Source organism: Urocitellus parryii, chromosome 12, assembly GCF_045843805.1.
Source record: "Urocitellus parryii isolate mUroPar1 chromosome 12, mUroPar1.hap1, whole genome shotgun sequence".
NCBI classification, from domain to species: domain Eukaryota; kingdom Metazoa; phylum Chordata; class Mammalia; order Rodentia; family Sciuridae; genus Urocitellus; species Urocitellus parryii.
In genome coordinates, this window is record NC_135542.1 from 21,138,087 (window position 1) to 21,275,437 (window position 137,351).

The 137,351-nt window shown below is 45.9% G+C and overlaps 4 protein-coding genes and 1 long non-coding RNA gene across 10 annotated transcripts; 4 read left to right on the plus strand and 1 right to left on the minus strand.

Moving 5' to 3' along the window:
* Window positions 1–57,694: 57,694 nt before the first annotated feature.
* On the minus strand, window positions 57,695–67,908 carry LOC144249812 (uncharacterized). The gene is made up of 3 exons (XR_013342327.1): window positions 67,695–67,908; window positions 66,224–66,270; window positions 57,695–57,777 (listed from the first exon to the last, which is right to left on the minus strand). It is a non-coding gene; the product is annotated as an uncharacterized LOC144249812 (long non-coding RNA).
* A 56-nt stretch (window positions 67,909–67,964) lies between these two features.
* On the plus strand, window positions 67,965–68,267 carry LOC144249875 (mitoregulin-like). The gene has a single exon (XM_077792073.1). It carries the CDS (start codon window positions 67,965–67,967, stop codon window positions 68,265–68,267), a length of 303 nt encoding a protein of 100 aa, XP_077648199.1.
* A 90-nt stretch (window positions 68,268–68,357) lies between these two features.
* On the plus strand, window positions 68,358–107,334 carry LOC144249671 (nephrocystin-1-like). Of its 6 annotated transcripts, XR_013342261.1 has the most exons (9): window positions 71,742–71,817; window positions 76,629–76,753; window positions 78,711–78,924; window positions 80,367–80,468; window positions 88,811–88,939; window positions 98,495–98,571; window positions 99,779–99,878; window positions 103,569–104,372; window positions 107,148–107,334. XR_013342261.1 is itself a non-coding variant. In XM_077791806.1 (8 exons), the coding sequence occupies exons 3-7, from the start codon at window positions 78,787–78,789 to the stop codon at window positions 98,531–98,533; spliced, it is 483 nt and encodes a 160-aa protein (XP_077647932.1). In that variant the 5' UTR covers window positions 71,742–71,817; window positions 76,629–76,753; window positions 78,711–78,786; the 3' UTR covers window positions 98,534–98,571; window positions 99,779–100,105. The 6 variants fall into 6 exon arrangements, 2 of the variants coding, with proteins under 2 accessions (XP_077647932.1, XP_077647933.1); XM_077791806.1 differs by lacking the exons at window positions 103,569–104,372; window positions 107,148–107,334 and adding an exon at window positions 94,350–94,424 and having other exon boundaries at window positions 99,779–100,105; XM_077791807.1 differs by lacking the exons at window positions 98,495–98,571; window positions 99,779–99,878; window positions 103,569–104,372.
* A 9,865-nt stretch (window positions 107,335–117,199) lies between these two features.
* Window positions 117,200–120,693, plus strand: LOC144249568 (ral guanine nucleotide dissociation stimulator-like). Its single transcript, XM_077791681.1, has 3 exons — window positions 117,200–117,312; window positions 118,287–118,401; window positions 120,322–120,693. The coding sequence occupies exons 1-3, from the start codon at window positions 117,295–117,297 to the stop codon at window positions 120,525–120,527; spliced, it is 339 nt and encodes a 112-aa protein (XP_077647807.1). The 5' UTR covers window positions 117,200–117,294; the 3' UTR covers window positions 120,528–120,693.
* A 6,991-nt stretch (window positions 120,694–127,684) lies between these two features.
* LOC144249570 (ral guanine nucleotide dissociation stimulator-like) lies at window positions 127,685–131,178 on the plus strand. Its single transcript, XM_077791682.1, has 3 exons — window positions 127,685–127,797; window positions 128,772–128,886; window positions 130,807–131,178. The coding sequence occupies exons 1-3, from the start codon at window positions 127,780–127,782 to the stop codon at window positions 131,010–131,012; spliced, it is 339 nt and encodes a 112-aa protein (XP_077647808.1). The 5' UTR covers window positions 127,685–127,779; the 3' UTR covers window positions 131,013–131,178.
* The last annotated feature ends 6,173 nt before the right edge of the window (window positions 131,179–137,351 follow it).

Below are 137,351 nucleotides of genomic sequence, written 5' to 3' on the forward strand. Positions count from 1 at the left end.
CAGCCTTGAACTCTGCAAACTCCAGAGTTCTGTGTCCTCCTGTGACAGAAGGTGGGAAGCAGAGGGCGAAGCTCTACCTGTCAGGCCCTTGGGTAAGGACACTTCATTCCGCTCATGAAGGCAGAGTCCTCATGGCCAGTTGTCCACCTCTTCACACCATGAGTAACACGATCAACCAAAGCAGCTGCTCCTGAAACTACAAACTGTGGCTAACGCCATCAAGAAAGGGGGTCTGGGAGGATGTACAGCATGTGTTCCTTTCCTCAGGGCCAAGGCATACATTACTTAGAATGGAAGAAAAGAAAAACGAAAAATTGCATCAGGAGCCAAGGGCTTCAATGATGTCATAATGCATAAAAACAACATTTGTGTGGATAAGCACCTCGAGGATGGAAGAGGTCACCAGTCTTGGCTCTTGGTTAGAAATGAAAAAACACCAAGGACCCGAACTTCAACTGTGGGCTGAGCTTCTCTACCCAGTGCTCATCACACTGCACGAGTGTTATCCTGCTCAGGGGTTTACTCATTAGCAAAAAACCATTATGATTAACTGTGCTCCATGTACTGGGGAGGTGTTTAGGGCGGATGAAGGGAGGAAATAGAAACTTTAGTAACACAGTCTCTGTCCTAAGCAGCTCACAGGATGGAGGGATCTGACAAGGCAGAGTTCACAGAGGGATGGACCATGGAAGGCATTCACTAAAGGCCAGCTCTCTCCCATCCCTCTCTGGTCCCCCGAGTGTCCCCCTGTGCGGTACCACCTATACTGCTTTCCTACCTTGCTTCTCTTGATTCTCAGCTTAGGGGCTATTTCTCTGGGCAGTCTTCAGCTTTCAAGTTCACTGAAATGTATTTCTGGGTTACTGTGTCCTCATCACACTGGGTTTCCAAATGCCTGGTCCACACGTTTGTCCCTTCAGCAGATCCTCAGCTCTGCTCATTGATGAAACTCAGGGCTTCACGAAAGATGTAGACCATAAACAGCCACTGAAGGAATTGTGGCTACTCAGCTTGGAGAAGAGAGCCAACAGGACAGAGACGATCAGACTTGTGAAGGTCTGTCCTGGGCTCTGTGTCAAAGGCAGAACTGACTGATTGATAGAAGAGAAAGACTGTGGCTTCCAACCAGTAACGTTGTCAAAACCAGAGCCAACCCAAAGTAGGATGCCCTGCTTTTGGGTCCTTGGTTACTAATTTTTCCTTTATGTAAGTGTGATGCTTTAGATGTGGTGTCCCCAGAAGGCTCACGTGTGACACAATGCAAGAAAGCTCAGAGGAGAAAAGATTGGGTTGTGAGAGTCTTAACCCCATCAGTGAATTCATCCCTTGATAGGGATCAACTGAGTGGTAACTGAAGTGGTGGGTGTGGCTGGAGGAGGGGGAATTAGGGCTTGGTGTGTGGTGTGTGTGTGTGTGTGTGTGTGTGTGTGTGTGTGTATCTGTCTGGCAAGTGGAAATCTTTCTCTGCTTCTTGATCACCATGATGTGAGCTGCTTCCCTCTGCCACACACTCTGCCATGATGTTCAGCCTCACCTTGAGCCCCAAGAAATGGAGCCAATCTTCTATGGCCTAGGACCTCTGAAACTGTGAGCACTCAAACTTTTCCTCCTCTAAAGTAGTTCTGGTTGGATCCTTTAGTCACAGCTGCAAAAAAAAAAAAAAAAAAAAAAAAAAGCTGACTGAAACAGTAAGTAATGCTGAGATGAACAGAATCTGTCAGCTTCTAATCATTTTTGAATAAATATCATATAAGTAACCCTATCAGAAAATGTTGCAGTCATAATTAGCTAATGCAAGGTTTCAAGAGATTAGTTCTACTTACAGCATTCGTTCTTAAGTACTTTCTATAGGAGGTAGGCAGTCAGCATTCTCTACTCCTTAGTTTTTGATTAATTGACTTTCTCTGACTTTGACAGGAGAAAGGGGAAATCTAGGGTTCCTTTGCACCGCATGGTCAGATGCAAGTGCAGGGTAGGAGTGCCCTCTAGCTGCCACATTTAAAACAAGAGAAATAAATTACAATCGCAGCCATGTAACGATCGCAGTCCCCCTCTAGTGGCTGAAGTGGATACATGTAGCGTTTCCAGTCCCAATGACTAGTGCTGCTCACTAAGCGCTTGAGGTCTCAGGAAATGAAGAAATAGGTGGAGCCTCAGAGATGGCGTGGTTCAGTTTCTTCATTTGCAAAAGAAAGGGAAAAAAACCCCTACGTTCAGAATAGGGAAGTGACTTGCCCAAAGCCAGGCGTGGCAAACAGCTTAGAATAGATCCTTGGCTTCCTGAAGCTGGATGAATGTTTCCTGCCGGCCCAGGTCTAGCCTGGATGCTGCAACTCTTGGTTTCCCCTCCCCTCCTCCCCTGACCGCGGGCATGTGTGTGCAGGAAGGTGGGCGCCAGGAGTCCTTCCTCTTGGATAGTCTGAGCTCCATACGAACAAGCTGCTACCCTCAGATGGCACCACAGGTTTCCCTTCCTCGACCTGCCCCAGCATGAGCCTGGCTCAGTGTCCCTCCCGCTGTACTGGCGCGGTCACACCTAGCCTGCAAGCGAGTGTTGCACAGCCTGGGAGTCTGTCCCTGGAGGCTGACCTGGAGCGCCCTGGGCTAGCAGATGGGGGCTCTCCGAGGGCTCTGCACTATTGCCTCTCTTTACCCGGGCTGGGAAGGGCTCCCCCCGGGCGGGTCTCTCAGGGCTAGGCCAGTGGTCCACCACTGCTCCTTCCCGGCCAGCCTCAAACCTCAAGGGAGGTGTGGCTCAGCCCAGTCGTTCTCAACAGAGATGGATACTGCCCCACACACAATGCTCTCGAATGACGGGTTTTAAACTTTGTGGTGGTGTGAGCGGATATGAATTTAATGCATCTGCTTCCAATTTTGACTTTTGATCTTTCCCCAGCTTCGGCTGGATACTCTCCAGGGCCAGCATCAGCGGGTCCCCTCTAGGGAGTCACCTGGGGAGACTCCCTAACTGCCTGGCCAGTATTTTTTGGCGATTGCGTTTTCGCATCTCATAATACAACTCCCCTCCGCGTGTAGACGAGCCTGGTGCTTCTGTATGGACTGTCCCCTGTCGTGGTTGTGCCCTACTGCGGAGACCAGGAAGGCTCTCAGCGTGCCGGAGCAGGTGGGGCTCAGCCGCGGTGGCTGCAGGTCAGGAGTATTCTGTGCACCTCCTCTCCCGGTATGGTCAGCCCAGGAGGGGTTATGATCATGATGACATTATGATAATAATGATCCTCTGAGGAGGGAGCTTCTATTAAATGACAATAAATAGTATCGGGGGCCTTTGCCCAGGTCGGTTTTTTCGGAGAATGGCAGAGCTGAGGTTAATTCCGGGATCCCTGGTGGGTTCCTGCACAGGTAGACCCAGCTCAGGACCACCCCTGGCGGTCATAGTGACATAAGTCACACATGTCAGCTATAGGGACAAAGAAAACTGAGAGGGACTGAAGAGGGATTCAGGATCTCTAATATTTAAGGGGCAGTAAGAACACAATGCACACAGTAAAAGAGAGGAAGAGAAACGAGGTAGTCGTAGGAGAATTGAGAGAGGAGACACGCAGGAGGGGCAGCGTTCTCAGAAGGAAGTGGGCAGCAGTGTCCACCCCCGGAAGAGACCCGAGATAGAGTCGGGACACCGCTGACAATGGCTGGCCATGCTGATTTGCTGATGCTGGTTTTGCAGCTTCGGTGACGTGGTGAGGACCGAAGTCAGGTCTTAACTGACTGAGGAGGAAGAGGGTACCAAGAAGGGGAGTCCTGGGCGTGGGCAGCTCTTCCAAAGCCAAATACAAAGGGAGGGAGAGAGAGAAGTGTGGTGGCCAAAGGGAACTAGAAGCTGGAGGCCAGGCGATGATGATGATGATGACGACGACGACTGCAGGAAGCTCAGAGATGGTGGGTTGTGGTCGTTGGAGACCACAAAGTAAAGCAGCATTCAGGAGCGCACATGGGGCAGTCTGGCCCACAGTTAACAGAGTCTCTGCAGCCACTTGAACCTGGAAGCTGAGAAGAGACACCCGTGTCACTTCATCAGAGGGGTGACTGCCAGCACCAGTGGAGTGGCTTGTCCTGTGATCGCGCAGCCACTCAAACTCATGCTTCTCTGTCTGAAGGGAAGCACGGGAATCGCCCCAGGCTGAGCTCTGGGCATGTCACTCGCAGACCTGTGGTTTCCCCAGACCCTTCTCTGGTCAATCAGCATCATCAGCAATATCCCTGTCCCTGCTCCAGTCCCATCAGTGTCCATAGGATCTGTAGTGATGTCCTCTCCTTCATCTGATGTTAGCAATTAGTGTCTGGTCTCTCTCTCTCTCTCTTTAGTGATCCTGGCTATAGGCTAATCGATTTTATTGATATTTTAAATATTTATTGATATTTTAATCAGTTTTTTGTCTTGTTGATATTCTCTATTGATTACCTGTTTTAAATTTCACTGATGTCTAATTTTTTAAATTATTTTCATTATATCTGGCTTACTTTAGATATAAGTTGTTTTTTCCCCCCAGTTTTTCTACTGTGGAATATTAATGACTTTAGATGTTTCCTTATTTGTCATATATGCAATCAGTTATTCAGATGTGCTTTATGACCCAGGATATGGTATATGTTGGTGGATGTCCCATGTGCATTTAAGAAGAACATATAATCTCTGATTGTTGCATGAAACAGTATACAGATGCCAATCATATGCAATTGGTGGATTGTGATATTGAGTTCAATTATGTCCACTCATTTTCCTACTTACCTGCTAAATCTCTCCATCTCTCATAGAGGACTGTTGGAGTCTCCAGCTCTAATAGTAGATTCATTTATTTGACCTTGCATTTCCTATGTTTTTTGCCTTATTCTGACTCTCTGCTGTTAGGTGCATACACATACATGCATACACATACACCGAGAATTATTTTTTCTTTGAGAGTTGACTCCTGTGTAATTATGTAATGATTCATTATCCCTGGCCATTTTTCTTTCTCTGAAGTGTGCTCTGTTTGGAATTAATGTAATCCTTACAACTTTGTTTTTTAGCTAGCAAGGTCTGTCTTTCTCTATCCATTTACTTTTAGTCTATATCTTCTTATATTTAGGTTGGGTTTCTAATAGACAACACACGGTTGGGCCTTGTTCCTTGAATCATTTTGACAGTCTGTTTTTTAATTGATATATTTAGATATTTGACACCTAAAGTGATTATTGATGTAGTGGAATGCATTTTTATGATATTTGTCATTGTTTTCAATTTGTGCTCTTAGTTTTCACTCATTTATTTTCTGTCATATTTCTTCCTTTTGTAATAGTAATTAAACTTTTTATATGATTGTCTTTTCTTTCCCTTATTAGCATATAACATATTTTTATTTACTTCTTTTAGTGGTTTCCCTAAATTTGCATCTACTTCTAAGTCCATTTTCAATAAAATTATACTGCTTCAGGGATAACAAGAAATGTGTAATAAAATTAGTTCTAAATTCTTCTTCCTGCCCTTCATATTATTGCTGTCATCCATTTCACTTAAGTAAAAGAATACACAAACCATGTTCCCCTATGTGACAGTTTCCCTGTTACATCACTTGCAGGCTAATCCGAGTTTTCTAAAATTCTTGGTCTTATAATTCCAAAGGTCTTTCCCTATCTGACTCCAGTTCTTATACATGTTTTGTGTCTTCAAACTATGTGTGTGTGTGGGGGGGGGTGGTGGTGTAAGATTGTTTAATGTTTCTCTTGAAAATGGACATGATGTCCTAGTTAAAAGGAAACCCCATAAACCGGCCTTGGATAATGCAGTGGAGGGATGTGGAGATGGTGCATTCTTTGTCCACATGATTAGTTCTCAGTCCACCCTGAGTCTGCGCCTGTGGACCGTGATGCTTACTGGCTGCCTCTCAGGAGCCCCTTCCCTGTCGGTACAGAAGATGGAGAGACGGAGCTTGAGGAGAGCACCTCCCTTTCTTATTGAAAGACCTGGGATGCTGGAGTCGAGTGTTTTCTTCCCTCAGACAGGTGAGTGAAGAAATCCTGGAGGGTAAGGTCATGGTGAAATCGCCTGTCTCCTGAGGACAGGCCTTGTTAACAGGAACAGAATGCTCTGAACAAGTTAGAATTGTTAACTTTCCCATTTCCTGCTAGAAGCACCAATGGGACATTTCCTGTCAGGGTCTGCTGGGACTCCTAGAGTGAAACCCACAGACTGGGCCCCTGGACTCGGTTCTCCTGGGTTTGACTCTCACACTGGGTCACGCTGAACCACCAGCAAGTTGCCAGGTACGGTTTGTTTTTCTCACCTTGTACTGATCCTCACAGACGTGTCTGCTCAGGGATTCTGCCCTGTGACTTGTGTGTTGTGTACAATCCCATCTGTCTGTCCAAGTTTGGAGGTGGCAGTTGCTCTGTGACCTTGCTTCTCTGACAGGTTGAAGAGTTGCTGAAGCCCCAGGCTGCTCATCTCTCCATGTGCTGAGGTACAGTGTGACCTCGAAGCTCCTTGTATTCTGCACCACCAAGGTCCTGAGCTCTAATTTTAACATTGATATCATGTTTTTGGTGACAAAGTTTTGACTAAGTCTCCTTCTCCCCTTTCTGCTTCTCTCCTTGGGAGACCATTACCACCATCAGCAGAATGTAAAGAAAAACAAAAAGAGAGAGAGACAGAAAAGCAAGCATCATGTAGGGGCAAAGTAAAAGGGGCTTCTCATCTAAGCTGCCAGCTTTATTTATATCCATAAGTTACATTAGGTCATTGACATCATTGGTACATATTGCTCATTGTATAAAGTTATTGTTACGTCGGCAGGTTTAGGCACAGTGACACATTGGTGTTGTCTAAGAGAATTCCTTTATTTCTAGAACTGAGTGTCTGAGATTAAGGCCGAGGCTGGTAAGACTCTAGCATAGAGCCTCCTCTTGAAGGACATTACCATAGCAGCTAGGCATTAAGCATGTATTAGTCATCTTACTAGTTCCAGAGATTAACTGTAGAATATTCCAAATGTGGACAACAGGGTGGCTGTTACCCTCCAGGAACTTGCTCACCAGAGGAACACTGCCTTATACATATCAACAGTCAGAATCCTTACAGCAGAACCTGTGGGACAGAGACTGGTGACAGAGTCCGCAATCCCCTGACATGCTGCCAAGAGAAACCAGGCTACTCATCCATGCCCTAGTGTGTGGGTCAACTCTGCATCTCAATGGTGCCAACTTGGTGTTGGCAGTTAAATGCCTAGACCACAGATTGTACTTTCCAGCCAAGAGTGTGCAGGTAATGACATGGTTAATTATTAACACCAACAGGTTAGTAAAGCCACCATTCCAGGACCCTCTTTAGAGACTAGACACTCCCAACTGTACCCTTAAGTAAGGGGTCTTGGTTCAGTTCCTTGCTCCTAAAGACCCTATGCAGCCCTGTAGGGACAGACAGGAAGAAGAAGGGGCAGGTGAAAGAAGTTATCTCTCATTCAGACAAAATTTTGATAATTATGTTATGATAATTATGATAATTATCATAGCAAGCTATTAAGAACAAGTTGACTCTGAAAGTTACATGAAAATTTCATGAACAAATAAATTAGAAATATCTAACAAGGGGCTGGGGTGGTGGCTCAGTTGTAGAGCGCCTGCCTACCATGTGCGAGGCACTGTGTTCAATTCTTAGCACAGCATATAAATAAATAAAATAAAGGTCCATTGACGACTAAAAATTCTAAAATATATATATTTAACAAAAAATGTATAGAACTGCAATAGCACAAAGGGAGTGAAAACATATTTCATATTCCTTGATGCAGTTTTTTTACTATAACAGTATATTAGAGAAGAATAAGAATATTTTGTATTGAATAAGTTGGTTTTAGAAACATGAACTGAATCATCATGTGGATTTTTTGTTTTAGACCAGATCATGCAGTGAGAATTGTGTTTCCTTTTTTTTACATTTATTTTTTATTCTAATTTGTTATATGTGACTGCAGAATACATTACATTCATATTACACATATAGAGAACAATTGTTCATATCTCTGGTTGTACATAAAGTGTATTCACACCATTCATGTCTTCATACATGTACTTAAGGTAATGATGTCCATCTCATTCCACCATCTTTTTGACCCCCATTCTCCCTCATGTCCCCTTTCACCCCTTCCCCTATCTAATCCTCCCATGCTTCCTCTATCAAACCCACTATGAATCAGCCTCCTTATATCAGAGAAGTCATTCAGCATTTTGTTTTTTGGGGATTGGCTAACTTCACTTATCTTCTCTAACTCCATCCATTTACCTGCAAATGCCTTGATTTTATTCTCTTTATAGCTCAGTAATATCCCATTGTGTATATATACACCACATTTTCTTTTTGTCCATTCATCTACTGAAGGTCATCTAGGTTGGTTCCACAGTTTAGCTATTGTGAATTGTACTTCTATAAACATTGATATGACTGTGTCCCTGTTGTATGGTGTTTTTAAGTCCTTTGTGTGTAGACTAAGGAGAGGATAGCTGGGTTAAATGGTGGATCCATTCCTAGCTTTCCAAGGAATCTCCATACTACTTTCCATATTGTTTGCTCCATTTTGCATCCCCACCAGCAATATATGAGTGTACCTTTTCCTCTACATCCTTGCCAACATTTGTTGTTGTTTGTGTTCTCAATACAAACAACAAACTCTGACTGGAATGAGATGAAATCAGAGTAGTTTTTATTTGCATTTCTCTAATTGCTAGAGATGTTGAACAGTTTTTCATTATTTGTTTGAATGTATATCCTCTTCTGAGAAGTGTCTTTCACGTCTTGGCCCATTTATTGATTGGGCTATTTGTTTTTTTGGTGTTTAGCTTTTTGATTCTTTATATACCCTAGAGATTAGTGCTCTATCTGATGTGTGAGGGGTAAAAATTTCCTCCCAGGATGTAGGCTCTCTGTTCACCTCACAGATTGTTTCTTTTGCTGAGAAGAAACATTTTAGTTTGAATCCATCCAATTTATTGATTCTTGGTTTTAATTCTTGTGCTATAGGAGTCTTATTAAGGAAGTTGGGGCTAATCCACATGATGAAGATTAGGGCCTACTTTTTCTTCTATTAAACACAGTGTCTCTGATTTAATTCCTAGGTCCTTGATTCACTTTGAGTTGAGTTTCGTGCATGGTTGTATATGGATTTCCAGTTTTCCCAGCACCATTTGTTGAAGAGGCTATCTTTTCTCCAATGCATGTTTTTGGCACCTTTGTCTAATATAACTGTAATTATGTGGGTTAGTCTCTGTGTCCTCTATTCTGTACCATTGGTCTCCCAGTCTGTTTTTGGTTGCCAATACCATGCTGTTTTTGTTACTATTGCTCTGTAGTATAGCTTAGTCTGGTATAGTGATGCCACCTGCTTCACTTTTCTTGCTAAGGATTGCTTTAGCTATTCTGGAGGTCTCTTATTCTTCCAGATGAATTTTATGACTATTTTTTGTTTTACTATGAGGAATGCCATAATTTAATTTTATTGGAATTACATTAAATCTGTATAGTGCTTTTGGTAGTATGGTCATTTTAACAATATTAATTTTGCCTATCCAAGAACAAGGGAGATCATTCTATCTTCTAAGTTCTTCTTTAAATGATCTCTTTAGCATTTTGAACTTTTCCTTTTTTAAATTGATTTTTTAAAAAAAATAAATGACTGCTGAATGCATTACAGTTTTTATTACACATATACAGCTCATTTTTTTCATATCTCTTTTGTATATAAAGTATGTTGACACCAATTTGTGTCTTCATACATGTAGTTTGGATAATGATATCTATCACATTCCATCATCCTTGCTAATCCCCTGCCCCTCCCTTTCCTTCCCACCCCTCTACCCTATCTAGAATTCATCTATTCCTCCCATGATCTATACAATGAAATCCATAAAGAAAGAAATCAAAGAAGACCTTAGAAGATGGAAAGATCTATCTTGCTTTTGGAGAGGCAAAATTAATATTATCAAAATGACCATACTAGCAAATGCACTATACAAATTTAATGCAATTCTAATCAAAATCCCAATGGCATTCCTCATAGAAATAGAAAAAGCAATCATGGAATTCATCTGGAAAAATAAGAGACCCAGATTATCGAAAGCAATCCTTAGCAGGAAGAGTGAAGCAAGTGGCATCACTAAGCCAGACCTTAAACTGTACCAGTAGAACAGAATAGAGGACACAGAATTACAATTATCTCATATTACAAAATTACAATTATCTCATATTAGAAAAAGGTGCCAAAAACATGCATTGGAGAAAAGATAGCCTCTTCAACAAATGGTGCTGGGAAAACTGGAAATCCATATGCAACAAAATGAAATTAAACCCCTCTCTCTCACCATGAGCAAAACTCAACTTGAAGTGGATCAAGGGCCTAGGAATTAAACCAGATACTTTGCGTCTAATAAAAGAAAAAGTAGGCCCTAATCTTCATCCTGTGGGATTAGGCCCCAGCTTCCTTAATAAGACTCCTATAGTGCAATAATTAAAACCAAGAATCAATAAATGAGATGGAATCAAACTAAAAAGTTTCTTCTCAGCAAATGAAAAAAATCTGTGAAGTGAACAGAGAGCCTACATCCTGGGAGGAAATTTTTACCCCTCACACATCAGATAGAGCACTAATCTCTAGGGTATATAAAGAACTCAAAAAGTTAAGCAAGCGTGTGCGCACACACACACACACACACACACACACACAATAAAAACAATCAACAAATGGGCCAAGGATCTGAATAGTCACTTCTCAGAAGAGGATATATAATCAATCAACAAATATATGAAAAAATGTTTATCGTCTTTAGCAATTAGAGAAATGCAAATCAAAACTACTGTAAAATATCATCTCACTCCAGTCAGAATGGCAGCTATTATGAAGACAAACAACAATAAGTGTTAGCGAGGATGTGGGGGAAAAGATACACTCATACATTGCTTGCTAGTGGGACTGCAAATTGGTGTAGCCAATATGGAAAGCAGTATGGAGATTCCTTGGAAAGCTGGGAATGGAGCGGCCATTTGACCCAGCTATCACTCTCCTCGTTCTATACCCCAAAGACTTAAAAACAGCATACTGAAGGGACATAGCCTCATCAATTTTTATAGCAGCACAATTCACAATAGCTAAACTGTGGAGCCAAACTAGGTGCCCTTCAGTGGATGAATGGATAAAAAAAAAATGTGGCATATATACACAATGGAATTTTATTCAGCAATAAAATAGAACAAAATCATGGCATTTGCAGGTGAATGGATGACATTGGAGAAGATAATGCTAAGTTAACCAATTCCCTCCCAAAAAAACAAATGCCAAATGTTTTTTCTGATATAAGGAGGCTGACTTTATAGAATTCTGTACTTTTAATCGTAGAAGTCTTTTACATCTCTTGTTAGGTTGATTCTCAAATATTTTATTTTTTTTTTTGAGGTTATTGTAGATAGGGGAAGTTTTCCTCATTTCCCTTTTAGAGGATTTGTCACTAATATACAGAAATGCCTTTGATTTATGGATATTGATTTTGTATCCTGCTACTTTGCTGAATTCATTTACTAGTTCTAGAAGTTTTCGGGTGAAATTTTTTGGGTCTTCTAGGTGTAGAATCAAATCATTGGCAAATAGTGCTAATTTGAGTTATTCTTTTCCTATCCATATCCCTTTAATTTCTTTAGTTTGTCTAATTGCTCTGGCCACTATTTCAAGAACTATGTTGAATAGAAGTGATGGAAGAGGGCATCCCAGGCTTGTTCCAGTTTTTAGAGGGAATGCTTTCAATTTTTCTCCATTTAGAATGATGTTGGCCCGGGGCTTAGCATAGATAGCTTTTATGATGTTGAGATATGTTCCTGTTAACCCTAGTTTTTCTAGTGTTTTGAACATGTGTGGGTGCTCTATTTTGTTGAATGCTTTTTCTGCATATATTGAGATGATCATATGATTCTTATCTTTAAGTCTATCGATGTGGGCTGGGGTTGTGGCTCAGGGGTAGAGGGCTTGCCTTGCACACATGAGGCACTGGGTTTAATCCCCACACCACATAAAAATTAATAAATAAAATAAGATATTGTGTCCATCTGCAACTAAAAAAATAAAATAAATAAAATAAAAAAGAATCTATTGATGTGATGAATTGTGGGGAGCCACTCTGAATGACCCACGCCTTCCAGTCCTGAAGCAAGAAGCTGTGACCAATTACTACATTTTGTGGTGACGTGGGCATTGTCTCAGCTCTGGAAATATAAGGCGTGTCTTCAGATGTAGGTGTCAGCCTGAGGTTGAATTACACTCATCCATCCCTTGTAACCCTGCCCCTTTTGGCCTTTTTTGGATAGAACTTTCTAAAGAACAAGAGTTTCCCCAATAAAAGCCCACTTCTGAATGTGCTTGCTTCCTCTCTCCAGACTCCTGTGACTTTCTCTTGCTCTCCCTTTTGGGGAGCCTGAGGCCAAGAGTGGAGGAGCCCTCCTGAAGCTTGCTCAAAGGTAAAGTGTGTCTGTGTTTTATTTGATGTCCCTGGAAATTCACACAAGCGACCTTAAGTTCAGCTGCCCACGCAGGTTGGGGGTGGCAATGAATTACATTTATTGATTTCCGTATGTCGAACTAACCTTGCCTTCCTGGCATGAACCCCACTTGATTGTGGTGCACTATATTTTTGATGTTTTTTTTAATTTGATTTGCCAGAATTTTATTGAGAACTTTTGCATCTATGTTCATTAGTGATATTGGTCTGAAGCTGTATTTCTCTGATGTGTCTTTGCCTGGTTTTGGAATCAGAGTGATATTGGCTTCATAGAATGAGTTTGGAAGTGCTCCATTTTTTTTCTATTTAATGAAATAATTTGAAGAGTATGGGCATTAGTTCTTCTTTATAGGTCTTGTAGAACTCAGCGGTGTATCCATCTGGTCTTGAGCTTTTCCTGGTTGGTAGGCTTCTGATGCCTTCTTTTATTTCCTTGCTTGAAATTAATCTATATAAATTGTGTATATAATTCTGATTCAATTTGTATGAATCATATAAATCTAGAAATTTGTCAATATCTTCAGTATTCTCTATTTTATTGTAGTACAAGTTATCAAAATAATTTCTGGTTATCTTCTGTATTTCTGTAGTATCTGTTTTGATATTTCCTTTTTCATCATGTATGCTAGTAATTTGAGTTTTATCTTTCCTTGTTAGCATGGCTAAGGGTTTGAAAATTTTATTTTATTTTTGAAGAGCCAACTTTCTGTTTTGTCAATTTTCCCAATTGTTTTAATTTCATTGATTTCAGCTCTGATTTTTAATTATTTCCTCTCTTGTACTGCTTTTAATTGTTGATTTGTTCTTTTTCTAGGGCTGTGAGGTGTAATGTTAGGACATTTTTTGTTGACTTTTTATTCTTTTAATGAATAAACTACATGCAATGAACTTTCCTCTTAGTACTGCTTCATAGTGTCCCAGAGCTTTTGTTCTCATTTACCTCTAAGAATTTTTAATCACCTATTTGATGTCTTTTGCAACCCCATTGTTCATTCAGTAGAATATTACTTATTCTCCAGGTATTGTAGTAGTTTTTATTTTTAATTTAACTTTGATCTCTAATTTCATTCCACTGTGATCTGGTAGAATGCAGGGTAATATATCTACTTTTTTGTATTTGTTAAGAGTTGCTTTGTGGCATAATACATGGTCTACTTTAGAGAAGGTTTCATGTGCTGCTGAGAAGAAAGTGTATTCACTTGTTGAAGAATAAAATATTCTATTTATGTCAGTTAAGTCTAAGTTGTTGATTGTATTGGGTTCTATAGTTTCTTGGTTCAGTTTTGTTTGGAAGATCTGTCCAGTGGTGAAAGAGCCATGTTAAAGTCACCCAGCATTATTGTGTTGTGGTCAGTTTGACTCTTGAACTTGAGAAGAGTTTGTTTGATGAATATAGATGCTCCATTGTTTGGGGCTTATATATTTATAATTGTTCTGTCTTTTGATGAATGGTTCCCTTAAGCAGTATGAAATGTCCTTCTTTATCCCTTTTGATTAACTTTATCTTAAATTTTACTTTATCTGATACAAGAATGGAAACCCCTTCTTGCTTCTGCAGTCCATGTGAATGGTATGATTTTCCCTAACCTTTCACCTTCAGTCTGTGGATGTCTTTTCCTATGAGATGAGTCTCTTGGAGGCAGCATATTGTTTTTTTTATCCAATCAGCAAGTCTATGTCTTTTAATTGGTGAGTTTAGGCCATTAACATTCAGAGTTATTATTGAGACATGATTTGTATTCCCATCCATTTTTGTTATTTAACTTGGCTTGGTTTCTCCTTTGATTTAGTTTTTTTTCTTTAGTTTAATACCTCCCTCTGTTGATTTTCATTGTTATTTTTCATTTCCTCTTCATGGAATATTATGCTGAAGATGTTCTATAGTGTAGGTTTTTTTTTTTTAGCTGTAAATTATTTTAACTTTTGTTTATCATGGAAGGCTTTTATTTCATCATCAAATCTAAAGCTTAATTTTGCTGGATACAAGATTCTTGGTTGGCATCCATTTTCTTTCAGAGCTTGATATATATTGTTCCAGGATCTTCTAGATTTCAGGGTCTGGGTTGAAAATCTGCACAAAATCTAATTTGTTTGCCCCTATATGTAATGTTCTCTCGTGGCTTTTAAAATTCTCTCCTTATGCTGTAGGCTAGGCATTTTCATTATAATGTGCTTTGATGTGGATCTGTTGTGATTTTGTACATTTGGTGAACTGTAAGCCTCTTGAATTTGGTTTTCCATTTGTTCTTCATGTTTGGAAAATTTTCTGATATTATTTCATTGAAGAGATTGTTCACTCCTTTGGTTTGGAACTCTATGCTTTCTTCTATCCCAATAACTCTTAAATTTGGTCTTTTTATGCTATCCCACATTTCTTGAATATTCTGCTTGCTTATGGTTTCTTACCATTTTCACTGTGTGGTCTATATTCTTTTCAAGATTATATATTTTGTCTTCTTTGTCCGAGGTCCTGTCTTCCAAGTGGTCTAACCTATTGGTGATGCTTTCAATTCGGTTTATTGTTTCTTTCATTTCAAGGATTTCTGTTTGGTTTTTCTTTAGAACCTCTAGCTCCCGATTGAAGTAATCTTTTGCTTCCTGTATTAGCTTATGTAGCTCTTTGTCAAAATGATCTTTTGCTGCCTGTATTTGCTCTCTTATGTCATCCTTTAATCATTTTATCTGCTGTGCTGGCCATGGATTCTAATAATGTGATATCTTGATTTGTTTGGGGCACTTTCTTCCTTTGTTTTTTCATGTTGCTTGTGTGTCTTCCTTTCTAGCTCTGTGGATCCAAGGCATTATCATTTTACCCTATAGACTTATAGAGCCCCTGTAGGATTCCAATACCTCTCCTTTGAGGGTTAGGACAATGTTAATAGATCCCAATATAAACAATATACTATCTAAAAACAAATAGTTGCTATTAAGATGTTTACAGTTTGGTCACAATGTACAGAAATGGTGAATTCAATTATTATCTACAATACAATCAGTAGGTTTGTAAAAGGGTCTACAGTTTCTGATGGTAGACAAAGAACCGGGAATGAGGTGTAAGAAGGTATGCTGAGGAGGTATGAGATGAGGACATAGCGTTATTATATCTTAGGAAGTGTGAAAGAGAAACCTAAAGAAGAAAGTTAGTAGCAGGAGAATAGAGAGGTAGTAATTTTGGGTAGATAAGTAAGAAGGAAGACAGTAGAGTACATAAAACAAACACACATATATATTAAGAAAAATAAAAATGTTAAAATAGTAAAAATTGGAGATAAAAAAGAAAACAGAGAAAAAAGAATATACAATGCAGCTATAATATACTATTCAGTCATCTCAGTCCTCAATATCCTAATTTATGCAAAGCACTTGGTTTTACATATATTGGTGATGGGAGGGTGGGGGAATAAAGAGGGAGAAGAAAGAAAAGAAAAATCTTGAAGAAAGAAACACTGATTGTTTTGGTTGGAGATCAGTGTCTTTCCGCTTCTCTTCTTCTCCTATAGGTGGGGTTGTCTGTTATTAGTTGGTATCTCCGCCCTCAGGATGCTGGGGCTTACCAGGGTGTGAGGGTTGGTCTTGGGTGCAGGACACTTGGAAGTGTGGTATGGCACCCCTGGTCCTGATGGGAGACTGCACCTCAAGGATCTCCTTTGGGGTCTGCTCCTGTGATGTGGGCACCTGATCTTATCTCCTCATCTTGCCTGTAGACCTCACAATTCCTGGCCTCTACATTAGTCTGTAAAGTGTGTCTCCCTCACTCTCTCCTTTCTAATCAGGAACCTTGCTCTCCGGGGGTCTTGTGTGCTGCACTCTGGTGGTTGCACACCTGACCCAGAGGGCTGTTTTGATTTGAGCAGTCATTCTGGCGAGTTAGCAGCTGCTGGGGATTAGGGGGAATTAGAAAACTATGGGTACCTGGCTATCTGGTGCTCCAAACTGGTCTTTGTTCCAACTAAAGATGATGATAGATGTGACCCAAGATGGAGGCAGCCGCTTTCAGCAGTGGGGTGTCAGGTCAGGTGGGGGGAGCTGGGTGATGGCCTTGTGCCATGCGTTCAGAGATGAGCTCTGTAGATTGCAGTGTTGCTGCTCTCAGCTGTGTTCAGAGCCTGAGATGACCCAGGTGCAGGCAAGCTACTGTGTGTAGGGGATTCTGGCAGTGGCTGCCAAGTCCCAAGATGGAGATGATGGTAGATGGAGGTTCACATGAGAGTGGTGGCCGGGGTTTCTGAGTATGGGTAGCTGCTGAGAACCCTGCGTGGGAGCAGCATCTGGAAATTCTGCACCAGTGCTGATGCCAGTGGTCCCTTAAGGTACCTTCGAGACCTGCGTGGATGAGTAATTGGGAGTCCTTTCCTAAAGCTGAGGCCTGGGGCCCTGTGTGGGCATGGCAGCCCATGACTTCTGTGAGGGAGCAGCTGCTTAGGGGTCCTCTATCATTCTCAGAAAAACAGTATTCCCACTAGTTGAGACCCAGGTCACAGAGTAACACAGAATTCTGCCTCCCTCTTGGATCCACTCCCCTCCATCTTGGATCCACTCCCCTCCCGCCCCAGAATCATCTTTCTATATCTTTATAAAAGTTCATTAACTTTAATATTAAGATATGAAAAAATAGCATAAAAGGAAAATGCAAACCATTTCATTCAGAACTATAAATGCATAAACAGAAAGTGTATGTTAAGATTTCTTCCATATATTAAAGTATGGTGTGACAATATATTTTAATATAGTAAATTGCAGCAATATTAAGAACTTGCAAGAATGCAAAATCACATCAGTACTAAGAAATTTATATATAGTAAATAAAAGTGCTTTCTGTTTGATACAATATGACATGAAATTGGAGATAGAGCATTGGGAACTGTGCAGGGGGTGCTTTGGGAAGGCTGAGATCCATACATAGTCCTCATCACTTATGCAAAATGTAGTTACAGGAACTTCTCATAGGCTGGTCCTATGAGAAGTTCCTGTAATCTGTCTTAAAATACTATTGCAGTGTAGTGTGATTAAAATTCCTCTGAAGACTGTGGCTGGACCTCAGGAAGACTGACAGCCACCTGCTTGGAAATTGCAGGGAACAAAGGAGCATCCCAGAAGATTTCCAAAAGGAGGGGAGACACATGAAGGTCTAGATGTTAAGAAAAAACAGGAAAGGGAGTGAAGTAGTAGCTCAGTGATAGAGCACTTGCCTAGTGTGTGTGAAGCATTGGGTTTGATTATCAGAACCACATAAAAGTAAATTAAATAAAGGTCCATCAACAACTCAAAAAAATTTTAAAAAGGCAAAGACAAAACAGGAAAAATGCACTCCCCACAAACATACCCACAAACCAGGTTTTACAAAGCAAGACTCAAATTAATTATTACTGTGTCTTGTACTAGCAGTGGAGGGTGGTTTGAAATTCAGCTGCTTCCTGGGCGAGATACTCTTTTAAGGAGCTACTGGAAATTGCATTTTAACCCATAGTAATGATGATGCCCAGGAACTCTAGTAAGTCCAGGATGTTTATTAATGTCACCAAATATAATGATAGGTAACAGAAGAAGATGAAAATCAGTCATATTAATAGATGATATAAAATATTTGTTAATTTTACATGTAAGACTTTCAGTTAAGAAATATCTCAGTGTACTTGGAAGAAAAAGAATCAGAATATATAGTGGTCACAAAATTTTATGTGAGGATAGAAAGGCAGAGCTGTTAATAATTACACTGAAACCCTCTCAGGCAAAGAAGACAGTCTTACCCCAAGATATGACAGTGTAGTAAGAGAAAGTGAGAGAAATAGGAGAAATAATATAGAAAATGAGAAAAAGTTAAGAAGCAAAATGCATGATATCCAAAGTAAAGGATCACACTGGCTATGGGAAGATGTTCCATAATCTGAGTCTCTTCTGGTGCACAGCGCCCCCAAGTGGTATGCCATGGACTTGCTCCAGGACATCCTCTCTCCAGGGCACCTAGCATCTCTAAACTACAGAGCCATTTTTTTTTTCATAGCCACCTATATAAGAGGATATTCCATGGAATTCTAGAAGGACAATTACATGTTCATATTAAGAATTAAGTTATGGGATCAGATAGCTTCCCCCACCCTCTGTCTTAGAAGGAAGATGCCCTATTCTAACTACAAACTCTCATACCCTGAGGACAAAGAAGGACCACAAAAATTAGAGGTGTTTTCATTTAACTGGCCAAGAAGAAACTCCTCTGGGACTGTATGTGGAAGTCAGCCAGAACTGAGCCCCAGGCTGTCGGCCCTGCAGCTGCCAGACCAGGTCTGCCCCACCCTTGCTGATTTGCATGTTTCCCCAGAGCCAATTTCTGCTTCTCAGAGTCCTCATGAAGGCTGCTTGGTGAGCCTGGGCAGCAGGAGCCTCAGGCAGGGCCAGACTGAGCATGGGTGACCTGGCTGCACTCATCTGCCTTCTGCTGCTCTGGAGTCCAGGTGGGGAGGGAGCACAGGGGACAGCCTGAGGAATAGCCTCTTCTAATATGAGGGCTCTGTGCGTCTCTGGCCCACAGTGCTCTCAGGTTACAGGACCAGGACAGCCAGGTCTGCTGGAGGAAATGGAGTTAAAACAGGAATGCTGTCTCTTTCTTCCCAGGTGCCAGTGGGAGCCCAGGGCTGACACAGTCACCAGACTCCCTGACTGTGTCTGAAGGAGAGAGCGCCTCCATCACCTGCATTGCCAATGAGAGCATCAGCGACTATCTGACCTGGTACCAGCAGAAACCAGGCCACGCTCCCAAGATTCTCATCTATGATGCTGATAATCTATGGTCTGGTGTCTCAAACCGTTTTTCTGGGAAACAGTCCGGGACAGAATTCATTCTCAAAATCAGCAGGGTAGAGGCTGAGGATGCTGCCAGCTATTACTGCCAGCAGGACTATGCAGTTCCTCCCACACAGTCACAGCCCCGTACACAAACCCTCCTCCCAGGGATGGTACAGGGAGTCACATGGTGTCACCAGCTGCTCTCTGCCATGGGGCATACTCAGAGGCACTGGGTCTGGTGGGAAGCACTGGCCGGGCTCAAGGTAAAGGCCTGAAAAGGACTTCAGACTTCTGAAGCAGGCTGTCCCATTACCACCACCACGAGGGACACTGACCAGCAGTGCACACTCCACAGCCAGTGGCCAGGGACTGAGATTTGGAGATTGCTGGGTGTGGAAACCACACTAAGGGCTCACGTGTCTAGTGTGACTGGCCTCTAGTAATCCTGTACAGATGTGGCTTTGGAGGTTCTCAGAGCTCAGCTTGCTTCCTGTGTCTGCAGGAGGAGATGGAAACCGACTCTGAGGCTCTGGCTCTATAACTCCCACTCATCCCTTCATTTAAAGCCAGATGCAATTAAATCCAGAAAAGCACACGTGTTCCAGTAAGTGAATGTAAAGTGACCAGCTGGGTGAACATGAACTTCCTACACCCCTTAGCCACTGCCCCGTGGGGGATACAGATGTTCCAGCCCCTCACAGGCCCTCCTGCTCCTCACATTCACCCACCACCTCCGCTTCCCATCAACATAGGTCAGATCTCCTGGAACTTTCTGTCAGTGGACCTCCTGGACACTGCATTTGGCATCTTGTTCTTTTAAAAAAGTTAATTCATTTATTTGTTTCAATTAGTTATACATGACACTAGAATGTATTTATGCACTTTGATACACATAGATGGGATATAATTTCTCATTTTCTGAATGTGCACTTTGTAGAATCATATTGGATGCAGTCATGTGTATATATATATATATATATATATATATATATATATATATATACACACACACACACATAGTCATAATGTCTGTTTCATTCTATTATCTTTCCTATCCCCAATCCTCTTCCCTCTCCCCCATCACTTCCCTCTACCTAATCTAAGGTAGTGTTATTTTTTCCTAGTGCCTCTCACCTTATTGTAAATTAGCATCTGCATATTAGAGAAAACATTTGGCCTTTGGTTTTTTGGAATTGGTTTATTTCGCTTAGCATGATATTCTCTTAACTCCAATCATTGACTGGCAAATGCCATAATCTCACTCTTCTTTAAAGCTGAACAATATTCCTTTCAGTATATAAACATAGCACATTTTCTTTATCCATTTATCTATGGAAGGACACCTAGTTTGGTTCCATAGTTTAGCTATTGTGAATTGAGCTACTATAAACATTGATGTGGTTGCATCACTGCAGTATGCTGATATTAAGTCCTTTGCATATAAATCGAGGAGTGGGATAGCTGGGTCAAATGGTAGTTCCACTCCAAGTTTTCTGAGGAACCTCCATACTGCTTTCCATAGTGGTTGCACCAGTTTGCAGTCCCATCAGCAATGTATGAGTGAACCTTTCTCCCCACATCCTCGCCAACATTTATTATGGCCTATATTCTTGATGATTGCCATTCTGACAGGAGTGAGATGAAATATTAGAGTAGTTCTGATTTGCATTTCTGTAATTGCTAGAGATGTTGAATACTTTTTCATATATTTGTTGATTGATTGTATTTCTTCTTCTGTGAAGTGTCTGTTCAGTTCCTTAGCCCATTTATCTATTGGGTTATTTGTTTTTTGAGGTTAAGTTTTTTGAGTACTATATATATCCTAGAGATTAATGCTTTATCAGAGGTGCATGTGGTAAAGATTTTCTCCCAACCTGTAGTCTCTCTCCTCACATTATTAATTATTTCCTTTGCTGAGAAATTGTTTTTTAATTTGAATCAATCTCATTTATTGATTCTTGATTTTACTTCTTGCACTTTAGGAGTCTTGTTAAGGAAGTCAGATCCTAAAGTGACATAGTGAAGATTTGGGCCTATTTTTCTTCCATTAGGCACAGGGTCTCTGTTCTAGTGTCTGTAAATTTGATCCACTTTGAGTTGATTTTTGTGCAGGGTGAGAGATAGAGGTTTAATTTCATTTTGCTACATATGGATTTCCAGTTTTGCCAGTACCATTTGGTAAATAGGCCATTTTTCTCCAGTGAATGTTTTTGGCAACTTTGTCTAGTATAACATAACCGTATTATGTGGGTTTGTCTCTGGGTCCTCTATTCTGTACCATTGCTCTACAAGTGTATTTTGATGCCAATAATATGCCATTTTTGTTACTGTAAATGTGAAGTATAGTTTAAGGTCTGGTATTGTAATACCTCCTGCTTCACTTTTTTTTTGCTAAGGATTGCTTTAGCTATTCTGAGGCTCTTATTTTTCCAAATAAATTTAATGATTGCTTTTTCTATTTCTATGAAGAATGCCATGGGAATTTAATAGGAATTGCATGAAATCTGTATAACATTTTTGGTAATATGGGCATTTTGACAATATTAATTCTGCCTATCCAGGAGCAGGGGAGATCTTTCCATCTTCTGAGGTTTTCTTCAGTTACTTTCTTTAGTGTTTTGTAGTTTTCATTGTAGAAGTCTTTCACCTCTTTTGTTAGATCGATTCCCAATTTTTTTTTAGGCTATTTTGAATGAGATAGTTTTCCTAATTTCTCTTTCAGTGGATTCATTGCTGATGTATAGGAATGCATTTGATTAATAGGTGTTGATTTTATATCCTGCTAGTTTGCTGAATTTATATTTTAGTTCTAGAAGTTTTTTGGTGGAATTTTTTATATCTTCAGATATAGAATCATGTCACCAGAAAATAGTGATAGTGTGAGTTCTTCTTTACCTATATGTACACCTTTAATTTCTTTCTTTTGTCTAATTGCTGTGGCTGGAGTTTCAAGGAGGGAATGATTTCAATTTTTCTCCATTTTGAATAATGCTGGCCTTGGGTTTAGCATAGATAGCTTTTACAATGTTGAGCTATGTTCCTACTATCACTAGTTTTTCAAGTGTTTTAAACATGAAGTTGTGCTGTATTTTGTCAAATGCTTTTTCTGAATCTGTTGAGATGATCATAAGATCCTTGTTTCTAAGTCTATTAATATGATGAATTACATTTATTCATTTCCATATGTTGAACCAACCCTACATCCCTGGGATGAAGCCCATTTGATCATGGTGCACTATCTTTTTAATGTTTTTGTACGTGATTTTCCAGAATTTTATTGAGAATTTTTGCATCTATGTTTATGAGGGATATTGATCTCAAGTTTTCTTTACTTGATGTGTCTTTGTCTGGTTTTGGTATCAGGGTCATATTAGCCTCATAGAATGAGTTTGGAAGAGTTCCCTCCTTTTCTATTTCATGGAATACTTTGAGAAGTATTGATGTTAATTCTACTTTAAAAGTATTATAGAACTCAGCTGAGAATCCAACTGGTCCTGGGTTTTTCTTGGTTGGTAGGCTTTTCATGGCATTTTCTATTTCATTACTTAAAATTGATCTGTTTAAATCATGTATGACCTCCTCATTCAGTTTGGGTAGGTCATATGTCTCTAGAAATTTGTCAATGTCTTTAATATGTTTTATTTTATTGGAATATAAATTTTGAAAATAGTTTCTAATTATGTTCTGTATTTCAGACATGTTCATTGTGATATTTCCTTTTTCATTTTGTATTTTCATAATTTGAATTTTCTCTTCATTAGAATGGCGAGGGGTTTACCTATTTTATATTTATTTTTTTCAAAGAACCAACTTTTTTTTGCCAAGTTTTTCAATTATTTCTTTTGTTTCAATTTCAGCTCTGATTTAATTATTTTCTGTCTTCTACTGCTTTTGGTGTTGATTTGTTCTTTTTTTTTCTAGGGCTTTTTTCTTTTAAGGAATGAACTTCATGCAATGAACTTTCCTCTTAGTGTCCTAGAGATTTTGATATGCTGTAGCAGTGTTCTATTTTACCTCTAAGAATTTTTTATTTTATCCTTGATTTCTTCTACCATCCACTTATCACTCAATAGTGTATTATTTAGTCTCCATTTGTTACATTAGCTTGTATTTTTTATTTTATCATTTATTTCTAATTTCATTCCATTGTGTTCTGATAGAATGCAGGGTAGTATCTCTGTTGTTTTGTATTTACCAAGAGTTATTTTGTGGCATTATATATGGCCTATTTTAGAAAAGGAGCCATTTTCTGATGAAAAGAAAGTATATTTGCTGGTTGATGGATAAAATATTCTATATATGTCTGTTAAGTCTATTGATTGTATCATTTAGTTCTATAGTTTCCTTATTTAGTTTTTGTTTGGGAGATCTGTCCAGTAGTGAGAGAACTGTGTTAAAGTCACCCAGTATTATTGTATTGTAGTTTATTTGGCTCTTGAAATTGAGAGGGGTTTGTTTGATGTACATAGATGTTCCATTGTTTGGGGCATAAATATTTATAACTTTTATGTTCTGCTTATATACTTCCCTTAAGAAGTATGAAATGTCCTCCTTTGTCTCTTCTGATTAACTTTGGTTTGAAGTCTACTTTATCTGATATGAGGATGGAAACCTCTGCTTGTTGACATAATCCATATAAGTGATAAGTTTTCCACATCCTTTCACCTTCAGCCTGTGGATGTCTTTGCCACGAGGTGAGTCTCTTGAAGACAGGATATTGCTGGGTCTAGCTATTTAATCCAATCTACTAGTCTATGTCTTTTGATTGGTGAGTTTAGGCTATTAACATTCAAGGTTATTACTGAGATATGGTTTGTATGCTTTGTCATTTTGATTTATTTCTGGTTTTTGATTTGTCTTAGTTTCTCATTTCTTTGGATGTCCCTTTAGTGTAGATCCTCCCTTTGTTGGTTTTCACTTTTTTTCTTCACTTCATCCTCATGGAATATTTTGTTGAGAATTCTCTGTAGTGTAGGCTTTCTTATTGTGAATTCTTTTAATATATATATTTTTATCATGGAAAGTTTTCATTTCATCTTCAAATCTGAAACTTAATTTTGCTGGCCACAGATGCTGCTGCCATACCTGGAGGTCTCTTCTCTGGGCACAGTCTCGGCTACCTCAGATGCTACTTCCATGCTACCTCTGTGGTCACTGTCGCTGAACCCAAGGTATTCTGTCAATAAACTCCACCTGCACCACTATTCCATCGCTGCTGCCTTTGATTCTACTGCTGCCAGCCCGAGGTCACCTGGATATCTTCTTTCTGGGTGATGCTGCTCTTACAGCTGCAACCCCCTGTTGCTGACCCAGATTCACCTGAAGCTGACACTGCTTCTGACCCCAGAGATTGCCAGGTGATGCTGTCCCCAAAGCTTCAGTTGCAGGTGCCACTGATGCTGACAACAACCACCGCCCTACTGCTGTTACAATGGTCTAGAGGACTGATTTAGGGAGACTCCAGGTTTGGTTGCACATGGCTACACTGATTTTGGGACACCAGCCAGGGCCTGGGGTCTGGGTGTTACCACCACAAGAGCCTCTGTCTTGGGACTCCAGTTGGGACCTGCAGGTCCAATGTGGGGGTGCCTGTGGGTTTGGAGGAGCCTGGGGTCTTCCTGCTAAGAGTGCTGGTGGTTCTTACTTGCTGCTGCATCTCAGGGTTGCTCCTTTTCGTGAGTGTATCCCTGGTGATCTCTCTGCAAAAAGGAGCAGCATTGAGATCTTGGGCATGCAGGTGACTGAGCCTGAGGTATCTGAAGCCCAGATTGGTGGAATAGTGACTGAGTTTTCAATGGCTGATGTGGGTTTGGTGATTTTGGGAGATGTCAGAGACAGGGCTGAGACATTGTTGAACACTGACATAGACAGGTCGACTTTCCAGCAAAATTTATTTTATTTTATTTTATTTCTTGATTCATTAATATCTCTACCATATTTAGAATAGATTTTTTAATGCACCAGTGTGTGGAGGACAATGATATATGAATGGTGTTTTGTATTTTCATTGTATTCTTATGTCTTTAATTTTTTTGTCTTTGTTCCTATTCTTCTACTCTCTTGTCTATTTTATTTCTAACTTTTCTCCAACCAACAGCCAATCTCTATCAACTCCTCTTCCTTTCTTCCTGTGAATTTTTACTTCTAGCTTCTCTCTTCCTTTCTCTCAAATATTGTGTACTACACTACCTCTGTTCTCTCATTCACCATTTGAAATTGTAAACCATTTTAACAAATTTTCCATTTATATTATAGATAGTTATTGAACTCTTCATTTTGGTTTAATGCTAGAAAGCAGTAGACATCTTAGAGGGAGTTATTATGTTTAAGGTCATATATTGTCTACACTGGGTGCTGTTGATATTGGTCTCATCATTAAAAGTGAGGCACTGGAAACCTTCAGGATCACTACAGGTTGACAGGGTAGAAATTTATGCTGCCTTAAATCCATACTTCTAGATGGCAAAACACACTAACAACATATAAAAATAAAAGGGGGAATAAAGTGTCCCAAACAAACCAAGATGCTTCAACAACAAAAGCCACTGATAAAACAGTAGAATAATGTCTAAGAAGGAGTTCAGGTTGTACATAGTTAAATTGACATGTGAAATAAAGAATAATATAAGGAGTGAAATCAAAGAAAATATACAGGAAGTGAAAAATCAATAAAGAATTAGAGATTGTGGGGAAAAAAAGCAGAAATCCTCAAAATGAAGGAATCAGTAAACCAAATTATAAATTCAATAGAAAGCATCACCAACAGACTAGACCACTTGGAACACAGAACCACAGACAATGAAGACAAAATATGTAATCTTGAAAGTAAGGTTGACTTGCAGAAAAGTTCGTAAGAAGCCATGAAAAGAACATCCAAGAATTATGGGGTAACATGAAAAGACTAAATTTAAGAGGTATCAGAATAGATGAAGGAGCAGAGATACAAACCAAAGGAATGCACAATATTTTCGAAGATATAATAGCAGAAAATTTCCCATACCTAAATAATAGAATGGAAAATCAAATACAAGAGGCTTACAGGACCCAAAATATACAAAATTATAGCAGACCTACATCAAGACACATTACAATGAGAATGACTAACACAGAATAAAGATAAAATCATAAAGGCTATGAGAAGAAAATTAAAATTTCATATAGGGAGAAACTAATTTGGATCTCAACTGATTTCTCAAACCAGATCCTCAAAGCTAGGCAGTCCTGGAATGATATATTTCAAGCTCTGAAAGAAAATTAATGCCATCCAAGAATTTTATATCTGACATCTTGCTCTTTTTGATAAACATGTTCTTCGAATTCACCTGTGTGGTGGGTATGGTAGAAGTTTGTTCCCTTCTGAGAAAAAAGTATATCCATTTGATGATGGTTGATATATTCTATATATGTCAGTTAAGTCTAGGTTATTGATTGTGGTATTGAGTTCTATAGTTTCTTTATTCAACTTTTGTTTGGAGGATCTGTCCAATGGTGAGAGAGGTGTGTTGAAGTCACCCATAATTATTGTGTTGTGGTCTATTTGATTCTTGAACTTGAGGAGAATTTGTTTTATGAATGTCGCAGCACCATTATTTGGTGCATAAATATTGATAATTGTTATGTCTTGTTGGTGAATGGTTCCTTTTAACAGTAACAGATGCTACAGAAATACAGAAGACAATTAGAAATTATTTTGAAAACCTATATTCCAATAAAATAGAAGATAGTGAAGACATCGATAAATTTCTTAAGTCATACGATTTGCCCAGACTGAGACAGGAGGATACACACAATTTGAACAGACCAATATCAATGGATGAAATTGAAGAAGCAATCAAAAGACTACCAACCAAGAAAAGCCCAGGACCAGATGGGTATACAGCAGAGTTTTACAAAACCTTTAAAGAAGAATTAATACCAATACTTTTCAAGTTATTTCAGGAAATAGAAAAAGAGGGAGCTCTTCCAAATTCATTCTATGAGGCCAATATCACCCTGATTCCGAAGCCAGACAAAGACACCTCAAAGAAAGAAAACTACAGACCAATATCTCTAATGAACATAGATGCAAAAATCCTCAATAAAATTCTGGCGAATCGAATACAAAACACATAAAAAAAATTGTGCACCATGATCAAGTAGGATTCATCCCTGGGATGCAAGGATGGTTCAATATACGGAAATCAATAAATGTTATTCACCACATCAATAGACTTAAAGATAAGAACCATATGATCATCTCGATAGACGCAGAGAAAGCATTCGACAAAGTACAGCATCCCTTTATGTTCAAAACATTAGAAAAACTAGGGATAACAGGAACTTACCTTGACATTGTAAAAGCTATCTATGCTAAGCCTCAGGCTAGCATCATTCTGAATGGAGAAAAGTTGAAGGCATTCCCTCTAAAATCTGTAACAAGACAGGGATGCCCTCTCTCACCACTTCTATTTAATTTAGTCCTTGAAATACTAGCCAGAGCAATTAGACAGACAAAAGAAATTAAAGGCATAAAAATAGGAGAAGAAGAACTTAAATTATCACTATTTGCGGAAGACATGATTCTATGCCTAGAAGACCCAAAAGGGTCTACAAAGAAACTACTAGAACTAATAAATGAATTCAGCAAAGTGGCAGGATATAAAATCAACACGCATAAATCAAAGGCATTTCTGTATATCAGCGACAAAACTTCTGAAACGGAAATGAGGAAAAAACACTCCAATCACAATATCTTCAAAAAAAATAAAATACTTGGGAATCAACCTAACAAAAGAGGTGAAAGATTTATACAATGAAAACTACAGAACCCTAAAGAGAGAAGTAGAAGAAAATCTTAGAAGATGGAAAAATATACCCTGTTCATGGATAGGCAGAACTAACATTATCAAAATGGTGATATTGCCAAAAGTTCTCTATAGGTTTAATGCAATGCCAATCAAAATCCCAATGGCATTTCTTGTAGAAATAGATAAAGCAATCATGAAATTCATATGAAAAAATAAAAGACCCAGAATAGCAAAAGCAATTCTGAGCAGGAAGTGTGAATCAGGCGGTATAGCGATACCAGATTTCAAACTATATTACAGAGCAATAGTGACAAAAACAGCATGGTACTGGTACCAAAACTGGCGGGTGGACCAATGGTATAGAATAGAGGACACAGAGACTAATCCACAAAGTTACAACTATCTTATATTTGATAAAGGAGCTAAAAGCATGCAATGGAGGAAGGATAGCATCTTCAACAAATGGTGCTGGGAAAACTGGAAATCCATATGCAACAAAATGAAACTGAATCCCTTTCTCTCACCATGCACAAAAGTTAACTCAAAATGGTTCAAGGAGCTTGATATCAAATCAGAGACTCTGCGTCTGATAGAAGAAAGAGTTGGCTCCAATCTACATATTGTGGGGTCAGGCTCCAAATTCCTTAATAGGACACCCATAGCACAAGAGTTAATAACAAGAATCAACAAATGGGACTTACTTAAACTAAAAAGTTTTTTCTCAGCAAGAGAAACAATAAGAGAGGTAAATAGGGAGCCTACATCCTGGGAACAAATTTTTACTCCACACACTTCAGATAGAGCCCTAATATCCAGAGTATACAAAGAACTCAAAAAATTAGACAATAAGATAACAAATAACCCAATCAACAAATGGGCCAAGGACCTGAACAGACACTTCTCAGAGGAGGATATACAATCAATCAACAAGTACATGAAAAAATGCTCACCATCTCTAGCAGTCAAAGAAATGCAAATCAAAACCACCCTAAGATACCATCTCACTCCAGTAAGATTGACAGCCATTCTGAAGTCAAACAACAACAAGTGCTGGCCAGGATGTGGAGAAAAGGGTACTCTTCTACATTGCTGGTGGGACTGCAAATTGGTGCGGCCAATTTGGAAAGCAGTATGGAGATTCCTGGGAAAGCTGGGAATGGAACCACCATTTGACCCTGCTATTTCCCTTCTCAGACTATTCCCTGAAGACCTTAAAAGAGCATGCTACAGGGATACTGCCACATCGATGTTCATAGCAGCACAATTCACAATAGCTAGACTGTGGAACCAACCCAGATGCCCTTCAATAGATGAATGGATAAAAAAATGTGGCATTTATACACCATGGAATATTATGCAGCACTAAAAAATGACAAAATCATGGAATTTGCAGGGAAATGGATGGCACTAGAGCAGATTATGCTTAGTGAAGCTAGCCAATCCCTAAAAAACAAATACCAAATGTCTTCTTTGATATAATGAGAGCAACTATGAACAGAGCAGGGAGGAAGAGCAGGAAGAAAAGATTAAATTTAAACAGAGACATGAGTTGGGAGGGAAAGGGAGAGAAAAGGGAAATTGCATGGAAATGAAGGGAGACCCTCATTGCTATACAAAATTACATATAAGAGGTTGTGAGGGGAATGGGAAAAAAAAGGAGAGAAATGAATTACCGTAGGTAGGGTAGAGAGAGAAGATGTGAGGGAAGGGGATGGGGGATAGTAGGGGATAGGAAAGGTAGCAGAATACAACAGTTACTAATAGGGCATTATGTAAAATTGTGGATGTGTAACCGACGTGATTCTGCAATCTGCATTTGGGGTAAAAATTGGGAGTTCATAACCCACTTCAATCTAATGTATGAAATATTATATGTCAAGAGCTTTGTAATGTTGTGAACAACCAATAAAAATAGTGCACATAGTGGGAGGCCCATTGCCCACTACGAACCTGTGGAAGAAGTAGGAGACCCCCTTAGTGTGGAGGTGCCATCTAGAAGGCAGCCTCACTTCTCTGAAAAACTTGATTGGAAAAAATGGGTACGGACCTGTGTCCAAAGGGCCATATATGCTCCTGGAAGTTGGTGGTGGAAATATTTCTCCATCCATTAATCACTCCCTCACTCACTAATGTCCTTGTGTCCTTGAGAAAGGCTCTCCCTTTCCTGGTTTTCCTGAATAGAAATCCTCTTGCCTCTTGGGTGAATAGGGTTATGGGTTGTGCAGAGGGTGTTGGTCCACTGAGCATCTTAGAGACTGTCCTTTATGGAGCCTAGTGATCCTCATTGGGGAATGAGGCCAGGGTCCTAACTGTGGTTAGTGTGAGGACACCCTGGGTTCAGAGAGGGAAAGAAGGATGAGGGAAACTCAGATGTCCCTTCATGGCCCCTGGAGTTAGAGGACTTACCCCTTTGCACCTGGGATCAGGAGACTTCATTTACTTGAGGACACGCACACTCAGACGTAAATCTTGAGTGTGGGTTCCTTTCTGGGGTCCAGGGCTGTTGTTAGCCACCAGGAATGACAGTGCTCTCCATGCTGAGTGGAGCCATTTTTGCCAGGAAAGAGCCCATGGTCACGTCTTGTCCAAAGCATCCCACGCCAGGGGCTCCCATCCCTACATTCCTGTCCTGAAAGGAAGCCACTCAGAGGCAAGGTGGGTCCAACCACCTCCCATGTGTTCACTCATCACTGTGTTCCAGCAGTCACCCCAGTGAACAGTCCTGATGGGATTGGATGTGGCTCAGAATGTCACCCTCATGAGCTCTACCCTGCCACAGCTGCAGTTCTGCAGTGGGAGAAACTCAAAACCTCAAAACACATGCACATGAAAGAAAAGAGCAAGAGCCAGAGCCCAAACAGGCCAGGTGGGGCAAAGACAGCTGGAGTGCCTAGGTTGGGACTCAGAATTATGTCAGTGGGGTGGCATTGCTGCTGGCACCAGCATGATAACCGAGAGCCAGCCCTGCTCATTTTGGGGAGCAGTGTGTTGGGGAAGGCAGCAGAAATTGAGAGGCAGGATTGAGTTTGGCCCTAGGAGGAGGTTGGGTAAAAGGCCAGTGTGAGTTGGAGGGCCTGGGCAGATAGAGAGGCCAGGGCACACCCCAAAGCCTGGAGACTGCACTTGATCCAGGGTTGTGAAACACCACCTCCCCTCTTACTCACAACTGAGAGCAAGGGGCATTGATGAGTTCAGTTTGTGTGCGGCTGCATCCAAGGTGGCTCGGCTAGGCACCTCTGTTTCCTTGACTCAGGAGGCTGGGAGTCCAGGCTCCACTGAGGCTCAGCTGGGAGGATCAGAATCTGAGTTTATGCCTGTGTTCCCTGTAGGATCCATGTTGGCTGAGCCTCAGTGTTTTTGTAATGAGAGGATGGGTGACTGTCATGTCTTTATCACAGGACAACCTTGCTAAATGGATTTGTTTGCTCTGAGGAGGAAAGAGAGGGGGGAGTGGTGCTGGAGACAGGGATGCAGACAGGGGTCATGGACTTGGCATAACTCAGTCTTGGAGGTGATATCCCATCACCTGTACCCACTTCAATTCCCATGAATCCAGAGGCTGAGCCCCCTTGAGGTGAGGGGTGAACCGGTTCTGGGCAGCAGGATGCTGTGGTACCTCGGAGTCTCTGTGAGACCCCAACACTAGACACACTTGGCCCTTTTGAAATCTTAGGAGAAGCCTTGGGAAGTTGTATGGCAGAGGGGAGCAGCCTCTGCATCTCAGTCCCCTCCAACTTGCCATGGTGTAGAGTGGGAACTGCAGCCACGATGGGACGGACATTGGCCACGTCCCTGTGTGGGACACAGGCCTGATTGAGTTAGGGTGTATTCTTTGTCTCTCCCCTTCTTGTGATTGTCCCATCTGTACATTTGTGCTTTGGCCACCTGTGAGTCCCATCTCTGGTTTCAGAGAGAATAGAGGGTGTTATGGGCCAACAGACACAATAAACCCTAGAGATTAGATGCTACCCTACTTTCCAGAAAAGACTGGGCACACCATGAGTTGCACAATGATGGGACCAGGGTCCAAAAGCTGCTGAGAGGGAAGGACTGGTTGTGAATGCATTTTTGAAGGCTCCAAGCTGGAACTCTAGTGGCACCAAGCAGGGCAGATGCTGGTGGGGGTATTTGGGTAGTTGTTAGTGAACACCTGCGCACCTGAGATGGGTAGGCATAGAGGAGAAATCAGCAGCCCATAGGGCTTTTGAAAGTGGTCTTATGTGAAAAGAGGCTCAGGTATGGGCACAGGAAATGACATCATTGCCTTGACAATGGATCAAACAGAACATGGAACCCTGGTATCCAGGCACCCACTTCACTGACCAAGCCATCCGAGCTCATTTGGTTGGAGACACTGGAGTGAGAAGGATGTTCCCCTGTCCTTGCAAACAATGCCGAGCCTCAGGCTCCCAAGAATCTCAGGGGGGCCAACTAGCCCTTTTGTGGTTACACTGGGTGAGGCTTCAGCTTAGACGCCAGAGCCTCTGGCGATTGTCGCAGAGGAGCTCAAGAGTAACAGTGAGTAGCACAGGGCAGGTGAGCCCAGCAGGCCCTCTAGTCTGATCCCTGATGAATGGCCCAGGACTCCTATTCTGACTCTGTGTGTGTGTGTGTGTGTGTGTGTGTTTGTACTGATGGGAACTGTCCCATTGTGCTTTGACTCTAGTGTATTGGCACAAGTCATTTTTCTGTTTGTCACCATTTCCATTTTGAACCCACCATTCTTGGTCCCAACCCAGGATGAAAATGATCAGAACACGGAGGAGCCCTTCAGGGTACAGAGCCTTGAACCTTACAGGCAGGACCAGCTTAGGAATGAGCTCCTGCCTGTCATTTGTGGGAGGAACCTACATTTCAGCAGCAACATGGGGTTAATCTCCTGGGATTCCATCCCCACCCAGCAGGTGCTGGATCTCTTGTTCCCAAGGTAAGCACCAGACCACCAAGCCCAAGTGTGTAGCCCCCTCATGCCTGGGTCTTGGGGCTGCCATGTACCTCTCAGGGACCCAAAGGTTCCTGATACCTAATGAGATAGAGGACCACACTCATAGTGGAATGTCAGCCCTGAATGGGACGAGTCCTGGAGGTGCCTGCCAGAGCCTTGCAAGGGGAGTGAACTCCCCTCTCAGGCAGTGAAACCATCCTGACTCCAGCTGATCCACAGAGGTCCGTGGAGCAGTCCCCACACACTGGGCACCACAGCTCAATGGTGTGCACTGAGCTCATTCCCAGGTGGACTCTGTGGCCAGGTGGTCTTTCTGGTGTGATGTTGGCTTTGTGAAGAACATAGATCTGTGCCAGAGGCGTCTCAAGACTCGGGCCTTGGGAAAAGCACTTTTGGGTTAATAAAGACATGTTAGACGAGATCAGGCACATTCAGGGTGGTATAGCAGCACAATTCACAATAGCTAGATTCTGGAATCAACCTAGATGCCTTTCAATAGATGAATGGATTAAAAAATGTGGCATTTATACACAATGGAGTGTTATGCAGCGCTAAAAAATGACAAAATCATGGAATTTGCAGAAAATGGATGGCATTAGAGCTGATTATGCTAAGTGAAGCTAGCCAATCCTTAAAAAACAAATGCCAAATGTCTTCTTTGATATAAGGAGAGCAACTAAGAACAGAGCAGGGAGGAAGAGCATGAGGAAAAGACTAACATTAAACAGAGAAGAGTGGTGGGAGGGAAAGGGAGAGAGAAGGGAAACTGTATGGAAATGGAAGGAGACCCTCATTGTTACACATAATTACATATAAGAGATGGTGAGGGGAAAGAGGAAAAAAAAACAAGGGAGATAATTGAACAACAGCTGATGGGGTAGAGAGGGAAGATGGGAGGGAAGGGGAGGGGGGATAGTAGGGGATAGGAAAGGTAGCAGAATACAACAGTCACTAATATGGCATTATGGAAAAATGTGGATGTGTAACCAATGTGATTCTGCAACTTGTATTTGGGGTAAAAATGGGAGTTCGTAACCCACTTGAATCAAATGTATGAAAGATGATATGTCATGAGTTATGTAATATTTTGAAAAACCAATAAAAAATGGAGTTCTGCAGAGATGACAGAGTTTGCCCAGGGTTTCCCAACTATGAAGTGGCAGATCCCACACTGGAACATTCAAGTTTTCTTTAGCCCATATGGTGATATGAAGTGTACTACAAAAACACCTTTCATTTCATTCAATAATCACTGAGGTACAACAGAACATGTTTTCTAATCACTAACACTTCAAGAATATTAGTAATAAGACAAATTACAAATTAATATAAATCTTTAAAAAAACAACAAAATATGTTCAACATTATTGGAACTAAAAAAAAATAAAATAAAGACATGTTAGTATACATAGTGGGACAGAGCGTCCTAGCTGGGACATGGCTGGACAGGGGCTTTGGACATGGCAGCTCCCACACCCAGAGATATGTGGGAATCAGCAGTTTGGGCTCATTCACTGGTGAACATGGAGAAAGCACCCACTGTGTGAAGACACGTTTCCAGTCACGTTTCATAATTCAGTGAAAAATGGGGTGCAAATGATTGCCATTGTGTCCCTTTTCATGGGGTCAGCCTAAACCGCAGGTGCCATGAGTACATATCCTCCATGGGACTGCATCCCTGACTCCATGAGGCATAACTGCACGTTGTCCTCTTTAGTGACTATGGTGGACCCCTGGATCAACTTCAACATAGAATGGGCTTGGGGTCAAGAGGGTGGGCTCCTGTTTCCAATAGAGACCTGCAAGGTGACTTGACTTGGGAAGGCTGAGGAAAGACTGCTCTCCCCAATTCTGTGTTCTGCCTGCAGTGTAAGGTGTGGGGCTTCAACAGTAGGAGGGGTAAGGCGGGGAGTTGTAGGTAGTCATGGTCCTCTGGGAAGCCCCTGGGACAATGGATCCCCCACACTACACCTCCCTGTCCTCCCCCAGGGCCACAGAGATGTGGCCTGCACTCATGGGAGAAGAGAGGTCCACCGCTACTCAGGGGGACTCAGTGAGCTCACAGAGAATGAGGTAGCATTGCAGCCCACGCCAGGGGCGGAGGTGTCTCTTGAGCCCCGAGAAGAGTGGGCAGGAGGACAGACACTCCCAGAAGGTGCATTCCAGGTTGGAGAGCATGTAGCCAAGAGGAAGAAGAGTGTCAGGCCTGCCCAGAGGAGGGGAGAGCTGGTCATACCATGGATCTAGCGCTCCTTCCTTGAAGGTTCTTTGCCTGTGGCAACCTGTCCTGTCCCTGCCTGTACAGCCACTGTGTCTTGTCTGAGGTGGACTGGTGTGTTCAGAACCAGGGACAGTTCAGAAGTGTAGGGTCAGAGGTTTGCTCTGGAGGCCATGGCGAAGGCAAGGCCAGGGTTTTGCTGACTCCACACCTGCCTCCCCACAGTGCCTCACCTTCCTTCCTGGGAACCTGGGTGAACTTCTACTCCGAGGCTTCCCATCAGCCTCCAGGCTCTCTGAGTCTGCAGCACCTGCTGCCATACGTGGGGCTCTTGCTGGTTGGCTTGTACCTGGAGCACCAAGCATACCACCTCCTGGCCCCAACTGAAGATGGCATATCAAGCCAGGCAGAGCCTGAGAGCCAGGCGGACCGGGGTGAGTACCTAAGGGTATATGAGGAAAGGTCCGACTGCTGTCCCACTGCAGGGAGTCTGTATGCCTGGTGTTGGGCTGGAAATTAGGATAAGCCTTTGACCATTCAGGAAGTGACCCCAGTCTGCAAAGAGGTCCTGTGTGGGCTAAGGGCCTGAGTTCTTCCTAGCAGCAGGTTTTTGTCTGTCTGTGTGAAGGTCAGGGCAAGGCAGTCATGTTGGCATCTTTTCTCCTCTAGCTACAAGCTCAGTTCCTGTCACGGCTCCTGAGCCAACCCCAGAGCCAGAGCCTTCTCCCAGGGAAGGGGCAGAGCTGGAGTTCAGGACATCAGGGGTCTCCACTCGGTACTCCCCACGGCCCCAATATAACAGGCGGGTGAGAGGCAGGTGCCTCATTCGCGTCTACCTGGAAAACGAAAGAACACAGTATAAGAGCATCCTGGTGAGTCTTCGAGCAGGGGAGTCTCCTGGGAACCCACACTGGGGAAGACCGAGTCCACAGCAAACACCTTGGACTAGGCCTGTCTTCTTGAACTGGAGCTTCTGGAAGGTCAGGAAGGAGAACATAAAATGAGGAAGAGAGAGGAGGGAGAGCAGCAGCATGCCAGGTCTGGGTGCAAGTGGGCCTGCGTGTTTTGGGGTGTGCAGGTCAGAAGTGCAGGAGTGAGTGCTGGGTTCAGAGGAGGTCAGAGAAATATCGAGGGTACAGGCCATCCTCTACTGATTTTGGTATTGAGGAGGAGTATATTGAATCGTGGAGGTTGAAGCAGAGGAGTTGGCAGTCATTTTCTTGTGTGTGGGAGGGGATATGTTGCTGGTTGTTGAAGGGAGCTATTGTAGAATGATTAGGGTGGGTAGGTGTGGCTCACAGACAACTAGGGGCCTTGGAGGGGCCCATTAGTGTCCTAGTTTGCATGTATGTGAATAGAGATTTAGCGGGTGTCTCTGCAGAATTTTCCTGGGCATGGAGTATCCATCCTGAGACTCTGGTGTCCACCTCCAGGGGAGCCATGTTGAACCACTGCACCTGCTGGGTCCAAACCTCCTGACATCCCAGCAAGCACTGACACTCTTGAGCCCAGCAACTTCCATGCCTATCATTAAAGAGTGCTAGTGTGTGTTGTGCCCTGGCTGTCAGGACCAAAGCACCTAGGGTTTGTGCCTGGTCCACACAAAAATGCAGCTGCATCCCAGACCAGAGCAGGGATATGGAAGTCCACTGAACCATTCCTCCCATCTTGATGGGACTAGAGTGTGTCTGTACAAAGCCTTTTGGTCCTTATTCCCTTGTCCCTGTAGGGCATAGCAGGTTGAAGCAAACTCTTGTACCAAGATTGGGCTAGAGGCTCATAGGAAGACCCCACATGATCACATGAAGGCCTCAGGTAGCAGGGTAACAAGATGGTGCCCTTGTGTTGAGAGCTCTCTTGTCTCTGATTGTCCTTGAGCACTGTCCTCTGGGTAGCTACTCCCAAATTCCCTCTCTGATGAGCTTTCTCCAACCCTGCTCAGGTGACCTGCCAGGACAGCACACCAGTCATCATCCGCAGGGCCTTAGATGCTCACTTGCTCCATCAGGAGGATCCAGAAAACTACGAGCTTCTGCAAATTGTCTCGAACCATCAGAGTAAGTGGAACCATCAGAGGGTAGGGAGCAGTGGTCACAGTGGGCTCACGATAACTGGGAGCCAAAACACAGTGTGCATTGACCCAATGCCCAGGAAGAGTATGGTGGGACCTGTGCACAAAACAAAGTGTAATGATGGGGCATAAATCTGCAGGTTCTTCATGTTCCCCAGGGCCTGTGGACCTGCCTATCATGTGTTCTTTCCTTGGCCTGAAGAGGCATTGCAAAGCCATTATCCACGTGTGTCCAAGAAGAGAGGCTTCTTTGTCTTGTGTCAAAGAAGACAGACAACCACAGGGTGCCTACTTTGGCAGCCTTTCCTGACCTAGACAAGTACATGAGAAAAGCAGTTCAATGAAGAATCATTTCTGGCTTCCAATCTTTCTATTCATTGCAAACTGAGTCCACTTAGGACCAGAGGCCATTTTTAGAGAGAAGTATGTGGTAGAATAGAACCCTTCACAGCTTGTAAACTCTTCTTGGAGAGAGAGAGAGAGAGAGAGAGAGAGAGAGAGAGAGAGAGAGAGAGAGAGAGAGAGAGAGAGAGAGAGAGAGAGAGAAAGAAGAAGAAGGAGGAGGAGGAGGAGGAGGAGGAGAGAGAGAGGAAGAGAGAAAGAGAAAAGAAGAAGGAGGAGGAGGACGAGGAGGAGGAGAAGGAAGAGGAGAAAAATGAAAATAAGTTGAAGGAGGAGACCATGAATAAGAAGGTCAAGATGACTATAAGAAGAAGCATGAGGAGAAGATGAAGAAGAACAAGAACAAGAAGGAGAAACACAAGCCGAACAAGAAGTATAACAATAAATTGATTAAAAATGTGAATGAGAATTATACTCATGAGGAGGAAATGCAGAAGTGGGGAACTCAAGAGAAATATATTGCTCTGGATGGCACAGCCCTGCTGTGGACATCCTCCACCCAAGCTCAACACACCTCCAAACCACACCCCTCAAATTAGTGTAGCCCTGTATGAGTGGACGAATGCACTGGCAAGGTGGAGGCACCCACCATCAAGTGCTTTTCCCCAAACCCACCTGTGATCATTGCTGCAGTGGGGAGAAAACCTTCAACACATGAGTCTTTGGGGACCAATCCAGATACAAAGTCTAGCTGTTTGTCTTTGGTGGGTCCAACGTGAACTAAGAGGTTCTGGGGTACAAGGGGCTATTTCCTTGAAAGGTGTTCCTGGAGTGGACCTCCTGTGCATAAAGGGTCCTCAGGGAGGAATCAGTGGGGAGTCTTTGGTGGAACAGTAGCTGGATTCGGGGGCTCTCAGGTCTGTGTGTGAGACCTGAGCTGGCAGAGGCTCTCAGTTGTGGGGGATGTTGGGTAGTGTATTCCTTGAGTGTCACCTACCACGCCTCTGCCCCTGCCTCTCCAGAGCTGAGGATCCCTGCTGATGGGAAAGTATATTACACCCTGGATGGAGGAGTGCATTATAACTTTCTTCTTCGGGAAACAGCTGCCAGCAAGTCGTTGAAGGTCAAGCCAAATGAGGTAAACAGCCACCTTCTTCACTCTTTACTCCTGGTGCCACTCCACATCCTCCAAGGGGACAAGAACCTCAGGTTCTGGATGGATGTTGTAGAACGCCCACAGAGCCAACTGCCAGGCTGGGTGGGGTGCAGTTGCTGGGCTTTGCTGATGTTGTCATCCCCCACAGTTCTTGGAGCCTTCTGTGGCAGTGGCATCCAGGATCCCAACAGCTGTGAGCAGCAGCTCTGCAGTGGCTGCAGGACCATTGCCCCAGGCCACCCAAAGCAATGAGTGGTGCATGAGAAAAGTCACCAGTAGCAGCTCCTCACTGCTTCACTCCAGCGAGCAGGTGGAAGACAGCCGCTTTGTTCACGTCCTCCTAGAGGGACAGAGCCTGAGGGAGACAAAGTGCATCCTGGTAAGCCCGACAGCAGGGCTGCCTCTTGGGTGTCCACACAGTGGAAGGCAGGAGACACAGCCAACCCCGGGGCTGTGGTGGGAAATAAAGAAGAGAGAGGTCCGTCTTAAGGGCTTGACCTGAGGAGGGAGAGCATCAGCATGCCCAGCTCCAGTGGTGAGTGGGCCTGTGTATTGTGGGTTTGGCAGGCCAGAAGTGCACATGGAAGTTCTGTGGACAGATGAAGGCAGAGATATGTCCAGGGTGCAGGCTGCAGTGCCTAGAACTTGGTATTCTCAATGAGTGAGGTTGGAGCAGAGGAGGTGGCAGTGACTTGTCACATGTGTAGGAGGGGATGTGTTCCTGGGGGCAGGGAAGAGAACCTCCTTAGCATGACTAGGTGTAGGAATTTGGGGTCGGGATCACCTGGGGGGTCATGCCAAAGCTTCGGAATGTTAGGCTTTGCATGTATGTAAATGAGGAGCTAAAGGGGTTCTTGGCAGAATTTCTATGGATGTGCAGTAGACACGCTAATGCTGCAGGTGTCCAGCTGCAGAGGAGACATGTTCAGTGACTGCCAGTGCTGAGTCAAGTACATCATTACAACCAGACCCGCACCGAGCTTCCAGAGGCCAGGGCCTCTCAAAGCTCTCATGAAGCACTCAGGTGCACTCTCTTGTATCTGAGTCTGTTTTGTGTAGTGGCAGTCAGGACCAAAATTTTCAGTGCATCTGCTTCTTCCACCCCCAAAGGCATCCTGCATCCCAGAGCACACTTGGTGTGGAGATCCCTGGCCCATTGCTCTCATCTCAGTGAGATGAGAGTGTGTCTGTGCATAGGCAATTTGGTCCTTTGACCTGAGTGGAATGTGGCTCCCCAGGGGGAGGGGAGATGGCAGGTACAGGCAGATATTTGTACCGGGATTGTTCTAGTAGCCCATTGCTAGAACCCAGGGGGTATATGGAGGACACACTCAGGTAGCAGGATAACAAGATTGTGCCCTTGTATATGTAGCTGAGATTTCTCCTGAATGTTTGACCACAGTCTTCTGGGTAGCTCCTCTAAAAGCCATTCTCTGATGACATTTGTTCCACCCTGATCCAGGTGACCTCTCAGGAGAAGGTGACAAGCCTCATCCGCAGGGCCTTGGACCAAAATTTGTTGCAGCATGAGGATGTGGACAACTTTGAGCTGCTGAGATTGATGTCTGAGGATGAGGGTAAGTAGGACAATCAGACAGTGGGGAGACATGATCCACAGTGGGCTCAGGATAACTCACAGCCAAGAGAAAGTGGGCCTTGGCCCCAAAATACCAAAGTATGGTGGGCCTGGCAGAGACTCTCAGGGGTTGTGGGTGTTTTGTGGTATAATCCTTGAGTGCCACTTAACAATTCTCTCCACTTCGCTCTGCAGAAATCAAGGTCTCTGACCACTCTCTCGTGTGTCTGTCCATGAATCCGGAAATAAAATATTTCATAGTGAGGAAACGCGCCCAGGTCAAGGGAATGGAGGTAAACACCTACCTTATTCAAGCTGTACTTGTGCTGCCATTCCACTCCGACCTGAGGAAATAAGAAGCCTCAGCACCTGGACATATGTGCTAGAAGCCCATAGAGCCAACTGACAGGCTGGGGTGGCTTTCTGTTTCTGGGTTTGCTGATGTTCCATCCCCCACAGTTCTCAGAATCAACCTGCAAGTTCTCCAGGCCGCTTTCCCACAAGCAGGTGGGAGACACCTGCTTAATTCATGTCCACTTAGAAACACAAAGTCCAAAGATGGCCAAGGATGTCCTGGTAAGCCTGGGATCAGGGATGTCCCCTGGTGCTTACACCTGGGTGGGGAGAAGACACTGGTCCAATACCATGGACTACTCATGCCCTCTTGAATTTGGAGCTTCTGGATGATCAGGAGGATAGATGGGAATCAAGAAGGGAGAGGTCAGTGTGAAGGGCTGGAGCTGAGATGAGGGAGAGCAGCAGCTTGTCCACTGCAATGTCTGAGGGAGTCTGTGTGTCAGGTGGCAGCATGCAGTCCAGAAGGGCAGGGGCAGGTATGGGTGACAGATGAGAATAGGATAAGACCTAGGTTGCAGGTTCCCTTGTATGGGATGCTGACGTCTATGGAGGAGGACAGCAGTGTGAGGTTCTCCATGTTCCTTGAACAAGGAGCTGAGAGAGTCTCTCTGCAGAGTCGATATGGATGTGGAGCAAGCACACTAAATGTCCAGGTAACACAATGACCACCCTTGCCGGATGAGGTGCCCTCCTACATCCCAGCCAGCACTGAGCCTCTGGAGGCCAGGAGCTCTCGTGGCTGTCTTTCAGCACTCCTGTGTATGGTCATGTTCCTGGGTCTGTTTTTGGCCCTGGCAATCCAGACCAAAGCCTCTAGGTTTTGTGCCTAGGCCATTCCCAATGCCGCCTGCATCCTCGGGCAGACCTGGGATCTTGGAGGCTATTGTCCCATTCCTCCCAACTTGTGGGATGAGATTGCATCTGTATGCAGGTAGTGGGATCCTTTCACCATGAGAGAAGTGCAGCTCCACAAAGAGCAATGGCAGGTCCAGGAAGTCTTATGTACAAGGATTGGGCTAGTAGCCTGTGGGAAGAGCCCACACGATGAGCAGGAGGTCAGCCTCAGGTAGTAGGGTCATGGATGTTGCCCTTGTATTTAGAGTGGAGGTGCCTCCAGAATGCCCCTGCCCACTGTCCTTGAGTAGTCACTTCAAGGCCCATTTCCTGAACGCCTGCCTCCCATGCTGCTCCAGGTGACCTGCCACGATAGGGCTCCTGATGTCATCCGCAGCGCCCTTGACCAACACTTGCTTATTCAGGAGAAACCGGAGGATTATGAGCTGGGCCAAATCATCTCTCGCCGTCAGAGTAAGTGAGACAATCAGATGGCAGAGAGCAAGGGTCAGGATGTGGACTCAGGTCAACTCTTAGCAACAAAGAGTAGTCTCTGACCCCCAAGAACACTCCAACAGGTGTGTTGGGTTCGTGCACAAAGCCAACTGCACTTCTGCTGGTGGAAGGTCTTGAGGTCCAATAGTATACCCCAGTGGATATTGCGGCTCCCCACCAGGTGCCCTCCCCTGGACATGAACAGGCATCCAAAGCTGACATCTTTGAGGAGTGAGGAGGAAAGCTTCTTTCCAGGAGCAGTATGTTTTCATGGTCTGGGATAGGAGTGGTTTCAGAGGAACATGGGAATGCATGGGCTAAAGAGGGAACTGGCATTTTGTGGACTGAAGCAGTACTATTGAAAGCTTTCTGTGTGACCAGAAAACCACTGCCTGGGCAGAGCATTGCCAGGATTCTAGCAAGCAGTAACAGGATGAAATTGGGAAAAAAACACAGCCTGGGAGACAGCCTGAATCATCTGTTTTTGCATAAATTCCATGGTCTTACGCACCTGAGTCCACTTGCCAAGGAGTGATCACAATAGCCAGGTTGTGATCCCTAACTAAAGTCAGATGAGGGCTTCCTGAGCACGTAGCCACAGAGCTCATCTGATAATAATGCCAGCGCTTTTTTGTTGGTTGGTTGGTTGGTTTTTGTGAGCCAAACACCACAGCAGCCATTATCCCAGCCTATGTACGCTGAAGACCACCATCCCTATGAGTTCTAGGATCACTTGTCTCCTATCTTAACCTACTGTTAGGTTAGTAGAGTCTATGGAAGAGGAAGTCTGTCTGGGGCCTTGGTAGCCTAAGAAATTCATAGCAGAGATCCCCACATCCAACCCAGAAGGGATGGAGAACAGGCTCTAGGTTAGAGGAGGGCGACAGGAAACAGGTGTTCAGAGGAAGGAGAAGCAGGCTGTTGTATTCCCCCACTCGGGGTCATGGCACCACTGGGCCATACACCATGTTGGAGGGAAGCAGTCCCTTTGCTGGTCTTTGGAACCATTGTTCTCAGTAGGGCAGCATTTGGAATGTGGCCTCCATTCTCAGAAGCCTGGTTCACATGGAGGCGGGCTCCACCAACACAGAGGCATGGCTCTAATGTGGTATCCGTGCTGGTCAGCCTGTCCTCACTGTGGCCATACTTGAGGAAAATAACTCAGAGGAGGAATCCTAGGCCTTTTCTCTGGGTTTCATAGCACTCTCTTTGGTTGTGCACTGAGGCTGTCCATAAAGCTCTTGTGTGGCAGTGGAGAGCTCCTCAGCCCTTGCCACAAAGGCATAGACTGGGAGAGAGAGAACGAGGCTGGCAGAGAGGGAGAGAGAGAAAGATGGAGAGGGAGGACCTCTACTTGGAGAATGAGGATTCAGTGGAGCCACCAGGAACAAGGTACTGTTGCCCAGGGCGCAACCCTGTTTAGGTCTTCCTCCAACCATGCTCAACCTTTCTTCCAGTCCCTCCCACCTCCCAGTAGTGTATTCATCTTGAATGAGAATTTCATGTTGACATTAGAGCAGTCACCATCCAATGCTTCCCTCCAAACCCACCTATGAAGATGGCTCATGTGGGGACTGAAACTTCGGCACAGGAGCCTTTTGTGGGAGATTTCAGATGTAAATCTAGTGGTGTGCTTTGGCAGATGCAAGAGGACCTGAGATGTTCTGGAGTCCAAAGGCTTTGGTAGGAACAGACATTAGGTCTGTTGAAGTGCTCTGCCTAGTTCTTCCTCAGGGAGGACTGTGGAGGCTGTCTTTGTTGGTATTGGTGCTGAATTGGAGAGCTCTCAGGTGTGTGGCTCTGGCCTTTTCTGGCACAGGCTCTCAGATGTTGGCGTGTCCTAGGGAGCACCTCCTGAGTGCCACCTTCTTTTTGTACACCCCTCTCTCCCCAGAGCTGAGGATTCCAGCAGAGGCCAACGTATTTTATGCCAAGAATCCTCACAAAAAATCCAACTTTGTGCTGAGGAAAAGGAGGCTCTCCCAAAAGAATGATGAATGGATCCAGCCTCAACCACCCTCTCGTCCTGCAAAGAAGACTCCTGCCCTCCTGAGGATGCTTGCAAAAGCATTCTGCTGCTGTGTGCCTGGGCGGGGCTGAGGCAGCCCAGGAATATTTACATTGATTACTATTTGCTTCAAAGTTTGAATCTATAGTTTGCCATTGTCTTTGACCTTGTTTAGTAACACAGTTGTTACTCTATCCTGTATTTGTTGTTTCCATTAATATATTATTATTTTAAAATATATAGGCTTTTGTTACCTCATCTACTCTGATGATTTGAGTATACTAAATGTAGCAGTGATTCCTAAAGGACACATCCAAACCAACAGGAAGGAATGTTTCATTCTATCAGCAAGAACTTTGGTTTTTAGGAGTTTGGCAGATGGCATTATCTGAGTCAGTTTTCCAATGGGGGCAATGAAGTATCAGCTATCATGGTACAAACACAAAGACACACAAACACACACAAGAGCACACACACTCACTGAGACATAGATAGACAGATGGAGTTGGTCTCTGCTGAAATACTTTGGAGACGTGGTTCTGATTTCTCCCATTTTGGAGTATTTTCAGTTGCACAAGGTGTCTTGCAAATGAATCCCATGTCTGAAGAAGACATGCATGTGTACTTCACATGCCACTTTTCACATAGCAGGAAGGTCATGTCATGTAATATTTTTCATGCAGCTGTGTTTTGACTGTGAACCATCCCATGAGGTCAGCTGTGGAATTTTCCACTGGTAGCATCACAATGGGGATCCACTCTTTGGATTTGGGGATATTTCCAATTCTCTTGATTCAGATTGGAATGATATACTTATATATATATATATAAGTATATCAGTTTTTGATGAAAATTCTGCATTTGATGTTAATGAATGCCATGCATCTAGGAATCTGTAGACTGCAGACAGTGAATGGATGCCTACTGTTGCCTGGACTGGTCTGAAAACTCCTGTAGCATCTGAGCATGTGTGAGGGCTGTACAGGTCTTGCAAAAAGTCCAGGTCAGATGATCCTGCACAAAGCTGAACTCCTAGTGGTCTCCACAAGAGTGCAGGGGCCAAGGAGAAACACACTTCCGCACAGAAGTTGGGAAGCTACCTTATGAAGGTGATCATAGGTACGGGATCCTCTTGGTAGGACCCATTTTCTATTGGGCCAGAACTGTGCTCTGAATGTGGTTGCTGAGAAGAACTTGGAATTTTCTAACTGAAGCAGTTCGTGCAAGCTGCTTCCACTTGCAGGAACAAAGTGTGTTCTCGTTGAGCACTTTAGGCTGTCCCTGGTTGAACTAGAGTGTCAGAAGCACTTGTAATGATTGGCATTCACGGTTTCACATTGAAGCCTCTGTGCCATCTGTCAACCACTCATGGCTGCAAGTGGGGAATGGAAGCCATTTGCTGCAAGCAGTTTCAACTTGCAGGACTAACTTTGTTGTAAGTGGGCACATGGTGTTTTTCCTGTGTGAGCTAGAAGAAAGCAAAACTGCTTCTTACAGGTGACAGGCATGCTTTCACATTGAAGCTTTTGTGCCGTTGATCCAAAACAGTAACTCATGTGGGCACCTGCACTTCAACTGTATGTTGTAAACAAGTGTGACAAATGGATGTCAGTGAGACTTTGGAGAAAGGACCTTCTCAGCTGGTCCTCTTTCCTCCTGCAAGTTGGTGATCTCTTTCTGTCACACTTTGTGACATGCCTGAACTGTGCTCTGAATGTGCTTGATGAGAACAGTTTAGAAGTGCAGAAGTGAAGCTGTTTGCAGAAGCAGTTTCAAGTAGCACAAGCTAACTTGTTCTCAGTGAGCACATGGAGATTTTTCCCTGGTTGAAGCAGTGTGAATGAGAATGGCTTCTCAGAGCTGGTAGGCATGTTTGCATTTGGCAAACATTGCCATCTGTCACCCAGAGTTCCTTGCATGCAGAAACCTTCTTTTTAAGTGTTCTCAGAAAGGTCCGATGAGTGGGTTTCCATGGAATTTTGTGGAGTTCATCTTTTCAGCAGTCCTCATTGCCTTCTCAAAATTGGTGATCCTGGGTGCAAGGCCTCTCTTGTCAGCCAACATTGTATTTTGGGCCTGACCTCGGCTCTGAATGTGCTTGCTGAGAGTAGTTTGGGAGTGCAAAAGTAAAACAGTCTCTCAGCAGCTTCAACATTCAGGAGCTCATTTTGTTCTCAGTGAGCACATTGGGGTTTGTCACTACTCAAACTAGCATGAAGAACCACCGCTTCTCAGAGGTGGCAGTTTCCCTCTGAAGCATCTGTACAATTGGTCAATGTGAGTTCAATGCAGGCAGGCACTTGGATTTCAAGTGAATTCTGTGACAAACAATTGAGCAATGGATTTCAATCCACCTTGGGGAATTGCTCTTCCCAGTGGGCCCACAGTTCTCCTCCAGTTGCTGAACCTAGGTCCAAGGGCTCTCTTGCTAGCACTCTTTGCATATGGGCTGAAACTGTGCTCTGAGTGTGCTTCCTGAGAATATTTTGGAAGTGCAAAACAGAAGAATTTTGGCAAGCAGCTTTCATATTAGGAAATGACTTTTTTCTCATCGTGCCGATTGAGCTTTGTACCTGGCTGAAGTAGCCTTAATTCCAATGGCTTCTGAGAGCTGGCAGGCCCAGTTTCCATTGGAAGCAACTGTGCTCTGGTCAATGGCAAGTTGATTACTGTCAGGTACCTGCAGTTTCAATGAGTTTTTAGAAGAAGGAGACCAAGGGGATAAGATGAAACTTGTGCAATTCATTTCCTAATCAATGTTGGTGATGCTAGACCAGAGTGAACTTTTGCAATGATACTTTCTCATGTTTTTTTCAGGAAATGTGTTCTGAATGTGCATCCTGAGATGCATTTGTAGGGGGCAAACAGAAAAAGTTTGTGCACAAAGTAGATTTGTTCTCAGTGAACACGTGGCGGGTTTTCCTTTGTTGAATATGCAGGAAGCAGAACCTCTTGTCAGAGCTGATGGCACCATTTCACTTGGAACCATCTATGCACTCAATAAAGCAAAGGTCATTGCAGACAGGCTCATGCAACTTCAAGATAGTTTTCAGAATCCGTTTGAGGAATGGATTCCAAAGAATCTTTGAGGTATTGACCCACCCATCAGTCCTATCACTTCCTATCTGAGCAAGTGCTCCGAGGTACAAGGGCTCTCCTGCTAGCACACTTTGGATATTGAGCCTGAACTGTTCTCTGAATGTGCTCAATGAGAAGAGTGTGAAGTGCAGAAGAGAAGCAGGGTGTACAAACAGCTTCAATTGCAGGATGTAAAAGTGTTTCTAGAGAGCATATTGGGATTTGGGCTTGGTTGAACTAGTAGGAATTGGAATCCTTCTTAGAGCCAGCAGTTATGGGCTTTACTTAGAAGTTTCTGTGTCTTGTATAAAGCAGAGTTTGTTGCTCATGGGTACCTTCGTTTCCACTGAGTTTTCAAAAAATTTGAGAAAAATATTTCAATGAAACTCTGGGCCATTTATCTTGTCAACCGTCCAATGTTCCATGTGAATATTGGTGATGTCCCAAGGGATCTCTGGGTAGCACAATTTGCACTTTGGGTGTAAACGTCATCTGAACGTGCTGGCTGAGAAAAGCTTGGAAGTGCAGAACAGAAGTATTTTGTGCAGGCAGCTTCCAATTGAAGGAACGGTCTTGTTCCCTGTAAGCACATTGAGGTTTGTTTCTGGTTGAAGCTGCATGAAGTGGAACCGATTCTAAGAGCTGGCACTCTCAGTTTCTCTCTGAAGCATCTGTTCCATTGGAAATGTAGATTCCCTTCAATAGGGCCTCATCTAGGGAGCCTGCCCATGTGCCTCCCACTTGATTCAAACTTCTCCAGTGCACTTGTTGTCAAAGCAGGGACTCCGAGGAGAGAGGGGCTCTCCATTCTCCACACTGAAATCTCTCAGCAGGGAGGACTGCTCCATGCTTGGATGGCAGGGCTGTGATCACCTGGGAAGGTGGAAATAGGAGGCTGGTGGTGTTCCTAGCCAGGATGCTGGTGACTGCAGTGCATTTAATCTATGGATCTCAAGGAGCCTTATGCTTCAGATTTGTGTACTTCTGCATCTGTATGCACACAGTTCTTCATGTGGGGAAAAAGCAGTGTTCTCAAAGTTTGCTTTATATTATACTCAACTGGTAATTTACAAACCCCAGTGTCCCATCTTAGCCCAGAGCCATTCCATCAGCCCAGGGCCAGTGGGTGGTCCAGCAGTCAGTACTATGCACAGCTCCCAGGTGGCTCCAGTGTGTAGCTGAATTTGACAGCCAGTGTACTGTAGGATTTGCCCTTGAGGTTAGAATTCATTGACTTCCTTTTATGTCATTTGACTAGTCAGGATGTCTCATTAACTATCTGTGAAATCTTCAAGTTAGCAATCTCTGGTCATTTCTACCCTCTGAGTCACCTGGTTCAGCAGTTGGTCATGGTCATGGGTAGTCCTGGGTCACAATGAGGGAGAAGAAGACAATAATATGGAATGGTGGTGTAGAGAGTAAGGGTGGGGCCAGAGCCCACACTGTGGTTAGGGTAGGGAAGGGATCTGAAGAGACTACCTTGAAAGCGAGCTCTGGCTGCAGTTAACCAGGAATCAGGGCCTGGAATTGGAAGCCATGACAGGGCTTCTGACTAGAAAGGACACATCCTTCTGTGCTGATTTGGAGGTCCATCCAGGCAGAGGCAAACAGAGAGGATGCAGGAGAGGGGAATGGTCTAGATCACAGAGCAGCTCCATCATCATATCTTAGAGAATGGATTTTTTCTTCCAGTTGTTGGTAAATGCTAATTCATTCACGTGTTACATTCACATCCACCTCGTCCATTGGAAAGGCCATTCAACCACCACAGGCAGTGATATCTTGGTGGATGTGTGCATTCTAAAAGGAGGTGAGGTTGGTGCCAATAGAGTGTGTGGGCACTCAGGCATTGCCAAGCTTGCTTTGGAGAGTGAATCCTCTAAATGTTATTGGGATGGCTTTTGAGAGCTCCTGTGGTTTGGCTAGACGTAGAATGCTTCCACACAATTTAGCATGGTGTATATTTTAGAGAGCATGATCACTGAGGGGCAGCTTGCCGGTTTGAAGCCATGAGCATTAACATCTATCAAGTTTCTCACCTGGAGTTGGCTACCTACAACTGGTGACAGTGTTTTGCTACTGCTGAGCAATACTGAACAAGTCTCTGGGCCAGTAATCCATTGCTGAACGACATCACCAACAAAAAGACACTCAGTGAAGGTGAGGACCAGAAGAGCCCGGGAACCACCTGACAGCAGCCCTGAAGTCCTGAGCTCTGGCACATCATATGCCAACTCAACTGGGTATCAACCTTGTCTTCCTGGGCTCATTAGAACTGTGTGATTTCAACTTTCATTAGCAAATGCAGAATGACAGAATCTTCTCTGAGGACACTTTTCTAAGTCTTGTTTGCAGCACGTCTTCTAAGTCTTATTTGCAGCATGTCTTCACTGGAATGAGTAGTCATTTGGCATTCTGTTGTACTTAAAATTTCATGAGATTCTACCCCTACTTGGTAGGTTGTGTGAAAGTTACTCGGCCTGAATGCATTTTACATGCCAAAATATGGCTTGTCTTTTCTCCTAAACCTATCAGGGCAGTCAGAGCCGCCAAGGAGTACTATAAATTAGGACATAAAATGGCCAGATAGACTGGGATCACTGTACATCTTTCTAGAACCTTCTTTCATGCTCTGGCTTCCCTGAGGTAAAGTGTGGGGACTCTGGGATCCAGATTTGTTAGAAAGTAGTTTTCTTGGAAGGCGATGCTAGAAAACACCAGGTGGGAACAGGAAGTGATTAGGAACTGGAAGACAGGGTGTACCAGCCAGTTGTTGTCACTGAGTGACTAAGCACAGTTCTGATAAGGAGTGCTGGGGGTCCATGTAGATTATGCTACTAATAGAAGCCTTCCTACAGGGTGAGAAAGCTGGGGGTTCTCCAGGCCACTGCTGCTGGCCTTCACTGTAGGCAAATGGGCCATGGTGCTGGGGGCTGGAGGTCAGCTGGGGTGTGAAGAAATGGCATAGTGCTGGACAATGTCATCCAGCTTTAAATCCCCAGACTGGGATCTTTAGCAGGGCAAGGTCAGAGACTGTACTCAGTGCAGCGTCTACTTCTCAGCATAGTGCCAGGCACACAGCAGACCTTCATCAATACCCGTGGAATGCGCTGGCTCGCCCCAGTCCTGCTCCAGGCCTCTCTCAGCTGGGCTCTCTCTGCTGGTCCTGTCTGTTCTAGTATATTCAGCTCTTGCTTCTTTGTATTTCACTTTCCTGAATTGTGTCCTCTTTCTCCACACTCCTGTGGTCACTCTTTCTCCACACTCCTGTGATCACTCTTTCTCCACACTCCTGTGGTCCCAAATGGCTGTCTGGCGGGGCTGTGGCAGAGAGATCTCATTACTACCAGAGATGGAGTTTTTAAACCAAATAAGACACGTGCTCTGCTGCTTAGGATTGTCTTCAGCATAACGTGAGGTAGAAGGTTTGAAATTAGGATTGTCCTCCCAATCTTAAGGCATGTCATCCCTGTGTGCAGACCAGGAAGTGCCCTGGGAAGAAAGGCAGGTGTGGGTTTGGAATCAGAGACCATCATGAGAAGAACACTTTCACTGCTTACTGGACAATGAGCTTGGGCATGTTCTGTAACCTCTTGGGACCTCAGTGTTTGCATATCTGAAATGGGGATAGTTGTATGATTGACTTCAGGAAGTGGGTAGAGAGAATCCTAGAAGTAGAGGAAGAAAACACACAGCATCTGTGAAGCACCCCACCCCCACCTTTAGTCTTTCCATGATTTTCTAAGCATGTGTTGATTGACTGTTGGTTAGAGCATGCCTGTAGATCCACCTGACGTCCCGTCTAATCCACACGGATGGAGAAGCTCCCTTTTGCCCAGTTGCCACATTTGCAAAGACACCTTCTAACAGAATCGGATCTAGGAAGCTGGGGTCCCTTTGCAGAACATACAGGATCCACAGCAAAGTTCAAGCCCCTGAGACAGAGGGCTTCTGCTGGTGTCCTCATGTCCTCATGGGCACTGCAATGCCTTTCTCCACTGATGTTCATTGAGAGCCTGGTCCAGGCCAGGCCAGGGCTCCCTGCTGAGGATGTGGCAGAGAATGAAGCACATGCCTGGCTGGCTTGTAGGGGACTCAACAATCAGGGGCAAGACAGGCCAATGATGGTGAAGACAAGACCAGTTAGTTGACTTGTCCGAAGGTCTTGGAGCCAAGCACTCTTCTAAGCACCTTATTATAAAAGCTTCCTCATCCCTCAATAGTTGCAGGAGGAACAGTGTTGCAGTAATTCACTTGCAGGTCAGCATGGGAAAACAAAGAAGAAGAAGAAGCAGAGCAAGCAAAGCAGCAGCAGGAAAAAAAGTCCTTTATTGTGTACAAGCAATCTTTTTATAGTATTGTGAACAAAAAAGGCAGCCTTCCGACTTCAATAAATCAGGTCTTTCAGCTAATTAAACATAGTACATAGAAGTTTTACTTTCTAATCAGAAGTGACCCGTTTCTCATGGCTAATCTACTCTCGGCCTGGAGTAGAGAGGGGAAAATATCATCAAATAGAAGGCAGAAGCCAAAAGTACCCTTGGCCTAGCGGGATATGGTCCATACTATCATTTTAGGAATGGGGGACATTCTCCAATAAACCCACTATCAGATCGTGTCATTGAGGTCCAGCTTCTGAGATTTAGGCAGAAACTCTCCAATGAAACACAAAGTTCCTGGCTTCTCTCAACTGAGAAAGTCTCCAGGTTTTGGCTCCTGGCCTATATGTATCAGGAAACATTTTCTTGAAGGAAACAAACACGTTGCACTGAATAAACATATATTTGTTGTAGCTTACCCTGAGACATCATATTGATGTGTTTTAAAAATTGATTCATTTTATAAATTCAGCAGCTTATTCTGAAGTTCCATTGCCCTCAAAATCCCTTATGATTGGCACATTAGCCAACAAGCAGAATTCTCTGAAGCCCCAGCAAGAAAAAAATAAAGTCAAATTCCTATTTGTTGACATTTAAGGAAAACAAGGGAGAAGCAAGGGGCCCCACTCATTGGTGACAAGGTCTGGTTGAACATCTTTTGTCTAATGCTTACCAAGAATGGTAGCAGAAACAGCACCGGTTCCTCAAACAGGGCAAGAGAGAGGTTGACACAGATGAAGAAGTACGTGGCCATCCGCTTGGCGCAGTGATTATAAAAATAGTAAAGTCTGGAGAGGAAAAACAGTAAAGGTGGTTATAACCACTGAGCAGGAGTTATATAACACTCAAACTTCTGTGCTAAGACGAACAGGGGCCAGGGGTGGGACAGCAGCTCAGTGGTAGAGCAGTACCCAGCACGCACCAGGTCCTGGGTTCCATCCCCAGCACTGCCAAATAAACGGGTAAATAAACAAATAAATAAATAAGACTCGTGATGGGTCACATGCCCTTTAGGTTCTCAGGAGCAGGGGTGATATTACTTGAGCTCAAATTATAAAACACTAACAGAAAACATCAAGACGATGATCATATCTCAAAGCACACTTGGTGGACAGTCTCGAGCCAGCTTTAGCACCTTCTTCATGGGGTTGTTGTGACAGTAATAAGAGAACACTATGAACCAGAGACTGACAAGGTGAACCCTCAGTTAAAGTGACCTAATGCCATGTGGGCGTAGCTGAGTCCAATGTGAAAATGTGCACAGCCCGTCTCAATGTGGTATACTCAGGACAGATGTGGCTGCCACACACCAGATCCCTGCAGGGTGGGACAGTCCCCCACTCCTGCTTGGCAGTCTGGGCATATGAGGTGTTTGTTGCTTTTGGAGACACTGACACCGAGCGCTGATGTAAGAGAGGGTTTTTCCTTACTCAGCCCGTGCATTTATGGGCGCCTGTGAGACCCCACTCAGAGGATCTCGCCTCGCCTCATGGACCTCTGGCAATACAGGCTGTGGGAGAAAGTACTTCAGTCTCCTCAGTGTGTTAAGGTGGAAACCTGGCAGAACGCTGGCCTGCGCCTCAGAGCTCAAGTCATGCTCCAGTCACAAGGCTGGCCCACAGAGCCAACTGTGTGGCCTCAGCTCCCCGGGGGTGGCCAAACCCCACATCTGCAGCCCCACCTTTGATTGTTCCCACCCAGGCCCCACCTCACATCCCCTCTGAGCCCTTCCTCAACTTCTCAAGGCCAGCGGATCACGTCCTCTCTGTCCTGACTCTTCATGAAGACAGCCACGTGGCACTTTGCAGATGTAGTCCCCCCCACCCCTCAGGCCACAGCATCTGTCAGAGGAAGAAGACAGGCAGGCTCTATCTTTGAATTCCCAGCACCTGACCTAGAATGGTAAAGAAAATTCACACTGGCTGCTGGCCACGGAGCTGTCTACAGGATGTATCCAAGACTCACCTTCGCAACTGTTGATTGAATGGATTATATAAAACTGCCTGCCTGCTCTTGAGAAAGGCCAAATATTCCATTTCTATCTTAAGTGACAACTTATAGAATGGTTGTTTTATGGTAGTGTCTTTTAAAATGGCTTTTTTTTTTTTTTTGTAAATGTGTTCAGTGTGAAGAGTTAAAACAACTAATCAAAGATCGAGCCACTGTGAACACATTTTGATGGACAGCCTTCCCTACAGCTCCTTATGTGCACGTACACAAGCAGGCACACATGCTTCTGTAAAACAAATATCCTACCTGTACCCACTGTGGATGGCCTTCTACCCTGCATCCCAGGCTCAGGTCAGACTTTCACCCCTCTGTGTGGGAGGCCAACCTTACAGGTGACTGAGTTACACTCCCCAGCTGGGTGCTGAGGCACTTAGTCACAGAAATGGGTGTGTCTTGCTACAGCCCATGGGTGAAGCTATGCTCACCTGTTCCTTTGTAATATAAACCCTTGCCCTGTTTAGGATAGAATCTTCCATGGAAGTGCCTTGTGTGTGTCCCCTCCTCTTACTGTGCCCTTGGGTATGGCCTACCCAGGTGTCAGTCAACCTGCTGACAGTGGACATCATGAAGATACTCAGCCCCCTGAAACCTGACCCCTTGCCTCACTTGAATAGCTTCTCCTCAATAAAAGGGGTCAGCGAGTGCTCTCTCTCTTTCTGCAGACCCTTAAGGTCAGAGGAGCCATCACAGCAACCCCAAAGAAATAGGTATTTGTGTCTCTTGTGTGGTTATTTTGTGCAGCCCAGTTAGCCCAGTTTAACTAGAGTGACCCCTGAGCCTTTTAGTCACGAGAACAGAAACCCGGCACCTCTGTCCACAGGAGGTTCCTCCTTGATCTTGGTTAGTCTTCACAGGGAACTTTCCATAAGGCAAGTACATGATTGAAGTTTGCTCAAACTGACTAAAAAGAAGCAGCAGGTTTAAGGGGAGAGATGTCCTTCTCTCTTCCTCTCTTGTGTCTATGAAAGTAGACTTTAAAAGCATGTGTTCCTGGCTGGGTACAGTGGTGCACGCCTGTAATCCCAGTGGCTTGGGAGCCTGAGGCAGGAGGATCATGGGTCAAGGCCAGCCTTAGCAGTTTAGCAAAGTCCTAAGCAACTCAGCAAGACCCTGCATCAAGGAAGTTTACTCAAGGCTTCAGTTCGCAGAGGTTTTCTTGGGACTTGGTCACAGGCTGCGTGGCTAACCCGTAGACTGCCGCCTATCTCAGGGCTAATACCTTTGGTTTGGTTCCTCTAGAGGTTGGAACTAATACTCCATAGCACAGAGCCCCCAGGCAAACTCGATGTTTCTGCCCAGCAGGATGTTCCCAGTCCAGAGGATCTCCCGGTGACTGAGGGCAGAGGCTAGATCTCTCTTTGGCCAGGGTTAGTTCTTCACCACATACTTGTACTTATATTTGTTTTCTTTTTGCAAATTCTCTTCTTTTACTATTTATTCTCAAAAGGATAAAACAATCTAAATATTCACTAAGAGGGGACTAGTAGAATAAGCCATCTAGAAAAAAAAATGGGGGATATACCTATAGACCATGAGGCGATGTTACTCAGCTGTCCATCCCTATAACAAAATACATGAGATAATTAACTTATAAAGAGAAAATGGTTATTTGGGGCTCAGTTTTGGAGGATCTAGTTCATGTTTGGAAAGACCTAGTATATTTAGGCTTCTTAGTGGAATTTCTGGGTGGCAATGATGGGGACCATGTGGCCGAGAAAAACTGCTCACCTCGTGTCCAACAAGCAAAAGAGAAGATGAGGGGGCACAGTTCCCAAATCCCCTCCCAAGTGTGTGCCCCCAGAGACCCAAAGACCTCTATTAATTCTCCCTCTGAAATCCTCTACCACATCCCAATAGTGCTACCCTGACGACCAAACCTTGAATACACAGGTTGCTGGGACACTTAGCCAAACTGCTGAAAGGAACTATTTAGTGAAAAGAGAAAGACGATGTTCATAGCAGCACAATTCACAATAGCTAGACTGTGGAACCAACCCAGATGCCCTTCAATAGATGAATGGATAAAAAAATGTGGCATTTGTACACAATGGAGTATTAATCTGCACTAAAAAATGACAAAATCATGGAATTTGCAGGGAAATGGATGGCACTAGAGCAGATTATGCTAGGTGAAGCTAGCCAATCCCTAAAAAACAAATGCCAAATGTCATCTTCGATACAAAGAGAGCAACTAAGAACAGAATAGGGAGGAAGAGCATGAGAAGATGATCACCATTAAACAGGGATGAGAGGGGGGAGGGAAAGAGAGAGAGAAGGGAAATTGCATGGTAAAGGAAGGAGACCCTCATTGTTATACAAAATTATATATAAGAGGAAGTGAGGGGAAAGGGAAAAAAAACAGGAGAATGAAATGAATTACAGTAGATGGGGTGGAGAGAGAAGATGGGAGGGGAGGCGAGGAGAGGGGAGGGGGGATAGTAGAGGATAGGAAGGGCAGCAGAATACAACAGACACTAGTATGGCAGTATGTAAAAACGTGGATGTGGAACCCATGTGAATCTGCAATATGTATACGGGGTAAAAATGGGAGTTCATAATCTGCTTAAATCAAATGAAATCAAATGAATGAAATATGATATGTTAAGAGCTTTGTAATGTTTTGAACAACTAATAATAAAAAAAAGAAAAAAATTTTAAAAAAAGAAAAGAGAAAGTTGGAAAAGACCTGGTTGGAAAAGACCTGTACATGTCATAACATATCATATTTCTATTTACCTGGAGGGGCTTGAATATGTAAACAGTCATTCATAATAAAGACACGAAGGAAGGTGATACTAGAAACCTTTTTAAAGGTCATCTTGGGGGAAAAAAATAAGGTCATCTTGGGGAATAAGAGAATGAGGCATCTCCCATGTGCAGATGCAGTTTTTAAATAGTCCGCATTACTAAAAGGAGAAATGGCTTATTCCAGAGACGGAAATACTCTACTCCTTGACTTGCAATGGGGTCACAGCCTAATAAATCCATCACAAGTGGAAAATGTGGGGCTGGGGTATGACTCAGGATACAGCACTCACCCCGCATACATGAGGCCCTGGGTTTGTTCCACAGCGTGTGAGTGCGCGCACGCGCGCGCGCACACACACACACACACACACACACACACTCACACACACACACTCACACACACACACACACACACACACGCACACATTTTTAAGTCAAAAGTGCATTTAATAACCTCACCTATGGAATATCATAGCCTAGCCTTGCCTATCTTAAGCATGTTCAGAGGACTTACATTAGTCTACAGCTGGGAAAAGTAATCTAATGTGAAGTCTGTTTTATAACGAAGTGTCAGGTATGTCACATAATTTATTGAATACTGTACAGAAAATGAAAAGCAGAGTGGCTGTATGGATATACACTCACATCATCCCACAGTCAAAAGATTGTTAGCCTGGAGTGGTGACATGCCTGTAATTCCAGCAGCTACGGAGGCCGAGGCAGGAGGATTGCAAAGTCAAAGCCAGCCAGACTCAGCAACTTAATGAGGCCCTAAGCAACTTAATGAGACCCTGTCTCAAAACTAAGCATTTTTTTTTTTTTTAAAAAAGGGCTGGGTGTATTGCTCAGTGGTTAAGCTGAGAAAAAAATTGTTAATTCACAGCATCATTTTAAGTCAGGGACCCACTGTACACAAATGAGCCTGGGACATCTTGTCATGCCAGAGAGCAAGGGGACTGACCTGAGAGGACTGGTCATGTATGGAAGGATTCAGGGACCAGCTTCACTGGCCAGAGATGACATCCTTGGAGCACCAACAAGGGCAATCATAGCCACAGGCTGAAACATGAAGTAAGCTGAACTCTGTGAGTTCTTAATGACATAAAGAGTTCAGCCAGAGGGGGCCTGGAAACCAATTCATTATTTGGAGAACTGGTAAGTGAGGAGAAGACCCAACATCTACCCCAACTTTAATCTCATTTAATCAAACTATATTCAGGATACCACTGGGTGGACGGCAGGAGGTTTCTCCTTACTGCCGTATTCCAGGTGAGAAGTGAAGAAGAAATGAAGCATTAGAGCATGACCTCGTGCAGTTCCTGCTGAGCTCATGGGTGAGGGCCAGGGCCACCGCGGCTCCTGACATCATTGGGAAGAAAAAACCACGTGCCTCTGTCTCCCCGTAGCACCTATGATGTACCCAGGCCGAAAGTGAACTTGACAAGGTCTCTACACCTAAACAATCACTGTGAAGAAGAGAGAAAGAAAAAAAGAAAGTGAGGGAGGGAGGGAAGGAGATGGAGTGAGAGAAGGAAGGAAACATGGGAAGGAGGGAAACAGAAGAAAAAGAAGAGGGAAGCCAGGTGCAGTGGCACAGACCTGTAACCTCAGCAGCTTGGGAGGCTGAGGCAGGAGGATCGCGAGTTCAAAGCCAGCCTCAGCTACAGTAGGGTGCTAAGCAATTTTGGGAGACCCTGACTCTAAATAAAATACAAAATAGGGCTGGGGATGTGGCTCAAGGGTCGAGTGCCCCTGAGTTCAATCCCCAGTAATAAAACAAAAAATGCGTGAAAAATTCCTCTAGACATTGATTTTATTATTACATGCAAGTGTGTGGAGTGGTGATCATACACACACCACGTACAACGTGATTAGCATCGCCCTCCTCTTAAACATTCACCATTTCTTAGTGTCAGGAAGCTCTAATCTCCTCTCTTCTAGTTCCTTATAAATTTGTGATACGCTGTTGTAAACCACGATCGCCCCACTGTGATCTAACTGAACTTGAAACCATTATTCTCCCCAGAATGTAGATTTTAAGAAGAGTTTTGATTCTAAAAAAGTCAGAGTACTGTTGATGCTAGGCATTCTTGTCCTAAAGTCCCTGACCACTGAATTAGCCATGTTGACTGCCATCCCTTGGGGTAGGTTCCTATGGGCTATGATCACATTTTCACCCACTGGTCAGGCTGCAGCCCTGTTCAATGTGCACTTCTGTTTCCCTCACTTAACTCACAGCTGACAGCACTGTATCTCATGCCCCAGTGAAGCTTACCTAGCATATTTTCCCCACAGGTAAGTCCCAGATCTTGCTCTTAGGAACACTACACAGCACTTCAGTGCTTGCTTGGGGCCACTTGAAATAGCAAAATCTCTAAGAAAAAAAAATGCAAATATGCAAAAAAAAAATCGTGGATTCAATAGAAAAGGACACTTGTTTGTAGCAAGTGAGAACTGAAGCAAAAAGTCAGAGTACCACTTTGAATGACCTCAGCTGGGGGTGTGCATGTGAAAGGACCCAAGGCTTAGCAGTTCTGCAGATGTCTGCAAATTCCTCCAAAAGCGCTATGAGAATTGAGTACTGCAGGTATTGGTTTTGGAGTTGCACATACGTTTTAGCAGGTTGTCAAATTCACAGAATCTGGAGGAATGAGGAGTAATTGTATTTCATAGATCCAGGATTGTAGCTAGGTGAATGGACTTGCTCCAGGTAGGCTGTTTTTGAAAGAGCCATGGTGGTTTTCCAGTGATAAAGACCTTTGATGCAGCCATAAGAAGTTTGTGCAAGCTTCTCTGCCCAGCTGAGAATCTTCCTCCACAGTGTGAACAACCCCCGCCCCAGTGCTGTCTCTGGACAGCTGAGGGTCCTGTTGCCATCGGGTTAGTGCTGCCCACCTGGTCCACAGGTCCCACACAGTACCCAGATCCATCTATACCTGGTGCCTTACTCTCTCCCAGCCACTTACTTGTCTGTCAGTCTCCTGGATGTGCCTTGGGTGCTCAGAAAAGGTGTGTTAACTGACAGACACCAGGCTCTAAGCTGGACCGCTGAACTCGAAGTGAAATACAGGAGAAAGACCAGGTGTTTGGGGATGGAGGTGGAAGGATGTGTCACTCTGGGCCGGTAGGGGAAAAGTAAACAATTAAACTAGGAGGATCTGAGGCGGGTTTAATTAAAGGATGACTTATAAAAGGATAGGGGCTCTAGAATAATCTTTAGGGCTAGCCAGGCTTATCTGGCACCATCCTCAGCCCCCTCCCCAGGCCAAAGGGAGAGGGAGATGCAGCTGCTTCCGCGAGGGGGAGCAGGGAGGATGGAGACATGTCTGCCTTCAGAGGGGCCAGAGCAGAGTAAGAAGGCAAAGCCCTCTGTCCAAAAGGCACGGTCACTGAGAGGTATTACAGTGTCTACAGGGGGTCCTCCTGCTTCCCCTCTTCCTCTCTCGTGTTTTCAGTTCTCCTTCTCTCTCTCTGTCATGTTGCTTTTCATTGACTATTTAGAGTCGCACTCCCTCCAGAGAGGTTACAGACCCTCGCAGGCATCTGCTCTGGATCTTGGCAGACCCTTCCTCCCCACTGCAGGGTTCTGCTGCCTCCAGCCACAGGACTGGGTGGATGTGTCACGCCCCAGCAGGAGGCGAGCAAGTGGAGCCAGGCATCCTCCATTCCCAAGAGCTGCCACCCCAGCCAACATGGCAGGAAAAGCAACCCCCCAGGAATTAAAACCTTCACCCCAGGATGCACCAGGCACCCGCATGAGCTGGGGAAAAGGCGCAACCCTTCAAGAGGTGCCTATGGAAATGGCCAGGGTGCTGCCGACTTGTGGGATGGTGGAGGACGGCCACAGCCATGCCCCAGGTGTGGGCACCCTACCCTAACCCCCCATGCACCCACACCGTACCTGGGGGGTAGCATGGCAGCAGTTGCTGCACCAGGGGAGAAGGGGCCTATGTGAGGCCAGGGCACTCAGTGGGAAAGCAGGTGGCTGAGAGCCCACCTTGGGAGATGGGCCTCTCCTGAGGCAAGGCTCCAGGTCCTGGCACATGCTCCACTATCCCGATTGAACTTCCCTTTAAAATGCAAATTCAAAACAAATTATTAAGAATTTCAAGATGGCCACTACAGAGCCAGGGCCGTTCTGAATGTGGGACCCTGTGTAGCTGTGCCAGTCCTACACCTATGAAGCCATCCCTGAGAGGAGAGGGACAAGACCAGCTGGAGATGACACCCTAGAAGGGCAGGCAGGGAATAAGACCCCACCCTCGTTTTCCTCCCCATTTCTGGGTGGGTCTCTTCAATGGGAGAACCCAGATGCCAGCCAGAAGGCAAGATTGCCAGTGGAACAGAATCCACAGAGGTCAGCCTCCTGGGACCGATGGAAGGACGAAAGATGTGGAGAGTCTAATCCCACCCAGTCTGCACCTTCGCCCCTCAATATTCACTCTTTAATATGGGTAGGAAAGAGCTACCATATCACTGGAAGCTAATGTCAGCTTGGTCATTGGTATGGTCTGAATGTTTGTGTCCCCCAGATTCATGTGTGGATCCCTAACCCCCCATATGATGGTCTTAAGAGGTGAAGCCTCAGCGACATGAGGGTGGGGCTTTCAGGAATGCAATTGGTGTCCTTATAAATTTCCATTGTTTATAAGCTACCCTACCTATGGTAGTTTGTTACAGTCACACTCCCACCTGAAACAGAAAGGGAGCCACCAGCGACATCCTCTATATAAAGTAGTGGGACTGCAGGCAACAATGAAGTAACAGCAGCATGACTGCAGAAACCCTGCTTCTGTAGCTGGTCCCAGGACCTACGGGGTAATGACATCCCTTCACCTGCTCCATGATCCCCTCAGCCTTTGCTAAACAGGGATCTTTAGCTGGCAGAGTGATCCCACCTTCCTCTCCTACGGGAACTCCACTGGCAGTCCTGTCTTACTTGGGTGGCTATAGTTTTTTTCCATAAACTTGTACAGTGGGACATAGAAATATAATAAGAGATGTCCAATGCACCTCCAAGACTCCAGACCTGGCTCTCCCTGCCCCACTGTAGAGCAGATCTTCCCTTGGCCATTGGGACTACTAGCATAGGCAACATAGCACCCCTCCCTGTGCATGTTGTTTGGCAACAAGAGGAGCCCAGAATAGGCAGGGATATTCCACTTGCAGTGCTTTGGTACCCGGTAGAGAGAGTCTCCCTTAAGTTCCAACACTGCTTTGGTTTGGAAGAGTGTATCCTACAGGTCCATGAGTTGGAATCTGGGTCTGCAGGGTGATGCTATGGGGAGGTCCTACGGGCCTTTAGGAAGTAGGGCCTAGGTCACTGAGGGAGCACCCCAAGGTACATTCTGGGACCTCATACCCATCCTCTCTTTTTCTTTGCTTCCTAGCTCATGATGTCAGCAGTTTGTTCCATTGTGCACTCCAAAGCCCCAAAGTAGTGGGGGAGTCACAAGGTCTAGGGATGGATCCCCCAGAACCATGAGCCCAAATAAACCTTTGGGCTATTATTACCTTCTATCCCTGGCTAAACGACCACCTTGCACATGAACCTATTTTGAGCAAGGGCCAGGGAGGCAAGGGAATGGACGTCTGGCACCCACAGGAAGGGCCATCTTGCTAGCTGGCTTGTTGAGCACCTTCTCTGTGTCAGGTGTCCCCTGGTGGTCATCCAAAACAGGTCCACTCATGAACCAGGAATGGGATGTTTCCAGAAAATTCTCCCGGTCCTCCTGAGCATGCAAGTGCAGGCTGAGAGAGAGGCAGGGAGCTGGAGGAGAGGCCAAGGGAATTTTGAGCTGGTTGCTCACACAGTCTCCCTGGGCCCTTGAACAGGCCCAGGCCCAGTCTCCCACTTATTATTCACTCTTAAAAATGAGGCACTGCTGTATATACCCAGTTATCAGCCATCAGTAATATTCCTTTCACAACAGTCCACTCAGGCTCCAGAGTCCTTGAGATCCCACAGGCAGGAGTGTAGCTTCTACTTGGGCTGACCAGCAACACAGGAAGTGCTGTACTAAGAGCATTTGCCACAGAGGAAGACGGGAGGTCTCCCTTGCAGTGCTCTACGTGGGGCTCAGCAGAAGCTCCACATCTCATCCTCGTCACTGCCACAGATACTCCCAGTGCCAGAGCTGGCTCCATGATAACAACCAGGGGCAGAGCAGCTCGCCAGTGAGTCTCATGAGCTGCCTGGCTGGAGCAGCACCCCAACCCCCAGACCCAAAGAGACCGGCCACTAGATGTATTGCCAAGCGCAGCTACTTCCCGTTCACTTTAGAAGGGATATCCTGACCTGCCCAGACCACTGGACACCTGGACACTCACCATGCAGCTTGACCCTGAACTTAGCTGTCTCTATGACCTTCCGACTTGTACCTGTCCTACAAAGGCACCCACAGTTCCTACTATTTCCTGTTACCAGCCCATTGCCATGAATGGACCAGCATGCTATTTTGCAGGATTTCAAGATTGTCAAGGTTCCTCTGAACAAATGGACAGAACCCTGAAGCAAGGCAGAGAAAATATAAAGCTGTCCCTGCAATAGAAATGCAAATTGCTTTTGACTTCTCCTCTGATGGGAATGGGAAAGAGAGCCTTTACCAGGTCAATCAAACACTATGGTGAATGCCAAAAATCCATGTGCAGAACTGCAAACTTCAGACTTCAAACTACAGTCCGACCACTCCAACATTACTGTAGCATTGTCTAACTTGAAGACATATATATTTTACTATATAATTATATTTTGCCATTTGTCTATGCTTAGTAACAAATTTGCAATTTTTTATTTGATATAACAAAGGCTTTGATGTAATTTCTCTTAGATTTTGCATTTTTCATTATTATTATGCTTAACCTCAAACATATTGATTCTTATATAATTGTATTAGTATTATGAACAATCACATGAAATGTTGTGAATATAATTATAGGGCTGTTTTTCATTTAGTATGAACCTTTCCATCAGTGTGGAAAACTAAGAAAATTTCTTCCCGCTGTATAATCTGGGATTTGTAGCTTAAAGTTTGTTTTTCTGTGAATAAAATGTACTCAATAAATGCTTATATAATTATATCAAAATGGATTCTGCTGTCATGTATGACTAAAAAGAACCAGTAAATTAAAAATATATTCAAAAATGCAAATAAAAAGATGAAAAAAAAACCTATGGTGTTTAGAAATGAAATATTTGGGAGGTGATTAGGATTAAATAAATTCACCCCAGTGAAGTCCCCATGACTGGATACAGGTGACTTTATAAAGGGAGGGGAGTGGAGATTTTGGAGGATACCCATCCTTACACTCGTGGTTCTCGCCATGTAAAGCTCTGCCCTGGCTCGGGACGCTGCCAGCAAGAAGACCATCCTCAGCTGCTGCCCTTGCCCCTGATGTAGACCTATGAAACAAACCTCTCCTCTTTACACTCCTCCACTCTGGTACTGTGTTATTAGCCCTCTCCTCTTTACACTCCTCCACTCTGGTACTGTGTTATTAGCGACAGTGACTGGATTAATAGAAGGCAGATGCTCTGTTTTAATCAGATCACAGATTCATCTTTTATGGGCACATTCAGGTATAAAGTGACCACTTTACTGCTCAGGGCCTGGGAGTTAAAGAGGAAGGTAACGTCATTTTTATACTTTAAATGAATTTACATATGCAGCAAAGGTTCAGAATGGTACAACATAATGTCTTTTCCCTTGGTAAGTGCTACAGCAAACTCAACAGCAGCAATTAATGTATCCTTCAAAAGACACTCTGTAATCAATTAACTCATGACATTTGACTATTCAGCCTATTATTAATCCAAATTTAATATTCACCTCAAAACCAGTTTACTATTATCAAATCCACTAAAATGTCCTACTGAAACAATTTTCCAAGGTGAAAAAAATACAAAGATTCAAGCTGGGGACATGTTGGCTTCTTAAGAGGGATTTTAAGATTGTAGATCTTTGTCTCTTCCCAGCAGCTCTCTGAATATGACCCCAGTTTCCTCATGTTAAAATAAGGGCATTGCATAGTCTGGCTGGCTCTGCAGGTCTAAAGCTCCCATGTCCAGGATCTGCCTATTTTCAGCCCAAGGCATCTTAGGGATGAGGCCAGAATTCCAAATGAGGTTCAAATTTGCAACAACACTAGTGGCCCAGGTACACAGTCTCAGAAAAAGACTCCAAAATGACTTAAAATTAACACATCATACCAAACTTTTTGTTTTATAAGTGAGAAAACTTAATTAAGGATAAATTTCATGTTTTCTTCTGATTAACCTACTTATCTTTCAAAATTCAGTTCTGAGCTGGAGGTACATAGCTCAGTGGCAGAATGCATGCGTAGTCAGTGGGAGGTCCTGGGTTCCATGCCCAGCACTGCAGAGAGGAAGAAGAGGAAGAGGAAGAGGGAAGGAAGAGGAGGAGGGGGGGGGAAGAGAGAGGACCTGAGAGGAGAGACTGATTTAATTTAGCCATTCACCCAGAAGATACAGCTGGCCACTCCCTACTGTCATCAACATCAAATATTCACTGTGTGTCAGTTATCTGCCAGTCCCTGTTCTAAGCACTTAGGATTCATGGTGTCCAATGGAGACGAAAATCCTTGCTCTCAAGTGGCTTATATTCTAGGTGGGGGGGGAGGGCCGGAGGCACTGCACTGTAAAGGTAATAAGTAAATCATGCTGTATGTGGAAGGGAGCCAGTACTAGAGGGAGACAGAAAAGGATCATGGGGATCAGGAACACCAAGAGTGGGAATGACTGAGTTTGTGAGTGACTTATTTAGTTAGTTAGTTAGTTAGTTTTGAGTTTGAGATTTTTACCTAGTCTGATAGCTTCATAAAGAGGTGAAAGTTGATTTAAAAAAAAAAAAACAACTTATAGGAGATGGGGAAAGGAGCCAGGGAGTATCTAGAAGAAGAAGGGCAGGGTCCCACCCTGTGAACATTCTCCACCAGTTCAGGTCACAGTGAGCAGGCTCTTGAGAGATAAGGCTAGGGAAGCTGGTCACACAGAGCCCTCGGGGCCACCACAGAGGCTTTTACACTCCAGGGTTTGAGTACAGCAGTGACATGATCCAACTTCTTCCCTGCAGGCCCACCTGCTCTGGTTGCTGTGTGGGGAATAGAACATGGTGGACAGGAAGAGAAGCTCTGAAAGCCGGTGGGGGCTGTTGCAGCCCCTCAGGTTAAGAGGCCAGGACTGCTTGGACCCAGGGCGGTGGCGGAGGTCGGCTCTGTCCTGAAAACACAACAGGGTGAGCTAAGAGATGAGATGACACTAATGCGAAACATGAGTAAAATGTTTCCTTGAGTTTTGTGAGCAAACAAATCAAACCCGTGGACAGGGTTGTGGGAACTCCTGATTTATACCTGTCGGAAGTATAAGTGACAACCTACCACTTGAAACTGGCAATTTGAAGGGGGTGGGGTGTGGTCAGAGTCTTGTGATTCTGACTTCTCAACTTGTAGTATCTGACACTATTTCCAGATAGAATTGGAGGGCATTCAACTGCTGGTGTTCACTGCAGAACTGGTTGGTGTGTGGGGCTTCTCCCACATCTGATGTCTGAAGTACTGAGCGTCTGCATAAGAGGTAGTTGGTACTGAAAACCAGAGTGGGAAAGTGTTTTTCCCACACTATGTAACACATTGCTGCAAACTTTGCAACTTAAAACAATGCACCCTTATTCTCTCACACTTTCCATGGGCCAGGAGTCTTTAGCTAGGTCCTCTGTTAAAAGTTTCACAAGGCTGCAACTAAGGTGCCAGGCTGTGTTTTCATCTGGAGGCCCCAGTGAGGAAAATCTGCTTCCAAGCTCATTCAGGTTGCAGACAGTTGGTTTATTTGTGGTTGTAGGATAAGGGATCTAGCTGTTAGCTTGGAGCACCCCGCCATTCCCAGGGGTCACTCACAGTTCTTTGATGTCAACTCCTTCAACACTTCCACCCTCTTCATCAAGCTGTAAGGAAAGTCTTCAATGTAACATAAAGCAATCAGAGGTGACACCGTATCACCTTTGCTTTATTCTATTAGTTAGAAGCAAGTCTCTGGATCTGCACACTTAAGTGCCTGAACACCAGGAAGTGGGACACACATGGGATCACAGTGACCTGTATCATTAGAAGTGTGTGTGCCCCTCATCTCAACAATTCTGTCTCCTGTTAGCTCTGGCATAGCGTGGCTAGTGTGACAAAAGAACTTCATTTTCTTTTTAAGTTTTTTTTTTTAGTTGTTGACAGACCTTTATTTTATTTATTTTTTATGCAGTGCTTAGAATCAAACCCTGTGCCTCCCACATGCTGGGCAAGAGCACTTCCACTGGGCCCCAGCCCCAGCCCCAGCCCTAAGAACTTCATTTTCAATTTAAAGAAATCTAATGATCAATTTAATTAAAAAACCCATAGTAAACTCAGTTTCAGGGAAAAAAACAATTTGTGTAAGTAAATGAGACTTCTTTTTCAACTGTAAATTTTATAAAACTAGATACAGATCAAATATCTCCACTGAAAACTCAGTGTTTAAACAGTATGATTGATGTTAATTGTAAAGATATACACCAAGTTTCAAAGACAATACAAAAACCAGAAATCTCTTAATTTCCAAACTGATGTTGAAATGATAAGATATATTATTAAAAACAATTTTATCTGCTTGTACTTATTTTTGAAAGAAACGAGTTACCAGAGGATTTTAAGTTGCACACGTGGTTCAAATTCTATTGCTGAGCAAAAATAAAGAGGTGCTGAGCTTACACTTGGCAAGACACCAATGTCAGCTAATAGTGCAAGGAAACATTTGATTAATGATAGATGGGACACTGTGGAGGGCTCAGAGGGGTGCAGAGGGGCTCTCCAAGAGCTGCAAGACTGTTAAGGGTGTGTGGGTGCATCTCGGTGGAGCCCAGGGAGCGCTAGAGGAAAATGGGGTGGTGGTCATTCCGCTCTCCTGGGCTCCACCGCGGGTGCCAGGCCCAGCAGACCTAGGAGCGCTGGCTGGGCAGCCCTGCTGCCCAGACCCCGGCTGCCCAGCCCCTCCCCCAGCTCGTGCGCCCCTGGGTCAGCCTTTACAGACACAGGGTCCACTCACTTCTCAGTGTCTACACCCCTGTCCTTGCTTACCTGGACCAGCCCAGTCACCCGACCTGTCCAGGGCTGCACCTTGGGCCTCCAAGTCTACCCCTAGAAGGCTCCGTGGGCATGTTGAAACGTACCTAGGTCCCAGGCCTCCTGGCACCCACAAGGCCCAGGAGCAGCCCGCTGCTCTCCTGCTCTCATCCCTCAGGTGTGATCCAGCCCCAGGGCCTTTGCCCTGGCTACTCCTGCCAGCTGAACCCTCCTCCCTCTGGTGTGCCTCACTCAGGTACTGCTTCCCCAGGAGGCCTACCTTGCTGTTGAAACCTGAGTCCGAAGCCAGGTGCTGCTGCACACCTGTCACTACTGGGGGAGAAGCTGAGGCAGAAGGATCACTAGAGCCCAGGGGTTTGAGACTAGCCTGGGCAGCATAGAGATCCTGTGTCCGTTGCTGACACACGCAGCAGGACGCCCCGCGCCAGCAGCTGCTCCACCGGCTCTTCGCCCGGTGCCCGCGTGAACGTGCGGCGTTGCTTGACCCCCGCGCAGCGCCGTAGGCCCCGGGGCACGCCGGGAGGCGGCGATGGCGGAAGTGTCTGAGAGGACGCTGCAGGTGTCGGTGCTGGTGGCTTTCGCCTCCGGAGTGCTCGTCGGCTGGCAGGCGAACCGGCTAAGGAGGCGCTACCTGGACTGGAGGGAGCGGAGGCTGCAGGACTGGCTGGCGACGACGCAGAAGAAGCTGGACCTGGCCGGAGTGGCCGCCTCGCGATGCGCGCGCGCGCCCGGCTTCCTCGCCCTCCCGCCCGCGGAGGCGTGGCCGAGGAGATGCTGCCGCGTGGGCCGCGGGATCCGCTGCAGGCTGTGCGGCGCCGCAGTCAGGAGCTGAAGCAGCAGGTACGGTGGGGCTGGGCGCACCCCGGGGTGGGCGAGGGGGCGCGGGGCGCAAGCAACTGCTCTGCGGGCTCTTCGCCAGGTGTCCGCTGTGAACGTGCGGCGATGCTTGACCCTCGCGCAGCGCCGTAGGCCCCGCTGCACGCCGGGAGGCCGCCATGGCGGACGTGTTGGAGAGGAGGCTGCAGGTGTCGGTGCTGGTGGCTTTCGCCTCCGGAGTGCTCGTCGGCTGGCAGGCGAACCGGTTAAGGAGGCGCAACCTGGACTGGAGGAAGCAGAGGCTGCAGGACAAGCTGGCGAAGACGCAGAAGAAGCTGGACCTGGCCTGAAGCAGCAGGTACGGTGGGGCCGCGCGCACCCCGGGGTGGGCGAGGGGGCGCGGGGCGCCGCAGCGCTTTCCTCCCAGCGACCCCACTCCCTGGGAGCCGGCGTGCGACCCAAACGCTCCGCACCCGCGACCTCTCCGCGCCAAACCCCGCTCCAGCCCGCGCTAAACCCCGCTCCAGCCCGCGCTGCCCCGGGCCGGGCCAGCCAAGGAACCTCCCGACCGTCCACGATAGACCGCGTCCCCCGCCCTGACGGCCCCCAGCCGCCGGGTCTGCAGCCCAAGGCTGCGCTGGAGCTGCCCTACCCGCGCCCGCCCCGCGCTCTCCGGGGTCCCTGTCCCTGGAGCCACCGCTCTTGGGGCCCAAGCCTCAGGAAGAGTCCTACTGTGTCAGGACTGCAGGACCTGGAGGGCGAGCAGGGACGTTAACTAGAGGACACACAAGTGATGTCAGCATGAAAATTAGCTTCAAAGATAAACCAGTGGCAAAGGAGATGAACTCTCCCAAAGACTGTGAAAATGGCCACTCTCAGTCTTGGGGAGGTGTGGCCGGCCTGGCACCTAGACTCCCTGCTCCAGGGTGTCAGGTTCAGCTTTCTGGAAAGCACTGTGACAAGGTATAGCCCATGTGCATGAGCCCAGGCTGGGTAGTGGAGTTCTAGAAACCTGCCCTATGTAATAACCAAACGTTGGGACAGAGATTGAAAGATAGTAAAAGTACTGGTCTCATTGTTGCTTAATAGAAAAAATGATACACTTTAATGAGAAGTAATAGGGGAGTGAATAACTTTTGATGGGATATAATAATACTATTACTAAACTTTTGTTAAATCTTAATGTGTTAGGGAAAATATTTGTGATCAAATGACAAGTTAACAAAAACAAAACGGAATAAAAGGTATCTTAATGACGTTTTTCTATATATAGTACATGAAAAAGATATAAAAGAAAACATGCTGAAATGGTATCTCTGTGGTGGAATGCTGGGAGTAGTGTTTTTTCTCATTTTTAAGTACACCGAGTGCCTATGCCTTTTTTTTTTTCCCCCAGTACTGAGATTGAACCCAGGTGTGCCCTATCAGTGAGCCACATCCCAGCTCTTTTATTATTTATTTGTTTTTGTGGTACTGGGGATAAGTCTGGGGCCTTGTGCATGCTAGGCATGTAAGTGCTCCACCACTGAGCCACATCCCTAGCCCTTTTTATTTTTTATTGTGACACAGAGTCTGGCTAAATTGTTGAGGCTGGCCTTGAACTTGTGATCCTCCTGCCTTAGCCTCCATAGTAGCTGGGATTATAGGTGTGTGCCATTTCATCCCAGGTCTATTACCTTTCGAGCAAAAAAAAGTAAATAGCAATTAATAGGTTCATTTTTTTTTTAGATTCTTTATCAGTTTGCTAATTTTATTTTGTAAAAAGGATCTATTGCCAAGATTTTTACTCTAAATAAAATTATTTTATATCAGTTAAAAATAAGCCAGGCACGGTGATGCAGGCCTGTAATCCCAGCATCTCTGGAGGCTGAGGCAGGAGGATGGTGAATTCAAAGCCAGCCTCAGCAAAAATGAGGTGCTGTACAACTCAGTGAGACTGTCTCTAAATAAAATACAAAATAGGCCTGGGGTCATGTGCCCCTGAGTTCAATCCATGGTACCTAAAAAGAATTTTAAAAAATAAATTTTAAAATGTACCAAACAATTTGGCACATAAATATTTAAGTGACTTTGTATTGGAATCACAGTGGTACAGCAAAAGCAAAATTGTCTCCTGGTAGAAATGAAAAAAATAACTTGATGGAGTATTGACTTACTTACCGGTAACTTACTGTGGTTCTGCACTTAATTTTAAATTTAGTGGGACATTAATAAGAGAACAAGGAAATTTTTCAAAAGTAAACTATAAAAGCAGTTAGTAAAGCAAAAATAAAAGATGATTACAAAATTATTCAACTTGGGGACAAATTGATTCAGGAACCACTTGATACCTTGAATATCTAGAAAGGACGTTTTAATAGTATTAGCTCATTCTTTCTTGTATCCACAAAAGAGACCTGAAAAGAAAGTGGACGGGGCTGGGGATGTGGCTCAAGCGCTAATGTGCTCACCTGGCATGCGCAGGGGGCACTGGGTTCGATCCTCAGCACCACATAAAAATAAAATAAAGACGTTGTGTCCACCGAAAACTAAAAAATAAATATTAAAATTTTTTTTTCTCTCTCTCTTAAAAAAAAAAAAAAGAAAGTGGAATAAATTTCTAGCATGGTATCCATGGGACAAGGAATCAGCTTCCTATTTGCGTCACTGAGTGTATGAATTTTGTAAATAACTCAGGTGGATGCCAAATAATAAGGACAGAGAAGAAGCTAGTGGAATTTACTTTTTTATCTACTTTATCTTTTCCACATAATCTGCAGAAAAGAAACCAAAGAAAGGTGTGCCTTTTTGGAGGGGTACATTGACAAAGATGCAAGTAGTCTTTAGTAACACAGGAAGTCAGGACAAAGTCATGTAACATTCGATGCAATGAATACTATTTGGTAATAAGGAATAAACTTATGATACAACAGTGTGGAAGCATAACATTACATGGTTCATGTAGATAAGAGTTCATACTGTACAAGTTCATTTATATAAAAGTTCAAGAGCAGGCAAAATTTAGGGTGGAAAAAAATTAAGATAAGGTTGTCTCAGGAGGAATGGGATGGAATTTACTAGAAAGGACATTGTAGTTCTTCTATGAGGTTTCAGTTGTAAACACACGTTTGTCAAAATGCAGCAGATATACCTTTTAGGTTTGTGCATGTCTTTGTATGTTTTACATCAAATATTCAGCTCTCTTAGTGGTACCTATAGCACATTATTTAGGGGGCAGTGTATTGGTGACTGCGGTTGACTTCAAAATGCTTAAAAATAAAGTGGGTTGATGGATAGAAAGACCAAATAAGTAGGGTAAAATGTGAACAGTAGAATCGAGGTAGTGGCATATAGGTATTTGCCCTAAAATTCTTTCGACTTTATTGTATGCCTAAAAGTGTTTATTTCATAAGGGGAGAAAAGTAAATTTTTATTTCCTAAGACAATAGACATAACTGAAATGTAAGAATCATAACTTAATATGATGTTTTAAACTGTCTCCGTTTTCCATAGGTTGATAGTCTGCTTTCTGAGAGCCGATTGAAAGAAGCTCTAGAATCTTATAAAAGTCGAGATATTTACCAAAGGTAAAGTATGCTCAATTATTGGGTTTTCTTGGGACTAAGCTTGTATCTCAATGAGTTGGATTTAAGGCACAGAAGTTGTTTGAGACTTTCTTGCCCTCTTTCCCTTCCTTTCTTGCTTTTTCTTTTTATTTATCTATGTTTCACCCGAAAGACAAAATAATAATGGTAGATAATATTGAGGTAACAGTGAATAAGATTTTCTAAAATGTACTTTTAAATATTTCCTATCATTATCTATATCTACCTGGTCTTAATTTGAAATGATAAGATCAAATAAAGAATAGTAAATATTAAAAAGAAGCACCCTTCATTTATTTTATACCCTGTATGTGCCGGGCATTATAGTCTGTACTCCACAAACTTTTTCTTAAATTTTTTCAATAATACCATAAGGTACTTATTAACATAAATAAGAAAATCAAGGCTCACAGCAGTTAGTTAATGCATCTAGCATTACTTGGCTTTAAGACACTGAAGTTGGGAGCCTATGAAAATGTTTTAAGGTGGCTAAGAAATGCAGAATTCCTTGAAGCAAGGGAGGGCACTTGAGAATCTCAGAGGTGCAGGGTTTAGTCCATTACAACCAAATGGAAGGATTGCAGGGTGATGTCATGAAGGTCTAGAAGGAACCAGCTACACCTAGTGGTTGTGGGCTTGTTGCTATTGTGCAGCAACTAAAATCTGCTCAGAATGCACTGTGGTGGCTCACGCAGAATTACCCTAGCCCAGAAATGATCAGAAATCTTGCTAGAAGCAATTTGTCTTTGCTTGGGATAATGACCTTTAATTTTCTTGAAAAGATACTGTGTTCTCTATATGAGTAAGTAGTTTCTGGTTTTAATCCCTGGGAAATTTTAACATTAAATAGACATAACGAACTAAACTGAACTAGACTGCTAACACTTTTGCATTAAGTTCAGAACATCATTAAGTAAATCTGCATATTTGGGGGTATTTGAAGAGTTTATAGCATTCAGAAGAACATGAGAAGGGGCACCAGGAGATAAATAGTAAATACTTAAGTAATAAGACCATGGGGAAGAAAAGAAAAGAGCATGAGATTCATTCTATTCATTTAAATTATTTATTAGAAGTATTTGGAAAAGTTTTAATTTAGCCAGGAATTCAAAGTGCCTCAAGGCAAAGTAAAATATAAATAATTTTTAAAATGTCAAATGGAATTTAATTTACCATTATTGGCAGGATTGATTGTTTAAGGAATTATTTCAAATTAAGTTAATTAATAATAGTGAAGAAAATAATAAAGGTAATTGTGCTTGCTTTGCTAGATTTAAAAACAAAATAATATATACAGACTATATTTGAAGCCTTGGGGAAAGCTAAGTTTTGAATTTTCTTTTAAAAAATATTAAGCGTTAGGGCTGGGGATGTGGCTCAAGCGGTAGCGTGCTCGCCTGGCATGCGCTGTGCGCTGGGTTCGATCCTCAGCACCACATAAAAATAAAGATGTTGTGTCCACCGAAAACTAAAAAATAAATATTAAAAATTCATTCTCTCTCTCTCTCTCTCTCAAAATAAAAAATATTAAGTGTTTCTGGGGAGAAGAGATTGAACCCAGGCCCCTTTGCCACATGGTTACATCCCTCGTCCTTTTTATTTTTTTCTTCTGAGACAAGGTCTTGTTAAGTTACCCTGGCTGGCCTCAGACTTTCAGTCCTCCTCCTCAGCCTCTAGAGTTGCTGGGATTGTAGATGTGTGACACCCCGCCTGGCAATAATAAGTATTTTTAAGCCATAGTTAGCTTGTGAATAAAATGATCCCTTCACAGTCCCTTAAAAATTCACACTGATGTTTGCAAGTCTGAAAATGTCATTTTGCCCTTATGTTTGATTAATAGTTAGCTGGTTATAGAATTTAAAATAATTGCTACTAAAACTTTTGAAGGCATTGTTCAGTTTTCTTTGCATGCAGTGATGCTGGTAAGTCCAATTATCGTTCCTTAATAATTAGCCTGTTGACTTTTCAGCCTTGGTGTTTTGAAATTTTAGCACAATATATTTTGGCATTGTTTTTATCTGTTTAGCACCAAGTGGATAGTTTCACTTTGAAAACTCATATATTTCTCATGAGCTCTGGGAAATTTTATTTTACTAAAGATCACTTCATTACTTCCATTTATCTATTTTTTCTGAAACATCTTTTTGTCGGGTATTGAATATCTTGGATAGATTGTCTAGGTTTCTAAACCTCTCATGAATACTTTTGTTGCTTGTCTTTTTCTTACGCCTGGGAGATTCTCTTGACTTTTTTTTTTTCCTCCTAAATGGAATTGTAATTGAGGATTGAGTAACAAATACTGACAGTATTTTGTATAGCAGCCACAATTAAGTCCATCAGACATTCCAAATAAAACATTAACAAAAATTTGTATAACTTCTATGAATGTTTTATTTTACTGATCATGTTGTTCATTTACTAGTGTTTTTTCTTGTTTTGAATCTTTTTTTTTATAGTATCATATTTCTGCTTTCAGATTTTCTCCTTCCATGCTTAGGTTTGTTTTTAAGTTTTCTTCTGTTCTTTGAATTGTCTTGCTTCCTTGGTGCTCGGATTCCTATTTATTTATTTATTAATTTTACATTTTATCTTTATGTTGCTGGTTTTCTTTATTTAGTCTGGTGGCCCTTTGCTATTCATTTTTATTTGAGAATGTGATTCTGGGTTGGTTATTCTAGAGCCCTTTCTCGGGTTGTTCCACTGTGGCATATCTTGGTGTCTTTCCTGTTAGCACCATATGCTGAATGCAAATCAAGTTCTTTGCAGGTGGACAGGGCTCATCATGGGGTCAGGAACCAGCCTTTAGTCTGAGGAGCCTTCAGTGCAGGAATAGGTGTGCTGGAAAGTTCTTTAGTAATTATGATTCTCCCCAAATCATTTATTATTATTATTATTATTATTATTATATTTTAAGAAGAATTTTCTGGTTCAGTGGGAAAACAGAAGGTGAGATAAGAGAAGAGAGCTAACAGGCTCAGGATTTCTGTTAATAAACTTTAAAAAGTTACTACATTTATTACAAAAGAGCCTTAACTAAATGTAAACTTAATGAGAATCTTTGCTCTTTCCCCTAGTAATACAAAGACCCCTGATGGCTTTAAGATTGATTTCCCTAAACGTGCACCCATGTGCATCCTAGACAGACCTTCAATGCCCAAAGCATTGAACCTGTCCCGAGAGCCTGTTCAAAAGGGGTGTGTAGTGGCAGTGGCAGTGGCAGGAAGAGGCAGCCACTGCCACTGCCACTAGTCCGAGTGCCCACTCGGAGTCCGAGTGCCCACCTGCCCTGCCTGCTGCCCTCCCAGGGACCCACTGTGGTTCTTTTTAGAACCTTATTTTCTCTGCCTGGAGTCGGGCTTGTTGGGAGACTTACACAGCTGTGGTGGGGGTCAGTTGTGTCTCATGTCCAGTTCCTTGGCCTTGGGAACTGTAGAGCTGGGGAGGCGTTTTAGAACCTAGAGCCCCTCCTCATTTTAGACTCAGAAGACTGAGGCCCCAGGTCCCTGACATTTCTGAGACTGGTTTTCCTGCCCAGGGCCTTGGAGCACCCTTGGATCATCTAAAGCAGTGGGTACAAAGGTTTTTACATGTGGATTTTTAAACATTATTCTTAACAGTAGCCAATGGCCTTGCCTGCTTAGTGATTGAATGATTTTTTTAAATAGCTTTCTAATTGTGACAACAGAAAAATCATTATATTTTCTTTCTTTTTTAAAATTTAGATGTATCCAGTTAAAACAGGCAACAGATGAGAATAAAAATGTTCTTCAAAAGCTAAGAAAAGTATTATGTGAATCATATTAGAAAAAAAACTTTTTCTATAAATATTTTCACTAAGAGGAATGAATTGGAGTCGGTAAGTTCCTGGGTTTGCATTAGAAATAAAGCCCAACCCAGAGGTGCTGAGTGGGGGGCATGGTCTCCCAGGTGTGCTTCAGAGCAGAAGAGAACCTCCAGCCCTGCTGAGCTCTTCAGCATTAAGGACCCAGAAACCCAGACACTGCCTTTCAAATGTGTGCATTGTATAACTTAGATGAGGGGCAGGTTAGAGCCATTTTGATTTTATTCCCACTGTGGGTAGAGTCTAGCCCCGGGTGAGTGGAAGGAAGTCTGGTCTCGGTGGTGGCTCTCACAGCAATGACTGCCAGATTGGAGGAGCAAGCTGTACCCTTGGCCATCCCTTCAGGACTTTTTTTTTTTTTTGTATGGGCCTGAGTTTCATCTACGTGTCTAGGGCTAGAGGCTCATGGAGCCAGTGGAAGTCACCTGAAAGTGTCCCCTGCCTGTGTCTGAATCCTTGTTACTACATCTGAGAGTCTCTTCTGCATTTCTGCAGTGACACAGAACTTTTCAACGCAGGAGGCAGGCTCACCCCAAGTTTGAAAACCTAGTTAACCCATTTCACAGATGGGAAAACAGCCTTCAAAGGTGAAGAAACAATGTCTCTGTCAGTAAGCGGCAGAACCTGGGACCAGCCCTCTCCTTTCTGACTCTGGAGCCAATATCCTGTCAGACCCTGTCCCCTACTTGACTCTAGAGTGTCTGCAGTGCTCAGCAAGAAACAAAACGAAAACAAAACCATGTGGTTTTGTGTTTTCATTTGGCTTGCATTCCAACTCAATTACTTAACTACATTTCTTTTAACTCTGATGTATTTCCCTAAGGTAAGTATAATCTCACACTAGTCTTTATTTTGTCCTACAGCACTTACTGTGGTTTTTATTGTTATTTTTTTTTAAATGAATGTAATTAGGAAACTAAAATTCATTTTTCAATGAAATATTCTCTCCTAGGTGGATGAGTCTGCACCTGTCGGGAACTATAATCAGAGAAAGGAGGAGGAGCAGAATTTTCTGGACAAGCTCACTCAACAGCTGCAGGCGCTTGCTGTGACCACAAGCAGAGAACATAGAACTGAGTATGCCATCTTCTTGCCTTCATTCCTTTCTTTCAGATATTATGTTGCTATCATTTTTACATTTGATTCTGAAATAAATATATGCTATAACAGCATAGATATGAAGAAATGACCACAATGGTCTGAATAATGAGCAGTTTTATTGTACATGATAGGACATGTAAAATCCCAAGAGAGATGTAAGGATGTGCACGTCCTAGTCTTTGCCCTCAGATTACTCAAGATGTAGTTGGGAAAGCAAAACAGAGGTGCGAGAAGCTACATAAACAAGTGTTAAATAACTAGGATGATGCCCTGAGTGTCAGTGTTGATGGGTAAGGAAAATGACTTGCAGTGTCTACTGACAGGGTCTCCTTTCTTATAAATGTTTTTTAAAAATTTGAAGTAGACACATAATTGTTTTTCTGCTGGAGAGAATGTTAATAATCTCTCTTACAAATTACAAAAGACTTGTAGGTATAAACAAACCCAATTTGTAAGGAGCAACAAAATATCAATTATTTAGACCCTTCAAATGCTGTTCCCCAGCTTTTTACACTGTAGGAAAAATGCTAAGAATATTGACTCGAAGATTCTAGAATTTTCACTGAATTCTAGCATTAAGAACGTCAGAATAGCTGATATTTTACTTAACTTTTCCACCACAAACAATTATAAAATCTGTGCAAATAAATAATATACATTCTTTTGAAGTGAACATATCACATTAGCCAAAATGAGCCATATAGGACCAGAGAGCAATTTTCAATAAATTTCAAAAATTGAAATTGTATATATTTTTTGATCTCTTAGAATTATATTAAAGCTCAGTGACAGAAAAATAACTAGATATCATTAAAAGTCTGCAAATTAAGTTACATACTTTATCTGTGTGACCCATTAATTCAAGAAAGTGTTGCACTGGAAATTGGAAAATATTTCAAATGATAAAAATGTATGACTCTGGGGCTGGGTTGTGGCTCAGTGATAGAGTGCTTGCCTAGCACGTGTGAGACGCTGGGTTTGAGCCTCAGCACCACATAATACCTTTATTTATTATGTCCAACTACAACTAAAAATTTATTTTAAAAAGTATGTATGACTCATGGGTTGCAGCCAAAGTAGTGCTTAGAAAGGAATTCATAGCTTCAATGAATAATTTTAAAAGATACCAAAAATCAATTATTGAAGCTGTTAACTTAAGAAGCCAGAAAAAGAACAAGGTAAGCCCAAGGGAAAGGAAAAAATACAACGGGAACAGAAAAGAGTGACATCAACAGATAAACAGTAGGTGCAATCAGCAAAGCCAAACATTGACTTTTCTGTAAATATTAATCAAATTGATAAATTCTTAGCAACACTGATTAAGAGGAAAGAAATACAATAGTGATGAAGATAAATGGCTCTAGGTATATCCAGATACTCCAAGTATACATTCAAGAGCTCTACCACTGAGCCACCGCCTCAGCCCGCATCCTAACTGGCTCTGATGGGAAGCTCACTGCAGGCAGACATTGTTCTAAACACTTTACGGATTGTCACTCACCTGATCCTCATGACAGCCTTAGGAGTCAGGTTCTGTTGTTATCTCAGCTTTATTTATGAGAAAGGGAGAGCTTACAAGAAGGTCACCCACGGAAGAGAGAGAGCCAGAATCAAAACCCCCACTTGTGTTTCAAGCACTGTGTGAGAGCACTCAAGCAGCGTGTCCTGAATGGGGGACCCAGGCCGTGGGTGGGGTGCTCTTGTAGCACAGGCCTCGCTCATATCATCCGGCTCCTTGTCCACCCTCAGTCCTTCAGGTCACGTGTGCTCAGCACGGTTATGGGAACCATTAGTTGTACTTTCCTTTCATTGCTTTTTTTTTTTTTGGCCAGCTCCAAAAATGGAACAGTTCTTCAAGGTACAGAGGTTCTGCTCCAACTGGGTTTGTACTCGCATGTTTTTTCAAGAGATCTCATACAAATGCTTTTTGTAGAACTGATGTGCTTACTGACAAAGAGGAAGATGAGGATTCTTCTGAGGAAGATGAAGAAGATGAAGATGATGACGAAATGGAAGAAAGTGGTGGAGAGGAAGAAGAATCAGAAGAGGAAGAGGAACAAGAAAATGAATCTCCTAAACAAACAAGTAGAAAATACATTGCTCTTGGAGATTTTACTGCTCAGCAAGTTGGGGACCTTACATTTAAGGTAAGTAGAGAAGACGGGGACCTAGTGTAAGGAGAATGTTTCTAAAGGCTCAGTCTGTTTAAATAAGGAATTATGATTTACAAGCAGTAGTTATGTGAGAGTCTATTATTAAAGTTACCTGTTCTAAAGATGTGGCTTTAGTGTTGATAAATCTTAACAAGGGGTAAAATTTTATAATTAGTTTCTGAATGTCATATGTACCAAGTTATTCAGGTGGGTTAGGCAGTGTTCTAGCTGAGGTAGGGGGAGCACTATCACACTTCTTCCTGTTGGCTTAGACTTGAAGGGGCGCATGTGCATTCTAGGCCTGTGCATAGATAAGTGGCAGGTGGGATAGAAAAATGAAGTTGTGGGGTCTTGTTTGTTTATGCAGAGCAGGGATCAGACCTGGCCTAGCCGGGCAGGTGATCTACCCCTGAGCTATAGCCTCAGCCATGCAGTCAAGTAAAGTATTTGAGACAATTTTCTGCTAGTGAAATGATTCAAAGAAATTTTTATTGAATATATAAATCTTGATCTTTTGTTTAACTTCAAAGTGTGACACTCATTAATAGTAAAATATGCAAGAATATTGTACAACTAATATCTTTATTGTTTTTTGTTTGGTTTGGTACCAGGGATTGAACTTGGGAGTGCTTTACCACTGAGCTACGTCCCCACCCCTTTTTTATTTTTACTTTGAGACAGGGCCCCTTGCTAGGTTGCTTAGAACCTCGCCAAGTTGCTGAGGCTGGCCCCAAACTTGCAGTCCTCCTGCCTCAGACTCCCAAGTCACTGAAATTACAGGCATGTGCTACTGCACTCAGCGAATACATTTTAATTCATAGGTTTTTTTTTTCAACTTTTCCTAGAAAAATGCCACCAATACTAAATAATAATGTATATTCTAAGAAAGTCTTTGCTTTTACATGTCTTCAGTAGTGGAAATTACTGTTTTTCAAGGATGGATTATATTTCGTACATGAACAAGTATTGTTTTCAATGGACAAGTATTGTTGAAAACATGGATTAGGTAGGTAGGAACATTGGGTAAACTATTTTTGTTTCAAAATAGGGCTTAACTTAATAGAATCATTTTTCTTTAGGGATTTATATGATACTCCTGGAAGAAATTTTGCAAAGAGAGACTTACAAATTCAAAAATATTTTCTGCAATAATCAAATTGCTAGAATAAGTACGGGTCCTCATAAATGCTTGTGGAAATGGTCCCCATTTGCATGTAGAATTTGAATGTGTGTTGAGCAACCCAAAGGAATGATTCATTTATAGTCACAAAGGTATTGGGGTATGGCAGTAGGGAAGCATTTAATAAAAGTTAGGATAAATATTGAATTAAGGAAATGTTTCCTTTTTTCAGTGTATATTTTAAAGCATTAGTAATGAAATGCTACTCATGACTATTGAGCTTTATTTTTAAATTTGTACTTTGTTTTGCGTTAAGAAAGGAGAAATTCTTCTTGTAATTGAGAAGAAGCCTGATGGTTGGTGGATAGCTCAGGACAGCAAAGGAAACGAAGGTCTGATTCCCAGAACCTACCTGGAGGTGAGTCTTTGTTGTATGCTTTCTCCTTCAGATAGATCTAATTTCCAGTTAAACATTAAGCTATATTCTTGGATCAGTTGACTAGAGAATGACTTGAAATTTAAATTTAGTTTTACAGAGACAGGGCGTGGGGAGGACATTGTGTATTGAGGTCCTGGGGGCCTGTGAAGAGCTCGGGTGAAAGTGAGCCTGGCATTCCCAGCAGGAGGTGGCTCTGTGAGCTGGTGGTGTTTATAACAACTAAGAGGCATTTATTATCATAAAACATGGTCACTGTCCACTTGGTGTTTACTTCCACAAATACATGACCCCCTTACCAAGATATCAGCATACTGTCCATGCCTGCTTGGTCCTGAGTCACAGCACATGCTGCGTGGTTGTGCAGACACCTGTCTGGATGAGCTCTGTCAGATGGAAATAAGAAAACCCACACACGGGATTCTGAGTCTTCCAGTGATCACACTGAGTTCCTGATGGGGGCGCGGGGTTATTCTCTGATACCACGGGTGTCATTTTCCATATCAGCTCCTTAGCACCAGCCAGTGTCCAGCAACTCAGTTGGATTCTGGCCTTAACTCCTGGATTTAGCACAGGTGTCACACAGTAAGGGCACAGTCCCACTAGACTGCCCTCTGTTCAGATGCCAGTCACATGTCCCAGCAGCCACTTGTACTTCTGACTGATTGGCTAAAAATTCAGAAGTCTCCTCTCCTTCTGCAGGGGTCTGATGATTCCCTAGGGTGACTCAGAGAACTTGGGAGAACACTTTCCAGTCTGTCCTCTGTATCTGAGGATACAGAGCAAAAATATCTTAAAACAGTTGCATCTATATTGAACATGTACAATTCTTTTTCTTGTCATTATTTTCTAAACTATAGAATATAATAATCATTTATTTGGCGTTTACATTGTGTTAGAGATCATAGGTATTTTGTATATGATTTAAGGTATGTGGGAAGATGTGTACAGGTCATATGCAAATACTGTATCATTTTATATAAGTGACTAGAGCATCCTTAGGTTTAGTATCCATGGGGATTCCTGGGACCAATCCCTTGAGGTTACTGCGGGACAACTATACTTGGATGTATCAGTTTATTATAAAGGATGCAACTGAGGAACACCAGTGAAGAAGACGCACAGGGCAAGATGTTGAGGTGGGGCATGCAGGACCTAAGCATGCTGTTCCCCAAAGCCTTTGTGTATTCACCCACCACCCAAGCCCCAGCCTCCCGGGGGTTTCTATGGAAGTTTGTTTATTCTCATTAAGTAAATCACTGACCATTGGTGATGAATTTAATCTCTAGCTCCTCCATCCTCCCCAAAGTTTGGAAGGAAGAGCTGAAGGTTCCAACCTCTAATCCCTTCCTGAAGCTGTCTGGGGGTCCTCTAGAGGCACCTCACTAGCCTGCACACTAGAATGGTTGAACTTCTTAGGAATAAGAAAACTTCTTATGAATAAGAATTCAGGAAATTCCAAGAGTTTTAGGAATTCTTTGCCAGCAAAAGACACAAATATATATTTTCATTACACAGATTAAGAAGTAAACAAATAGGGGGAATTATTTTTAATATTTTATATTGTCTAATATATCAAAAATATCATTTCAACACATGATCTATATTTGGACATTGAGTTACTTGTTTTATATTAGGTTCAAAATCCAGTGTGTGTTTACGTGGACAGCACATCTCAACCTGTGCTAATGTGAAGAGTTCAGTAGCCACGGGTGGCGAAGGGCTATGTACCACGCAGGACAGGTCTAGGTCGTCCTCTGGAAGGCAGCAAGCATTCCAGCTTGTGGTGACATTTATTCAGGGTGTTTGCAACCTATAATCACCATCAATTATGCCACAAAGAACCTAAAATTAGCTTCTATGAGTTACCAAAAAATCTCCCCAAAGCAGCTCACCTGAGGTAGCTGCGTCTTCTCCCACGCATGGAAGGAGTGTGGAGATGGCTTTCTGGTGCTGGTTCAGGCCCCACCTGGAACTCCATAGCTCCAAGTAAGGCAGCTCTTCCTGGGTTACCTCTTTAGTTAAGTCTGTGGCCAAATCCTTTAATGATTCTGAGCAGCAAAAGGGAATTGAGGAAAGAATCAAGAAATATGAGCTGCTATCTAAGGAGGTAAAAAGTTTTCTGGAAGTTAGAAAACTTCAGCCACGTCTTGACGACCAGCATATTTAGTCCCCAGGCCAAACCTAGCTGCAAGGGAGGCTGGCTGGCCAGATGGAATCTCAGCAGGCCCAATGAGTCAGCGGTTCTGCTAGAGAGGAAGAGGTGGAGGGTGGCCACCTGCAGCCTGTTTGGATCAGTCTGCATGTACCTCTTTGTAGACTCTTGGTTGTTCCTCTTGGGTGAAATCCTACATGCTTGTCAGTGCTTCAGAGGGTTTACACCTTTATATCTTGATTTATTTTGTCAATTTTGTCTTGGCAAAATTATGGCCTCCAATGTCAAGAGGGCTTATTTCCCCATGCATCTGCCGAGGCTGGCCAGTACCAGTCTTTCTTAGCCTTTGCCAATGTGATCAACAAAACAGCCTCATAGATTTTATTTGTACTTGTGATACTCCGAATGAGGCTGAGCATCCTTTCATATGATTTACGACCATTTCCATTTCTTCTTTGTGGATAACCAGTTCAGTTTCTTTGACCATTTTTCAAATGAATTTTTAAAAAAACTTTTTCTTGATTTATAAGAGCTTTTTATAAAGTTAACCCTTAGAACTTGGTGTTAATGGTTTCTTTATTGACCTTCAGCTGCGTCCATTTTTTATTAGTGAAATCTGCTAGTATTTCCATTTATGATTTTTTAAACTTTGGTATCATAACTGCAAAGGGCTTTACCCCACATTTATTTTCTCCTATCAAAGGTAATTCTTTTAATTTTTTTCATTTGAATAAATTCTAGCTGGGATTTATTTTGATGAATTTGCTGTTTACTTTAGTCTTTGTCATTGTTTCACATAGTGAAGTTATCAGTCATGGGTTGAAATTTTTTCCCTGTCACATATAAATTCCCCTCTGTGCCTGTGATTTTTGTGTTAGTTGGAAAGCACTTCCTGTTTCAACACTTTTCCAGCCCTGTGCTAAAGAAGAGGAGCAGGCGACAAGTGAAGAGGGCAGTGAGGAGGACACGGGGGGGACGGAGGGTGAATCTGAAGCTAATCAGAGGTACAGAGCGAGGGAGAGCGAACAGCTTCTGCCGACTTTTTATTTATTTTTACTATTAAAATAATGCAAGATTTTCTTGAAATGGAGTCAGCTTATACCTGGAGAGCTTTTCATATTATTGTTGACCTAAAGGTCATGGCTACTTTAGTTTTGCAATTATTTTTAGTGCATTTAGTTCTAGCTTGGCCTTGCCTAGAGATTGTTTGGTCTTCAGAATCTACTGAGTGTTTGTACTTGTTCTCTGATTCGTGTGGTGAGGGGCAGAGGCTGCGCCTGCACTTACCTGCTCTTTCATTTCCCCAGAACTGATACTCACCGCAGTGCTGTTCAAAAAGCTATCTCAGAGGCTGGTATCTGCTGTCTTATTAATAATACTTTATATTTGATGTCTTATAATATTTTTGGCAATTAAGACATTTGGGATGTCTTAAGTGTTTTATTACCTATAGTTCTGGTTGAGTTCAGATTCAAACCAGGATGGAGACTCTTTGAGACTGCCTAGATCTACCCAGGCTCAGGTGTGGAAGGTGCAGGGCAGAAGGCTTCTCTTTCTGCCTTAGCAAGCCTGAGCTGCAACCAGCATTTCTCATTAGGGCTTCTGTACAAGAAGAGTAGATCATCTCATTCATGGTGTGATTTCAGAGCTCGGAATCTTTCTCATTGATCCTATCCAGATTATTTATGATTTTGGCAAAGGCTGGCATTAGATTTTAGTTATTATTTGAAAAGTCTGAAAACCCCAGAAAGGTAAGACACTATCTGTTATCCTGTCATTTAAAAAAAATGACACGACAAAATGAAAATTCTCCACCCCGTGAGTAATCACCATGAACGGTTCAGTTAGCATCTTCCTGACCTTTTACTGCTCTTCTAACTCCCAAGGAGATGCTCGGGGTGCAGGTGGTTGGGGGTGCACTTATGCAAAGCACCTGACAGCTCCTTGGGCGTCAAAAGCGGTATCATCTGCTGAATGGCAGTGCAGTTGGGGTGGGGCTGGAGCAGGAGCATTACTGTCAGAATGTACTTGAAGCAGTGATCTAGAAACACAAAGCTCTGCGCCCAGCACTATGTGGGCCCCAAGTCCTTGTGAGAGTGCAGATCCAGTGATGGCCACGTCCTCTCAGGAATTGGGTCACGTTGCAGCACTTTCCCGACATGTGCACGTGGTGTTTTCCCGTTGGGTTGGGCTTGCTGTGGTGCTGAAGGGACACAGTGGGGAGGTGAGGAATCATGGATGGAAGCGAGCAGACCACTTTTGTTTGTCCTCTCCTCTGCAGATGAACGCCGTGGATATGTTAACCAGCATGGGGCTATCCCCGCAGGCTTCAGGCCTTCCACACTCTCCTAGCTGCTGGAGGAAGGTACGGTGGCGCTCGGCCTCTGCAGCCATGCTTGGAGGCTAATTTTTCTCTGGTAGCTAAAACAAGTTGAGGAAGATGCCGAGTCTCACTTCTCTTTGGAGCACGTCCTTTCCTTGTCCCTCTTGTGACCATAAGCAAGGACTCCAGTTCTGTGAGAGGACCATCTGTTTACCTGTGTTGTGGGCTCCAGCCCTTCCCTATTCTCTTTAATTGCCAGCCCTTTCCTGCTCTCTAGCCTACCTGTCCTGCCTTCCCCTGCCACCACTGTGAGCAGTGCACCACAGTGCCACCAGCCCATCCCGTCCCAGCGAGGAAGCCTCTCTTCCTCTTCTCTTCACAGCAAGGGCTCTCCTAGAGCGTCCTCAGTGGGATTTCTGATTCCTGTTCACCCTGGATTTCCCGGTACTTGGCAACTTTTGTCTAGAAGCTCATTTTGAAGGGGAGTCATGAGGGGCAGGCTGGCTCCTGTGTGCCTGAGCCATTAACTGTGGGTGGAAGGGCTGCTTCAAGGTTACTTTTGCTGGGAAGGTTCTTCCTGCCCCTTCCCATCCTGTAGTCTCAGGGTCCCTTCTACCTTGGCAGCGATGCCCACTCTGGCAGCGCGGCTTCCCTCCCACCCTGTGAGCACACGCACTAGTCTCATGTGCCTACTTCTCTGTTTCCCTCACTCAGCTGTGGTCAACAAGGATTCTCGGCTCCATTTCCAGCTCCTAGCACAGCCCATGGCACAGGGCAGGGACTCAAATGATTTCTTAAACAAAAAAGTGATTTTATAATAAATGTTCTTCATGATAAACTATGGAAGGGAAGTATAAAAATGCTTATGTATCTCCCATATCCTACGTGGGCAAGGGAATGGCTTCCCTCCGGAGGGATGTGCTGGCTGGGAAGTAATAGTTAAAAAAAGTACCAGGAGATGGCCTCAGAACACAGGAAAGCAGTTTCAGAGCAGGGGCATCAAAGGGCAAAGCTGACCAGATGGGTCTAGCTCCTAACAAAGAATGGAGCCTGCGCTTGCTTTATTTATATTGGAACACATCAAAGACTTTTGGTAGAAAATTCTTCACCAAAGCAGGGTAGAGGTGGGGACAGGTAGGCTGCTCCATTCCTGACAGGTCATACCCATCTCCGGTGCTGCGCAGGACCTTTTGGCAGAGTGGAGGGGGAGTTCACTTGCATTGGGTTGTCTTGATAGCAGAAGTGCCACTATAAGTTCCCAAATACGAGACCTACCCCCTCGCTGGCTTCAGTGCTGAAAAGGTCCTCATGCATTTTGTGGATGGATCCCTGCACTTTTGTGTTAAGAAGTAACACTAGGTTCTGGGGCCGGGCTCAGTGTAGAGCGCTTGCCTAGCACATGTGAGGCACTGGGTCCATCCTCAGCACCACGGAAGAGTAAATAAATAAAATAAAGGTATTTTGTGCCTCTACAACTAAAAACATATGTGAAGAAAGAAGCAGGGCTGGGACTGGGGCTGGGGCTCAATGGCAGAGCACTTGCCTAGCATGTGTGAGGTACCAAGTTCGATCCTCAGCCCCACATATAAATAAGTAAAAATAAAGTTACATCAACAACCAAAAAAAAATTTTAAAAAGAAGCAAAACTAATGGTTATGTATTTTTTCTAAAATATATAAAAAATGTTACAGATTTCTGCATTTTATAGAAATATTTGAATAAATCATCTTCACTGTGAAGCATGTTGTTGGTCTAATTTAAGATCTTCCTTAAAACTATCTTAAAGTAGTCTTTTATCAGTTTTTACCTTAAAATTTTGAGCATGATTCTATCTTGGTTCATCTGTCTTGGAAAGCAAGTTGCTAGTAAGCCCCTTAGCATTTTGGAAATATCTATTTCCTAAATTTGTAGCATAATGTCTTAGACTTTTGGTTTTGAATTTCATTCTTCTTTTCATAAGAAAATAAAGGAAAGCTGTTTTTTCAGGGAATCAGTTTCAAGCAAGTTACTTTCTGCAATCTGAGCTCACGGCGTCACAGCTGGCCTTCAGAGATCTGATGTGGGACGCGAAGACAGGCACTGTGAGTACAGCAACAGCAGAGAAGCTGCAGCCTGGCTGCCGTTGTCCTGGGGCCAGCACATGAGTGACATGTGGCTTTAAAGCAGTGGTGTTCACATAGCCAAGGCACCACCTAGACTTGGTCCCCTGACTCTGGTTTCTCTTAGCGGTTGTGCCCTCCTCCCATCGCCACAAAGGGTGTAATACTGAGTCTCCCTGTTCATCATGCTTTACCTCAGTGTCTTCATCTGGGAAGAGGGATGACAGTCCTTCTAACATCAAGCGGTTGTGAGAATTTATGAAGGCTTTGGCAGTGCCTGGCAGAGTATGAGAATGCAGTCAGTGTTGGCCAGCACTGTGCTTTGGATAGATGCCCCACAGCCCATGGGTCAAGGCTTGCTGCCAGCCTGGGGGCTATTGGGACGCGGTAGGACCTGGAGCTGGGGCCTAATGACGGGAAGTTAACATGGCTGAGCCACACCCATGTAGGGATTGTGGGACCCCAACCCCTGCCTCTCTCCCTTCTGCTTCCTGTCTGCTGCGAGGTGACACATCACTCCACCATGTGCTCCCCGCTCTGATTCCCTGCCTTGCCACTGGCCCCAAAACAGTGGAGCCAAGCGACCATGGACTGAGACCTCTGAGACCAAGAGCTAAGCAGACTTTGCTCTCTGCAAGCTGCTCATCAGATCTCTTGCAGTGGGAAGCTGCCAGCTCCGTCAGGAAGAGTAGAAGTGACATGATCTTAGTTGAGTGGGAATGAAAAAGTCGGCAGAACTTCATGATCACATTTTTTGGGTACCACCAAGAAAAAAAGATTTTTGCTATCCCAGTATTTGAAGTAGAATATGCTCTTGATCTTTAATTCTACTTTATATCTGCCTGTAACAGATATAAACTGCATTAGAGCATGTCACTCCCTTCCCATTTACCTTGACTTTACCCCTCAGTGGTGGCCAGGGTAGTAGGAAAGGGGGGCAGAACTTGGTGCCCCTAATCCTCTCACCCTGAGCATCAACTGGCGCCTTAGTAGGAGGTGCTGTATTGCAAGTGGGCAGAGGGGCTGCTTGGTGCACCAGTGCTTGAGCAGATCACAGTTAATGCCGTGAACTTGTGCCTGGGAACTAAAAACCCAACTCTCATTACTTAAATAAAAAGGTGACGGATTATTGATATTATCTTATCTTTTGCAACAATATAAATTATTTAAATGAAAAGGCTTGTGATCATAAAGCAGAATGTAAAGTTTAGCTAATTGAAGCTGTTCTTTAAAAATAAAAATACAGAATGCCAGTTTATTTATTCACAATCTGACTTTTATCTGTGAAATAGATTTGAACAGTCAGACCAAACATTACATTCTATGTCAAAGCATCTAAGAGCCAAAGAGGAGGTAGCTGGGTGACATTAATGCCAGGTATCTTGGTTGTCATGCTAGGGTAACTGTCTACAATTCCACACGTCGTATGGGAATGGGCCTGGAGACTAGAATATAGTGATTCGAGGGTCAGGTCATATATTTTACCTGCTAGTACTAGTAGTCTTTCATTGAAGTTTTTAAGTAGTTAAGAAAAAAATGCAAATATTTCAAATATAACTTTATGCAAAATTTACCTGAAATAACTGGGTTTGATTTTGAACAGACTATTGAAACTCTGTGTATGTATATCCATGGAAAAGTTTTCCTTTTTGTATTCTATATATATCTTCTTAAGCTGTATTTTACAAATGATGCTTTGGAAATGGATTTGTACTCCTATTAATAGGTTTTTGTGTTTTTCTTTCAGATTAAGTCAAGGCCAAGTCATGTTTCCTTGATCCTCACCCTGTGGAGCTGTAAGATGATTCCTCTCCCAGGAACGAGCATCCAGGTGCTCAGCAGACATGTTCGCCTCTGTCTGTTTGATGGCAGTAAGGTAAGCTCACTGAGTTGAACCATCTCACGCAGGATGATGGAGAAGCCCTTGTGTGGTACCACACATTAAAGGTGGAGTGCACTGTGTGTGTGAGTGTGTGGTACCGCAGTGGGTTAACCCTGGCTCTTCAGTGTGTGATGTTGGTACACACACAGTTAACCCATCTGGGCCTTAGGTTTCTTCACTTATGAGAGGGACTGGTACCTGTCTTCTAGTGTTGTGTACAGTTCAGGTCTAAGTATAGAGCATTGCATTTTTGAAAATGCAATAAATATCCAGCTCCCCAGGCAAGATATGGAGCATCGCCATCTCCCAGGAGGTCTCCTGGAATCCTTTTCTGCTCAGCTCTTCCCTGATTCCTAAAAGACCACTTTTTACCTAATACCAAATGATAATCTGAATGACTTCTAAAAAAATAATGTATCTTTCATGAGATGTAGCTTAAGTGGTGCTTAGGTAGAAATTCGTAGCTTTAATTGCATATACTAGAAAGAGGGAAGGTTTAAAATCAGTGATCTAAGCTGGGAACTTAAGAGACTAGAAATTGAAGAGTGAGTTAAACCTAAGAATGTAGAAAAGAGGAAATAACAAAGAGTAGAAATTAATGAAATAGAAAACAGATGGACAGAAGAGAAAATCAATGGAGATGAAGGTTGGTTCTTTGAAGAGATTAATAAAATTAAAAGATGCCCAGAAAGACTGACCAAGATACTTTAAAAAGAGTGAAAGAAAGCTGGGCGAGGTGGCACATGCACACCTGTAATCCCAGCAGTTCTGGAGGCTGAGATAGGAGAATCGGAAGTTCAAAGCCAGCCTCAGCAACAGTGAGGTGCTAAACAACACAGTGAGATCCTGTCTATAAAAAAAAAAAAAAAAAAAAAAAAAAAAAAAAATAGGGCTGGGGATGTAGCTCAGTGGTTGAGTTCAATCCATGGTACAAAAAAAAAACAAAACAAAACAAAACAAATTATTGATATCTCCTATTGAAATAGAAACATCATTACTATCCTGCAGACACTGAGGACAATAAGGGATATTATAAGGAATTGTATGCCAGTAAATCTGACAACATTGATGAAATAGATAATTTTATAAAAAACCATAATTTACTGAAACTGACATAAGAAGAAATAGAAAATTTGAATTTCTCTTTTAACGAAATTACAACTTCAATTAAAAAACTTCCTACAATGAAAACTCCAAGTCCTTATGGCTTCACTCTAGTGACTTCCCACAAACATTTAAGGAAGAAATAATACCCATCTTATGCAAACTCTTCCAAAGAATAGAAAAGGAGAAAACATTCCCTAACGTATTTCCTAAATCTAGGAAAAACATGACACCAAACGATGACATTACAAGACCAGTATCCTTCATGAATATAGAAACTAAAATCCTAAACAACATTCTCAAGTTGGATCTAGCAATTTATAGAAAGGACAGTAGGTCACGACCAGCTGGAATTTCTCCCCATATTCAGATGTACACACCTGTGCATCCAGCATTGGATATGCGAAATTGTAATGTTATTTCATCATATTAGTAGACAAGAAAAAATCATGTGAACATCTCAATAATCAAAGAAAAAACATTGACAAATTCCAGTGCCCATTCACGAGTTTTAAGAAATTCCCTAAAAACTAGGAACAGGTGGGAACTTCCTCAAATTTATAAAGAACAAGAAAAACCTAAATTTCTATCATTGACAGTGAAATGTAGATTTTTTTTTTTTTTTAGTCTAAGATTAAGAACAAGTCAAGGATGCTAAGAAATAAAAAGATAACTCAGTTTTTTAAATGAGCAAAAACTTGAACAGGCCCTTCAAAAAAGAAAATATGAGAAACCAATAGGCATATAAAAATATACCTAACATGTAATACATTATTAGGGGAATGTAAGAGTTTACAGTGAGAGACCCACTTAGCTCCATACAAGAAGCCCACCTTAAATAGAAAAGGTAAGTTAAAGGGAGGAGGGTTCACTATTCAAGATATTAATGTCAGGCTGGGAAAGTGGGTCTGTTGCTGAGCGCTTGCCTGGCATCTGCAAGGCCCTGGGTTCAAACCCCAGTGCATTAAAAAGAAAAAATGTCAAACAAAGTAGATACATACCCAGTCACCCCATGTTAGAGCTTCAAAACACATGATCTAAAACTTGATGGAACTGAAAAAAGAAATGGGAAAAGCCACCATTATAATTGGAACCTTCACTACTGTTCTCTCAGGAATATAGAACAAGCAGACAGAAGATGAGAAAGGATATTTGGAATTGATTAACCTATTGACAAACTAGGTAGAATCAGTATTGAGCAGCACTTCACCTCTAAACAGTAAGAAGCATGTTGTAAGTGCATGTGGAATATCCACCAGTCTACACAGGTGGACCTGGGTCAGAAAATAAACCCCAACAAGTCTAAAAGAGTTGAGAGCCATGTACCGTATGGCCTTTGAGCACATGAGATTAAGCTAGATATCAGTAACAGAAAGATCCATGGGCAAAGTCTTCAAATGGTTGGAAATTAACAGATTTCTAAATAATCAATGAGTCAAAGGGAAATTAGAAAATATTTTGTACTAATCACAAAGTGGAAGTGAAACAGACAGTCTGGTAGATGTCAGCTAAAGCCTAGTTAGAGGGGTTCCCAGAGTGGGTGGGAGCCGCAGAAGAGCTCCTCACAGCCTCACCCCCTGAGCTGAGGAGCCCCAGGCCTCCATGGGACTTGCGGGCAGAGGCCCTCTGGGGAGGGGACTCCAGGGGGAGCAGGGTGGCCGCCAGTGTGGAATCCTGACAGGGAGTGTCTGGAAGGCAGGCAGTGTGAGAAGCAGTGCGCATCTGTCCTAAAAACAGCAGAGGGCACTGAAGGAGGTGACATGATGAGATTCATGTTCTGGAAAGATCTCTGGCTCCTCTCTGAAGAATAAATAGAAAAGGTAAGTTAAAGGGAGGAGAGGGCAGCCTGAGGGGACTCAAGTGGACCACTGGGGGCAGGGCTGTGGCACAGCATGGCAGGCAGAGGACAATAGGCATCATCTTTTTTTTTTTTTTTTTTTTTTTAAAGAGAGAGTGAGAGAGGAGAGAGAGAGAGAGAGAGAGAATTTTTAATATTTATTTTTTAGTTCTCGGCGGACACAACATCTTTGTTGGTATGTGGTGCTGAGGATCGAACCCGGGCCGCACGCATGCCAGGCGAGCGCACTACCACTGAGCCACATCTCCAGCCCCAATAGGCATCATCTTGAAGAAGCAAAATCTGGATCCAGCTTGCTTAGGATTGCCCCTGGCGCTGGCATTTGCACAACATGGGACCTTGACCTTGCTCTCAGGCTCCTCCTCTTGTACCTCCTGGGATCAATGTGAGCAAACTGGGTTAATATAAGTAAAGCCCGGAGAACAACACATGGAGCATAATAAGTGCAACCAAAAGAGTGATGAGGATTACAGCTTGGGTGGAGATGAGGTGGGGGGAGATGCAGGTGGCGGGAATCAACGGGATTAGTGGTGGGCTGAGTGTGGAGGGTGGAGGGAGAGCAGGTGTGGAGCGGGCAGTAGGTCTCAGACATCCACCCCTGGATAGACCATGGTCACACGCACACAGGTAGGGAGGCCTGAGGGAGGACTGGGTGTGGAGGTGCCCTGGTGGTTTTCTTCCACCTGAACTTGGAGTAAGGGTGATCACAGGGCTACTGTGCACAAAAGCACCACCGCAAACGCGCCAGGAGGTGTCAGCAGTGACCAAGAAGAGAGGACCTGCTTACTCTCCTGTTCTCACATGAGAACCGAAAACAAAAACTAGAATTTCACTTTAATAACAGAAAATATGGGATTCATTTTTTATCCAGATCCTAGAAGTTCATTTATGAAATTAATTTTTATCAGAGTTCGAAATCGAGAAGTTTTACATCACATTTAATAGTTAGAAAAATGCATTATTTGCTTTTTGAAGGCTTCTTTAACAAATCTAGCCTATTACAAATGGAAAGCGCTGTTGTGGAGCCTGGGCAGCGCCAAGCCAGGACGCCCTCCCAGCACCCACCGTCCTTGCAGGGCAGGTGCACCCACACCTGCAGCGTCGGGGGGAGCCTCAAGCCTCTGGGTCTGCTGCCTGCTTTTCTTTTTTGTTTTATTTTCTAGGGCTCGGAGGGAGCCCGGCTTTGTTCTCTCTCCTTGTTGTCCTCTGTTCTCTTTCCTCCTTCTTGCGTGTGGCTTAGACGTTTCTTAGAACTCCATTCTGAATTATCCTTGGTGTTGAGTGGTCTCTCTGGGTGGCTTCCTGGGTGCTTGCTGTAGGTGTCATTTTAGACACCCAGCTAATCACAGTGACCACAGGCAGCGTTCTGGTTGGAGGGAGAGGCAGAGACTGCCCCTCTCTCTAATTCTCTTTGTCCTCATTCACTCACAACTGGCTTGCTCATTTCCTCTACATACACTGAAACCACATCACCCAGTCTTACAGTTTTTGCTTCAACCATCAACTGAGAAAATTAGTAGTATTTAGTCAGATCTTTACTGTTCTCATTGATCTCCTTCCTGATGTTCCAAGATTCCTTCTTTAGCTTGTCCTTTCTGTACAGAGAGTGTCCTTTAACCATCCTTTCAGGGTGACAGATTCTCTTAAACTAGCTTTATCTGAGTATCTGTCTCCCTTCCTTCCTAAAGGACCTTTCCATTAGATGTCGGACTCTGGATTGACAGTTCTTTTCGTCTACCACTTAAACAACGTGGTGCCACCTCTTCCTGGCCTCTGGTTTCTGCCGAGACACCCACTGCCATCTGAGTCATTCCCCTGGCTTAACTTGGCTGTTTTTCTCTCTTGCTACCTTCGGTGTATTTTTTTTCCTGTTTACTTTAGAAGTGTGTTGTACCTGGCACAAACCCTTTTGGATCTCCCCTGTTTGGAATTTGCTCAGCTTCTTAAATCTGTAGGTTTCTGACTTTGGCTGAAATTGGGAATTTTTCAGGCATTATTTCCTACAGTACCTTTGAAACTCCTCTCCTCTGGGACTCTGATGACACAAGTGTTAGATCTTCTGTTTTAATCCTATAGGCTTCTGAGGTTTCTACCTGAAGTGTCACTTCCTCTTCTAGTAAGCATATCTCAGATATTGAGTATTCACTTGATGTGGTTTATTACTGTCACAAGGGCACAAATCTGAATCTGTTTTATCAGCTCCTTCATTGTTTTATTAATAAGTATTGGGACCATTGTTTTCACTGTTTGAAAAGTTAGATGCATACTATATTGGATGTAGAAAGAAACCCAGATCTTACAGAACTGCATGAAATAAAAAATGGAAGCCCCTCCTCTCCCTCTGCCCTGACCAGTATAGCCACTGGTAATTATCTGGGACTCAAAAGGGTGATGTTTCAAAGAACTTCCTACAGCCTGATCTGAAATCGGAACATCTTTCAGGTCCTGAGCAACATTCACACTGTGAGGGCCACGTGGCAACCCCAAAAGCCCAAAACCTGGGCCTTTTCTCCCCAGGTAAGAAATCTGCTGAGTAGCAGAACAGGAAACACCCTGCTTTCCTCCTAGGCGATCAGCAGTTAAGACCTAAGACGAGGCTGTGGAAGCGTCACATTTAGCACAGAACACATGGAGCCACATGTGAACCCTTAGATTCTTTACTGTTCCAGGAGGACTTTGATTAAAATTATTTGTGTTTCTGACTCACCAAGGTTACAATTCCAATGAATCATCCTATTCATTGGATTTCAATTTTAGGAAATGCCCATTTGATGAAAAATGCAGACAAGAAGATAAAATTTAGGAAGTGAGGTGTTTTTCAGAAATGGAGTCTTACAACTGCACTAATGACAGTTGTGTTTTCCTCTGATGAAATGAAAGGTGACGCCTAGGGAACCAGTCCACTCCGGACTGTCAGAACTGGGAGGAGGTTAAGGTTTATACCACTGAGTCAGGCTCGCAGGGATGGATGCTGGTGAATCCAAGGTGTCTCTCTGTTCTTTTTATAATACGAATTGTCTGTGGTTCACCTACTTCCACCCCCAGGTTTCATTACTTGAGTGTTTACTTCCCTCCCTCAACTAACTCCCTTTGTTACTGCACCCTAATTACCCTTCTCCTAATAAAGATCTTAACACAAATGGGGGTTCATGGAGAGGGCACTGGCTGTGAGTGAGGCCCGCAGCTCGCTGAGTGCTGCAGGCATCCTTGCTTGACTACAGCACAATGCCTGAAAGTGAGCGTGGCCTCCTGACCTCGCTGCCTCCAGGGAGACACACCACATATTTTTGGGTCTGTCATTTCACAGTTCTGTGACGCACAGCTGTGTGTCATGCTTTCTCAGGATATAAAGGTGAGCTTTGGGAGGAATAACTAAGTGCTTGTCACCTTCCTGAATGAACTGAGGTATCCTTTACATGCCCACATTCTTCCTAGGTGCATGAGGGTTTACTTGTATGTCAGTGGGGAAGAAACACAGCTGCAAATAATAAGAATGCTCTCTACTTAGGATGCTCTAGCCACGCACAGGCCCTTGGGTCCCTGCTGTATTCAATCCTTAGAGTCGCCCTTTTGGGGGGGGGGGGTGCGTTATGGATTACTCCGATCAGGCAGGCTGTGAGGATATGGGTCTCCAAGCGCTTTGGGAAACACAGAGGAGGGGGAAGTTAATTCTAGCCCTTGAGCCTCAGGAGGTTTTGTAAAAGAAAACTAGACCTCAAAGACCGGGTAGGGTTTTATAGGCAAGAAAGGGAGGATGTGCTGTGTAGGGAGAGGGGTGGGAGTAGCCCAAGGGGAGGGGGCCTGTTCCAGGCAGGCATCAGGAAAGCCCAGCAGACATGTGTGCCCAGCCACTCAATTCTGTTTAAAATGAACAGCGATTGGCGTAAAAACCTTATAACATATGCCAAGTGGGCCTCGAGCACCTCCGGGTGGTTTGCCACAGAGGTTGTATGTTAGCCCTGCTCGGAGAAAAGTAAGTGAAGAGAAAGGTGTTTCCCTCAACAAGGGAGCTGAGTGTGTTCACCAAGTCCGTGGTGTGGATGGGTCAGTCCATCTGCTGTTAACTTTCCTTAAAAGTCCTTTGTGGTAATGCAGAGGCACAAGCCTTGTGCCTTGGACAGGACAGACCGCCCCTTCCCACTGTGCACTGTGGTCAGTAACCCACGTTTCTTTATCGTTCCGGGTCACTGGCATCTTGCCATGCTTGCTCCATGGCGACTGTTTTATCAGGTCCAATTCTTCATCTCCAGACCTGGGAATATTATTTGAACTTGGAATTTCTTATATTCGCAATGTATGTCAGGCGCAAGATAAATGTCACTTTATAATATACCAGTTAAAAGGGAATTGGCAGGCCTGTGATTTCAGCGACTCAGGAGGCTGAGCAGGAAGATGGCAAGTTCAAAGCCAGCCTCAGCAACTTTGAGAGGACCTAAGCAACTTAGTGAGACCCTGTCTCTAAAAAATTCAAAGGGATGGGGGTGTGGCTCAGTGGTGAAGCACCCCTGGGGATCAGTTCCCAATACAAGATACCAGCAGAGTAAGTACGCTGTGTATTCCTAGCAGTTGTGTGATTTTGTAGAAGTTCTTTTTTTAGAATCAAGGAACTCAGGTTTGTTCTGTTGGCATGTCAACAGCTTTTGGGGTGAGGGCTTTTAATGTTGATTTTAGTGTTGTATAAAGTAGTGTACGAAAGCAACACACGCACTCTCACCCAGAGAGGGAGAAGGACACATAGGACATGTTCTAGAATATGCTCGCACTGTCTGCCTGCTGGGACTGTTCCCTGAAGTACTGGCACATTCCACCATGCTGAAAACAGTGCAAAAGCTAAGTCCAGGGTCCCCAGGTCCTCTGTGAATCTGTGTAGGACATTGAAATTCTAGCAGTTTTTTTAATATTTATTTTTTAGTTGTAGTTGGACACAATACCTTTATTTATTTTTATGTGGTACTGGGGACTGAACCCAGGGCCCCGCACTTGCTAGGCAAGTGCTCTACCTCAGGCCCAGCCCTCCTGTAAGCAAATTTAAACTTTAAAAGCACAGTGCAAGCTAGAAGCAAATATCATCATGCATACCACAAAGTTGGAATGTTGTTAGCCCTAACGTAAAAAGAGCCCTTGAAAATTAATAAGTAAAAGATCATCTGAATTTTTATTTATTTATTTATTGGTTCCAGTGATTGAACCCAGGGGTGCTTAACCACTGAGCCACATCTCCAGCCCTCTTTATTTTTTATTTTGAGACAGAGTCTCGCTGAGTTACTTAGGACCTTACTAAGTTACTGAGGCTGCCTTTGACTTGTGATCCGTCTGCCTCAGCCTCCCAAGTCACTGGGGTCATAGGCATGTGCCTCCTCACCCAGCTCATATGAATTTTTAAATGGGGAAAATAAAGATCTAAGTCTAGGATATAAACAGGACATTCACCGAGGGCTACAGATGGACAAGCAGTAGGTAGGATAGTGATCAGATTCTAAATTTGTCATTACAGAAACTCAGGGTGCTGGGTCCCACACTGCCTGTATAACAGGAGGTATGCGCCACAGTATCCAAATTCCCCCCACCTTTAATCTGGGGGAATAATTCCTACCCCACAAGCTCCTGGTGAGGATTAACTTGGATAACATGCCCTGCACAGCCTCCTTACCACTGAACCCTAGTTTCTAGCCTCATCCTAGCCGGAGCAGGAGGGGAGCCCCATTATTAGGAGTGAATACAGAAACTCAAGTTTCTTATGATTCTTTAAAAAATAAGGAAACATCCAAAATTCCACCTTGGCAAAGTGAGGTCCCAGTTATTTCCTAGGAGATGGAGCTCGATCGATAGGGAAGCATTCTGATGTGTATTGTGAGGCACGGGGAGTCACAGGGTGGGTGACAAGACAGGGCAGGAGACTTACTGAACTAGGGGGAAGGACAGAGGAATTTTTCACTTTTCACGTGTCCTGTCTATGCCATTCCAACATTTTTCTTAAATATTTATTTTTTAGTTATAGGTAGACACAATATTTTAATTTTTTATTTTATGTGGTGCTGAGGATCGAACCCAGTGCCTCACGCATGCTAGGCAAGTGCTCTACCTCCAAGCCACAACCCCAGCCCCCATTCCAACATTTTACAACGATCTGTGTTACTGTTTTATTTTAAAAATCATGTAAATTCAGAATGGCTTAATTTCAAATATTGATTCAACACATTTAAAAACAGTAATTACTTGCTATTAACAAGTCATTCAAGTCAAAACATCTTTATTTTTATTTGTTTATTTTTATGTGGTGCTGAGGACCGAACCCAGTGCCTCACGTGTGCAAGGCAAGTGCTCTACCACTGAGCTACAGCCCCAGGCCCATGTTAATAACAAAAGTCTTTCTCATTTTCATATAAGTACATTTCCTGTGTTGATGCTTGGGACAGAGTCTCTTTGCTGAGATGACACCCCATGGAAGGGTCAACACTGTCATTCTCACTCATCAATGAGACATAATTAGAATGAATACATTTGTGCTAAAAATGTTTCACTTCTGGTTCGGGTGTCTACGGAAGGCCCGCCATGCGCAGCCATCATAGTGTGTTATTCCTTCACAGAACTTACGAGCTCTTCTTGAATGGTGGCACTCCTTATGAAAAAGGTGTTGAAGTGGACCCTTCAGTGTCCAGAAGAGGTACTGCAGTGGTGCGCTGCCTTCTGTCAGCTTTCCGTCACTGTGACAACGTACCTAAGATAATCAAATTCAGAAGAAAGAGGTTTATTTTGCTTCGCAGGTTTCCGTCCATGATTGCTTGGCCGTTGCTTTGAGCCTGTGACATCATGGTGGGAGCACATGGCAGAGGAGGCCTGTTCATCTCATGGTTGCCAGGACTCAGAGGAAGGGTTGGGGTCCAGTATCTTCAACTGACCAGTGTCCTAGCCTCCTCCCATAAGGCCCCATCTCTTAAAGGTCCCACACCTTCTCCCTCAGTGCCACAGGCTGGTGACCAGGCCTTTCATTTGTGGGCCTTTGGGGAACACCTCAGATCCAAACCGTGGCACCTCCTTTTCCTTAAAGATGAAACAAATGGCAGAGGCTTCAGAGAAGGCAGCCATATTCCAGTAAGCATGACAGTTTCTACTTGGATTCACATGTTTTAAGATGTGCCATTTGGTGATGTGATCTTAGTCATTTTTACCTAAGTGATTGTTATTTTGGTAGCACGTGTAAGACTATAATGTTGAAAATCGTGAGAAATGGGGCCCTGCGTTAGTTCTGTCGCTGAACGCTGAGCTGATGCTGTGGCAGGTACAGAGTGAGTGAAGCCGGCTGCCTCAGAGATGGCCCATTTCAGGGTCAGGGCGTGTAGGCATTGAAATCGTGACATGCATGCCACTTCACCCTCCAGCCACCCTCCAGGAAGATGGAGCACCCGTCAGTATGTCTGTTGGCCAGGGGACACCAGGGAAGGGAGTGGAGGGCAGCACAGATGGGCCCTCCCTCGGGGAGCTGTGGGCTGACGGCTGGAGCCCCCTCGCACGCCTCAGCCCTCCCGTCCTTGTGTGGTCCAGGACACCAACCCTGGCTGCTGCCCCAGTGCCAGGCTCTCTCCTCCTTGGAACAGGAAGGAGTTGGGGTTTGGGTGCAGGTGCTTCTTCCTGGGGCCGCATGTGCCCTTCCCCCTTTCCCTGCGTGCTGCTGCGGCTATCTGCCCTAGTGGCCGGGGGTGCTGTAGGGAGGCCCCAGGTTGCTGTCACCGCCAGGTCTCTTCTGACAGCCGGAGGGATGTGGGCGCCTCCTGCCTGCTGTAACCACCAGTTGTGCTGACCTCTCACTTTATAGTCTTACCAAACGCCCGTTCTGAGCGCTGACAGATATGGATCTGTTTCTGTTTTGACAGGGCAAGGCAGTGTTTTCCAGCAGATGATGACCATGCGGAGGCAGCCTCAACTCCTGGTGAAACTGAGGTCTCTCACCCAAAGGTCACGGAGCATGCTCAGGTGCGTCCCGCTCCAGGTGGCATCTGCCTTGGGTCCCCCCTGCTTGGCTGTCTCTTGTCAGTTACTTTTTCCCCCATTAATTATTTTTGCCAAAGAGCAGAAGAGAAATAGAAAAATAATAAAGCTTAGCATCATTTACTCTTCTTTACCACTTAGCTCAAGTGACAGACTTGGTAATAAATCCTTCAGCTACTTTTGAACAAATGAGACTTACCAATGCCTGGGCCTATCTTCAGGGAAATCTTTTTTTACTTATTCCTTTTGGTTTTATAGGACAGGAGAATGTATTTTGACATATCTTACATACATGGTGTGCGACTTCACATTCTTGTGGTTGTACATAGTGTGGAGTTCCACTGGTCGGGGGTTCATATATGAACACAGGAAAGTGACGTCCCACTCATTCTGGCTGTCTTTCCTATTTCCAGCCCCTCTCCCTTCCCCTCATATTCTTTGTCTAATCCAATGAACTTTTCTTTTTCCCTCCCCTCCCCTTATTGTGCGTTAGCATCTGCATATCAGAGAGAACATTTGGCCTTTGGTTTTTGGGGACTGACTAGCATATTTCAATTAGCATGATAATCTCCAGTTCCATCCATTTATTGGCAAATGCTATAGTTTCATTCTTCTTTAGGCTAAGTAATGCTCTCTTGTGTGTATAGATACCACATTTTCTTCATCCATTCATCTGTTGAAGGGTACCTAGGTTGGTTCCATAGCTTGGCTAGTGTGAATTGAGGTGCTATAAACACCCTCTCACCCTCACTGGGCACGTGTTTCAGTGATTCCGTGTTCTTGGCAGCATATGGTATGATTTTTCTGTTTAGACCAGTTTAAAAAGTGAACAGCAGTTTCTCACCATGGTTTCATTTGCCTTTTCCTGGGGAGATCCCAGAGCTTCCAGTTCTCACTGGATGCCCTGTAGTCATGTAACCTTCTCTCGGGGTTTCAGTGGCTGCCTCTTTAAAATGGGGATAATAGCAATATCAATTCCCTCCAGCTGTAATGAGGTTTAATTGAAAGCAAGTATATAAAACACTTAGTCCATATTTATAGTCCCTGGCTATAGGGAAACACAATGGTGTTGGCTATAATTATCTATATCATAATTATTTTATATCCAAATAAATGTCAGTGCACACCAGATAGATACGTGGTGCCATTTCCTGAAATTTGTTCAAATGAAGAGATGCAACGCAGCTGGTAGGATTGAGGAATTTAAAACAGTTGTTAACCGATTGGAGGGATAAGAGGGCCTTCCTCCAGGTCACACAGGGGACACGAGACGGTGAGCCTGATGCAGGTTGGGGAGCAGCAGGGGAAGCAGCCTGAGTGGTGGCTTCCGCCCCTGGGTCAGGGCCTTGCTTTAAATATCCCCTGTTCCTTCTCCAGAGCTGACAGGTGCTTGTCATCACACACGGTGTTGAGTCTTTCAGTAACTGTTAATAACGTGCTCCTGGGGATTCATCTCTCTCCTTACCTGCCCTGCCTCTTTTTTCTTTCCTGGATGTTCGTGGCCCTTTTTTGGCAAATCTTTCCTCAGAAAATTGTGTTTTTTTTCCCCAGTGTGAGGAGAGCAGCACAGTAGCGGTCTTTGTCAGGGGCCAGCCGGATCCCATGGGGCCTAGTTCTCCCTCTTGTGCTGCTGCCAGCCGCTCCTCCGGGAGCCCAGGGCACCCACGCAGCCCTGTCAGCACAGCGCTTCCGGCAGTTTCTGTGGCTCCAGATACTAGCTCTTAGGTCCTTTCACCATCTCAAGGTCAGGTTTGACTGTGGTGCAGGGGGTGGATGAAACTAGGAGCACTCTTCTGTGTGTTGGCTTACTAAGAAGGGCCCTGGGTCCTTGTCCCCAACCTCAGGGACTGAGGCTCTTGCTTGAGTGTAGTGCACACGGGCACCCAGACCTTTGGTATCAGAGCATGCCTCTCAGGAGCCCTGCTGCTGCCGCCCCTGCCACTTACCCAGACTTGAGTGTTGTCCTGGCATTGCCTCTGCACATGGCGGGATCCTGCCGTGTGCGCCCCTGGTGATGCTAAGGGTGGGTTTGGGCACCCTGCTGGTGTGACCCAGGGACAGGCTGGCTCACCGACAGCAGGCCATGGCAGTGAAGCCAGAGGCCCTAGGCCTTTCCAAAGCCATGGACCATGGGCTGCTGTGTACGTAGGTCAAGGTCAGGGGCTGGATGCGAACTTTAGGATGTGGCTGCCCTGCCTGAGAACCTGGAGGGGCAAAGGCAGGACTGACCCAACTGGGCATCCTCGCCACCCATCCTGCTACCTACAGAGAGAAGGGAGCAAGTGTGGCACCTGCAGCCCTCTCCTCTCTTTCCAAGGAGTATCCACCTCCAGCCCCACCTGCCCTGCCTACGAGCTCCAACTTGGCTCAGCCACGTCTCTGCTCACAGGAGACAGGAGGGGTCTTTCCAGGACGCCAGCGAGCACAGAACAGTGGAGCAGCAGCGCCAAGAGCAGGAAGCCCAGTATCTGTCTCAGAGCCCATTGTCCCCTAGGGCCCTAGCTGCCCCAGCCCACAGTCTTACATGAGTGTAGCCTGTGGGTGTCAGGAGACCTTGAAAATGAGGATGAAGCTGGGCAGACCCGTGCTCCCTGGAGAGAGCTCCAGGGTCCTACACAGGGGCCCAGCAGACTGTTCAGCGAGCTGGCTGGGCTGGGACAGGCTAGGGGGCGCTGTCAATGTGGCAGGGAGCACACAGGTGTCTCAGGCTCCCTAAGGCTTGGCTTTCTGACTCTGGAGCTATTCCAGATCTAACTTAGTGCTCTATATTGTTTAGCCTTCTCTCAGGGTTAAATAGGAATTACCTTTCTCGTTCTGGAGCTCTTGTACAAAGGGTTCAATTTGCAGTGATCAGGTTCTCAGCCCCTTAGGGGAGGGGAAGCTCCGAATTTGAACTCTGAGTTCTGAGCACCAAGAAGTGCTGGCCTGCAGAAGCAAGCTATGTGCACGTGTGTGTGGCGGTGCTAGAAATGGACTTCCCTTTGCCTTTTTGATGCATTCTTTTTTATTTCTTTAATTTTTATTGTTGGTTGTTCAAAACATTACATAGTTCTTGATATATCATATTTCACACTTTGATTCAAGTGGGTTATGAACTCCCATTTTTACCCCGTATACAGATTGCAGAATCACATCAGTTACACTTCCATTGATTTACATATTGCCATACTAGTGTCTGTTGTATTCTGCTGCCTTTCCTATCCTCTACTATCCCCCCTCCCCTCCCCTCCCCTCCCCTCCCCTCCCTTCTTCTCTCTCTACCCCCTCTACTGTAATTCATTTCTCCCCCTTGTATTATTTTTCCCTTACCCCTCACTTCCTCTTGTATGTAATTTTGTATAACCCTGAGGGTCTGCTTCCATTTCCATGCAATTTCCCTTCTCTCTCCCTTTCCCTCCCACCTCTCATCCCTGTTTAATGTTAATCTTCTTCTCATGCTCTTTGTCCCTACTCTGTTCTTAGTTACTCTCCTTGATGCATTCTTTTCTTCTCTTTTAATGCTGTTATATTATTGCTAAAAATAAATAGGATATGGCCTACCTGAGGCCCATTCACCCCAATCACAGCACCTCTGCCACCAGAGACTGCTGGTCCCCGTGTGAGGTCAAGAGGATATGTTCTTACTTCTTCAACTCAGCTAACCTTTGGTGACACAGAACTTTCTGGCCATCTTAGGTTTGGAAAAATCAGGAGGTTTCTCTAAAGGAATTTAAAAAAAAAAAAAAAAAGGTAAGCAGCATTGCCTCATGGAGTGGGAAGGTGCCAGAAGGAAAGGCGTGCCCACTGTGGGAGTGCCATGCCTGCCAGACAGATGAACAGGGAGGTGGGCAGCAAACAGCAAAGGAGGGGGTGAGAAGGAAGGAAGGAAGGAGGGCTCCACCCTTCCCCTGCACAACACAGCCACCACTGTTACTCAGCAGCAGCTGGAACACAGGCCATGGGGGCCTGGGGCAGAACAGCCTCTGGAGTCGCAGCATGACTGCTGGGTGCACATGAGGCACTGAGGCTGACAGTCTTCAAGTCCTAGGTCAGGAGTAGACGTGGGAACCTGAGTGGCTTCAAAGAGGGCTGAGGCTGCTCCCGCCTAGAGGTGGGGGAGGGAGAGCTGGCTGGGAGCAGCCAGGGTCTACTCGCCCACAGGAGAGTGGGACCCCTGGAGGACTCTGCCACCGCCCTGGAGCCTTGGTCCCTGGTTGCCTGTCCCCTGGAGCCACCAGGGCGGTCCCCACAGCGCCCACCCCGCTGTCCAGGTTCTCACCTGAGGGCTTTTCCTTGGCGGAGCTGCTGTTCACAGCTGGGTGGATTTTGATTTGCAGGGTCCTGTTCAGGATGCGGTGGCCTCAGCAGCGTGGCCTGCACCATGGACCTCAGAGGAGAAGAGGTGGCCTGACCTGCAGGCTCCCTGGAGAGGGGAGGGCGACTGAGGAGCCCAGTGTGACCTGGGGAGCAGGAGGCGGTTTAAAAGACAGACCCGCCCAGGTATTTCAGGTGTCACTGACTCTGTGTCTCCTTTTCCTGTTGCACCTGTGGATTTTGTTTTAAGTCCTCGCTTTAAAAGCCCTCTCTTGTTTCCTTCTGACCCATCATTTTAAACCATGTTCCAAGGTCACTTTTTGGTGTATGTGTGGTTCTGGGGATTGAACCCAGGTCCTTGAGCCTGTTAGGCAAGTGACCTACCTGAGCTCCATCCTCAGAGACCCTTGTAATTTTTTCCCCCTTGGCCACAAGGTCTAATTGCCAAGGCTGACCTCAAATGTTCCTCTTCCTCAGCCTCCCTGGTGGCTGGCATGACAGGCATGCACCTGGGACGGTCACACTCTAGCCTGTGATGGGAACTCATGTGCATCTGTCTAGGGCTGAGCATGTTTCTGCAGAGCTGTGCTCCAGGCTCCCTGCAGGGCTGTGGAGGCTTCTGCTGCCCAGCAGCCCTGGTGCCATCGCCAGTGCTCCTCCCAGCCAAGGGCAGGCAGCTGCCCATTGCTGTAGGCTGACCTTATTTTCTTCTTATGGCACTCGTACATTCTCTGGAGTATGTTGGATGGTTTGTCCATTAGGAGTCTAACAGGTCCTCTAGAACCTTCAGATAATTAGTAAAATTCCTAAAGAGTAAGTGAGCATGCACAGAAATTGGGCTAATGGGAAGAATGATGTTGGATGATATTTTCATGGCTTGAATATATTATCCAACATGAAGTTAGATTTTATTACTTACAAAATAATAAAATAATGAAGCAATACCATGGGCTGAGCCAAAATATATCCTCAGGATCTTAGGCATTCTGTAATAAATTTGCATCATTTGAAGGATAGAGTTGATCATCTCTGGGTAATGAAATGGAAGTAAAGGTATCAAAGCCAATGATCATCTGTTTCCAATTTTCTGTGATTTGGTTCAAGTGTTAAAGTGGTGATATTTATTAACAATGGACCAAATAGGTTCATAATTGTTTTAGAGTACAATTAGATGCCTTTACACTTTAGGCTATATGGGCACATTTGAGAACGATTCCAGCCATTCTCTCATCCTTTGGGTCATTCCCCTCAGATGTCCTGTGAGACATTTTCTATGTGAGGCTTTAAGAAGAAGTAGAGAATATTCTGTATAGAAAACCTTGTGATCTGTGCATTATAAAATTGAATGGGTTCCTTCAGAAATCAGAATTTTTATTGAAAGATATTTGCATGAGCCGAATAAAACCTATTTCTAGGCGTCCTGGTGAAGACAAGGTTTTATCTTTATATGTCTCATTGTTTCTGCCTTGCGACCAGCTCGAGCTTCATGAAAGAAGGTTCAGTTCATAAGAAATTGCTAGTGAGTTTTCAATTAAAGAGACAAGACTCTCATTACCTTTCACACAGCTCTGCGTCGGCTTCTCCTAGCTCCCACTTCTAGCCACCTAATGTGGTGGCAAGGTTTACACAAGAGACTAGGGAGAGAGGGAGAGCACGCAGGGAGTGAGCTTTTATTGGGGAATAAAAAATTCAAGGGAAAATCCCATCCAGTGAAGGTTAAGGGGGGCAGCATCCCAAGGTCAAGGACAACGATTGGGTCTTCAGGTCAGTGGCCAGGCACGCCTCTGCATGGACAAGCCCTCGGACCTGGGAAAGGGTGGGGAATGGCTCTGACACAACTGTGTTTGAGCGCCTCTCACCCAGCCAGGGAGGTAAGTCAAATCACGTGCGAGGATGGCCTCCCACAATTGTCTGTTTTTTTTTTTTCTTGTTGTTGTTGTTAAAATGAAATTCATAAGATGGCAGACCATTTTTTCAGATGTGTAACTAGTTGCCCACCTTTAAATGGTAGACATTTTGTACCTGAACACTGCCTGTCGGCACCTTTTTGAACAGCCAGTCTGGGCTCAGGAGCCCAAATACCAATATTAGCTGGAATATGTTCTTCAGTTTGGCCTATTTGCCAGTATCCCCTGAGGTTATCTGTTCAATGAGCTTCGCTCGTTACTTCTGCTCCCTCACTGGCTTTCATAGAAACCACATACTGTCTATGAGTCAGGGACACCAATCCCACAACATTGTGTTCTTTGAGTATCCAAAGTCCCACTTTTCACTTCACCATGTCTGACATAGACAGTAATATTTATCAGCAAATGTGAGATTTTCAAAGATCCAATTCTATGTGCTCCTTTCTAAAAGAGCATTAGGCAGGGCTAGAGCATACATAAATATTAAGTAAAGGCCATAGTTTTAAAATGGCATCCATTGAATAATTGACACATGTCTGAGATACTTTTTATTTTGGAGGAGGTATTTTTTAATAGGGAATTCCAACAGCTACATAATAGTGAAAGGAGAAGTCTTGCATCCATTTTATTCTTTGTTTCTTATGATTTTTATCAGTAAGGATAAGATACTTCCTTGTTCCAATGCAGATGTTGCCCACTTCTGTAAATGGATGTGGGGTGTCACCTGCTACTGGCATGTCTGCATGTTGTGCTTGACACTAATATCATACTTGGTAGGTGGCAGAAAGTCAATACTGAAGTTAAGCTCTTGTGTTGTAGCAGCAGAGCTGAAGATCCTTGGTGTGCCACCTTCTGCAATCCATGCTGCTCTGTTGGAGTCCTTTAATGACTTCCTGGTGGTGAGCATCATGGTCTCCTGGTCTTTGAGAATGGCCAAGCATTGCTCTGTGAATGTGGAAGAGAGTCATGTGGAAGGCTACAGGGAGGATCATTGATCACATACTCTAATCCATATGCCTGTTTAATGACCTGTTTTTTCTTCTTGGGTTTTAAGGGAGACAGTGCCCTCAGACACTTCTGTGCAGCTGGGAATGCAGGCTTCTGCTTCACCTTGAAGGAAGCATTAATGAATCCTTTCCAGAAGACATGAGAAGAGAGAAGTGAGCCTCTGGTATCATGCAGGTTCCTTGCATTGCCCATGGGCTAGAAGAGAGAAGAGTTGCTTCATGAGATTTGATCCCCTTTTTCCTGAAGAGTTCCACACAGAGGTGAGTCCCCAGCATGTTTAGACACCATTTCAGACTGTTTGTTGACGGAAATGAATCACACCCCCTGATGATGTGGAAGAGCTAAAGATGTGTTTGCTATGGATTTTCTATTTCATTTCTCAGGGCCTGGGTCAAGCCAGCCATTGTGCTGTTAGCGCATGAGCTGCTGGTCAAATGTGAGGAAGTGGTCTTGCTTTATGAAAACACCACCCTGATTCAGTGAGCCAGAGGCAGCCTGCAGTCCCTCAGTTTTCCTGTAAAGGCAGATTGCTGTGGATGGCCTCTGGCCTCGTCATGCAGCCCTGCTCAGAGTAGGGGATTGAGGGTCCAGGCAGATCCCTAGTTCCTTTTGACCTTTATTGCCATTGGGCCACCCCAGGGTCCTTGGACTTTACCTGGTCTTCTGGCCTGGGTCAGGGGATGTGAGGTTTGGAATCCCCCTCTGTGGCAGGATCCCAGCCCCCCAGCCACTTGAGGTCAGCACATCCTTCCCTAATTGTGTTAGAGTTGGAGACTTCTCCCACCCATCCTCATCCATGCTCATCCCACATTTTGTAGCTTGGCACCTGAGGACCTTTATTCATTGACTTAGTTGTTAGTGATGATGGTTACTAAGACTAAGTGACTCTTTCAAGTCACATCACTTGCATGGTAGGGCTAGAGCATGGATCTTCCTAATTGATTTCATGGGACTCTCTCATGGAAACTGTGACTGCTTCCTAAACACACACTCTACATTTGGAGTGTCAAAATTCTTGCCACTGCCTCCTTGGCAAGTGTATCTTGTCTTCTACGTGGGAATTTCACAAATATTTTCCTTTGGTTTGTGGAGGTCATGCAGAAGGGATTTCATTTGAAATAGCCCAAACAAGAAATACCAGTTGTCTTTTTCGCACATGGATGTGTGTAGTGAACACCCCTTTCTGTGTGCTTGCATGAGTTACTCCTTTGAATTTGTTGAAGAATGGTTGGCTGGGGAGCAAGTTAACGAGAGATGGATATCAATGGTTGTCAAGTATTCTGACGTGAAGAATGTATTGAGGATGTGAAGGCTTTTCTAGCCAGTTCCTATGGCTCAGTCAGGGATCAGTCAGAGGATTCTGTCTGGTAGGCTCTTTGGCACAGATGTCAAAGTGGCCTGGTCTTACCCTGTCCAGGACTGAATGCTGAGCTTGAGTGGGAGCTTCTTGTCATTTCAAGCATTTCCATGAGTCTGTCCTCTGTTCTCTTGTATCCAAGTGGTTTCTAATAGGAAAGCAGAACAAAAATTGAAAGTATGGTGATTGATTATTTTTACCAATGTTATTTCAGTCCACTTTGTTTAATACGAAATTACCTTTATGCTAGTAAGATTTCATATGTGAGGAAATAATGAAAATATTGGGGTTAGGGGATGAGAATATGCAAATCAAACATTTTTGAGCACCAAGACCCGTTTTTTGTTTTTGTTTTTGTTTTTGTTTTAACTTAAATAATATTAAGTGCCAGAGGACCACCGCTGCCATTCAGCCTCAACAACCTCCAGGTCCAGCCTCCAGGTGGCCCATTTCACCAGGGTGTGTGGGACCACACTGTCCTGGGATGAGAGAACAGTACCCACGGATGTTGACATCTCACAGAGTAGATATTGCCAGTGACAGTAGGGAGCTATTGGCACATGAGGAAGGGAAGAGCTCTCAGGATGGGAAGAGGGGGCCGCTTCGAGACTCATTGGGTATGGCACGAGGCTGCTGGGTGTGGTGTTGGCCTGGGCCCACTGAGTGGGGCAGATCCGTGGTCTGTGTTTCTGTACCCTCCTCTGTAGCCTGTGTTGGCAGCAGATCAGGGAATTGGGATCAGAAGTGCTCCCAGTAACACAGGCACCAGCCCCCAGAGTGTGTGCCTATCCGTTTCCCCACCTGGCCTGACTTAGTGCCTGTCTTGCCTCAGGGCTGAGACCCTACAATCTCTGATGAGGGTGTCTGTGGTCCAGATCCAACCTGCATGGCCAACATGCTCAGACCTTCAGCTGGGTCCTAGGCTGCTGCAACCAAACCCTGTTAACTGGGTGGCCGACAACAGAGGAAGTGTCTTCCGTTGAGCTCCAGAGGCTCAACACAGTAGGTGTTGGGCTGTCCCAGTGCCATAACCCCTCCCAGGTTTCAAGGGGACTGTCTCCCCAACTCTCCCAGCCCTTGCCCACTCTCCTATTGCTGCCCATGATCTGTGGTTCCCATATGGGCATCCCGCCCTGGCTCCAACCTCACATAGCTGGTATCCCCAAGTCTCCCTGGTATCTGGGTCCAGACTCTCCTCTTCCTACAAGAATATCAGATATTGGATTTGGTCCCAGTTGATGCTGTGTTCCATCATGTGAGCTCTTAGCTTCATCACTGTGCAAAGACTCTTTTCCCACACAAGTTCGCACGACTTTTGGCTGGCTAAGAATTTTCAGGCAACACTTTTCTAATGAGTACACTTTCCTTCCTTCCGATCTCCCACCAGTGAGCATTCCTCGCACCCTTGTCCTAGTTCCTTTATGGCAGTTTCCCTCCTTATGGCTGAGAGGACCTAGTGACCCCTGAATTCACACATTCTCCTTAATCACCAACACACTGCAGAATTCTCCAGGGGGCCATATATGCTCCTGGAAGGTGGTGTTGGAAATAGTTCTCCATCCATTAATCACTCCCTCACCCACTAATGTCCTTGTGTCCTTGAGAAAGGCTCTCCCTTTCCTGGTTTTCCTGAATAGAAATCCTCTTGCCTCTTGGGTGAATAGGGTTATGGGTTCTGCAGAGGGTGTTGGTCCACTGAGCATCTTAGAGACTGTCCTTTATGGAGCCTAATGATCCTCACTGGGGAATGAGGCCAGGGTCCTAACTGTGGTTAGTGTGACGACACCCTGGGTTCAGAGAGGGAAAGAAGGACGAGGGAAACTCAGATGTCCCTTCATGGCCCCTGGAGTTAGAGGACTTACCCCTTTGCATCTGGGATCAGGAGACCTCATTTCCTCGAGGACACGCACACTCAGACGTAAAACTTAAGTGTGGGTTCCTTTCTGGGGTCCAGGGCTGTTGTTAGCCACCAGGAATGACAGTGCTCTCCATGCTGAGTGGAGCCATTTTTGCCAGGAAAGAGAGCCCATGGTCACGCCTTGTGCAAAGCATCCCACGCCAGGGGCTCCCATCCCTACATTCCTGTCCTGAAAGGAAGCCACTCAGAGGCAAGGTGGGTCCAACCACCTCCCATGTGTTCACTCATCACTGTGTTCCAGCAGTCACCCCAGTGAACAGTCCTGATGGGATTGGATGTGGCTCAGAATGTCACCCTCATGAGCTCTACCCTGCCACAGCTGCAGTTCTGCAGTGGGAGAAACTCAAAACCTCAAAACACATGCACATGAAAGAAAAGAGCAAGAGCCAGAGCCCAAACAGGCCAGGTGTGGCAAAGACAGCTGGAGTGCCTAGGTTGGGACTCAGAATTATGTCAGTGGGGTGGCATTGCTGCTGGCACCAGCATGATAACCGAGAGCCAGCCCTGCTCATTTTGGGGAGCAGTGTGTTGGGGAAGGCAGCAGAAATTGAGAGGCAGGATTGAGTTTGGCCCTAGGAGGAGGTTGGGTAAGAGGCCAGTGTGGGTTGGAGAGCCTGGGCAGATAGACAGAGGCCAGGGCACACCCCAAAGCCTGGAGACTGCACTTGATGTCCAGGGTTGTGAAACACCACTTCCCCTCTTACTCACAACTGAGAGCAAGGGGCATTGATGAGTTCAGTTTGTGTGCGGCTGCATCCAAGGTGGCTCGGCTAGGAACCTCTGTTTCCTTGACTCAGGAGGCTGGGAGTCCAGGCTCCACTGAGGCTCGGCTGGGAGGATCGGAGTCTGAGTTTATGCCTGTGTTCCCTGTAGGATCCATGTTGGCTGAGCCTCAGTGTTTTTGTAAGGAGAGGATGGGTGACCGTCATGTCTTTATCACAGGACACACTTGCTAAATGGATTTGTTTGCTCTGAGGAGGAAAGAGAGAGGGGGGAGTGGTGCTGGAGACAGGGATGCAGACAGGGGTCATGGACTTGGCATAACTCAGTCTTGGAGGTGATATCCCATCACCTGTACCCACTTCAATTCCCATGAATCCAGAGGCTGAGCCCCCTTGAGGTGAGGGGTGAACCGGTTCTGGGCAGCAGGATGCTGTGGTACCTCGGAGTCTCTGTGAGACCCCAACACTAGACACACTTGGCCCTTTTGAAATCTTAGGAGAAGCCTTGGGAAGTTGTAAGGCAGAGGGGAGCAGCCTCTGCATCTCAGTCCCCTCCAACTTGCCATGGTGTAGAGAGGGAACTGCAGCCACGATGGGACGGACATTGGCCACGTCCCTGTGTGGGACACAGGCCTGATTGAGTTAGGGTGCATTCTTTGTCTCTCCCTTTCTTGTGATTATCCCATCTCTACATTTGTGCTTTAGCCACCTGTGAGTCCCATCTCTGGTTTCAGAGAGAATAGAGGGTGTTATGGGCCAATAGACACAATAAACCCTAGAGATTAGATGCTACCCTACTTTCCAGAAAAGACTGGGCACACCATGAGTTGCACAATGATGGGACCAGGGTCCAAAAGATGCTGAGAGGGAAGGACTGGTTGTGAATGCATTTTTGAAGGCTCCAAGCTGCAACTCTAGTGGCACCAAGCAGGGCAGATGCTGGTGGGGATGTTTGGGTAGTTGTTGGTGAACACCTGCGCACCTGAGATGGGTAGGCATGGAGGAGAAATCAGCAGCCCATAGGGCTTTTGAAAGTGGTCTTATGTGAAAAGAGGCTCAGGTATGGGCACAGGAAATGACATCATTGCCTTGACAATGGATCAAACAGAACATGGAACCCTGGTATCCAGGCACCCACTTCACTGACCAAGCCATCCGAGCTCACTTGGTTGGAGCCACTGGAGGGAGAAGGATGTTCTCCTGTGGTTGCAGACAATGCCGAGCCTCAGGCTCCCAGGAATCTCAGGGGGGCCAACTAGCCCTTTTGTGGATACACTGGGTGAGGCTTCGTCTTAGACGCCACAGCCTCTGGCGATTGTCGCAGAGGAGCTCAAGAGTAACAGTGAGTAGCACAGGGCAGGTGAGCCCAGCAGGCCCTCTAGTCTGATCCCTGATGAATGGCCCAGGACTCCTATTCTGACTCTCTGTGTGTGTGTGTGTGTGTGTGTGTGTGTGTGTGTGTGTGTGTGTTTGTACTGATGGGAACTGTCCCATTGTGCTTTGACTCTAGTGTATTGGCACAAGTCATTTTTCTGTTTGTCACCATTTCCATTTTGAACCCACCATTCTTGGTCCCAACCCAGGGTGAAAATGATCAGAACACGGAGGAGCCCTTCAGGGTTCAGAGCCTTGAACCTTACAGGCAGGACCAGCTTAGGAATGAGCTCCTGCCTGTCATTTGTGGGAGGAACCTACAGTTCAGCAGCAACATGGGGTTAATCTCCTGGGATTTCATCCCCACCCAGCAGGTGCTGGATCTCTTGTTCCCAAGGTAAGCACCAGACCACCAAGCCCAAGTGTGTAGCCCCCTCATGCCTCTGTCTTGGGGCTGCCATGTGCCTCTCAGGGACCCAAAGGTTTGTGATACCTAATGAGATAGAGGACCACACTCATAGTGGAATGTCAGCCCCGAATGGGAGGAGTCCTGGAGGTGCCTGCCACAGCCTTGCAAGGGCAGTGAACTTCCCCTCTCAGGCAGAGAAACCATCCTGACTCCAGCTGATCCACAGAGGTCCGTGGAGCAGTCCCCACACACTGGGCACCACAGCTCAATGGTGTGCACTGAGCTCATTCCCAGGTGGACTCAGTGAGGCCAGGTGGTCTTTCTGGTGTGATGTTGGCTTTGTGAAGAACGGCGTAGATCTGTGCCAGAGGCGTCTCAAAACTCGGGCCTTGGGAAAAGCACTTTTGGGTTAATAAAGACATGTTAGTTTCCATAGTGGGACAGAGCGTCCTAGCTGGGACATAGCTGGACAGGGGCTTTGGACATGGCAGCTCCCACACCCAGAGATATGTGGGAATCAGCAGTTTGGGCTCATTCACTGGTGAACATGGAGAAAGCACCCACTGTGTGAAGACACGTTTCCAGTCACGTTTCATAATTCAGTGAAAAATGGGGTGCAAATGATTGCCATTGTGTCCCTTTTCATGGGGTCAGCCTAAACCGCAGGTGCCATGAGTACATATCCTACATGGGACTGCATCCCTGACTCCATGAGGCATAACTGCACGCTGTCCTGTTCAGTGACTATGGTGGACCCTTGGACCAACTTCAACATGAAATGGGCTTGGGGTCAAGAGGGTGGGCTCCTGTTTCCAGAATAGGGACCTGCAAGGTGATTTGACTTGGGAAGGCTGAGGAAAGACTGCTCTCCCCAATTCTGTGTTCTGCCTGCAGTGTAAGGTGTGGGGCTTCAACAGTAGGAGGGGTAAGGCGGGGAGTTGTAGGTGGAGTCAGGGTCCTCTGGGGAAGGCCCTGGGATAATGGATCCCCCCACACCACACCTCCCTGTCCTCCCCCAGGGCCACAGAGATGTGGTCTGCACTCATGGGAGAAGAGAGGTCCACCGCTACTCAGGGGGACTCAGTGAGCTCACAGAGAATGAGGTAGCATTGCAGCCCACGCCAGGGGCGGAGGTGTCTCTTGAGCCCCGAGAAGAGTGGGCAGGAGGACAGACACTCCCAGAAGGTGCATTCCAGGTTGGAGAGCATGTAGCCAAGAGGAAGAAGAGTGTCAGGCCTGCCCAGAGGAGGGGAGAGCTGGTCAAACCATGGATCTAGCGCTCCTTCGTTGAAGGTTCTTTGCCTGTAGCGACCTGTCCTGACCCTGCCTGTACAGCCACTGTGTCTTGCCTGAGGTGGACTGGTGTGTTCAGAACCAGGGACGGTTCAGGAGGGTAGGGTCAGAGGTTTGCTCTGGAGGCCGTGGCGAAGGCAAGGCCAGGGTTTTGCTGACTCCACACCTGCCTCCCCACAGTGCCTCACCTTCCTTCCTGGGGACCTGGGTGAACTTCTACTCCGAGGCTTCCCATCAGCCTCCAGGCTCTCTGAGTCTGCAGCAGCTGCTGCCGTACATGTGGCTCCTCCTGAGTGGCTTTAACCTGGAGCACCAAGCACACCACCTGCTGGCCCAGGTTGAAGATGGCAGATCAAGCCAGGCAGAGCCTGAGAGCCAGGCGGACCGGGGTGAGTACCTAAGTACCTCAACACACCTCCAAACCATACCCCTCCAATTAGTGTAGCCCTGTATGAGTAGATGAGTCCACTGTCAAGGTGGAGGCACCCACCATCAAGTGCTTTTCCCCAAACCCACCTGTGATCATTGCTGCAGTGGGGAGAAAACCTTCAACACATGAGTCTTTGGGGACCAATCCAGATACAAAGTCTAGCTGTTTGTCTTTGATGAACTAAGAGGTTCTGGGGTACAAGGGGCTATTTCCTTGAAAGGTGTTCCTGTAGTGGACCTCCTGTGCATAGAGGGTCCTCAGGGATTAATCAGTGGGGAGTCTTTGGTGGAACAGAAGCTGGATTTGGGGGCTCTCAGGTCTGTGTGTGAGACCTGAGCTGGCAGAGGCTCTCAGTTGTGGGGGATGTTGGGTAGTGTATTCCTTGAGTGTCACCTACCACGCCTCTGCCCCTGCCTTTCCAGAGCTGAGGGTCCCTGCTGATGCGAAAGTATATCACGGCCTGATTGGAGGAGTGCATTATGACTTTCTTCTTAGGGAAACAGATGCCAGCAAGTCGTTGAAGGTCAAACCAAAGGAGGTAAACAGCCACCTTCTTCACTCTTTACTCCTGGTGCCACTCCACATCCTCCAAGGGGACAAGAACCTCAGGTTCTGGATGGATGTTGTAGAATGCCCACAGAGCCAACTGCCAGGCTGGGTGGGGTGCAGTTGCTGGGCTTTGCTGATGTTGTAATCCCCCACAGTTCTTGGAACCTTCTGTGGCAGTGGCATCCAGGACCCCAGCAGCTGTGAGCAGCAGCTCTGCAGTGGCTGCAGGATCATTGCCCCAGGCCACCCAAAGCAATGAGTGCTGCATGAGAAAAGTCACCAGTAGCAGCTCCTCACTGCTTCACTCCAGCGAGCAGGTGGAAGACAGCCGCGTTGTTCACGTCCTCCTAGAGGGACAGAGCCTGAGGGAGACAAAGCGCATCCCGGTAAGCCCGACAGCAGGGCTGCCTCCTGGGTGTCCACACAGTGGAAGGCAGGAGACACAGCCAACCCCAGGGCTATGGTGGGAAATAAAGAAGAGAGAGGTCCGTCTTAAGGGCTTGACCTGAGGAGGGAGAGCATCAGCATGCCCAGCTTCAGTGGTGAGTGGGCCTGTGTATTGTGGGTTTTGCAGGCCAGAAGTGCAGACGGAAGTGCTGTGGACAGATGAAGGCAGAGATATGTCCAGGGTGCAGGCTGCAGTGCCTAGAACTTGGTATTCTCAATGAGTGAAGTTGGAGCAGAGGAGGTGGCAGTGACTTGTCACATGTGTAGGAGGGGATGTGTTCCTGGTGGCAGGGAAGAGAACCTCCTTAGCATGACTAGGTGTAGGAATTTGGGGTCGGGATCACCTGGGGGGTCATGCCAAAGCTTCGGAATGTTAGGCTTTGCATGTATGTAAATACGGAGCTAAAGGGGTTCTTGGCAGAATTTCTGTGGATGTGCAGTAGACACGCTAATGCTGCAGGTGTCCAGCTGCAGAGGAGACATGTTCAGTGACTGCCAGTGCTGAGTCAAGTACATCATTACAACCAGACCCGCACCGAGCTTCCAGAGGCCAGGGCCTCTCAAAGCTATCATGAAGCACTCAAGTGCACACTCTTGTATCTGAGTCTGTTTTGTGTCGTGGCAGTCAGGACCCAAATTTTCAGTGCATCTGCCTCCTCCACCCACAAAGGCAGCCTGCATCCCAGATCACACTTGGTGCGCAGATCCCTGGCCCATTGCTCTCATCTCAGTGAGATGAGAGTGTGTCTGTGCATAGGCAGTTTGGTCCTTTGACATGAGTGGAATGTGGCTCCCCAGGGGGAGGGGAGATGGCAGGTACAGGCAGATATTTGTACCAGGATTGTTCTAGTAGCACATTGCAAGAACCCAGGTGGTATATGGAGGACACACTCAGGTAGCAGGATAACAAGATTGTGCCCTTGTATATGTAGCTGAGATTTCTCCTGAATGTTTGACCACAGTCTTCTGGGTAGCTCTTCTAAAAGCCATTCTCTGATGACATTTGTCCCACCCTGATCCAGGTGACCTTTCAGGAGACGGTGACAAGCCTCATCCGCAGGGCCTTGGACCAAAATTTGTTGCAGCATGAGGATGTGGACAACTTTGAGCTGCTGTATATGATGTCTGAGGATGAGAGTAAGTAGGACAATCAGACAGTGGGGAGACATGATCCACAGTGGGCTCAGGATAACTGACAGCCAAGAGAAAGTGGGCCTTGGCCCCAAAATACCAAAGTGTGATGGGCCTGGCGGAGACTCTCAGGGGTTGTGGGTGTTTTGTGGTATAATCCTTGAGTGCCACCTAACAATTCTCTCCACTTTGCTCTGCAGAAATCAAGGTCTCTGACCACGCACTCGTGTGTCTGTCCATGAATCTGGGAATACAATATTTCATCGTGAGGAAACGCCCCCAGGTCAAGGGAAAGGAGGTAAACACCTACCTTATTCAAGCTGTGCATGTGCTGCCATTCCACTCCGACCTGAGGAAATAAGAAGCCTCAGCACCTGGCCATATTTGCTGGAAGCCCATAGAGCCAACTGACAGTCTGGGGTGGCTTTCTGTTTCTGGGTTTGCTGATGTTCCATCCCCCACAGTTCTCAGAATCAACCTGCAAGTCCTCCAGGCCGCTTTCCCACAAGCAGGTGGGAGACACCTGCTTAATTCGTGTCCACTTAGAAACACAAAGTCCAGAGATGGCCAAGAGTGTTCTGGTAAGCCTGGGAGCAGGGGTGTCCCGTGGTGCTTACACCTGGGTGGGGAGCAGACACTGGTCCAATACCATGGACTACTCATGCCCTCTTGAATTTGGAGCTTCTGGATGATCAGGAGGATAGATGGGAATCAAGAAGGGAGAGGTCAGTGTGAAGGGCTGGAGCTGAGATGAGCGAGTGCAGCAGCTTGTCCACTGCCATGTCTGAGGGAGTCTGTGTGTCAGGTGGCAGCATGCAGTCCAGAAGGGCAGGGACAGGTATGGGTGACAGATGAGAATAGGACAGGAACTAGGTTGCAGGTTCCCTTGTATGGGATGCTGACGTCTATGGAGGAGGACAGCAGTGGGAGGTTCTCCATGTTCCTTGAACAAGGAGCTGAGAGAGTCTCTCTGCAGAGTCGATATGGATGTGGAGCAAGCACACTAAATGTCCAGGTAACCCAATGACCACCCTTGCCGGATGAGGTGCCCTCCTACATCCCAGCCAGCACTGAGCCTCTGGAGGCCAGGAGCTCTCGTGGCTATCTTTCAGCACTCCTGTGTGTGGTCATGTTCCTGGGTCTGTTTTTGGCCCTGGCAATCCAGACCAAAGCCTCTAGGTTTTGTGCCTAGGCCATTCCCAATGCCGCCTGCATCCTCGGGCAGACCTAGGATCTTGGAGGCTATTGTCCCATTCCTCCCATCTTGTGGGATGAGATTGCATCTGTATGCAGGTAGTGGGGTCCTTTCACTCCGAGAGGAGTGCAGCTCCACAAAGAGCAATGGCAGGCCCAGGAAGTCCTATGTACAAGGATTGGGCTAGTAGCCTGTGGGAAGAGCCCACACGATGAGCAGGAGGTCAGCCTCAGGTAGTAGGGTCATGGATGTTGCACTTGTATTTAGAGTGGAGGTGCCTCCAGAATGCCCCTGCCCACTGTCCTTGAGTAGTCACTTCAAGGCCCATTTCCTGAAGGCCTGTCTCCCATGCTGCTCCAGGTGACCTGCCAGGATAGGGCTCCTGTTGTCATCCGCAGCGCCCTCGACCTACACTTCCTTACTGAGGAGAATCCAGAGGATTATGAGCTGGGCCAAATCATCTCTCGCCGTCAGAGTAAGTGAGACAATCAGATGGCAGAGAGCAAGGGTCAGGATGTGGACTCAGGTCAACTCTTAGCAACAAAGAGTAGTCTCTGACCCCCAAGAACACTCCAACAGGTGTGTTGGGTTCGTGCACAAAGCCAACTGCACTTCTGCTGGTGGAAGGTCTTGAGGTCCAATAGTATACCCCAGTGGATATTGCGGCTCCCCACCAGGTGCCCTCCCCTGGACATGAACAGGCATCCAAAGCTGACATCTTTGAGGAGTGAGGAGGAAAGCCTCTCTCCAGGAGCAGTATGTTTTCATGGTCTGGGATAGGAGTGGTTTCAAAGGAACATGGGAATGCATGGGCTAAAGAGGGAACTGGCATTTTGTGGACTGAAGCAGTACTATTGAAAGCCTTCTGTGTGACCAAAAAACCACTGCCTGGGCAGAGCATTGCCAGGATTCTAGCAAGCAGTAACAGGATGAAATTGGGAAGAAAACACAGCCTGGGAGACAGCCTGAATCATCTGTTTTTGCATAAATTCCATGGTCTTACGCACCTGAGTCCACTAGGCAAGGAGTGATCACAATAGCCAGGTTGTGATCCCTAACTAAAGTCAGATGAGGGCTTCCTGAGCACTTAGCCACAGAGCTCATCTGATAATAATGCCAGCGCTTTTTTGTTGGTTGGTTGGTTGGTTGGTTTTTGTGAGCCAAACACCACAGCAGCCATTATCCCAGCCTATGTACCCTGAAGACCACCATCCCTATGAGTTCTAGGATCACTTGTCTCCTATCTTAACCTACTGTTAGGTTAGTAGAGTCTATGGAAGAGGAAGTCTGTCTGGGGCCTTGGTAGCCTAAGAAATTCATAGCAGAGATCTCCACATCCAACCCAGAAGGGATGGAGAACAGGCTCTAGGTTAGAGGAGGGCGACAGGAAACACATGTTCAGAGGAAGGAGAAGCGGCTGTTGTATTCCCCCACTCGGGGTCATGGCACCACTGGGCCATACACCATGTTGGAGGGAAGCAGTCCCTTTGCTGGTCTTTGGAACCATTGTTCTCAGTAGGGCAGTATTTGTGGCCTCCATTCTCAGAAGCCTGGTTCACATGGAGGCGGGCTCCACCAACGCAGAAGCATGGCTCTAACGTGGTATCCGTGCTGGTCAGCCTGTCCTCACTGTGGCCATACTTGAGGAAAATAACTCAGAGGAGGAATCCTAGGCCTTTTCTCTGGGTTTCATAGCTTTCTCTTTGGTTGTGCACTGAGGCTGTCCATAAAGCTCTAGTGTGTGGCAGTGGAGGGAGAGCTCCTCAGCCCTTGCCACAAAGGCATAGACTGGGAGAGAGAGAACGAGGCTGGCAGAGAGGGAGAGAGAGAAAGATGGAGAGGGAGGACCTCTGCTTGGAGAATGAGGATTCAGTGGAGCCAACAGGAACAAGGTACTGTTGCCCAGGGCACAACCCTGTTTAGGTCTTACTCCAACCATGCTCAACCTTTCTTCCAGTCCCTCCCACCCCCCAGTAGTGTATTCATCTTGAATGAGAATTTCATGTTGACATCAGAGCACTCACCATCCAATGCTTCCCTCCAAACCCACCTGTGAAGATGGCTCATGTGGGGACTGAATCTTCGGCACAGGAGCCTTTTGTGGGAGATTTCAGATGCAAACCCTAGTGGTGTGCTTTGGCAGATGCAAGAGGACCTGAGATATTCTGGAGTCCAAAGCCTTTGGTAGGAACAGACATTAGGTCTGTTGAAGTGCTCTGCCTAGTTCTTCCTCAGGGAGGACTGTGGAGGCTGTCTTTGTTGGTATTGGTGCTGAATTGGAGAGCTCTCAGGTGTGTGGCTCTGGCCTTTTCTGGCACAGGCTCTCAGATGTTGGCGTGTCCTAGGGAGCACCTCCTGAGTGCCACCTTCTTTTTGTACACCCCTCTCTCCCCAGAGCTGAGGATTCCAGCAGAGGCCAACGTATTTTATGCCAAGAATCCTCACAAAAAATCCAACTTTGTGCTGAGGAAAAGGAGCCTCTCCCAAAAGAATGATGGGTGGATCCAGCCTCAACCTCCCTCTCGTCCTGCAAAGAAGGCTCCTGCCCTCCTGAGGATGCTTGCAAAACCATTCTGCTGCTGTGTGCCTGGGCGGGGCTGAGGCAGCCCAGGAATATTTACATTGATTACTATTTTCTTCAAAGTTTGAATCTATAGTTTGCCATTGTCCTTGACCTTGTTTAGTAACACAGTTGTTACTCTATCCTGTGTTTGTTGTTTCCATTAATATATTATTATTTTAAAATATATATGTTTTTGTTACCTGATCTACTGTGATGATTTGAGTATACTAAATGTAGCAGTGATTCCTAAAGGACACATCCAAACCAACAGGAAGGAATGTTTCATTCTATCAGCAAGAACTTTGGTTTTTAGGAGTTTGGCAGATGGCAAAAAAAGGGAAACTCAGATGTCCCTTCATGGCCCCTGGAGTTAGAGGACTTACCCCTTTGCACCTGGGATCAGGAGACCTCATTTCCTCGAGGACACGCACACTCAGACGTAAAACTTAAGTGTGGGTTCCTTTCTGGGGTCCAGGGCTGTTGTTAGCCACCAGGAATGACAGTGCTCTCCATGCTGAGTGGAGCCATTTTTGCCAGGAAAGAGAGCCCATGGTCACGCCTTGTGCAAAGCATCCCACGCCAGGGGCTCCCATCCCTACATTCCTGTCCTGAAAGGAAGCCACTCAGAGGCAAGGTGGGTCCAACCACCTCCCATGTGTTCACTCATCACTGTGTTCCAGCAGTCACCCCAGTGAACAGTCCTGATGGGATTGGATGTGGCTCAGAATGTCACCCTCATGAGCTCTACCCTGCCACAGCTGCAGTTCTGCAGTGGGAGAAACTCAAAACCTCAAAACACATGCACATGAAAGAAAAGAGCAAGAGCCAGAGCCCAAACAGGCCAGGTGTGGCAAAGACAGCTGGAGTGCCTAGGTTGGGACTCAGAATTATGTCAGTGGGGTGGCATTGCTGCTGGCACCAGCATGATAACCGAGAGCCAGCCCTGCTCATTTTGGGGAGCAGTGTGTTGGGGAAGGCAGCAGAAATTGAGAGGCAGGATTGAGTTTGGCCCTAGGAGGAGGTTGGGTAAGAGGCCAGTGTGGGTTGGAGAGCCTGGGCAGATAGACAGAGGCCAGGGCACACCCCAAAGCCTGGAGACTGCACTTGATGTCCAGGGTTGTGAAACACCACTTCCCCTCTTACTCACAACTGAGAGCAAGGGGCATTGATGAGTTCAGTTTGTGTGCGGCTGCATCCAAGGTGGCTCGGCTAGGAACCTCTGTTTCCTTGACTCAGGAGGCTGGGAGTCCAGGCTCCACTGAGGCTCGGCTGGGAGGATCGGAGTCTGAGTTTATGCCTGTGTTCCCTGTAGGATCCATGTTGGCTGAGCCTCAGTGTTTTTGTAAGGAGAGGATGGGTGACCGTCATGTCTTTATCACAGGACACACTTGCTAAATGGATTTGTTTGCTCTGAGGAGGAAAGAGAGAGGGGGGAGTGGTGCTGGAGACAGGGATGCAGACAGGGGTCATGGACTTGGCATAACTCAGTCTTGGAGGTGATATCCCATCACCTGTACCCACTTCAATTCCCATGAATCCAGAGGCTGAGCCCCCTTGAGGTGAGGGGTGAACCGGTTCTGGGCAGCAGGATGCTGTGGTACCTCGGAGTCTCTGTGAGACCCCAACACTAGACACACTTGGCCCTTTTGAAATCTTAGGAGAAGCCTTGGGAAGTTGTAAGGCAGAGGGGAGCAGCCTCTGCATCTCAGTCCCCTCCAACTTGCCATGGTGTAGAGAGGGAACTGCAGCCACGATGGGACGGACATTGGCCACGTCCCTGTGTGGGACACAGGCCTGATTGAGTTAGGGTGCATTCTTTGTCTCTCCCTTTCTTGTGATTATCCCATCTCTACATTTGTGCTTTAGCCACCTGTGAGTCCCATCTCTGGTTTCAGAGAGAATAGAGGGTGTTATGGGCCAATAGACACAATAAACCCTAGAGATTAGATGCTACCCTACTTTCCAGAAAAGACTGGGCACACCATGAGTTGCACAATGATGGGACCAGGGTCCAAAAGATGCTGAGAGGGAAGGACTGGTTGTGAATGCATTTTTGAAGGCTCCAAGCTGCAACTCTAGTGGCACCAAGCAGGGCAGATGCTGGTGGGGATGTTTGGGTAGTTGTTGGTGAACACCTGCGCACCTGAGATGGGTAGGCATGGAGGAGAAATCAGCAGCCCATAGGGCTTTTGAAAGTGGTCTTATGTGAAAAGAGGCTCAGGTATGGGCACAGGAAATGACATCATTGCCTTGACAATGGATCAAACAGAACATGGAACCCTGGTATCCAGGCACCCACTTCACTGACCAAGCCATCCGAGCTCACTTGGTTGGAGCCACTGGAGGGAGAAGGATGTTCTCCTGTGGTTGCAGACAATGCCGAGCCTCAGGCTCCCAGGAATCTCAGGGGGGCCAACTAGCCCTTTTGTGGATACACTGGGTGAGGCTTCGTCTTAGACGCCACAGCCTCTGGCGATTGTCGCAGAGGAGCTCAAGAGTAACAGTGAGTAGCACAGGGCAGGTGAGCCCAGCAGGCCCTCTAGTCTGATCCCTGATGAATGGCCCAGGACTCCTATTCTGACTCTCTGTGTGTGTGTGTGTGTGTGTGTGTGTGTGTGTGTGTGTGTGTGTGTTTGTACTGATGGGAACTGTCCCATTGTGCTTTGACTCTAGTGTATTGGCACAAGTCATTTTTCTGTTTGTCACCATTTCCATTTTGAACCCACCATTCTTGGTCCCAACCCAGGGTGAAAATGATCAGAACACGGAGGAGCCCTTCAGGGTTCAGAGCCTTGAACCTTACAGGCAGGACCAGCTTAGGAATGAGCTCCTGCCTGTCATTTGTGGGAGGAACCTACAGTTCAGCAGCAACATGGGGTTAATCTCCTGGGATTTCATCCCCACCCAGCAGGTGCTGGATCTCTTGTTCCCAAGGTAAGCACCAGACCACCAAGCCCAAGTGTGTAGCCCCCTCATGCCTCTGTCTTGGGGCTGCCATGTGCCTCTCAGGGACCCAAAGGTTTGTGATACCTAATGAGATAGAGGACCACACTCATAGTGGAATGTCAGCCCCGAATGGGAGGAGTCCTGGAGGTGCCTGCCACAGCCTTGCAAGGGCAGTGAACTTCCCCTCTCAGGCAGAGAAACCATCCTGACTCCAGCTGATCCACAGAGGTCCGTGGAGCAGTCCCCACACACTGGGCACCACAGCTCAATGGTGTGCACTGAGCTCATTCCCAGGTGGACTCAGTGAGGCCAGGTGGTCTTTCTGGTGTGATGTTGGCTTTGTGAAGAACGGCGTAGATCTGTGCCAGAGGCGTCTCAAAACTCGGGCCTTGGGAAAAGCACTTTTGGGTTAATAAAGACATGTTAGTTTCCATAGTGGGACAGAGCGTCCTAGCTGGGACATAGCTGGACAGGGGCTTTGGACATGGCAGCTCCCACACCCAGAGATATGTGGGAATCAGCAGTTTGGGCTCATTCACTGGTGAACATGGAGAAAGCACCCACTGTGTGAAGACACGTTTCCAGTCACGTTTCATAATTCAGTGAAAAATGGGGTGCAAATGATTGCCATTGTGTCCCTTTTCATGGGGTCAGCCTAAACCGCAGGTGCCATGAGTACATATCCTACATGGGACTGCATCCCTGACTCCATGAGGCATAACTGCACGCTGTCCTGTTCAGTGACTATGGTGGACCCTTGGACCAACTTCAACATGAAATGGGCTTGGGGTCAAGAGGGTGGGCTCCTGTTTCCAGAATAGGGACCTGCAAGGTGATTTGACTTGGGAAGGCTGAGGAAAGACTGCTCTCCCCAATTCTGTGTTCTGCCTGCAGTGTAAGGTGTGGGGCTTCAACAGTAGGAGGGGTAAGGCGGGGAGTTGTAGGTGGAGTCAGGGTCCTCTGGGGAAGGCCCTGGGATAATGGATCCCCCCACACCACACCTCCCTGTCCTCCCCCAGGGCCACAGAGATGTGGTCTGCACTCATGGGAGAAGAGAGGTCCACCGCTACTCAGGGGGACTCAGTGAGCTCACAGAGAATGAGGTAGCATTGCAGCCCACGCCAGGGGCGGAGGTGTCTCTTGAGCCCCGAGAAGAGTGGGCAGGAGGACAGACACTCCCAGAAGGTGCATTCCAGGTTGGAGAGCATGTAGCCAAGAGGAAGAAGAGTGTCAGGCCTGCCCAGAGGAGGGGAGAGCTGGTCAAACCATGGATCTAGCGCTCCTTCGTTGAAGGTTCTTTGCCTGTAGCGACCTGTCCTGACCCTGCCTGTACAGCCACTGTGTCTTGCCTGAGGTGGACTGGTGTGTTCAGAACCAGGGACGGTTCAGGAGGGTAGGGTCAGAGGTTTGCTCTGGAGGCCGTGGCGAAGGCAAGGCCAGGGTTTTGCTGACTCCACACCTGCCTCCCCACAGTGCCTCACCTTCCTTCCTGGGGACCTGGGTGAACTTCTACTCCGAGGCTTCCCATCAGCCTCCAGGCTCTCTGAGTCTGCAGCAGCTGCTGCCGTACATGTGGCTCCTCCTGAGTGGCTTTAACCTGGAGCACCAAGCACACCACCTGCTGGCCCAGGTTGAAGATGGCAGATCAAGCCAGGCAGAGCCTGAGAGCCAGGCGGACCGGGGTGAGTACCTAAGTACCTCAACACACCTCCAAACCATACCCCTCCAATTAGTGTAGCCCTGTATGAGTAGATGAGTCCACTGTCAAGGTGGAGGCACCCACCATCAAGTGCTTTTCCCCAAACCCACCTGTGATCATTGCTGCAGTGGGGAGAAAACCTTCAACACATGAGTCTTTGGGGACCAATCCAGATACAAAGTCTAGCTGTTTGTCTTTGATGAACTAAGAGGTTCTGGGGTACAAGGGGCTATTTCCTTGAAAGGTGTTCCTGTAGTGGACCTCCTGTGCATAGAGGGTCCTCAGGGATTAATCAGTGGGGAGTCTTTGGTGGAACAGAAGCTGGATTTGGGGGCTCTCAGGTCTGTGTGTGAGACCTGAGCTGGCAGAGGCTCTCAGTTGTGGGGGATGTTGGGTAGTGTATTCCTTGAGTGTCACCTACCACGCCTCTGCCCCTGCCTTTCCAGAGCTGAGGGTCCCTGCTGATGCGAAAGTATATCACGGCCTGATTGGAGGAGTGCATTATGACTTTCTTCTTAGGGAAACAGATGCCAGCAAGTCGTTGAAGGTCAAACCAAAGGAGGTAAACAGCCACCTTCTTCACTCTTTACTCCTGGTGCCACTCCACATCCTCCAAGGGGACAAGAACCTCAGGTTCTGGATGGATGTTGTAGAATGCCCACAGAGCCAACTGCCAGGCTGGGTGGGGTGCAGTTGCTGGGCTTTGCTGATGTTGTAATCCCCCACAGTTCTTGGAACCTTCTGTGGCAGTGGCATCCAGGACCCCAGCAGCTGTGAGCAGCAGCTCTGCAGTGGCTGCAGGATCATTGCCCCAGGCCACCCAAAGCAATGAGTGCTGCATGAGAAAAGTCACCAGTAGCAGCTCCTCACTGCTTCACTCCAGCGAGCAGGTGGAAGACAGCCGCGTTGTTCACGTCCTCCTAGAGGGACAGAGCCTGAGGGAGACAAAGCGCATCCCGGTAAGCCCGACAGCAGGGCTGCCTCCTGGGTGTCCACACAGTGGAAGGCAGGAGACACAGCCAACCCCAGGGCTATGGTGGGAAATAAAGAAGAGAGAGGTCCGTCTTAAGGGCTTGACCTGAGGAGGGAGAGCATCAGCATGCCCAGCTTCAGTGGTGAGTGGGCCTGTGTATTGTGGGTTTTGCAGGCCAGAAGTGCAGACGGAAGTGCTGTGGACAGATGAAGGCAGAGATATGTCCAGGGTGCAGGCTGCAGTGCCTAGAACTTGGTATTCTCAATGAGTGAAGTTGGAGCAGAGGAGGTGGCAGTGACTTGTCACATGTGTAGGAGGGGATGTGTTCCTGGTGGCAGGGAAGAGAACCTCCTTAGCATGACTAGGTGTAGGAATTTGGGGTCGGGATCACCTGGGGAGTCATGCCAAAGCTTCGGAATGTTAGGCTTTGCATGTATGTAAATACGGAGCTAAAGGGGTTCTTGGCAGAATTTCTATGGATGTGCAGTAGACACGCTAATGCTGCAGGTGTCCAGCTGCAGAGGAGACATGTTCAGTGACTGCCAGTGCTGAGTCAAGTACATCATTACAACCAGACCCGCACCGAGCTTCCAGAGGCCAGGGCCTCTCAAAGCTATCATGAAGCACTCAAGTGCACACTCTTGTATCTGAGTCTGTTTTGTGTCGTGGCAGTCAGGACCCAAATTTTCAGTGCATCTGCCTCCTCCACCCACAAAGGCAGCCTGTATCCCAGATCACACTTGGTGCGCAGACATGAGTGGAATGTGGCTCCCCAGGGGGAGGGGAGATGGCAGGTACAGGCAGATATTTGTACCAGGATTGTTCTAGTAGCACATTGCAAGAACCCAGGTGGTATATGGAGGACACACTCAGGTAGCAGGATAACAAGATTGTGCCCTTGTATATGTAGCTGAGATTTCTCCTGAATGTTTGACCACAGTCTTCTGGGTAGCTCTTCTAAAAGCCATTCTCTGATGACATTTGTCCCACCCTGATCCAGGTGACCTTTCAGGAGACGGTGACAAGCCTCATCCGCAGGGCCTTGGACCAAAATTTGTTGCAGCATGAGGATGTGGACAACTTTGAGCTGCTGTATATGATGTCTGAGGATGAGAGTAAGTAGGACAATCAGACAGTGGGGAGACATGATCCACAGTGGGCTCAGGATAACTGACAGCCAAGAGAAAGTGGGCCTTGGCCCCAAAATACCAAAGTGTGATGGGCCTGGCGGAGACTCTCAGGGGTTGTGGGTGTTTTGTGGTATAATCCTTGAGTGCCACCTAACAATTCTCTCCACTTTGCTCTGCAGAAATCAAGGTCTCTGACCACGCACTCGTGTGTCTGTCCATGAATCTGGGAATACAATATTTCATCGTGAGGAAACGCCCCCAGGTCAAGGGAAAGGAGGTAAACACCTACCTTATTCAAGCTGTGCATGTGCTGCCATTCCACTCCGACCTGAGGAAATAAGAAGCCTCAGCACCTGGCCATATTTGCTGGAAGCCCATAGAGCCAACTGACAGTCTGGGGTGGCTTTCTGTTTCTGGGTTTGCTGATGTTCCATCCCCCACAGTTCTCAGAATCAACCTGCAAGTCCTCCAGGCCGCTTTCCCACAAGCAGGTGGGAGACACCTGCTTAATTCGTGTCCACTTAGAAACACAAAGTCCAGAGATGGCCAAGAGTGTTCTGGTAAGCCTGGGAGCAGGGGTGTCCCGTGGTGCTTACACCTGGGTGGGGAGCAGACACTGGTCCAATACCATGGACTACTCATGCCCTCTTGAATTTGGAGCTTCTGGATGATCAGGAGGATAGATGGGAATCAAGAAGGGAGAGGTCAGTGTGAAGGGCTGGAGCTGAGATGAGCGAGTGCAGCAGCTTGTCCACTGCCATGTCTGAGGGAGTCTGTGTGTCAGGTGGCAGCATGCAGTCCAGAAGGGCAGGGACAGGTATGGGTGACAGATGAGAATAGGACAGGAACTAGGTTGCAGGTTCCCTTGTATGGGATGCTGACGTCTATGGAGGAGGACAGCAGTGGGAGGTTCTCCATGTTCCTTGAACAAGGAGCTGAGAGAGTCTCTCTGCAGAGTCGATATGGATGTGGAGCAAGCACACTAAATGTCCAGGTAACCCAATGACCACCCTTGCCGGATGAGGTGCCCTCCTACATCCCAGCCAGCACTGAGCCTCTGGAGGCCAGGAGCTCTCGTGGCTATCTTTCAGCACTCCTGTGTGTGGTCATGTTCCTGGGTCTGTTTTTGGCCCTGGCAATCCAGACCAAAGCCTCTAGGTTTTGTGCCTAGGCCATTCCCAATGCCGCCTGCATCCTCGGGCAGACCTAGGATCTTGGAGGCTATTGTCCCATTCCTCCCATCTTGTGGGATGAGATTGCATCTGTATGCAGGTAGTGGGGTCCTTTCACTCCGAGAGGAGTGCAGCTCCACAAAGAGCAATGGCAGGCCCAGGAAGTCCTATGTACAAGGATTGGGCTAGTAGCCTGTGGGAAGAGCCCACACGATGAGCAGGAGGTCAGCCTCAGGTAGTAGGGTCATGGATGTTGCACTTGTATTTAGAGTGGAGGTGCCTCCAGAATGCCCCTGCCCACTGTCCTTGAGTAGTCACTTCAAGGCCCATTTCCTGAAGGCCTGTCTCCCATGCTGCTCCAGGTGACCTGCCAGGATAGGGCTCCTGTTGTCATCCGCAGCGCCCTCGACCTACACTTCCTTACTGAGGAGAATCCAGAGGATTATGAGCTGGGCCAAATCATCTCTCGCCGTCAGAGTAAGTGAGACAATCAGATGGCAGAGAGCAAGGGTCAGGATGTGGACTCAGGTCAACTCTTAGCAACAAAGAGTAGTCTCTGACCCCCAAGAACACTCCAACAGGTGTGTTGGGTTCGTGCACAAAGCCAACTGCACTTCTGCTGGTGGAAGGTCTTGAGGTCCAATAGTATACCCCAGTGGATATTGCGGCTCCCCACCAGGTGCCCTCCCCTGGACATGAACAGGCATCCAAAGCTGACATCTTTGAGGAGTGAGGAGGAAAGCCTCTCTCCAGGAGCAGTATGTTTTCATGGTCTGGGATAGGAGTGGTTTCAAAGGAACATGGGAATGCATGGGCTAAAGAGGGAACTGGCATTTTGTGGACTGAAGCAGTACTATTGAAAGCCTTCTGTGTGACCAAAAAACCACTGCCTGGGCAGAGCATTGCCAGGATTCTAGCAAGCAGTAACAGGATGAAATTGGGAAGAAAACACAGCCTGGGAGACAGCCTGAATCATCTGTTTTTGCATAAATTCCATGGTCTTACGCACCTGAGTCCACTAGGCAAGGAGTGATCACAATAGCCAGGTTGTGATCCCTAACTAAAGTCAGATGAGGGCTTCCTGAGCACTTAGCCACAGAGCTCATCTGATAATAATGCCAGCGCTTTTTTGTTGGTTGGTTGGTTGGTTGGTTTTTGTGAGCCAAACACCACAGCAGCCATTATCCCAGCCTATGTACCCTGAAGACCACCATCCCTATGAGTTCTAGGATCACTTGTCTCCTATCTTAACCTACTGTTAGGTTAGTAGAGTCTATGGAAGAGGAAGTCTGTCTGGGGCCTTGGTAGCCTAAGAAATTCATAGCAGAGATCTCCACATCCAACCCAGAAGGGATGGAGAACAGGCTCTAGGTTAGAGGAGGGCGACAGGAAACACATGTTCAGAGGAAGGAGAAGCGGCTGTTGTATTCCCCCACTCGGGGTCATGGCACCACTGGGCCATACACCATGTTGGAGGGAAGCAGTCCCTTTGCTGGTCTTTGGAACCATTGTTCTCAGTAGGGCAGTATTTGTGGCCTCCATTCTCAGAAGCCTGGTTCACATGGAGGCGGGCTCCACCAACGCAGAAGCATGGCTCTAACGTGGTATCCGTGCTGGTCAGCCTGTCCTCACTGTGGCCATACTTGAGGAAAATAACTCAGAGGAGGAATCCTAGGCCTTTTCTCTGGGTTTCATAGCTTTCTCTTTGGTTGTGCACTGAGGCTGTCCATAAAGCTCTAGTGTGTGGCAGTGGAGGGAGAGCTCCTCAGCCCTTGCCACAAAGGCATAGACTGGGAGAGAGAGAACGAGGCTGGCAGAGAGGGAGAGAGAGAAAGATGGAGAGGGAGGACCTCTGCTTGGAGAATGAGGATTCAGTGGAGCCAACAGGAACAAGGTACTGTTGCCCAGGGCGCAACCCTGTTTAGGTCTTACTCCAACCATGCTCAACCTTTCTTCCAGTCCCTCCCACCCCCCAGTAGTGTATTCATCTTGAATGAGAATTTCATGTTGACATCAGAGCACTCACCATCCAATGCTTCCCTCCAAACCCACCTATGAAGATGGCTCATGTGGGGACTGAATCTTCGGCACAGGAGCCTTTTGTGGGAGATTTCAGATGCAAACCCTAGTGGTGTGCTTTGGCAGATGCAAGAGGACCTGAGATATTCTGGAGTCCAAAGCCTTTGGTAGGAACAGACATTAGGTCTGTTGAAGTGCTCTGCCTAGTTCTTCCTCAGGGAGGACTGTGGAGGCTGTCTTTGTTGGTATTGGTGCTGAATTGGAGAGCTCTCAGGTGTGTGGCTCTGGCCTTTTCTGGCACAGGCTCTCAGATGTTGGCGTGTCCTAGGGAGCACCTCCTGAGTGCCACCTTCTTTTTGTACACCCCTCTCTCCCCAGAGCTGAGGATTCCAGCAGAGGCCAACGTATTTTATGCCAAGAATCCTCACAAAAAATCCAACTTTGTGCTGAGGAAAAGGAGCCTCTCCCAAAAGAATGATGGGTGGATCCAGCCTCAACCTCCCTCTCGTCCTGCAAAGAAGGCTCCTGCCCTCCTGAGGATGCTTGCAAAACCATTCTGCTGCTGTGTGCCTGGGCGGGGCTGAGGCAGCCCAGGAATATTTACATTGATTACTATTTTCTTCAAAGTTTGAATCTATAGTTTGCCATTGTCCTTGACCTTGTTTAGTAACACAGTTGTTACTCTATCCTGTGTTTGTTGTTTCCATTAATATATTATTATTTTAAAATATATATGTTTTTGTTACCTGATCTACTGTGATGATTTGAGTATACTAAATGTAGCAGTGATTCCTAAAGGACACATCCAAACCAACAGGAAGGAATGTTTCATTCTATCAGCAAGAACTTTGGTTTTTAGGAGTTTGGCAGATGGCAAAAAAAGGGAAACTCAGATGTCCCTTCATGGCCCCTGGAGTTAGAGGACTTACCCCTTTGCACCTGGGATCAGGAGACCTCATTTCCTCGAGGACACGCACACTCAGACGTAAAACTTAAGTGTGGGTTCCTTTCTGGGGTCCAGGGCTGTTGTTAGCCACCAGGAATGACAGTGCTCTCCATGCTGAGTGGAGCCATTTTTGCCAGGAAAGAGAGCCCATGGTCACGCCTTGTGCAAAGCATCCCACGCCAGGGGCTCCCATCCCTACATTCCTGTCCTGAAAGGAAGCCACTCAGAGGCAAGGTGGGTCCAACCACCTCCCATGTGTTCACTCATCACTGTGTTCCAGCAGTCACCCCAGTGAACAGTCCTGATGGGATTGGATGTGGCTCAGAATGTCACCCTCATGAGCTCTACCCTGCCACAGCTGCAGTTCTGCAGTGGGAGAAACTCAAAACCTCAAAACACATGCACATGAAAGAAAAGAGCAAGAGCCAGAGCCCAAACAGGCCAGGTGTGGCAAAGACAGCTGGAGTGCCTAGGTTGGGACTCAGAATTATGTCAGTGGGGTGGCATTGCTGCTGGCACCAGCATGATAACCGAGAGCCAGCCCTGCTCATTTTGGGGAGCAGTGTGTTGGGGAAGGCAGCAGAAATTGAGAGGCAGGATTGAGTTTGGCCCTAGGAGGAGGTTGGGTAAGAGGCCAGTGTGGGTTGGAGAGCCTGGGCAGATAGACAGAGGCCAGGGCACACCCCAAAGCCTGGAGACTGCACTTGATGTCCAGGGTTGTGAAACACCACTTCCCCTCTTACTCACAACTGAGAGCAAGGGGCATTGATGAGTTCAGTTTGTGTGCGGCTGCATCCAAGGTGGCTCGGCTAGGAACCTCTGTTTCCTTGACTCAGGAGGCTGGGAGTCCAGGCTCCACTGAGGCTCGGCTGGGAGGATCGGAGTCTGAGTTTATGCCTGTGTTCCCTGTAGGATCCATGTTGGCTGAGCCTCAGTGTTTTTGTAAGGAGAGGATGGGTGACCGTCATGTCTTTATCACAGGACACACTTGCTAAATGGATTTGTTTGCTCTGAGGAGGAAAGAGAGAGGGGGGAGTGGTGCTGGAGACAGGGATGCAGACAGGGGTCATGGACTTGGCATAACTCAGTCTTGGAGGTGATATCCCATCACCTGTACCCACTTCAATTCCCATGAATCCAGAGGCTGAGCCCCCTTGAGGTGAGGGGTGAACCGGTTCTGGGCAGCAGGATGCTGTGGTACCTCGGAGTCTCTGTGAGACCCCAACACTAGACACACTTGGCCCTTTTGAAATCTTAGGAGAAGCCTTGGGAAGTTGTAAGGCAGAGGGGAGCAGCCTCTGCATCTCAGTCCCCTCCAACTTGCCATGGTGTAGAGAGGGAACTGCAGCCACGATGGGACGGACATTGGCCACGTCCCTGTGTGGGACACAGACCTGATTGAGTTAGGGTGCATTCTTTGTCTCTCCCTTTCTTGTGATTATCCCATCTCTACATTTGTGCTTTAGCCACCTGTGAGTCCCATCTCTGGTTTCAGAGAGAATAGAGGGTGTTATGGGCCAATAGACACAATAAACCCTAGAGATTAGATGCTACCCTACTTTCCAGAAAAGACTGGGCACACCATGAGTTGCACAATGATGGGACCAGGGTCCAAAAGATGCTGAGAGGGAAGGACTGGTTGTGAATGCATTTTTGAAGGCTCCAAGCTGCAACTCTAGTGGCACCAAGCAGGGCAGATGCTGGTGGGGATGTTTGGGTAGTTGTTGGTGAACACCTGCGCACCTGAGATGGGTAGGCATGGAGGAGAAATCAGCAGCCCATAGGGCTTTTGAAAGTGGTCTTATGTGAAAAGAGGCTCAGGTATGGGCACAGGAAATGACATCATTGCCTTGACAATGGATCAAACAGAACATGGAACCCTGGTATCCAGGCACCCACTTCACTGACCAAGCCATCCGAGCTCACTTGGTTGGAGCCACTGGAGGGAGAAGGATGTTCTCCTGTGGTTGCAGACAATGCCGAGCCTCAGGCTCCCAGGAATCTCAGGGGGGCCAACTAGCCCTTTTGTGGATACACTGGGTGAGGCTTCGTCTTAGACGCCACAGCCTCTGGCGATTGTCGCAGAGGAGCTCAAGAGTAACAGTGAGTAGCACAGGGCAGGTGAGCCCAGCAGGCCCTCTAGTCTGATCCCTGATGAATGGCCCAGGACTCCTATTCTGACTCTGTGTGTGTGTGTGTGTGTGTGTGTGTGTGTGTGTGTGTGTGTGTTTGTACTGATGGGAACTGTCCCATTGTGCTTTGACTCTAGTGTATTGGCACAAGTCATTTTTCTGTTTGTCACCATTTCCATTTTGAACCCACCATTCTTGGTCCCAACCCAGGGTGAAAATGATCAGAACACGGAGGAGCCCTTCAGGGTTCAGAGCCTTGAACCTTACAGGCAGGAGGACCAGCTTAGGAATGAGCTCCTGCCTGTCATTTGTGGGAGGAACCTACAGTTCAGCAGCAACATGGGGTTAATCTCCTGGGATTTCATCCCCACCCAGCAGGTGCTGGATCTCTTGTTCCCAAGGTAAGCACCAGACCACCAAGCCCAAGTGTGTAGCCCCCTCATGCCTCTGTCTTGGGGCTGCCATGTGCCTCTCAGGGACCCAAAGGTTTGTGATACCTAATGAGATAGAGGACCACACTCATAGTGGAATGTCAGCCCCGAATGGGAGGAGTCCTGGAGGTGCCTGCCACAGCCTTGCAAGGGCAGTGAACTTCCCCTCTCAGGCAGAGAAACCATCCTGACTCCAGCTGATCCACAGAGGTCCGTGGAGCAGTCCCCACACACTGGGCACCACAGCTCAATGGTGTGCACTGAGCTCATTCCCAGGTGGACTCAGTGAGGCCAGGTGGTCTTTCTGGTGTGATGTTGGCTTTGTGAAGAACGGCGTAGATCTGTGCCAGAGGCGTCTCAAAACTCGGGCCTTGGGAAAAGCACTTTTGGGTTAATAAAGACATGTTAGTTTCCATAGTGGGACAGAGCGTCCTAGCTGGGACATAGCTGGACAGGGGCTTTGGACATGGCAGCTCCCACACCCAGAGATATGTGGGAATCAGCAGTTTGGGCTCATTCACTGGTGAACATGGAGAAAGCACCCACTGTGTGAAGACACGTTTCCAGTCACGTTTCATAATTCAGTGAAAAATGGGGTGCAAATGATTGCCATTGTGTCCCTTTTCATGGGGTCAGCCTAAACCGCAGGTGCCATGAGTACATATCCTACATGGGACTGCATCCCTGACTCCATGAGGCATAACTGCACGCTGTCCTGTTCAGTGACTATGGTGGACCCTTGGACCAACTTCAACATGAAATGGGCTTGGGGTCAAGAGGGTGGGCTCCTGTTTCCAGAATAGGGACCTGCAAGGTGATTTGACTTGGGAAGGCTGAGGAAAGACTGCTCTCCCCAATTCTGTGTTCTGCCTGCAGTGTAAGGTGTGGGGCTTCAACAGTAGGAGGGGTAAGGCGGGGAGTTGTAGGTGGAGTCAGGGTCCTCTGGGGAAGGCCCTGGGATAATGGATCCCCCCACACCACACCTCCCTGTCCTCCCCCAGGGCCACAGAGATGTGGTCTGCACTCATGGGAGAAGAGAGGTCCACCGCTACTCAGGGGGACTCAGTGAGCTCACAGAGAATGAGGTAGCATTGCAGCCCACGCCAGGGGCGGAGGTGTCTCTTGAGCCCCGAGAAGAGTGGGCAGGAGGACAGACACTCCCAGAAGGTGCATTCCAGGTTGGAGAGCATGTAGCCAAGAGGAAGAAGAGTGTCAGGCCTGCCCAGAGGAGGGGAGAGCTGGTCAAACCATGGATCTAGTGCTCCTTCGTTGAAGGTTCTTTGCCTGTAGCGACCTGTCCTGACCCTGCCTGTACAGCCACTGTGTCTTGCCTGAGGTGGACTGGTGTGTTCAGAACCAGGGACGGTTCAGGAGGGTAGGGTCAGAGGTTTGCTCTGGAGGCCGTGGCGAAGGCAAGGCCAGGGTTTTGCTGACTCCACACCTGCCTCCCCACAGTGCCTCACCTTCCTTCCTGGGGACCTGGGTGAACTTCTACTCCGAGGCTTCCCATCAGCCTCCAGGCTCTCTGAGTCTGCAGCAGCTGCTGCCGTACATGTGGCTCCTCCTGAGTGGCTTTAACCTGGAGCACCAAGCACACCACCTGCTGGCCCAGGTTGAAGATGGCAGATCAAGCCAGGCAGAGCCTGAGAGCCAGGCGGACCGGGGTGAGTACCTAAGTACCTCAACACACCTCCAAACCATACCCCTCCAATTAGTGTAGCCCTGTATGAGTAGATGAGTCCACTGTCAAGGTGGAGGCACCCACCATCAAGTGCTTTTCCCCAAACCCACCTGTGATCATTGCTGCAGTGGGGAGAAAACCTTCAACACATGAGTCTTTGGGGACCAATCCAGATACAAAGTCTAGCTGTTTGTCTTTGATGAACTAAGAGGTTCTGGGGTACAAGGGGCTATTTCCTTGAAAGGTGTTCCTGTAGTGGACCTCCTGTGCATAGAGGGTCCTCAGGGATTAATCAGTGGGGAGTCTTTGGTGGAACAGAAGCTGGATTTGGGGGCTCTCAGGTCTGTGTGTGAGACCTGAGCTGGCAGAGGCTCTCAGTTGTGGGGGATGTTGGGTAGTGTATTCCTTGAGTGTCACCTACCACACCTCTGCCCCTGCCTTTCCAGAGCTGAGGGTCCCTGCTGATGCGAAAGTATATCACGGCCTGATTGGAGGAGTGCATTATGACTTTCTTCTTAGGGAAACAGATGCCAGCAAGTCGTTGAAGGTCAAACCAAAGGAGGTAAACAGCCACCTTCTTCACTCTTTACTCCTGGTGCCACTCCACATCCTCCAAGGGGACAAGAACCTCAGGTTCTGGATGGATGTTGTAGAATGCCCACAGAGCCAACTGCCAGGCTGGGTGGGGTGCAGTTGCTGGGCTTTGCTGATGTTGTAATCCCCCACAGTTCTTGGAACCTTCTGTGGCAGTGGCATCCAGGACCCCAGCAGCTGTGAGCAGCAGCTCTGCAGTGGCTGCAGGATCATTGCCCCAGGCCACCCAAAGCAATGAGTGCTGCATGAGAAAAGTCACCAGTAGCAGCTCCTCACTGCTTCACTCCAGCGAGCAGGTGGAAGACAGCCGCGTTGTTCACGTCCTCCTAGAGGGACAGAGCCTGAGGGAGACAAAGCGCATCCCGGTAAGCCCGACAGCAGGGCTGCCTCCTGGGTGTCCACACAGTGGAAGGCAGGAGACACAGCCAACCCCAGGGCTATGGTGGGAAATAAAGAAGAGAGAGGTCCGTCTTAAGGGCTTGACCTGAGGAGGGAGAGCATCAGCATGCCCAGCTTCAGTGGTGAGTGGGCCTGTGTATTGTGGGTTTTGCAGGCCAGAAGTGCAGACGGAAGTGCTGTGGACAGATGAAGGCAGAGATATGTCCAGGGTGCAGGCTGCAGTGCCTAGAACTTGGTATTCTCAATGAGTGAAGTTGGAGCAGAGGAGGTGGCAGTGACTTGTCACATGTGTAGGAGGGGATGTGTTCCTGGTGGCAGGGAAGAGAACCTCCTTAGCATGACTAGGTGTAGGAATTTGGGGTCGGGATCACCTGGGGAGTCATGCCAAAGCTTCGGAATGTTAGGCTTTGCATGTATGTAAATACGGAGCTAAAGGGGTTCTTGGCAGAATTTCTATGGATGTGCAGTAGACACGCTAATGCTGCAGGTGTCCAGCTGCAGAGGAGACATGTTCAGTGACTGCCAGTGCTGAGTCAAGTACATCATTACAACCAGACCCGCACCGAGCTTCCAGAGGCCAGGGCCTCTCAAAGCTATCATGAAGCACTCAAGTGCACACTCTTGTATCTGAGTCTGTTTTGTGTCGTGGCAGTCAGGACCCAAATTTTCAGTGCATCTGCCTCCTCCACCCACAAAGGCAGCCTGTATCCCAGATCACACTTGGTGCGCAGATCCCTGGC

Bases quoted from the DNA above. Each gene is read 5' to 3' on its own strand.
- LOC144249875 (XM_077792073.1), top strand. From the start codon at position 67,965: ATGGCGGAAGTGTCTGAGAGGACGCTGCAGGTGTCGGTGCTGGTGGCT.
- LOC144249671 (XM_077791806.1), top strand. From the start codon at position 78,787: ATGGAAGAAAGTGGTGGAGAGGAAGAAGAATCAGAAGAGGAAGAGGAA. The intron at 80,469-88,810 runs GTGAGTCTTTGT...TTTTTCTTTCAG, and splicing joins TTCCCAGAACCTACCTGGAG to ATTAAGTCAAGGCCAAGTCA. The intron at 94,425-98,494 runs GTAAGAAATCTG...ATTCCTTCACAG, and splicing joins CCTGGGCCTTTTCTCCCCAG to AACTTACGAGCTCTTCTTGA.
- LOC144249568 (XM_077791681.1), top strand. The intron at 118,402-120,321 runs GTAAGTGAGACA...CTCTCTCCCCAG, and splicing joins AATCATCTCTCGCCGTCAGA to AGCTGAGGATTCCAGCAGAG.
- LOC144249570 (XM_077791682.1), top strand. The intron at 128,887-130,806 runs GTAAGTGAGACA...CTCTCTCCCCAG, and splicing joins AATCATCTCTCGCCGTCAGA to AGCTGAGGATTCCAGCAGAG.